General features: G+C 44.7%; 2 protein-coding genes across 2 annotated transcripts; one reads left to right on the top strand and one right to left on the bottom strand.

The window, feature by feature from the left end:
- Window positions 1-26462: 26462 nt before the first annotated feature.
- On the top strand, window positions 26463-73722 carry Lcp2 (lymphocyte cytosolic protein 2). Its single transcript, XM_052194016.1, has 21 exons — window positions 26463-26748; window positions 30500-30562; window positions 33934-33980; window positions 46885-46950; window positions 47410-47441; window positions 48430-48467; window positions 49583-49778; window positions 52871-52968; window positions 54495-54561; window positions 54829-54912; window positions 57694-57719; window positions 57844-57863; window positions 57962-58069; window positions 59637-59667; window positions 61771-61783; window positions 62428-62557; window positions 64492-64541; window positions 67738-67832; window positions 68519-68596; window positions 70062-70217; window positions 72047-73722. Exons 1-21 carry the CDS (start codon window positions 26671-26673, stop codon window positions 72167-72169), a joined length of 1599 nt encoding a protein of 532 aa, XP_052049976.1. The 5' UTR covers window positions 26463-26670; the 3' UTR covers window positions 72170-73722.
- Window positions 73723-75367: 1645 nt separating this feature from the next.
- On the bottom strand, window positions 75368-81045 carry C10H5orf58 (chromosome 10 C5orf58 homolog). The gene is made up of 3 exons (XM_052197024.1): window positions 80959-81045; window positions 79240-79333; window positions 75368-75553 (listed from the first exon to the last, which is right to left on the bottom strand). The coding sequence occupies exons 2-3, from the start codon at window positions 79331-79333 to the stop codon at window positions 75405-75407; spliced, it is 243 nt and encodes an 80-aa protein (XP_052052984.1). The 5' UTR covers window positions 80959-81045; the 3' UTR covers window positions 75368-75404.
- Window positions 81046-138030: the final 56985 nt, after the last annotated feature.

The following is a 138030-nucleotide window of genomic DNA, read 5'->3' as shown; positions in this document are numbered from 1 at the left end:
ACCATTCAAAACCTAGGAGGATTCTTTATTGTGACGCTCTATATGGGGTAAAATGGGCGAAGCTACACAATAACTTTCCGGTGTCTCTCAGTAGCTTGCTTATTTCCATCATCCATGATGTCCACTAGAATGTATATTTAGTGAGAATGGTAACTTATTTTTCTTTTTCTTACTCTTCTCTATCCACAGAGCCAGTAAGACCCTAGGAAGTACTTGCTGACTGACAATGTGGCTGGCTGGCTGGCTGGATACATGCGTGTGTTGATGAACAGGTCGAACGGATAGATGGGTATGTGTATGAATGGATAGATGGAAACATAGGGTGAGTGTTGGGTGGATTCATGAAACAGATAAAAAGATAGGTGTCAGTAGATATATAATAAATAAATAAATAAATAAATAAATGGATGGATGGATGGGATGGCTTGATTGTTCAATGGATGGATAGATGAATGGATGGATGGATAAATGGATGGATGGCATACGGTTAGTGACTACTAAGTACCAGTCCCTATGGGGATGTCAAAGAGTCTACTATGAAGCTCAAGAGGCATTTTCTTTTTTATAGTTGGGGTATCAAGGGCTACTAGGTGCTCTGAGCTCTAAGAGAAGCTAGAGGCACATTAGTGACACCAGGGTGACTATGGACAGCTGCTGAGGGGAGTCACAGTGATCTTGTCAAGAGGGTTTTCTCTGAGACAGCAATTGTGGCCTGTACTGTAGAGAACCTTGGGCCTTGGAGATTAGAGGAACAGAGCAAGAAGGCCTTTGTGGTGGCAGGTCTTATTTGTTAGAGGGATGACTCATTGTTTCAATATAAGAGTCAAGGGCTTTGTTGAGTCTCAGTAAAAATTGGTAGGGAAGCCCGGAAGTGGGGGAAAGAACTGGAATAATCCAAGATAAAAATCAGAAAGTCTTGGAAGAATTAAAGAGAGGGGAATTGGAAAATGGTGGGTGTCAGTCCTGAGCAACTCCCAGGGTAAAAGAAAGGGTTGAGGGTAGAAAGGTTACAAATAAATCCAGAGGTAGGATTACAGAACTTGCCAGGGGGTGTGGTGGTGTACTGCCCGAGAGGTTCAGTATTTTCCTGTGAAGTAAGGCAAGAGATCATCTGTGGAAATAAATGCATATGTAGCCTCTAACTATGAGGCTTTTAGGAGATATTGTGATTAAGAAACTCAAGATCTCAAGTGGGGATACCAGTTTTACAGGAAGTAAAGTTTATACTCAAGTTATTAATATCCTTACAAAGCACCTAGCATCAACTAATAGAAAGCCATGGTCGTGGCATACTAGACAAGGACACAAAAACAGTACATGATTCTTTATTAGGGTTCCTCAGTTTATCTTCACATTAGCTGCCAGCTGTGGGAAGCATTTCAGGATCATGCTACTCTGCAACCTAAACAAAATGTTTGCAGTTAAATTTTTTTCTTTACATTAGTGTGTGTTTGTGTGTGTGTGTGTGTGTGAGAGAGAGAGAGAGAGAGAGAGAGAGAGAGAGAGAGAGAGAGAACAGAAGACAAGCTATGGAAGTCTCTTTTCTCCCATTATCATCATGTAGGCTTGGAAGACAGAACTCAGGTTGTCTGTCAGACTTGGTGGAAGACACTTTTATCAACAACTTTATTATACTAAGTATGAGTAATCTGAGTCTACAACAAACAGTCTACAACAAAATTGAAAGAATATTATGGCAAAGACCAATATGCTCATCACCATGTTTCTACCATCTAAGCTTGTTCATGAAAATAAACTCTTTGTTTGAAAATGGTTTTAGATTTGCATGAAAATTGCAAAGGATGTGGCATTCTTGTGTAGTTTACCTCTTTCCCTCATGATCCATACCTTTTTACAAAGCCTGGGTAACAATGGATTAATTGGTATTGGTGGATTATTATGACCTAAAGTCTGTGATTACTCAGATTTCTTTTGCTTTTACCTACAGTCCATTTCTGATCCAGAGACTTATATATCACATGTACTCATCGCTCTGAGCTGATTGGCCTTTGTCAACTTGACACAAACTGGAGTCATCTGGAAGGGAACTTTAACTGAGTAACTCTTTCCATTGGATTCACATGTGGGTGTGACTACAGGCATTTTCTTGATTGCTTACTGTTGTAGGAAAGTCTAGCCCACTGTGGGCGGTGCCGTCCTTAGGCAGGGGATCTTGGATTGTATAAGAATGCTACTAAGCAAGCTAGTAATTAGGCTTCTCCATGGTCTCTGCTTTAGTTCCTATCTCTAGGTTTCTGCCTTGGAATTCTGCCCAGGGTTCCTTTGATGATGGATGGTGAGCTGTAAACTGAAATAAATCCCTTTTCACCTGATAAACTAGTGTTGGTCACAGTGTTAATCAGAGTCACAGAGATGTAAGCTAAGAAATCTCCTGGGCTCCACTTGACTTTAAGCTGTGTCTGATGATCTTGCCAAGCTGAGGAGCACTTAGAAGGTGTTGTGTGAAATGTTTGTGAACTGGGATTTATCTGCACAGTGTTTGGTTTGGTTTTGCTTTTTGTTTTGTTTTGATTTGATTTGGTTGTTGTTTTGTGTGTGGTTGTCTGAAATTAGACTAAAGTTTAGGGTTATGAAAGAAAGGTCACTAAAGCAAAGTGGCCCTCTTCCCTGACGACAGCAGGTACTTTCAAATTTTAAACCCAGAACAAAAGGCTGAGGAACTCATTTAACATATCGAAGCTGACCTATTTCCAGGTTCTCCCAGGACCTGTCTATTCCTGGATATGGCTGGCATACCCTAGCCTCTATCTTGAAATCTCCAACCCAGGGGCTGGACTGTTCTTCCTCCAGAGGCTCTTCCCTATATAATCCAGATATTTTGGTTACTTGCCCCCCCCCACCTTTGAACCTTTGGCATCAGTGACTGATGTACCTCATTCCCCTCTCTCCCCTTCTCCCCTCATGGCTCAGGATCATGATGACATTGGACTCTTCCAGATGTCCCGACTCTGGCTATGCTCTCCCAATATCTATACTAAACTTTCTCTTCCTCCATACCTAGGAGCGGTCATGTCCTTTCCTTTCCTTTTTTTATTTCTCTTTTTCATTCACAGGGTGCTGATACTGTTGGAGGTGATCTTGATCACCTAAAGTATTTTTTGTCACATCTCTTCAAGTGACTCCCTCTCTTTCTATGTGTGTTGTATGGAGAGAAAACACTGGGACCACACTTAAAGACCAAGGAGTTCTACGTCACCTCTTTGAGGCCCATGCAAAGCATCAAGCACTTCTACTAGCTCTGGAAAGGTCTTGGGTCTCCTAGCAAGGTTAACCTTCAGTTTTAACCTTCTGTTGTGACTTTATATTTTCCTCTCTCTCTCATAAGCAGTGAGCCCTTCAGGAGTCCATAAAATTGAGGCTTTGGTTCATGTCATTACTGGTGTGGCATGGCCCAGAATTCTACTTTCTTCCCCAAGGACACATTGATTCCAGTAGCTGGGCTGTTTTCCATTTAAATGTCCTTAAGCAATAAACCTGCTGCCTCCATCAGTGGGCACTGAGTTCGCCTAGTCTGCAGAAGCCATGCTGTAACTGGCAGCTTAGTCTGAAAAAGAGGGAGTTGTCAGAGTCTAGGGCAGCTTCTCTGAGTCCTCCTGGCAACATAATGATTATTTCATGCTGTGTTAATCTCACATGGAAGCTCTTATTTCTCAATCCCCCTTTCCATCTTCCTCATGGAGTTAGTTGGATTTGCTTGACACACTAAACAAATAGAAGAGTTGGGCACCAGTAACCTGAAAACCACCAAACCAAAATGCTACAAAATATAAAACTTTTGAAAAGTAATGTGATACTGAATGAGAGTGATGGGTCACAGCCAAAATGCAAGTGCAGTAAGATATTTATATAATTATCTGTACTATGCACGCACACACACATAATTAAAGATAACAGAAATAAATATTTAAGAAAGAGAAGAAGATTCAACTGGAACGCCTGTTCATGTGCCACTGGATTGTAGAGGTGGGAGCCTCTGGAAAGTCTTTTCAGCCAGCAGAGGTCCCATGGATGCCTGGCACACGCCTTTAATCCCAGCACTTGGAGGCAGAGGCAGGCAGATTTCTCAGTTTGAGGCCAACCTGGTCTATAGAGTGAGCTCCAGGACAGCCAAGGCTATACAGAGAAATCCAGTCTCAAAAAACAAAACAAACAAAAAAACAAACACCCCCCCAAACAAACAAAAACAACAAAAAAAGTCTCCCATTTTCTAAAGCCCAGCCTATTTAAATGTTCCTCCAACAGCACAAATCTCTAGCCTTCAGAACTGTTTGCCCAATTAGTTACTTGGGTACTGGGCTCCATTTGTTCTTCAGAGAGTAATCCTTTTGTGGGGTTGTAGTCAATTCTCAGGTTTGATCTCCATCTCTGGGTATTGTTGACCCATTTGTAGATAAGGAAGCTAAACTATGGGCTGGAGAGGAATCCTGTGTTAAGGAGTATAAACTGGACTAGATGTGGATTGCTAGTGTCCAGAAAAGATGGTAGTTCTTCCATTTTGTCTCCTCACTGAGACCTATCCACCAATTTACTTCCTGAGTTGTGCACTAATCATGGTGGAGTTCAGGTAAGAACAGCTGCAAACTTATTAGGGACTAGTACTGCAATGTGGGGGACAAAGCTCCTGTATATACATTGCTGTGTGTTGGAAAAACACCACAAGATTACCTAATTCATCATTTCCTGGGACTAGTTGCTCAGAAAGAGGAAAAGAGTATTGTTTTTTAATTCGATATATTTTTTATTTACATTTCAAATGATTTCCCTTTTCCTAGCCCCCCCACTCCCAGAAAGTCCCGTAAGCCCCCTTCTCTCCCCCTGTCCTCCCACCCACCTTCCCATTTCCCCGTTCTGGTTTTGCTGAATACTGCTTCATCGAGTCTTTCCAGAACAAGGAGCCACTCTTCCTTTCTTCTTGTACCTCATTTGATGTGTAGATTATGTTTTGGGTAATCCAGGTTTCTAGGTTAATATCCACTTATTAGTGAGTGCATACCATGATTCATCTTTTGGGTCTTGGTTACCTCACTTAGTATGATGTTCTCTAGGTCCATCCATTTGCCTAAGAATTTCATGAATTCATTGTTTCTAATGGCTGAATAGTACTCCATTGTGTAGATATACCACATTTTTTGCATCCACTCTTCTGTTGAGGGATACCTGGGTTCTTTTGGGCTGCTATGAACATAGCAGAGCATGCATCCTTATTACATGGTGGGGAATCCTCTGGGTATATGCCCAAAAAGAAAATGGAGAGAGCATACATTACCAGCTTAATGACACACCTGAAAGCCCTGGAACAAAAAGAAGCTATTTCACCCAGGAGGAGTAGAAGGAAAAGAGTATTTTAAAACTTAATTATTTATTTGGGGGAGGGGAAACGGTTCCCACCGTGCAGAGGAAAATTTTCAGAGTTAGTTCTTGCCTTCCACTATGTAGATTCTAGGGATCAAACTCGGGTTGTTCTGACAAGCACCCTTACTTATTAATCCATCTTCCTAGGCCCGGAAAGTATTTATTACAGTTAAGAAAGAGATTGAATTACGCTAATACACAAAATAAATAAATACACTCACAGTTTATCTTAGAAAAGGTGAGAAAATGATGGTGGTATATGAGTGTCTGAAATTGGGGTCTCCAGCAGAGTTAGAAGAGTTGCTGAAGAGAGATCTAGATGGATCAACCCAACGCAGATCTTTTGGTTACCACCTCCCAGGTTCAATGGCTGCTTTTAAAGATGGCAATCCATCTTTTATCTGAAAATATGCAGAAAACTAGACCTGGGTGAAAATGACAGGCTTTCTTTTCCCTGTGTCTAGTGAGTAAGGATGGAGACAAGTTAAGGTTTCTCTGGCTATTTAGAAGGAAATTTCACAAGTGTGGAAGACCAAGAATTAAGAGTTCTTGCTGCTATGAACTCAGGGACACAGGAGAATGAATGTGTGTTTCCAGAAGGAGTGTGTCCTGTACGGTGGCTTAGCAGTTTCATCTACCCAGCCTTTTCTTTCCACAGTCACTGAAAATATGTTACTACTTCCTTGTCAGGTACTAGTGCTGAGTGCTGGCACTCCAGACTGTGCAAAGATACAATACTTTGTGCAATGCAATGCAATGCAATGCAAGGCAAGGCAAGGCAAGGCAAGGCAAGGCAAGGCAAGGCAAGGCAAGGCAAGGCAAGGCAAGGCAAGGCAAGGCAAGGCAAGGCAAGGCAAGGCAAGGCAAGGCAAGGCAAGGCAAGGCAGTGCAGTGCAGTGCAGTGCAGTACAGTAAAGTATGGTACAGTACAATACAATACAATACAATACAATACAATACAATACAATACAATACAGTTCAGTACAATGAGACAGATTACCAGCAATTGGGGTTGACTCAGAACATTAGTTATCATGTAGGCCAAAGGAATGGCGAAGGGATTCTGGTTTTGGGGGGAAGTGGAATTGATATGGTTATACAGGGCTTCAGAAAGCCTTATTTAAGCCAAATAGTTCTTCAAATTGGACAACTTACTTAATTTTAACTGTGTCTCAGTTTCTTCATCTATGAACTCTACAGATAGAATTAAATGATAAACGGAAAGAACAATGTCTCAGTATGTGCTAGGATCTTTATCCATTCATCTTCCAAGGGACATTTTGGATGCTTCCAACTCTTGACTACTGCGAATGAAGCTGTAGCAAACATGGGTGTATATGTCACAACCTTGAAAAGTGTGATTCTGTCTTGTGTGCAGCATGGAGGAACTTTGAGGACATCGTGCTAAGTGAAATAAGCCTGTTTCAGAAGGATAGACGCTGGATGATTTCACACAGATGAGTCAAACTCATGGCAACAAAACATTGAGTGGCAGGTGCCTGGGGTGGGGGAGGGGGCAATTAATTGCTGTCTGATTGTCATGGAATTTCAGAGTTGTCTTAGTCACAGTTTCTATTCCTGTACAAACATCATGACCAAGAAGCAAGTTGGGGAGGAAAGGGTTTATTCAGCTACTTCCCACATTGCTGTTCATCACCAAAGGAAGTCAGGACTAAAACTCAAGCAGGTCAGGAAGCAGAAGCTGATGCAGAGGCCATGGAGGAATGTTACTTATTGGCTTGATTCACCTGGCTTGCTCAGCTTGCTTTCTTATAGAACCCAAGACTACCAGCCCAGGGATGGCTCCACCCACAATGGGCCCTCCCACCCTTGATCACTACTTAAGAAAATGCTTTACAGCTGGATCTCATAAGTGCAATTCCTCAAGGGAGGCTCCTTGCTCTGTGATAACTCCAGCTTGTGTCAAGTTGACACACACAACCAGCCAGTACAAGGGTTGTAGAGAAAATCTCCTAGATATCCACCACACAGCAACGTGGCTAGGGTTATGGTGTATATATATGCTTGTGAAGGTCACAACTCTCATACTGTGCTTTTTACCACAGAGAAAAGGCTTAAACAAGCATATATATATATATATATATATATATATATATATATATATGCTTTCTGAATATTTACATTTGTAGAAAATGGATAAAAACAAGAAAGGGTAAAGGGTGACTGATATTTAGCAAACAAAAAAAGATGTGTCTAAGAAATAAGGAGAAAAATTCTACCCTATCAATAAAGTTTTATTTCTTAGAACAAAGAGATCTGAAACAAATGTGGGCAGGATATTACCTCAGCAAAGAGAGAGATGGGTATGCATTACTGCTCATCAACTTTTATGACGCTTGAAATATTTAACAGTAGTAATTAAGAATAAGGTCATGTTTAACAGAAGGTTTGGCATAGGGAAAGGCTCAGAATGTTTCAGCCGAACAACACAAATGAAAATCCAAAGCTCATTCAGAAGTCCAGAACCAGGAGAGTGAGCTCTGGTTCCCACACAGCTCATGGCTCTATGAGGCTGGTGTGTATGTGTGTGTGTGTGTGTGTAAGAGTCAGGACTGGAGAAGAGAACTAGGGCACAGTTATGAAGAGTTGCCACATCCTAGTGTTATGAAGAGTTGACATATCCTAAAAGGTCTCAAATATCCAATTGATGGTAAATTCAGTATTTCCAATGTCCACACACAGTGTTAGACCCACCTTTCTATAAGAATTGTCTTGGCAAGTCTCCTAATGCTTTAGACACCCGGGACCCATGGGAGGTTCTGGAGAGACCCTGATATAATGCATTTTCCCCAAGATCAACATCTGAGAGCCTATGACCAGCTGGCCAAGCCTAGGCATGCCTTCCCCTTTGCCATGTTGAAGGCTCCCTAGGGCAAGCATTATGAAAATGGAGCCTAGTGAGCCAAATAAAAATTCCCAGGAAATATAAAGCTGCAATGAGTTATGAAACACAAAACACAGTAAACACTGCAGGAAGTTAACGAACATGGGCATCTCTTCCTCCGGGATGAGCTGTTGTGCAGGGCACAAATCACCCTTGGCAGTTTCATGGGCCTCTCAAGGGCTTCAAATAAAGTTTGCTATGTTAACTCAAATTATTGCCTATTTCATGAAAATCCTAAGTAGTCCGTGCTAAAGGCTCCCATGGCACCTGTCCTATGCTTTGGATTTGAAATGCCCTCCCCTGGTCCATTTGATGTCCAATGACCCCAACCAGGATGTTATATAATGACTCCATTTATAAACTAGGGAAACTTAGGTTCAGGGTCCAATATTCCAATTCAGGCTGGTGTGGTCCCAAGGTCTATATGCTTCTGTGATCCCTGTATCAGGACTCTTAAGCATTTGACATTTCTTTAACCAGGCACTGGCTTGTCCCACTGACATTTACACTGGGCATGCCTGGTATACGCCCCACATCTGCTGAAGCCTCCCTGGTGCTTTTCCTGAGTGGGTACAACTAACAGATGCAGGGCCTTCTGTTGTACAAGATTAGCCCTCTGGACAGACTGCCACCATCTCTATTAGATCAACCGTGCCTGATTTCAAAAGACCACCCCAGCTGGGTTTCCTAGAAGGAGGGGCAGGGAGGGTTATGGGATCACCACCAGAGTGTCCAGATACTCCTTACAATCAGTCATATGCAATTCTGTGGTAATTGTCTGTGACCTAAGTGACAGATTAATGTGTATGGACAGGGGAAGGCATGGGGCTTAGGGGATGGAGGGAGAGCTTCATCCTTGCAGTCCTGTGAGGTTCACTGTCCATTCTGCATGCAGATCCTCCACTGGGGTGATTTAAGATCACTCATGCTCCTGCCCCTAATCCCTCATCGTTCTACAGGCAAGCCTGATAAATTCTTTGGTTCCCCCTCGATGGACCTCGGTGGAGGAGTTGCACCTTAGCTTGCCACTGGGACCTTAAGAAGAGGAGGAGAAGGAAGAGGAGGAGGAGGAGGAGGGGAGGAGGGGAGGAGGGGAGGAGGGGGAGGAGGGGAGGAGGGGAGGAGGGGGAGGAGGAGGAGGAGGTAGCTGTCTGTGTCCTTTTGGGAAAGAAATTTTAGCAATAATCCCCTTGGAGACAGATTAAATGGGGCACTGTAAGGAGGTGTGACCAAAGGAGATGTCACAAGGTGACAAGACACACCTCCGTGACCAATCAGCCAAATGAAAGCTTCCTCCCCCACACTTGCTTGAAAGCAGTGGGGTGAGATGCAGACAAAACATTAAAAAAAAAAACAAAAAAAAAACAAAAAAACAAAAAAACAAAAAAACCTCATATCCTCAATCCAGCACGTCAGCATCTAGCAACAAACCCTGAAGAAATAATCACAGTCGTGTGTGGCCACTGAGGCAAAAGCAGGCTTGCTTCTGTGTTGCAATAATGAAAACTTGGAACCAACTTGAATACCCAAGCAAAGGGAATCGCTGGAATAAATTCTGGTACCTGAATTCCGCAGGACGCTCTGCAGCCATTAAAAAGCTGCTCTGGGATAGCGTTCAATCACGAGGAAAGCTGTTCACAATGTGTTGGGTATATGAAACAACTTTTAAAAATGCCCCACAGGGGTGCTAAATTAAATAAGCAGAGGCCTTTAGCTAGAGGCCTTCAACTACACTGTAGCTTGTTTCATATAGATGAACCGAAGCCTAAGAGCCCTTTTTATTTTTAGGTTTTGGTACTAAGTGACCAGGCTTCAGCCAATCATGAACTGAGTTTTAGCCGATCCGAGGTAGCCACTGTGTCGGAGAAATGTCCAGCTGTAGCCAATCAGGTAATCTCTCAGCTTTTCTTTTGGATCTGGCTTCTAAAAGCCAACCTCTCCCACTGTGACTCTGCCCACCCTCTGACTCTCAGGCTGCTTTTGAGTTCGGTAGACTCATGAGTTGTCCTTTGCCCAAATGAATGCTGCTACCACTGTCTAAAGTTGTCCATTGTGTAGAGGTCTTAAAGAACTGCGTGAAAAGTGTGGTCTCATCTGAGAAGTGAGAAAGGCTGAGGCTGGAGAGATGGACCAGCAGTTCAAAGTCCTTGCTGTTCTTCCATGGAAACCAAGCTCGGTTCTCATCAGCCATGCCAGGGGCTCACAGCAACCTGCCACTCAAATTCCAAGGAACTGGATACCCTCTTATGACCTTACACAGGTCAATCTTTATAGATAGCAGTGTGTGCTACACAGATACACACACACACATTTTTTTAAAACAGTGAGAATTTTTTCTTTTTAAATGAAAGGAAATGGCAGCGTTTTATTATTGTACTGATTTTCCCACCTCTGTTCTTTATGTTTCCATAATGGTTATGTTTTACTTCTGCAGACAGAAAAAAAAAAAAACCCATAATGTTGTGCAAACAAAAAAAGTCACAGACAACTAGGAAGGATATGACTGGTGAATATATACAAGGCCAGCTTCCCCTACTAACCTCTGGCTGCCTTCCATACCTTCCGACCCAGTCCAATGCTTTAGAAGAAGGACAAGGACTCACTATGTTTTAAACAGGTATTTCAGGGCTTTCCCGGAAGTGCAGAATTCTCTGTGTTCCTTGCTCTGTCATGTCAGAGGAAGCCTAGTTTCAACACCTCCGAGTACTCAAAGGGTGTTCTTAACTCATCGGACATGCTTCTGTTTCTCTAACCCTTACTGAACCCATAGATCTCCTCCCCGGGTCAAGCTTTTAGAAGAAACAAAGAGGAAGTTGAAGAGCCACCACATCTGGAAAGATTCCTACATGCTGAGAAGTTGAAAGAGGAAGTGAACTTTCCCAGAGTCCCTTGCAGGAGGGCTGCAGCCTGTGAGTGCTGCCATGCTTAGACCCAAGGAACAGAGCTAACCACCTTTTCAGTCAGGTGGGGGCCGGAGCAGACAGGGAGGATGTAGGTCGAAGGCTGTGGGCAGAAGGGGTGGAAGGCACCCCCTCGGCGCCAAAACAGCAGACTGTCAGAGACAAGTAATTTCTTGGGAGAATTTACATGCATGCAGCAGCAGCAGGTAGCCATGACCGCTGTCTTTGCCCTGATTACAAAACGCTTCCTTGGTCTTTTGTGTGAGCAGAGGAAAATCTTGTTAGGATGCTCAGCCAGATATGGTGGGGGAAAGGGGCAAAAAGGAAGAGTTGTTAGACTTGAGGGTTTCTCTGGGCAAAGCCATGCAAACCTCTCTTTCCTGATGCCCTATCTTACTCCATGAACTTCCTGGCCCAGACCCAACCTTCCAGTGGAGAGCCTTCTCCGCCCCCCTCGGCTATATATGGCACCCATCAGCATGAGGGAGCATGTCCGGGCACCCAGTCCTCCAACCGAGAAGCCCCCCATTGTGCTTGCTTTGGCACAGCAGCCAGTTTTCTCCGGGTGGTGCAGCTACTTTGTGCTCATCTCTTTCCTTCATTCCTTGAGTGGGAAGTTCATTCTCTGAGGGGGGAACCCTGTCTGCCTGCTCACTGCCATAACCTAGTGCTTAGGAAAATGCCTTGTAACACAGTGTGATTCAACGGAAAACTTGCCAAACAAACAGATGAGCAAGGACAGGACTATATCCAGGGTAAAGAAAAGCTCAGGGTTAGGTTCAGACCCTAGGGTTGAGCCCAACTTCACTGCTCACCCTTGGGGGCTACGGCTGAGTCAGGGTTCTGACTATGGTGAGGGATATGCAGCATTGCAGGTTTGCAAAATGCCCGGAGGGCAACTAATATTCTAAAGGGTTCTTTCTTGGTCTATTATTCAGGAGAGGAAAGTTTTGCTGTGAGATGGAGTGAGAGACCATGTTAGGCAGCAAGCAAGGAAACTAATGCAGCATTGCCCCCTTTCTCAGGAAGGGGAGGCAGAGTGGGGCGGCCAGGTTTAAGGACCCCTCTATTATCACACAGATGGGAAGAAAGCCTGGAGCTAAGGTTAGATGTGATCCCCAAATTTCATGTATGAAAAACATAATCTTCAGACCACATGCTAGTGGTATTGGAGAAGCGAGACCCTTTGGGAGAGGTAGGATCTTGAATGGCCTATGGACTAATGAATTCACGAGTGCTGCAAGGACTCTTCGGTTGTAAAAGCCCCCTCTTCCTCTCCATTCTGCTTTACAAAGTGGGCCCTTTGAATGTTTTCATGCAGCAAGAGGTCACTATCAGATATCAGCGCCACCATGGATTCATTATAAATCATCCATTAATGGAAAATGGACCATGGCGACCTGTTATGGTCTCTGCTCGTGAAGACAGAGTTGATGTCTCTGCGATCAGGCCCTGCGTAGGTACCAGAACAAACTGCACGTCCACCACCAATGCTCAGCAGCTGCTGTGGCTGAACAGAATGATGACCTAGCTGGGTTTCCACATTCTATAGCCCATACCACCTCCCTGCCTGGAGTCAGTCTTTGCATCTTTCCACACACACTGCTGGAGGAGGAAAACCAGGCTAGGCATCTTGGCATCTTCTCTTCCGCGTGCTGCAGTAACTCTTCAGACCTCCCAACTGGCCAGGCTTGCAGAAAAAGAGAAAGCTCAGCCAAACAGGACAGCACATTCTGGGCAGAAGGGGGAGGACAGAAAAAGACGAGCTGGCATAGGGAAGGAGTGAAGGGAGCACAGGGCTCACGGGGAGCTCGGAATAAAGAAGAAACTAACGTGAGGTGCTGAGGAGCAGGGCAGAGTACAGGGTAAGGGCTGGGAGGCCTGGTTTCCAGCTGCCCATTTTTTGTGGCTTTAGGCCAGTGGTTTCTCTCTCTGAGCACCTGCTTGCTCTCTTGCCCCCCGATGCTATCCACTCATTGGCTCATTAATGCCTCCTTTGTGGTGTTGTAGAATTTGGGGATTCAGCAAGGAACAGAGGGAGCAAAAGCCATATTATCATATCATCATATCACATCATACATAGAGCATATCGTATCAGTCCTTATAGGTACAACGAATACAATTAGTAAAATATTTTACAAATTAGTTTGGGATAAGGAGAAAAAAATAAATCAGAAAAAGAGGTTAGGGAATCAATTCTGAAAGGATGATTATGACAGTTCATTTTAATTATCAACTCGATGCAATCTAATCACCTGGGAAGAGAGTCTCAGTGAGGGATCGTCTAAAGCAAATTAGCCTGTAAGCTTATTTGTGGGAAATTATCTTGATCTGTTAGCTGAGATGGGACGACCCACCTGCCATTCTTGGGGCACTGGACAGTATGACAAGGAGAAAGCTGGGTCGGAGCTGAGCACACATCCACTCATGATTTCTCTTGGCTGGATGTGGTTAGTGGCTGCTGGCTCCTATCCTTTGACTTGCGTTCAACAACAGAGCATAATCTGGTTTCATGAGCTAAAATAAGCTCTTTCCTCTCATAAGTTGCTCTTGTCTGGGCGGTAACGAAACTAGGACAGAAATCTCTGAGTCAGGACCCACAGAAGTGCGAGAGGGAGCCAGGACTCAACCAAAACTTCCCCAGTCAGAGAGATTTCTAAGGGAAGAGCTGCTTGTGAGGTGGACTTGTGGGCCTCCAGCCTTTACACCCTCAAGGTGGCCCACTCGCTGAACATCCCCTCACAGGCCTCCCTGCTTCGCATCAGCTCTGTGGTCTTCCCTTCACACATAGCTGGTCAGAATGACTTTCACATATGAGCATATGCCGTGACTTCCTGCTCAGAAGCACCAAGTGCTCCCCACGCTCAGGTCAAGTTCATACTGTACAGTGGTCTTTCAGTAGTTTCTCAAGCTGTTCCCTTCTCTTCAGTCCAATGTACCCCTTCCCAGTCACATTGCCTTCGCAGCAAGTTCTGGGCTATCAAAGCAAACCTTAGCCTCCAGTCTGGATACTTTCCCCACAGTGACCCCATGTTGGGCCTCCTGGCTCTCTTAGACACTATCTATTCAAGTCCAAGTCCCACCTAAGCTACCCCTCCCACCTTCTATCTCCTTGCTGTACTCTGCTTCTGTGTCCCATCAGTTTCCTAGCTTGAGACATGGCCCCTAATAGATCAAATGTCTACTGTATACTAGGCCCCCCTTGAAACAACCCAGAATCAACTCATCTTCCCCCAAATTCCATGAGGATGCTCATATTAACCACATGTTGTCGATCAATTATCCTGAGAGCCATAGAGGTTGGGAAATTTGCTTAAAGTCCCGCAGCTGGTGAGTATCAGTACAGAAGTCACATTGGGGACTTCCGTGGCCGGTCACAGCATGGGCCATTTCAGCAGTCACTCTGCCACAGTGGAAATGTCCTGCATTTGTGCTGCTTCATGCAGCACATGGGACTGTAGAACACATGAGGTATGTGCTGCCAAGGAAGATAGCCTGGAACTCTATTTCACCCTTGTTTCCTTTAGACTAGGCAGCCAGGCTGGTGGCTAGTGTATCACAGAGACCCGGAGCTCTACTTGCCCCTTTGTTCTTGTCTGTCACACAGGCATTGAATGGCTCTTTGTCTCAGTCTCCTTGTCTCACTGTTTGGGATATGCTCCATGCGGTTGTGGGAGCATCTTTGGGGGTACTAGTTTCACCTCTATGGAAATACCACAATCTTTATTTTACACAATCTATGCATATCCTCCTATGTGCTTCAAATCATCTGTGTGTGACTGAAACATCTGATGCAATGTAAATAACCATTAACTATGTGCTTTAGAGAATGACAATGGGGAAAAATCCACACTGGTTTAATTCTCTTTTGCAAGTTTTCAATCCACAATTTGTTGACTCTACTGATACCAACCCGTGCATAAAAAGACTCTCTCTCTCTCTGTCTCTCTCTCCCATACACACACAGAGACACTCACTCTCATACATATATGTATGTATAGTATAATCACATGCGTATAACACACACACACACACACACACAGAGAGAGAGAGAGAGAGAGAGAGAGAGAGAGAGGAGAGAGAGAGAGAGAGAGAGAGAGAGAGACCCTGGCACAAAGTAAATATAAATGCTAATTAATTATCCTTATCACCATCACTATTGCCTATTAGGCCCTTTTAGACCAATGTTGTTTGTTCATTTCTGAATCTCATTACAGCCTTTGGTGCAAAGCAGATGTTTAACAAATATTTGTTTAATTAGTGGGTAAGTGAGCTGAATTAGGCATGGATCATGAACAAGATTATGGAGACACAAGGACATGGCTCTGCTGGGAGCCCAGCATGGAGCCCCGCTGAGTGAAGATTATCAATACCCGCGTGGGTCCACTGACAACCTAGACAAATGGATGAGAACGTGCTTTCACAAGAATTTTCTTTGGCTAGGGTAGGGAGGAGCAGTGTGGTTGAAACAGAACATCTATAGCAAAAAGATACCTAGGGCTGTCACTGGGGCCAAGACCCTTTAGGACCCCAACCTTCTGTAATGAAAGAAAGCCTTTGGATCCACTTCCCAGGGTTCAGCTCTAAGCATTACTATGTTGATGGACCTTGTTTGTGTGCAAACAATCTAGTGACATTGTTATGAGAGGCAGATGACAGACCTGATGGCAGTGACTGCCTCAGAGTTTAGCATGATGCCCTGTGTCTTAGGTCTTGTAATCCCATGTTGGACAAGGTTAAAGTTCTGCAGGACATGCCTACAGTCAGCCTGAGTGTGCCTGCATTGCTCCCATTCCTTGACTAGGGAAGTAGGAAAACGTAACCCCTTCAGCTTCCCTTTCTTCCTCTTCCAAGCCATGTCCAGTGTGCTTATGTAACAGACAAGTTCATCTGCATGGCTGCCACAGTCAGGGACTTTACCAGCTGTAGTTTACCTCCAGTCACCTTGCAGACATGTGGATGTAAACCTAGTTCTAAGGCTTAGCACCCTTAGCATGAGTCATAGTTGCATCATTTTGAGTCCTTCACTGCCCAATTAGGTCATGGGGTTCCTGTTGGTGATTTCAAATCATTGTGACTAGAAAAAACATTTTCATCTTTCATCTGTCCTCAGACAGGATGTCATGAAGCTCCCACAGCCAAAAGATATGGTCTGTTCAGCTTACAGGGTACCTGTCTGTCTGTCTGTCTATCTATCTATCTATCTATCTATGTATCTACCTATCTATCAATCATCTATCAATCATGTATCTATTACCTATCTTCCATTATCTAATGTTTACCTGTCATCTCCCATCCATCCATCCACCCATGCATCTATTATCTATCTTCCATTATCTATTATTTATCTGTCATCTCCCATCCACCTATCTATCTATCTATCTATCTATCTATCTATCCACAATACCCATAATATCCATAGATATTATATATTTATCATCTCTTATCCATTCACCAATCCATTCTTCCACCCATCTACCCATGCACTCATCTGTATGTCTATCCATCTATCCATCTTCTCTTCATTCACCCACAAACACATTTGCCCATTCACCCATCCACCCATCTATCTATGCACTCATCTAACTTATCTGTCTGTCTATCCACCCATCTGTCCATCCATCCATCCATCATCTATCATCTATCTATCTATCTACCTACCTACCTATCATCTTTCCATTCACCCATTCACCCATCCACCCATCTACCCACCTACCCATCTATCCATCTACCCATCCACCCATCCACTCATCCACCCATCCATCCATGTGTGTCTATCTATCCATCCATCCATCCATCCACCTACCTACCTACCTACATACTTACCTATCTACCTACCTATTAGATCTTTTCAGCTGACTACATGAAGGAGTTACACTAGCCTAAGAGTTAAGAGTAGACTAATTCCAATTGGTTATGTTACAAAAGTTGTGGTATTTTTAAAGTATGAAAAATGACAGAAGGGAAATTCTCCTCCCTGCAAATATTCTTACTTAAGCTTCAGAGAGTCATAGCACTTACAACTCATAAGTCCACAGCAGACCATCCTTAACCAACCTGGTCTCTGTCAGAAGGTGGCATGTGTCACACTGCTTACCTTGTCACTGAATATTCTGTGTACTCAACTCATTGACAGTACCACTGCAGGCAAATGATCCCTTGGATAGTGGTTCCTGGATGTTTCTCTGCTGAATTATTACAGTGCCAGCAGGAAGCAAGTCATCGTCCATACTCTTATCAACAAAGGGGCCAGAGTGTCAAGGGTCTAGGCTTGCAGAAGGTGGCTATTGGTAGAGAAAGCCAGAATGTCCAGAGGATAGAGGATTGAAGAAAAGGGAAGTAAGTCCTTAGAGATGACTCAGCGACAGGGTTTCTTTTTCTTTCTTTTTTCTTTTCAGTTAAAGTTAGTTGATGAATTGGTTTCCTGTTGCTTCTATAAGGAATTACATCATCTTAGATCAGTGCTCCTGATCTTTCCTAATGCCAGGACCCTTCCTTGTGTTGTGATGACCCCCACCCCCAGCCATAGATATATTTTGTTGCTACCTCATAACTATAATTTTTCTGGTTATATGAACCATAATGTAAATATCTGATATGCAGGATATTTGATATGTGACCCTCAAGGGTGTCTCACTCTACAGATTGAGGATAACTGTCTTAGAGACTTGAATCCATATAAATGCACACAGTTCTCAGATCAACAACCTGATGTTCTTCCTTGAGCTAAAATCAAGGGCTCTTTTTCTTTTTCCAAGTACTGAGACAGTGTCCTTCTCTTGACTTTCAGAAGCTTCTAGATATCACCAATGTCTGGCTCTTTCCTTGTCTCAAAGCTCAGCAGCAGTATCTTTCTGTCTTTAACTGTTAGACACAGCTCCCTTTCTTCTGTCTCCACCTTCCTCCAAGAACCACCAGGAGCAGCAAGCCAGGCTGTTTCAGATTTCCCACTTCATTTTACAGTCTTTACGAATACACAAGAAAGCCTATACTGTTCCTTAGCTTTCCCCATCCTTGTGGGAAACTAGGGCACAGAGAAGTGAAGTGGGTTGCCCAAGACCACTCAGCTGTAGACTAGTGGTAGAGGGATACGGGGGGTGTTATTGTAACTCCTCAGTCTGAGGTTTCACCCTTATTAAGTTCTGTCTTTCAAAAGAGATGACAACTCGTGCTTTCAAACTTCTGATGGTAGTAGATAGAGCTGGAGCTGAGAGACATATCCTTTCAGATCTATAGAAATGAGCTGTACTCATACTGTGGTCCCAGATTCACCCTGAAAGCTGCCAAAACAGGAGCAATGTTACCCCCAGCCCCCAAACAGGGTTTGTTCTCATTTGAGGAATTCTGGGCTTGAAGCTTCTTAGATGAGACTTCCTGAATCCCAGAGAGAATACACATGCAAAACAGGCTGGCAGTGTCCATTCCTTGGTCACAGGATATGAAGGGGACTGTGTGGGAAGAAAAGATAGAATACATCTGACATGGGCTGGAGAGATGGCTCAAAGGTTAAGACTGCTAGTTGTCATCAAAAGGACAAAACGGCAACCAACAAATTGGGAAAAGATCTTCACCAACCCTACATCGGACAGAGGGCTAATATCCAATATATACAAAGAACTCAAGAAGTTAGACCCCAGAAAACCAAATAACCCTATTAAAAATGGGGTACAGAGCTAAACAAAGAATTTTCACCTGAAGAACTTTGGATGGCTGAGAAGCACCTTAAGAAATGTTCAACATCATTAGTCATTAGGGAAATGCAAATCAAAACAACTCTAAGATTTCACCTCACATCAGTCAGAATGGCTAAGATTAAAAACTCAGGAGACAGAAGGTGTTGGTGAGAATGTGGAGAAAGAGGAACACTCCTCCACTGCTAGTGGGATTGCAAGCTGGTACAATCACTCTGAAAATCAGTCTGGCGGTTCCTCAGAAAACTGGACATGACACTTCCGGAGGACCCTGCTATACCGCTCCTGGCCATATACCCAGAGGATTCCCCGGCATGCAATAAGGACACATGCTCCACTATGTTCATAGCAGCCTTGTTTATAATAGCCAGAAGCTAGAAAGAACCCAGATGTCCCTCAATGGAGGAATGGATACAGAAAATGTGGTATATTTACACAATGGAATACTGCTCAGCAATTAAAAACAATGAATTCATGAAATTCTTAGGCAAATGGTTGGAACTGGAAATATCATACTAAGTGAGGTAACTCATTCACAAAAGAACACGCATGGAATGCAGTCACTGATAAGTGGATATTAGCCCAGAAGCTCAGAATACTCAAAACACAACTCACATATCAAATCATTCCCAAGAAGAAGGAAGGAGAGGGAGGGCCCGGGTTCTGGAAAGGCTTGATGCAGCATTGTAGGGGATTGCAAGGACAGAGGAGTGGGAGGGGTTGATTGGAGAATTGGCTGAGGGAAAAGGGCTTATGGCACTTAGGGGGAGGGGGGAACCGGGAAAGGAAAAATCATTGGAATGTAAACAAAGAATATAGAAAAAAAGAAAAAAAAGACTGCTGGTTGTTTCTTCAGGGGACATTGGTTCAGGTTCTAGTGCCCACTTGGTAGCTTGTAACTGTCTATAACTCCCAGTTCCAGGGTATCTAAGACCTCCTTCTGGCTTCTGTGAGCACCAGGTATGCAATGTGTGTGTGTGTGTGTGTGTGTGTGTGTGTGTAGGCAAAGCATTCCTTCACATAAAAATACATTTTAAAAAACAGATTTATTTATTTTATGCATCTTTAAGTACATTGTTGTTGTCTTCAGATACACCAGAAAAGGGCATTGGATCTCATTACAAATGGTTGTGAGCCGTCATGTGGTTGCTGGGTATTGAACTCAGGACCTCTGGAAGAGTAGTCAGTGTTCTTAACCACTGAGCCATCTCTCTAACCTCAAAATACAATTTTTAAAATGAGAGAATACTTGTGGCATGAAAGGAACAGAGGGACCGATGGGGCAAAAAGAAACAAGTTGTGGGGCAAGAGATTGGCAGGGAGGAAGATCAGTTAAAATGACGTGTATATATAAAAATGCCATGATGAGATAGATCACTTTGCATGCTAATTAGAAAACTAACCCTCCCCGGCCCCCATCTCTAAAGATACTCTAAGATACTCTAAAATAAGATAACTCCTAACAATGGTGGCAAGTGCTTGGAGAGACTTGCCTTATTAGAACCTGGTGCTTTTATTGGTCTATCCCAAGTTTTATCTAGAGCTGGGAACCTATGTCATCTCCCTGGCTAAAGACCAACCGGAGCCCAGTTCTGGTAAGGCAGCATAAGGCAGGGCTCTGAGCCTCCCCACCCCCACCCCCTGCTCCCCACCCCTCCCCCCTCCCCTGCAGACAGCAGCAGCTACTGAGCTCAGTGGATTGAGTAAGTGGCTCTTCCATTCTCACACTTTCCTGCCTGACTCAAGTTCTGCTGACAGGATCCTGCGCTCTCGCTTGATACAAATAGAGTTATCATTTTCTGGGACAAGCAGAGAATAGGGAATTCTGCCACTGAGAAAGATGAGGCAGGGCGGGGACAAGGGCGACTCATCAACACCAGGAGGTGGGAACAGATTAATGGTACCCTTGCGTTTGTATTCTCTGGGAATGGCCCCAAGGCGTGCACAGGGCTTAGAGTCTTATGAACTGAGCTCCCCCGGCTGTCAGCAGCATCCCTGTTCCCTGGTAATGTGTCTGATCCCCCTCTGACGGTACTCCATGGGAGCTTGGTAGATAAGTCCTGCAGGATTGTTTGTGTTTCCTTTGTATTTGTCTCTAAAGAGAAGCAGGCAGAATTCATCAGCTACTGAGAGGATCATGGCATGCTAGCATAAAGGGAAAAAAAAGAACTCTCATTGTCTGGGGAAAGGAAACAAACTGGAACTGTCTCTATATTGCATCAGGTATAGCCCAGGCATGTACCGGTAACAGCTTCATTTACCAACAAAAGCATCATGAAGGATGCTAAGTGTTGTTCAGGTCCCCTTTAGTGATAAGAAGATCTGGGGCTGTAGCATACTCAAGGTCCTGGGTTCAATCCCAGCTCTACAAAGTAAATATATGGTGTGTGTACCCACTTATGATTTTAAAAAGAGCTCAAAAGTCAGACACTGCACGGGTGGGACTTTGCCACCAGGCAGCCTGTGGTCCTCTGCGTAGTTAGTCAAGGCTACCCCCTTTATTCCATTTTATATTGTATGGGCAAATTGAACAGTAGTATCCACCTGTTCTTGCAGAGTTAGGGTACTGAGGATACAGGCAACAGAACTCAAGTGGAACCTGACCAACAAGGCAGTTGACTAGAACGATCCAGGGCCTTCAAAGATCCGCAAGCTCAGTTTTCAGAATCAGCCCTGAAGTGAAAAGAGCCAGTGACCTCATTGGAGGCCTCAATGGGAAGGTTGGAAGTTAGCAATCTTTTCCCTTCCCCAGTTTCTCCTTCTACTCCAGTTTCTCCTCTACCTCCTGTTTGGGGGCTGTGTCTCTGCTTGCAACACACATTTGAAGGACTGACCCTGCACCCCGGAAACAATATCGGACTCTAAGCCTGCTGCTCCTTCTTCTCTAAAGAAGACCATGAGGAAACATAGGGCCTTCATTTTAGAAGAACTCAAAGAAAGAGGATTCCAAAGCTTGGTGGACATAGCTGGTAAGAACTGTTCCGGGTGTAAGATTTCTACCCCAGGAAACTATGTCTCTCTTGGCACCAGACTTGACATCGTACCTCTGGCTCTCAGTGAGGCTTTCGATAAGCAGGCAGACTTCTTTTGCCTTTCTTTTCCATCTGTTAAGTGGGTACACATACCATGGTCCCCTCTTGCACAATGATTGCAAGAATTCCGTGATATAATTATTAGAGACCTGTCTGCCATTTCTTCTTTCAAACTGTGGGGACCCTGGGGAAGTGATAGTGGTTTTCAGATGCTTCGGCCTCACCTAAAACCTACATTAATCCCCCAGTTTTGTTATTCTTTTTAACCTCAAATCCCCCTTTCATAATAAGAGGCAGCTGGACTAAACTTTGACTTTGTCGCCAGGAGTTTAAATTCCTTTTTTTTTTTCTTGGACTCTACTACCCTCTCAGTTCTGCCAAGTTCCAGTTTGTCCATGAAGAAAGCAAAGGATTCTCACCTATTAGGGAGAGAAGCTTGCCTTCCTCCCTTAACCCTGCCCAACCCACCCACCCACCCTTCCTGGCACTTGGGGAATTTCATTCTACAGCATACTTATCTGAGTTGAGCCTACAGAGAAAAAGAGAAGGTCTGACAGGAAGCCCAAATAAACACTTCCTCCCATTCACCCCAGCTGAAGAGCCGAGCAGAGAATCAAAGTGAGGAGAATTGAAAAAAAAAAAAAGAAAAGAAAAGAAAAGGAAAAAGAGAAATTGTCAGTCATAAGGAAGTGGAAAATATCACCAGGCCTAGGGCAGCTCACTCAAGTTTTCCTCCTGTGTTATCCATGGATGGGGGCGGTAAGACCAGTGTCTTGGATGGGTGGGAGGGACCTCTCAGTGATTGTGGAGACAGAGTAGTTATCTGGAGAAAGGCTGAGGCGGGACTGGGTAAGCCATTTACACTATCTTCTATTCTACAGCCCCTTGAAATGCTGGGAAGTGCTGGGCCTCTCCTCGTGGCGATGGTTTGGGATCCTGCCCCTGTTCCCTGTATGTTTTGGAAGGTGATCTTTATTCTGCACCATAGTGTCAGGTGTCAGGTGCCCAGCAGCTTCCTTGCTCCTCTTGCCTTTTGTCATTCAGAATGATCCCATGCAGAGAGCCATCTCTGTTGCCTGCCTCTAAGAATGGTGGAAGAACTTCCCTCAGCCTCTGCCTTAAGAAGATCAACATATTCTCATGTGTGACATCTTACTTTGCTCTCTTTTCTGGCCCTGATATGACAATTCCTCAGGATCCTTCCTCCACAGCCACATATAGGAGCAGCAACTTCCTGGTCTCTTTTAATAAGTCACCATTTTTCTTATCTGTCTCTGACCTGTGCTTCTGCTGTGGGTTGAGAGAGAGAGAGAGAGAGGTGGGTGGGGGCTGTACATCTAGACTTGGTGGTGGAGAAGGAATGAACCTTCATTGTTTGTCCCTAGGTTCTAACAGTCAGACATACTGCAAAAACTGCTTTCTTTCCCGAAACTTCTCGATTCCTGTTCTGTGAGCCCCCGCCACTGTCACTGGCTCAAAGCTGTCTTTGTGATGTTCTTATATCATGAGACATGTGGTGGGTGCTCTAGGTCTGCAGATTCTGCAACCAAATGCTCATCCAACAGCAGCTGAGACGTGGTTTTAAAAATTGGATCCACCTTTACCATGGATAGTTTCTTTTCCTTGTCAGAGTCCCCTAAACAACACAGTGTCACAGCACACACAGAACATTGGTATTGCTATTATCAGATGTCTAAAGATGGCTCGAAGTATATGACAGGCTGTGTATGTGTTATGTAAAAGAACTATACCATTTTATATTAGGAACGCTGACAGATTCTGGAGCCAATTTCTCTCCTTGGCTAACCTTTCAACGTGCTTCCTCATAAGCACTAGGTTTCTCTACCTGGTTGAGGTTGAGTGAGACAGGATAAGACTGGTTGTCCCTTCACAAGACTCTCCTTTGCTTCCAAGGCTGGGCCTTCTCTGGTCCCCACCTGCTGCTTTGATTCATGCTCAGACCCAAGAGAACAAGCCCTCGACATGAGCCTAGCTTTCCTCCTCCTGATACCACTGCCATCTTGAGCTAAGTGCAAAGGCTTGCTCATTTTCTTATAAAGAGACCTAGCTTGGAATAAGTAAACTGACACATGGTCACAGACATTCTCTTGGTTTCTTGAAAGCCTTTTTGTTTATAACAGCTGCCCTGCCTTGGAAGTTTCTAGAACCCTTCAGTCAGACACAAGAGATGTGAAACCTAAAATTATTGAGAAATCACCCGGAGGAGGGAAAAGTCTAAGTCCTGAGGCTGCAAGCTCTCTCTCTCTCTCTCTCTCTCTCTCTCTCTCTCTCTCTCTCTCTCTCTCTCTCTCCCCACACCCCTGATGCTTTATTTGAGGTATGGGCCTGTGGTCCAAATGACAAGGGACAGATTGGAAAAGACATTTCAGATCAGCAATTCACTAACTTTTTGTAGGCTGCAATCCATAAACTGTCCCTTATGCATATAAGAGATACTGTCCAGGCTCTGCACACAGGCCTGGAGTGAATCCTAACTTCATTCTGGGCATTGGCAAAGTGTGCAGACCTCAGAGGAGACACATGACAAGGGACAGTGGCTCTGGACTTGGGTACATTCTGGACAGACTGGGATGCATAGACTTCTGGAGGCGAGGAGGGGCCAAGCAGGTGCTTCTCCACTCTAACTGTATTGCTCTCTTCTGTGAAGTAGGAACAGTAACTGTGCCAACCATAGGGAGGGGCAGTGTAAAGGTCTCAGCATATGCCCTGACACACTGGAGGGGCTTCCGGTGCTCTTGCACCTCTACTACATTCGTTGTCATTGTCTTAGTCCCTGGCTGCCATGGCGACCTTGTACCCTGTGGACTGCTCATCTTGGCCTCTTTTTATTGGATGATTTTTTTCCCAAAAGAGTGTGATATTCAACAATATCTTTATTCTATCTTCTACTTTTCTGTCTGGTGTTTTTTAAGCCTGAGTTGGGTGGGTAATATTAAAAACAGGACACCTCCCTGACACACACACACATACACACACACACACACACTATTGCTTTGGCTTTAAAGGATGATATGCAATATCCCTTTTCATAGAATTTCTCTATTTTGACTTTAATTGATTGATTGATTGATTGATTGAGGTTCAGAATCCTCACCAATCCACTCCACTCTCCAAGGTCATACATAAAGCCCAGTTCCTTCCATGATGTCTTCTTTCCTTTACTTGAAAGTGGTTTCTCCCCACTTTCAAATGGCTGCCATGCTGCTCATTTGAAAGATGAAGTAATGTCCCTCACGCAGAAGGGAGCTTTGGAGCAGCAGGGCAGTGGTCCATTGAGCATAACTGCAGTTGAACTTCATGTTACTTCCCGGGGCACCTCCTGCAGATCACCATCATGGAGTACATTTCAGGAACTGGGCCTGGCACTATATCCACATCTCATTTAAGATCATAATCAGGTACTGGGACAGCTTCTAGAGGCAGCAGGGCTTCCTGTAATATATAGAAAATGGAAAGCACACATGACTAAAGCTACCCTTGACAAACCTTCAGGAACAGCACTTCAGGTACCAATGGTGCATGATTCAAACATTGGAACAGAGAGCTATGCACATGTGTGTGTCTGTGCATTCCCATATGTGCAGTCATGTATGTGCACATGCATATGGAATACTGACTAACCTATGTTTGAAGTTTGCCTTATTGCACCAAAATATGCCTTTAACCTCAGGTCACACTCACTGCCAAGGGTTGTTTCAGTCTGTGAGAAGTGTATAGCGTCTGAGACTGGAGGAGGAAATGACAGATCTCCCTCTCCTATCTCCAGGCAATATACTCTTTGCCTAGACATATTGATTGGAGAATCAATAGAAAATGCCATATTTGGAAGAAACAATGGTAGACAGAATATAAGGCAAGGAGGCACAGTGTATAGAAGGTGTGCCATCAATAACAACAATTCTTTAAACTTTTTATCTTTAGATCTGCCTGGCAAATGCATCAAAGTTTTATGAGTATAACCTTCTGTTTCCCCGCCTTGCAGATGTGGAAACTATCTACCTAGACTGTCACTCCATGCCCAAGACTACAGTGTGTAAGCATTCTCATTATAAATGGAGCTGGTCCTGTGCCCTGTAGCATCCTTACCACTCCTGGTTGCTAAGGACCCAGGCATCATAACAGAAAGAAGCATCTGGAAGCTGCTCAGCTTTCAATAAGAACAAACTGGTAGGGAAGGAGGTCAAAAAACATTGAGAGACTATCTTCCTTCTGCCACAGTTCACTAGTGGATGAAATTATAGATAATTTTAGAGAACTGTCAAAAAGAGATTCTTATCTGCAAAGACCCAGCCCAGCACAAATATGGTGTCCAGCGTTGGGTGTCTGTAATTCTAATGGAAAAGAAATACTTGAACTGACACTGGAGTTTAACTCGTCCTTTGTTGTCCCCCCTATCTGGCTGAGGTGTCTGGGCCAGTGAGGAATTACCAATCACAATCTCCCCCCTGCACTGCGAGCCCCCAGAGCTGTTCTTCCTTGTTTACTTATTTAGAAGTCAGCAGAGGAAGTGGTAAAGGAAACTAGCTGAGTCGTTTTCTGAGAAGAGACCATATTTGTTCACAGGGGAAGCAGCTGCTTCTGGGGATCTGGCTACAGCAGAAAAGACTCCTCTTCAACAAGGGCACTCCTGAAGGTAGCTGGGGATCAGAAGAGCCGAGGACACCTGGAAGTTCTGGATCTGGGATATTTCTCTGTTCATGGCTGCAGCACCACTCCCCAGGTTGTGAGCCTCTCCCTGAATAGCAGCCATGGCCTTGAAGAATGTTCCCTTTCGCTCAGAGGTCTTAGCCTGGAACCCGGACAACCTCGCTGATTATTTCAGGAAGGTGGGTCTTTCCCTCTTGTGCTTCTGGTGGGGATAGTAGCCCTTCGGTTGAGTGGGCAGAGACTGGAGGTAGAATCTGGAGAGAATGTGGAAGGTGTATGGAATAGTGGTAGATACTAGGAGAGAGACAGACAGACATTGCTTTCTTGGTAATGTGTCCTGTAGAGAAAGATAGAGAGGGAGCCCTCACCTGCCCAAGTCCCTCATACATACTGCCTGTGCATCCAGTGCTCTACATACTGTGTCTTGTCAGTCACAACCCACTGTCACAGGAGTTCAATGTTATCATATTAACAATCTGCATTGACAGTGCTGTGTTGTAACATCATTATTTTGCTCAGCTGAAAAGTCAACTGGGAGTTTAAGTGGTCTAAAGCTCTTGAGTCTTCTGCAGTCAGGTTGCATTGGAGTCGTATCTACTTAACTTTAAAGCACATGCCCTGGAATGGAGAGGCTTACTGTGGTAAAGGCTACTTACTAGAAAGGGAGATCTGGAGTTCTGGGGTAGGAAAATGAAAGGCAGGGCAGAAGGGAAGGACAGAGAGCTGGATGAACACTGGTATTTTGACATCTGTTGTTCATGATCCTGGAAGAAGGCTAGAGTCTCTTTATTGGCCAGAGTCTCATTGGAGCTTTATGAGAATCCTGGAAAGCTGTCTAGAAAGCAGACATAAGCCCCGGGATAGTTAGGGATAGACAAGTTCATCAGACTTAGAAGTCAGGCTGGACTAGAGTTCTACTGTCCTGATTTCTAGGATAGGAGGAGATAGGCAAGATCCTTGTTAACTGCTAACAGGGACTACATGTCTACTTAGGTATATCTCAAGCCATTAAACTCCTCTTAGGCACCCATGCCAAGGAGGTAAGAGATCTTATGAAAGACATGTGCTTCTGTTGTTCACATACCTATAGGCTGGCTTCAAATTCCACTGATAATCCAGGCAGTTATGAAGACAATGTCCTAAAGCTAGGACCATATAAGTCATCTACTTTGGAATCTATTTTTCTAAAGAAATAGAGACCTGAGAGGGTAGAATAGGCTCTTTGGGGGCATATAGTCACTGTAATCTATACAGTGGTTCCTTCCCAACCTACAGTAGGAAATGTGAGCATATTTTACAGAGTGTGTCATGGCAGGAACACTGTGCACAGATCTTGCTATTTGCCACCTTTTGTGACTCTCATTTTGGTTACTTTTCCCCCCCATAAGGTCATGACAAACTTTCAACACAGTGGGTGGAAATGTGATTAGGCAATTGACTTTTAAGGCATGTTTTTGAAATACTTTTCTCAACTAGAAACTGAGCAAGTTAGGACATAAAGGCAGAGTTTTCCATGGCACAGTAAAGTCCTGAATTGGTTCAATAGAGCAGAGAGAATGGTATGGAGAATTAAGGCAGGGAAGTCTGTGGAAGAACCAGGAGGCACAGAAAGGCCCCATTTTCAAGTGTAACTAGGGGATTATGTAATCACACAGTGCCACATAATGCATGGGTCAAGTTCCCTTCTGCACAGGGTGGGCCTTAAGTACAAAGCCACATCCCAGGGACAGGCCTTGTCTTCTGGAGGGAAAGAAACAAGGGTAGGAGCAAGGAAGCTGGGGATGGGGGGATTGGTGATGCTAGAAGGACCATCTGCCTGTCAGAGACACAGATGAGACCCTTAAGATGCCTAGAAAAAGCCCTCTGTGAAATGACCACAGAGTTACTAAAGGATGCTCTTGGAGATCAGTGTGCATTTAAATGGTTGACCAGCAAGTGTAATGCTTACGGAAGCAGTAAGGTTGGGCCACTGTGACTTTTACCCAGCTTTGAGGTCAGATATTCCTTGATTTAAATGTGACCTTTCCAGCTTGGGGACTTCCTTTGGTAGCTTTGCCTCTCTGTACCTGAACTTCCTAATCAGTGAAAGAAAGGCATGAACAGTAACTAACCAGATGAGATGGAGGTGAGGTGGAAAGGAAATGTGTGGGAGTTCCAGGTTCTATTGAATCTTTGTCCTGCCCTTCTAACCAGCACATGATGGGGAAGCTCAGACAGCTTGGGGAGACTGTGTGTCATATTGCTTCAGATATGTGTATATTGCCCTCCATTTGGGATAAAAACCACGAGGATTAAGGCCCTGGTCTACATGTCCTTAACTCCTCCAATTGGTTTAGGCCTGACAGGAGAGTATTCCTGGGTCATACATTATAGTCACGGGCTTTTAGCCATGCGTTCTAACCCTGTTGGGTTTCTACCTCATCATGCGACCTTCAACTAGACCCTTCTCTCTGATTTCTCAGTCACCATCATCTAAAAGCTGAGTAACCACTTGGTCACTGCCTATCAATCTTGAGTGCTAATCAAAATTACTTAGGATGCTTGTTAAAAATACAGGTTTTAGGTCGCAAAACTCAGATCTTGTTGGACTGCATCAAATGTCTAGATTCAAGGCTGGAAATCTAGCTTTGGTTTATAGTCAAAACCAGTACTCTACAGAACCAACAATTCATCTGAGAGTGATCAAAGTGAAATGAATTAAGGGAAGCTGACAATACCAAGAGCCTACTACACACCTGGCATGTCAGTCAAAGAGATGGCAGTGTGCTGCAGATGCTGCCTGCCTTCAACCTTGATCTATATCAGCTTCCTGAGTGCTGTGCTCACTCTGCCCTTCCAAACTAGGAGGTGACAACAATTATATTTTAAAGTTACTATTATTGAGACAGGTCCTTGGAGTATAGCTTAGCTGGTCTTGGACTGACACCTCAGTCTTCTGGATGCTAAGGTTAGAGGCATATGCCACCACACTGAGCTATTTACTTTTTACTTTAAATTTGTACTGGTTTTAAAATTTCCTCCAAAGATGGTCAAAATGTTTATGAGAAGAACCTAAGGTCCTCAGTGGGAAGTATTTTACCTTAAATACTCCAGACCTCAATCTTGGAGGTGTTTTAGATGTCAATTTTTATGCTATTGAAGACAAGGTGGGATGATTGTACACCACAGTCATAGGTTAGCTTTGAAAGCTAACTAAGATCTTAAAAACACTTATTTCTATTCATTTCATCACTCTGTTCTGAGAATTTGACTTCAATAAGTTACCTTACATTAAAAAATAGGCAAATAAATGACCACTGTGAAGTACATGTTATCCAGATGGTGCATTCGGCTGGCTCCTGATTATACACCGTGTACACTTCAGTAAGTCACACTGTTACTTAAAGACTACTCTTCATGGAAACATCAATACCATGCTCTGAAGCTCAGTTGTCACCTATGTCACCTCCCACCTATGCAACACTCTGTGTTTCTCATCCTTCACCCACAAAACTGGAGGATGAAGTGACTGCCAGCTGGTTTGGGCCTGCCACACCCAAAACACCCAGTGCTAACTAGCAGCTGCTGATCTCACTGCAATCTGGCAGCCTGGGAAATGACCTGAACATTCCGTGGTCAAAAATTATGGGAGTGATTCAGTACACAGGTCTTTGATGGTTTGTTTATGTTGTTGTTTTGGGTCATTTACGAGAAAAAAAAGTCACCATAACAAGACTGAATATGAGGTAAATCCTTCATCATGCTCAGAAATAGGTTAAGTTATTTAAATTGCTGAAGTAGGGAACCTGGCCCCTCTTTCAGACCAAGGATCAGGAAGGGGATGGCAAGCCACAAGTACCACAAATTGCTAAGCTGGGGGGGGGGGGAGGCAAGTTGAGGGGAGGCATGAGAGCCTGTGGCACTGATGGCACCTTGCTCCTCTTTGTGCAGCTAAACTACAGGGACTGTGAGAAGGCTGTGAAGAAATACCACATTGATGGTGCTCGATTTTTGGTAAGTTCTCTCCAGTCTCACACATTGAAACCAAGAATATGCTATGTTCTGCCCAACAGCTGCAGGGTCAACTGGTCTACCTAGTCCCTGTGGCCAATGTCTGTGGTCAATGCCCACACAAAGCCCTTTGTTTTGATTAAAGAGTTGGTAAGTCTTTCACCAACTCTCAGTGTCCTGTTCAAGAACCCTGTCAGCTCCTACATAGACAGTAAGATATACCCGAAAGACATATATTAAAGGAATCTGAACATAGTTTAACCTCCCCACCCCCAATACAAATACAGAGTTACACCTTGAAATTCTACTCAACTGCCATGCATATTCAGAGGAGCCCAAAGTAGGTTATAGGAAATACCATTGAAGAACTGGAGATTTTTACTCCTTGTTGCTAACTCTGCATACTCCTTCACTGAGTGGACTAAAGGTTGACCAACCCTCTTCATCTCCATTCCCCCCTAACTACAGAATGTCTATACTGACTGTGAAACAAGCATGTGATGGTGCTATCCCAACTCTAATTCCACAAGCTTTATCTATAGGCCCATGGTTCAGGTCCATGTTGAGTCCATGCCACTAAAGGGAAAGTGACTCAGTTCTGAAGAAGGCAGAGGAACTTGGCTACCAGGGAGGTGGTTGACAAATTGTATGTCCATATGTCATAGCAAAGAAGCTTGGCCATGAGACTCCAAGCTAGTTGAAAGGGACCAAGAGGTCACATGCTACAGCTTGCTACACAGTACACATTTCCTGTCTCATAAGTATCGCTGCTTTACATCTGCTTCAGTTGCTTTAGTGATGGCAAGCTCCTCACCACCACCTAAAATCTTCCCCCCTTTTCTGGGAGACAAAGATGAGTTCCTTATCCATATCCTGGACCATGTTAGAAGCTGAGGGCAAATAAAGCATTAATATAAGACTTTTGCCTTCCTGAAACTTTTTAGCATAAAGATACCTTCATAAAGGCTTTTTACCAACTCATTTACAAGTGAGAATACATATACAGAGGTGTGGTAATTTTTTTGTCCTAGGTCACAAATCTAACGTTTAGTTTAAGGCATGCCTTTAGCTTAGTCCTACAGCATGTAGGGTTTTAGCAATGTTATTTGTTCTTACTGAGCTTTGAATGAAAAGAATCCCTTGAATTTTATTGTTGTTATTCTTGTAATGACACTCAACCTGTATCTTTCATTCTGATGCTTTAGCCCTGAGAAAGAAGACACTGCTTTTAGTACAGACAGGGTAGTATCTTTGAAAAGGGTCGTTTGTGGTTGGATGGCTGTCCTGGCTAATCTTGATTAAGCATTTGTCCCCTGTCTGCAATTCCTCTTTGCTCCCTCCTCTGATGACTGAATGAGCACAGTGTGCAGGATCCCACTGGAGTGTGGGGGATAATAATGACACTTCTCTCCTCTGTGACTCTCCCCTCCCCCCAATACCCCATGTGAGTATCAGGCCTGAACTGACTGACAGGATGATTGTTTCCTTCCTTGAGAGATGGTATCTGAACATCTGTCTCCTCTGTTCCAATCTCTGGGACCTATCAGCCCTTCAAAGAAATGAGCACACCCAACTCATCCTGTAAAAGGGGACAGGAGGAGCCAGAGAACAGGAAGTAGAACCCAGTGCCTGTCCCAGAAGTTGGGGTACTCTGAAATGCACAGTCCAGCATGGGTGCTCTGGCTACACTTTGGAAGTCTTGATCCAGGCTCTAGTTGTTCATCTCATACCTGTGCTAGCTCTGGAATATCCAGGACCATTCTACTATTGAAGCAACCATGCTTGCAATTTGCCCTCCCTTCTTCCCCTCTCTTTCCTCTTTCCTTCCTTTTCTTTCTTTCTTCCTTCTTCAGTGTGGAAGCTAAAAGACTCACTAAATTTGTCTTAATGCCACTTTTATTTAACACTGAGGAGAAAGGAGGTTTTTTTCTGGTGATAAATGTGAATCAATCTGGACTTTGGAAGGGTATAAGAGAAGAAGGAGTGTACTTGGTGGGTTAACTGGGAAGGGATGTGGTCTTTCTCAAGTAATAAGAAATGTATAAGTCTTAAGACTGAGAGACTTCTGGAGGAAGTCCTGAACTTAGGCTCCATTCAGCCTATGGCAAACCTGGCTGGGGTGGGGTGGGATGGGGTGGGGTGGGGTGTTGCACTAATCATTCCAAGCTGGCCTCTCCACCTCTAGGTACAGCATGTATATGATAGGCCAGGGGAAGCCAGGGAAGGCAGAGAGTAAAAGGTTCATGTTGCTTGGTGACTGTGTCCTCATCCCCATCTGCAAGGAAATAGTGAAAAATAACCATTATTCTGGAGGTCTCATCCAGTAAACTGCAGATTACATCTTACTGGCCATAAGTGAGTCTTGTGACTCCACCATCACCAAGGTAACCTGGGAGTTAAATGTTCTGCACAAACACATTTTCTGCCTTGAACCAAATCGAAGTTCTGATGATAAAGGCAACAGAAAGAACGGACATTGTGAGACAAGTGGCCCTGTCTGGAGACAAGAGACCTTGCCTCCCCTCTAAGGATCTGGTTTGTAGCTGTCTTCTCTCTGGATCCCTTTTCTGAACTCAACATATATCATCACACTTCCAAAATCCACAAGTCAAACCCCAATAAAGATGAACCCAGGATTGGTGGAGTGTTTTTGCCAGAAGGAGAGGAGGAAGTTATTTCACATAGCAAAACTCTCGAGGCCTGTTTCAGTATCTCCCGTCTTTCCTCCCAGCTGCTTTCCATGTTCTAGAAGTCTTTCTTTCCCAGCATCCTCCTCTTCTGTCCAGCTGTGACCATGCGCACCTTCTCCTGTCTCTTCCACAACTCTCCCAGCTTGTATCCTCCTCTCATTTACTTCCACAATATCCCTCTGGAAAACCCCGAGCTGACTTCAACTCATTGTGCCACACTCTGAAATCACTCTCGGTTTTCTACCTTCCAGGTACATGGCTGCTCCCTTCACCCTTCCTCTGTAACTCAGGCAACCTGACAGGAATTTGGTCAGAAAACGTACCACAGGTTCAAGAGGGATGGGCCTTGCTAAGATACCTCAGCCCTACTCCTTTAGTGACACTAGACCCTAACTGCTCTGAACCACGGGGAAAAATAAAGGGAGGACGTTGCCAAATTTTGCCCATGAAAAAAAATCTGTGTAGTTTCACACATTTTCCTCATGTTTGTTGATTAAAGTTCTTTCTGTTAATCATTCAGGAAATTTCATGTAAAATTCCAATTACTTCAGGGTTTCCCTTATGAAGAAGCAAACCTTATGGGTGTTGCCATGATCATGGATCTCTGCCGTTCCCTTCTTACCCACCTGATCAGGGTCCTGCCTGTGTGTTTTAACTCGCCTGCCCTGTGTGTCTTCTTTTCAGAACCTGACAGAAAATGACATTCAGAAGTTTCCTAAGCTAAGGATGCCGTGAGTACACCCTCCTGGTGGCCAGCAGGATGGGAGCAGGTTGAAATAAGGACCTGTTCAGGGGGAAGTGAGTCAGGCATATATCAGGGTGATTCTTAGTGGTAAAACAGGTAGGGAGGTTGAGGGCAATGGGAGGGTCTGGGGAAGAGGAGTCACATAATGAGTTAGAAGAAGGAAGTAACAGATCCAGGGCTGCTAGTGGTTGGATGCTTTCTTAACCCAACACAAACTTCAACACTAGAGTGTGTGTTTCACTTCCTGTCTTTCTGAAGGGATGGCCTGGGCCTATGAACACTGTACCAAAATCAAGGAAGCCTATGGTTTCATTGCGGCATCTTTGAGAAGATTTGTTGTATTTAAAAAATACGTGTTTGTTTGTGTGTTTGTATGTGGGTGTGGGTGTGAGAGTAAACACACATGTGTAGGCCAGAAGGGCAGCTCAGATACCCTGGAGTTGGAGTTACAGGTGGTTGTGAGGCAGCTGATATGGGTGTTGGCAACTTGGGCCCTCTGTAAGAGCGGTACATGGTCTTAGCTGCTGAGTCATCTCTTTATCTCCTCAAAGCATCTTCATTGACTTGTTGGTTTAAGATTTCAGAACCTCTGGTTCCTGGTTAGTAAATGAACGTGGACCCATAAATAATGGCAATGGAGATAATTGTTTCTGTATATGGACTTCTTGGAATAGCTGTTACTGGGGTAGTGTTAAGAAGAATGTTGAGGAAAAAGAGGCAAACTCGATTAGTAATGTCTGGCCTGAGTACTGAGATGGGATGTGGCAGTACACATGTTATGTCATGTGATTTTCATTGTCCTGGCAAAGGCCTTACATGCTCAAGTATAGAGGCCAGGCAGTAGTGTAAGTGCACAGAGTAGGACAGGTTGCAAACTCAAATCCCTCTTGAGGTCTTTGTTTTTGTTATTCTTGAATGCAAGTTATCTCCAGAGAAATATATTTTGCACTAAAATAAAGATAGGAAAGTCTGATTTTAAAGATAAACAACACAAAGGTTGACTGCTGGTGAAACAGTGGGAAGTAGTGTTGGCTAAGGCAAATCACGTATCACATGGTCCATCCGAAAGTACAGCAGCCAATCAGATTTGGCCATTGTGCACCCGATGATGATGATGATGATGATGATGATGGCCAATCTTCAAATTGATCAAAAAATAACTGTAAACATGAGTCCAGATGTTCTCTTGATTTTTAAATATTGACTCAAATGTTTCTAAATATTATGAAAAACAATATAAAGCTAGTCATGAGTTGGACCTACTCGATGTTATGGGTTTGAAACATCTATACTTTGGGCATTCCCTAGAGTCACTTCTCTTGCTCTAAGGGCCCCAGAATACATGATGATAAAAAGAAGGCACCCCAAGAAAGTAGGAAGATTTCTTGTGGAGGTAGGAAGTCCAGGGAAGTTTAAACAAGGAGTATACAATTAGCCTGGCTACTGGGTCTCCTTTGCCCAGAAGAGTGAAGGAGTGAAAGCCTTAACGGTTCACCGTTGCAGGTGTCAATCTTTGTTAGATCCCCTAGAATTTTTTCTAAGTACAAGTGGGTGATTCAGTTTAGATTAAATCTAAGACCCAGTTCTACCAGGCCACCAGGCATATTTCCTTAGCTATAGGTACGTGGGGACTACTATACTAGTCTCTTTTCATTTGTGGTTTTGCTTCCTTCCCCTGGTTATCATTACCCATGATCCACTGCATCTGAAAACACAGTAGAATAAAAATATGGAGGGAGAGAGAGAGAGAGAGAGAGAGAGAGAGAGAGATCATTCACATAGCTTTTATTTTACACTATGTTAACACTTGCTCTATTTTGTTAACTGTTGTTATTCATCTCCTACTGTGTCCAGTTTATAAACTGGCCTTTATCATAAGTATTCCTGTGTAGGCAGAATCATCATTTTATATCAGGCTTTAGTTACCACCTACATCTTCAGGCAGATCTGCTGGGGGACCTCCTGTGCACAAGGGTGGTGACTTTATATAAGGAATACATATGTATTTTCATGAGTATGTAAAGTGACACTTAAACATAAGCCAGGCTCTTGTGTTTAAGTTAGGCACACGAGAGTCAGAATTGTTGGCCACAGACATAGCCCTCAGAGACTTTAGGCTTTGCACATCCTGTGTTTTGAAATCATCAAAGATTTCACAGATTTTTTTTCTCTAAAAAACGAATGGGAAGTATAGTTCAAGGTCTCTATTCTCTTATGACAGTGCTCAGGCAAATCTGATGCCTGTACTTCAAGTGGGATTCGTTCTTAGCAACTTAAAGGTAGTTCCCACCAAAGCCCTGTCTCCAGTCTGCATCCTGGGGCAAAGAGAGCAGGAGAGACTGAGCCTGAGGGATCCTCAAGTTGGAGAGGCAGAGCTGAGACTATAGGAGATGAGAGTCCATTAACCATGTGCTGAGAGGAGGAAGCTGGATAGAAAGCGTTAGGGAAATAGCCCCAGGATCCCTGTCTAGTAGGATGTTGGTCAGCCTCTGCCTAGCAGGAAACCTGTGTCTGACCTAAAAACCTATCCAATCAGAGAGGTAACAGGAACCAGAAGGTTGAAAATGGTGCCCGTTTCTACCAGTTAGGTACCAGGATGCCCAGATTCAGTCACTGAGGAGAGTGCACAGAAAGGCCTTGCCTCCAAAACGAAGAGCTGTCAGGCCTGATCTAAAACCTGTTCTGGCTCAGTTAAGAGAATCTTAAAACCCAGGAAGAGGTGATACTGACTGCTTCCAAGAACCTTAACTATGTCCTCAAATAAAATGAGTATGCAAAAGTATTTATGATTAAACAAAAACAGTGTGCGGCAGCATCTAATCAGTATCAAGGAAGGAAATAAACAGGAAAATATGACAGTAGAGGAAAATAAACCATGTTATAGCTATCCCAGATAGCTGGAACTATTGGGAAGGAGCACTTTAGCTGGGTTCCATGAGTTCAAAATCAAGCAGGGGAACAGGAAACACAAACAGATCTGCGCAGAGCATTGAGAGATCAAAGTCTTTGAGACGATGGGCAAACTGATGCAAGTTTCACCAGAAACTAGGTTTTGCAGAATTGCAATGTCAGTGTCCTAGTTACTTCTATGTTGATGTCATCCACATTATAACCAACAGCAATTTGGGGAAACCGGCAGATCACAGTCTGTCACCCAAGGAAACCAAGGGAGGAACTCATAGCAGGAACTAAAGTAGAGACCTCTGAGGCACAAAAAAGATAGCCTATCGGCCTGCTCCTAGGCTCATGTTTCGGTACTTTTTCTATACAACTCGGACCACTGTCTTCAGTGTGATGGGTCTCCTCCATCAATAAGCAATCAAGAAAATGCCCCACATTCTTGCCCGGAGACAGTTTCTCAGGTCAAGTTCCCTCTTCTCTGGTATCTCTAGTTTGTGTCAAGTTGATAGCAACTAACAAGATGAGTCATGGAACATGAACCTAGAGCAAGAGAAACGATTCAGAATCAAAGGGAGGAGAAAGTATCCTGAAACCAAAGGCCATCAGGGAGCTGGGGGATGGCTCAGGGCTGGAGCGCTTGCTGGGTTTGCTCTCCAGGGCTGGAGGAGGGCAGAGCATCTGGCAACTGTGGGGCCACTCCAACCAGCTGAGTGTGCAGAACTAAGGCTCTCAAAGGATGTGCCTGCTGAGCAGAGGAGATACAGAAATAAAATGTAGGTGGAAATAGTAGCCAGGAATTTCCAGAGTTGCATAAAAGTTAAGTCCTCAGAATCAGGAGGCATTCGCAAAACCCTAAGTCCCAAGAAACAGATGGACTGCTGCTCTGTGAGGCATTACCATTGAATTCTCCCCCCCAAAGAACTGACTAGCTAGAGATAACCAGTGAGGAGAAAAATCACCGGAGAAGTCAGAGAAGAGAAAGCACATGGAACTCTGAGGCAGGACTATGAAGATGGAGCGTGGGGCTTCTGTCAGAAACGATGTCACCTGGAAGATCCCTTAAGCAGTGAAAGGAGAAAGTCTCAAGATGAGTGCCCAGTGACAAGTTATTTCAGAAAGGAAAGCAGAAACTTTAACCAGCATGCTTCCATACTTACTGCTACTGAAAAAAAAAAAACCAGTTGAAACAATATGTCTTAATAATTACTTATCTGTGGGATTCCTGAGATGGTTGGAGGCCTCCAAACGTTTCTGCCTTTGGTCAAAGAACAAGAGTGATAGAAAGGGAGCTATGGGAACCAAGACTGCTGTGGTATTGTGCTCTGGTGTCTACTGCAGTTGCTCATCATTAGAACTGTACTTGGTGTGCAGTAGTTGCTCAGTGAGTGTGTAATGCCCAACAGTTGGCAAGTGCGGGTAAAATAGGACTTTTCCAGACCCATAAAATCTGAAAGAGCTCATCCCAAATGCTTACCCTCTCTACAGCAACTGTTGGGGAATGTCTCTCAGGAGGAAGGAAATGGCACCTGCTGCTAATCTGGGTCTAACAAACGTGTTAGAAAGGGTTTCCCTGTAAATATATATTTGGTCCTTTGAGGACATTTGAGTTCCATCTCTCAATTCCTATACAAATTACTACTCTTTGAATACTTTGTTTATTTAGCAAGATGCCTACAATGTCTCAAGACTTGTCATGGGGGACTGCAAAGAAAAATAGGCAGGTTTTTCACATACTGTGATTACAGTCTAATGGGAAAAGCATATAATAGCCCAATTGTAGCCAGACATAGCAGTGTATGCTTGCAATCCCAGTAATCGGAGATAAGAGCGGAAGGGTTAGGAGTTCGAGGCCAGCTTCAGCAACACAAAATGAGTTGGAAGTGAACTTGGGTTTATGTTGCCAAAAAGAAAAGAAAAGTGGAAGAGGGGAAGGAAAATGGGAGAAGGGACAGAAAGAGGGACTGCGGATCATTCTGGAAGGCAGTATATTATAAGAGCAGAGGGGATAGGATGTTCATTGGTACTTGTCCTGTGTCAGTCTGGAGCATGTGCAGCAGGTCAGAGGAAAACAGAGAGGCTATTACTAGTTGGGATGTTCAGTTCACAATTTATAAAGGCCCTGTGAGCCTCTATAAGTAAGAGGTAATGAAGGGAATGTACCAGGGAGAACAGTAAGGAAGACTAACATCTCGAATCTGTTCAGGGAGGTATAAAAGATGACTCAAAGAATCGGCTGAGAATGTGGGAGCAAGTTAGATGTAAGCATCCTCACACTGGCACGAGGCTCTAAGGACTCTGGGCACGCTGTCTCGGCTCTCTGAGCCTTTGTTTCTCATCTGTAAACTATGGATAATAATGGGACTAACCTCAAAGGGTCAGTGGGAAAATTAGAAGAAATATTGGGGAAATAAAACAAACTAAAACAAACAAATCCACTGAATATGTATAAGCTTATCTTTTATGTAAAACCTTCATAGGGACACTATTTTTTTTCTAGAAAGAGAGGTTTAAATAATATCTAGGGAAGTCTACAGGGTGAGAGGGATTGATTCTATAGCTGAGTTTGCCTCCTGCCTCCTATCTTTAGAAGGACAAACTAGTAGTTGTCAGGGAGGAAGAAGATTAAAGTAACATAAATTCCTTGACTATGTCCTTATAATATAGATGTTTAATAATTACTACCCCCCCCCCCCGTCTTATACAGAGATTGATCTGTCTTAAACATTGTCCTTAAGGGCAAAAAGAGATTTCAGACAAATACAAAAGCAAAATAGGATCTCTAGATAGTTCTGTGTCCTTCCCAATTACCTAAAATACCAGAGTTAAATGGTGAGCTGTAACTGGTCACTGTATGGAGAGTGAGAGACTTTGGCATACTTGGTTTTCATCCAACCACTTCCCCCAGGGATCAGAGAGCTATTTAGGAAAGGGAGTGAGAAGATTATAAGAGCCAAAGGTGACTTCAAGCATTCCTTGACTCCCAGGAAACAGTGTCTTCCAGATACAAGAGGGTCGGTACGCATAAGGACCCGCAGAGGCTACGGCAGCATGCTCAAATCCTGCAGAAGTTCAAGCCAAACAGGGTCCCAGCACTGAATAGAGAAAGTAGACACAGGTTCCCCCACCCGAGCCTGAAAACTATCTGCAGTTGACAGCAACACAGAACGCAGTCTTCTTCAAGGGAGTCTCACTGGGTGTATTAACCACAGTTCAGGGCAGGTCCCATGCCCTGGGTGCAGGACACCAACACAAAATGAACTGTGTATTATTTTGTAAGGAAAACAAAGTTAAGCAGATTTTATTACAAAGATTGATTCTGTAATGAAATTCTCTTTCTGCAAATACAGTCATTCTCTCAGGATATGGTTAGTATTAAGACAGACACCCTCAATATTTTAATGATGAGGGGATCTTAGAGAAAATTATGCTGGTTCCCTTCACAGAGCCTAGGCTGCGCGTCATGGTGAAGCTGAGAATGGTGAGATGGGGCATTAGTATGGGTGGTGCAGACAGCAGATAGGTGTGAGCTGACACCCATCATTAACATTCACTGTATCCATCACATACCCATCCCCTGCATCCAGCAGGGGAGCAGTACAGAGCCAACTGTTCACGTGTCGATCCTGATAAGCTGCACGCTTCCTGTTAGAGACTGCTTCCTATCTCATCTGCAGAGTGCTTATCTCTATAACCAAAGAAGAGAAGACATGGAGGAAGGAGCAGAGGGGGATCCTCAGAAAAGGAAAGAGCATTGTTTACCTACAAGCAAATAATCAGCCCCCAGCAACACAGAAGCAATTATTAAATTGACCCCCCACCCCAGCATGCTAATCCCAGTCCAAGTGCCCAGCCCCTTAACCATCCTTCCCAGTGAGGGGGCTGCATCTCAACTACCGGTTCTTTTCTTCTAATGTAAGTTCAGGAAGCTCTACTTAAGGACTCAGATGCACGTGGACACTGACTCTCAGTTGCCAAGAGTTTCACAGACAGAGCTAGTTACACGTGCTTGCCACTCAAATGGCTGGGAGGTCCAGGTAAACTAGCCACGAAGCTCATCTAGAGAGTCAGGGGTCGGGTTGCTTTCTGAGATTTTTTTTCATCTATGTGGTATTCCCCTGAGATCTGAGAAGCCATGAAAGGTTCTTCCTGAATCATTAGACAGATATGTGACTCTTCTCTGGCTAAAGAAGGATTTGGAAGGTCTGCCTCTTGGTTCAAAAAGGATATTTTAAGGTAGAGAGCTCTTGGTTTCCTTAGAGAAGGATAAAATTGGAAGCAGAGGCCATGATGGTGTTGGAGTTTTTGGAGGAGGGCTGAAGCCAGAGATGGAGAAGACACCCTGACAAGTCTGAGTGCCGCTCCAGGCAGGTGCATGTGTCTACCCTGTCCTGGGCCTTGGAGTATGGCATATTGGAGAGTGCTCCGGGCAAGATAGTCTTTCAAGGGAGCATGCCAACCAAAATGGGAGTACGAAGCACTTTTACTGGTCAAGCTATGACAAAAAATAGCCTTCTCTTCACACTCATTGGCTACTAGACAGATACATATGGTGCAACTGAGGCAGCAAATTTTGAATTTGCATTAGACAACTCTGTATGCTCTCATGCACGCTCTGTTTCTTTGTCTCTGTTTCTGTCTCTGTTTCTGTCTGTCTCTGTCTCTGTCTGTCTCTCTCTCTCACTTGTGCTTTATCTCTCTTCCCTTTGCATTTCTTTCTTCTTGAGTGATCAGCACATTTGGCTCAAGGCTCACAAGTGGAATACAGTTAGTAAAATTGATGCTGGATTGGACTATTGGGAAGACAGATGTGGGGGCAGATTCAGATTGATGAGGCCCTGTGGTCTCTTTCACCCCACTCTCCAACCTTACTCCCTTTGTAATTACAAACTTCCTTCTCTTCTTTCCTCCTTTTCTCTTCTTTTTTTATGAATAACATTCCCATTGGAATCAAGAGTGATAGGTGTCACTCTGCAAGACTTAGAACTGCCTCAGGCTTGTGGGAGTTCCTCCACACCCACTGTGGGATTCTGTGGATCCTGGGAAAGGCCTGGGAACCTATGTGACAGGCACATAGGTGATCCTGATGCGTAGGAAGTCAAGTTGTCAGATGTAACCTACTTATGACAAAGATTAAAACTAACTAACACATAAGCAAAAACCTTCAACATTTGCATGGAAGATGATTTCCTGAAGACATAATGAGAATGCTGGCCTTGGAATAGGACATTATAGTCAGAATCTCAGGCCTGAGGTTTCTGTTCCTTGTGTATCACTGGGAGAGACAGACTACAAAGATGAAGTCTTGCTCAGTCACGCAGTGAATTACAGATGCTTTTTGGCGGGACCTAGGCCATTATCTGATGCCACCCCCTTGCAATGGTTTGACTTCCTTGGAGAGACTCAGTTTCTTCCCAGGGCCAGCACCACCCTCAGATGAGGGAAAGCAGAAGGAACTACTGCATGGCTCCCCAGCTGTCTCTTCCTCCTTCTCAGGTTGGAGAGTGTGAGCTGGTGGTTTGCAGAGAGAGAGAGAGAGAGAGAGAGAGAGAGAGAGAGAGAGAGAGAGAGAGAGAGAGAGAGGCTGTGTCATCTCAGCCATTCACTGTCATTTGATCCACTGGGGGGTGGGGTGCAGCTTGTGAGGTCTGCCGAAAGCTGACAGCCACTCCCCTGCCCTCTGGCAAGCAAAGCCACTCAATAGCCTACCCCCAGCGAGGGTGGGGGTCCCTGCAGTTTAGAAAGGGTTCTCAGAAGCCCTTCTCAGCCACGGGAGGCCCAAGGTTTGCTGCCTGCTGCAGACTGCACCTTCCTGCTCTTTCTCAGCTCTTTGCTGCTCTGCCTGGGGCCTGTGGTTTAGCATTTCCTTCCTTTCCAGTTAGCGGCCCAGCAACCCCAGCCTGGCTGTTAGAGATACTGGTGAGAGTAGGAGACATTTTAAATAGTCCATGCCAGAGTGACATGGCATGTGGCAGCCGGTTAAAGCCTGGCTAAGCTCTGTGGGGTGGGAGAATTGAGTTCTTCCCCCCCCCACCCCGCCCAGGCCCTTGAGCAAATGGTACCTACTTGCTGAGTGCTGGTGGTTTTAAAGTGTAAGCCCACTATCCTACTGTCCAAGCTCCTCCCACCATCACACGAGCAGACATGACACCCTCTTACTTTCATTGTTAACTAGGTGGTAATGTGCACCTTTCATCTCAGCCCTCAGGAGGCTGAAACAGGAAGACTGCGAATTTCAAGCCAGCCTGTAGTGTGCAGTGAGACCCTGTCTCAAATAAACATTCATTATTTGCTCTTTCTCTGTCTGTGTCTGTGTCTGTCTGTCTCCCCCAACCCCCCCCTCTCTCTCTCACACACACACATACACACTTTATCTGGCTTTCTCTTATATTTTTTCTGTGTGTATATGCATGTAGATGTGTGTGTGATATGTGTGTGTGTGTGATATGTATGTGCGTGTGTATGTGATATGTGTGTGTGTGATATGTATGTGCGTGCGTGCGTGCGTGTGTGTGTGTGTGTGTGTGTGTGTGTGTGTGTGTGTATGTGTGTGTGTGTGAGATATGTGTGTAAAGGCAAGAGGTCAACTCAGGTTTCATTCTTCAAGAGTAATCTTTCATTACAACTGGGCCCCCAGTTGGCTGTTGCATGAACCTCTCGGATCTGTCCTTCTCTGTCTTCCCTGTGCTGGGGTTACAAGTGTGCAGTACTACACCTAGATTTTATATGTGGGGATCAATCAACGTCATACCACAGGCCCACATGCCTAGTGCAGCAAGCGCTTTACTGACCCAGTCATTTCCCCAGACCCCTTGTGTGCTTCTCTCTACAGTCCAAGAGCACAGCTTCTTTTGTTGTTCTGGGATGGACTTTTGGGTTCCTAGCAGAGTTCTTGGCACTTAGAAGGACTTCAGTGCATGTATTAAAGTAAGCAGGTGACAGGACAGGAGTGGCTTCTGCAGCTGCTGCCCCCCCCCTTGTGGCAGGATGCAGAACAGACATTCCTCTAACCATCATATAGGAGACCTTCAGCCTGCCTGCTCTCTGCTCTAAACAACACTGCCAGGTCACATGTGGCTATAATTATGTCACACACATCCTCACGCTGTGTTTAGAGGACACTAGAAAGTACCCCCTACACCTCCCACCTTCCCACCTTCACACCCTCCCACCATCCCACCTTACCCCACCCCACCCCAGCTTTCAAGCGCTTCTCCCTCTAGAGCTGCGGTTCTCAACCTTTCTAATGCTGTGACCCTTTAACACAGTTCCTCATGTTGTTGTGACCCTAGCCATAACCTTATGTTTGTTGCTAATTCATAACTTTAATTTTGCTGCTGTTATGAGTTGTCATGTAAATGTCTGGGCTTTCCAATGGCCTTAGGCAGCCCCTGTGAAAAGGTCATCCCACCACTCAAAGGGATCTCAGCCATTAGGTTGAGAAGCTATGCTATAGATGGTGATTCAAGTCTAAAGTTCCAACAATGGCATCACTATGGAGGGCTTACCACTGCCTTATTTGCCTGTTCTCTTGAGTCACTAGGCTGCTCAGGTTCATCTGCCTTGTCACTCATATGAGGTCGGAGGGGCCTGAGCAGTGAGTTAGGAGCTGAGAAAGGAATAGAAATGTTAGGATTATTACGGACTGCCTTTGCTAATCTAGCCAGTTTTCACTAGACAAACTTGTTTCCATGAGCTACCAACCAGCAGAAGGGACGCAGATTAAGTGTAACTTTCACACCTAGGAAGAGGCTTCTCCCAGGAAGAGGACAATGCAGAGAGAATTGCACAAGGGTGTGGTACCTTGAAAGGATACTGAGTTGGAAGCTAGAGAGGATGGCCTGGTGTGTGTGCTATGGAGACAGGTGGCCCTCGTCGCTAACTACGATATCCCTCCTTTTGTCTGAGCCCCTGTGGCCTTCTACAAAATATAATTAGGATGAGCTCTGAGGCTCCTTCTCTTACTCCTGGAGTCTGGAGTGTGGAGTTTCCTGTTCTAAAGCTTTGAGGGTTGTTAGGGCCTGCTTGGGATACATCTTGGGAGCCAAGGCTCTTCTTGGGCTGGTTTTGGGGGATTTGCTGGTTCTCAATGGATGCACCTGAGCACATGGTATAGTTAGTTATTTTGCCTGAACTTGGGGGTCAGGGGTAGGGTACTTCCAGCAGATCTCCCTTGGCAAAATGTACCTTTATAGGGAATGCTTTTCTGTAAAAGCTCGTGTGGGTGATTTAGTTATTCACCACTGTGACGTAACTCCTGAGCAATGCAACTTAAAGAATTGGTTGTATTGGCTTTGGTTCGTTGGCTTTAGCTGGCTTCTGGGCCTGTGGTGAGGCAGAGAATCAGTGTGAAAGGGTATGGAGAAGCATCACCATTCACTCACTGCAAGGGAGCTGGAATGCAGAAAGAGGCAAGAGAGATTGGGCATAAAATCCTCCTCAGGTGCACACATCTAGAAACTAATGTCTTCCAATTCGGCCCTCACTCCTGTAGTTCTACTTCCTCCCAACCATCTGGGCAAAATCTGAATGCATATATGTGTCTGTGGCTATGTGGCACACAACACAAACTACTTCAGCCTCCAGTGGCCTGAAGTGTCCCCTTATCCTTCAGAGACCTCCACTCATGTGAAGCCATCTTTGACTTCACTACAGAAAAGAATTTCAAGATGAGCCAGTGTGAAGCAGAGTTGGTGTTTACTAAATATCTAAAAAATATTTAGCATAGATTTAAATACATGTGGTTACTAGAAACAGATGCCCAGAGAGGGTGGCATGGGCTTCTTCAAGCATGGTAGCTCTTAAGTATGTCAGCCATCCCCATAAGTCCTGCTTGGCTGCTCTCAACTTATAATGACTAAGAGCAGACAATTCCCTCCCTCCCCATCTGTCGCTTTTTGATAAGTGAAATTATAGGATGGCACCATATGATTACGATATTACAAAAATAAACCATGAGCCACAAGACTGCAAGGACAGAGGCATGCCTTTCACTGCCAGTGGAACTTCTAGTGAGATTCTTAGAAAATGGCAGGCTTTCAGTTGGGACAGGAGAAAGGTGGTACACACATAGGTCTTAAGCATGACTTGTTACTATCTTAATATTCTCATTAAAACGTTTCTCTATAGAATGTCTCTGAATGTCTTTGCAGTAAATGTCAACTGTGCTTGACTTCTTGACTTTAAGCTGGCAAGAGTCTTTGATACAGCTCATGGGTGAGGGGTTTCTTTCCTACATCTCCATAACTTGCCTTGTTTCTCTGTCCTGCCTCATATGAGGTAAGCTGTTGCTTTCTTTAAAGCTCTCATGATCTGCTCATCTCTGGAAATACTCTCACAGACATAGGAATTGTGATGTCCTAATTTCCCAGGTGTCTCCCAATCGAATAAGCAAGACTGACCATCACACCATATTACTAAGTAGATACAAAGAGGGACAATGTGCATGTGTGTGTGGGGGCCGGGGGGGGGGCAGGATGAATAGCAGCCCATTGGAGGTTGCAATAAAAAATACACATGGGCAGCTGAGCCTCTGGGTCTAGCAGATGGTTTAATCATGACTGTAAGCAAGCAATCCACACAAGAATGATCAACGAATGCTCAGGAGACCACAGTGGTTGTGATGTGTGAGCTGTAACTTGAGAACAACCACAGAACAGTGGCTGATACAATTCCAGTGTGGAGATCTTAGGAGACCAGATCTTCAGAGCAGTGAGGAGGCAGGGGTAAACTCACCATGTTTTCAGGAGAGCTCAGTAGACATAGGTCAGATGTGACAGAGGGTTTCATGGGAGCAAGAGAAATGATTGGTATTGGGTCAGGTCCTGAAAAAAGAGGTGGCAACTTTTAGCTGGGTGTGAGACTAGTTTGGGGAGGATAGACATAAAAGAAGACTGGTCAAGCTGAGCCTATGAATGTAGAGACCATGTGTCAGGGAGGGGGAGTCCAGGAGGAGACTGCCTTCTCTCTTCATGTGTGTCTTTATCTTTCAGGCTTCTCAGTAAGTTGAGTCAAGATATCAACAAGAACGAAGAGAGAAGGAGCATTTTCACACGCAAGTGAGTGGGCAGCTCTGGCCTAGGCGCCTCTGTGGGGGAACTCAAGAATTAAAATCCTGGTTGAGCCTTTAAAAGAATTTGCAACACTTGTTTTGCCCCAACTGTCTCACTTGTGACCTTCTCTGTCCCAGGGCTCAGGAAAAGAGTGCCCAAGGTCGGGGAGGGAGTTCCCTCTCCCTGATGAACATTTTGCCCCCAGGTCCAGGAATCAAGGGAATAGTTCCTATATCTTTAAACAGTCACAAGCTTCTTTCTGTGACACCATTGAGACTTTGGTGGTCTCTAGAAGCTGAGGGGTGGCCTGGGGGTTGGGGAAAGGCAGCCAAACTCTGGTTGCGAAGCAACAAGAGCACAAGCCTTGGGTATTGAGACATAATCCCTATTGGTGCCAAGGGTTAGACTGGGGAAAGGAGATGCCCTTAGATTGACAGGCTACTGAGATGTTCTTTGTTTTTGCAGACCCCAGGTTCAACGGTTTCCTGAGGAGACAGGTAAAGGTACCTGGGCTGAGAGATAATTGCCTTAGGAGGTGATGTGTGCTTCAGTTCTGGCCTTCTTGAGTGCTGTGTACACGGGACCCAACGCATTAGCTCATCCCTCAGGTCTTTGGCATGGAAGGGTTTGGGTTCCCACTGAGAGGAGGAAGGATGTCACTCTAGAGGCACACTGCAGAGACTCGGCTTTGAGCACCTCATCTGGTCCAGTGTCTGAGTTTTTCAGGCAGTCTCTCTTGCTCAATTGCACAAAACATCTAGATTTGGGTCCTTTGTTCCCTCCTAGTCCTGATACCACACAAATAAGGCCCCATGTCTTATTCTGTGAAGACAACCCTTGTTGACTTTTATATAAAGACAAGAAAGATTAGGTGCCAGTGCTGCTCTCTGGTAGGATGAACGCTTCAGGTACAAATGCTATGGCCAATAGTAACCTGCTATCTTGGTATGTTTTCTGTTGCTATAGCATTGCTCCTAAAGCTGGTTTAAAGGGAAGAGGTTTATTAATTTCAGAGGTCTAGAGGTCTAAGACCATCAATTCAACTGCTACTACCATCAGTTCAAGTTCTGGCTAAGATTGAATTATAAATAGCACCACATAGGAAAACATGAGAATAGTGAGGGGCATGTGTTCAAGTGACTGAAATAACAGGAGTGTCCTTGTAATAGGTTATCTACTCTCACAAAGTCCTGATGTGACATCTACTCCAATCTGGAAAGACCCAAGTTCAGAGACCCAAGTCTTTGGAGAAAGATGTTAATTCATGAGATCCGTTTGACCTAATTATCTCTTAATGATCCCATTATCCCTCAATACTATTAGATTAGGATTTAACATGAATTCTTGTGTGATAAATTGTACTCAACACAGCAGTTGATGGCCCCACTCATGAAGAAGGAGGAATGAAGGCCTGTGAGGGACAGTGGGAGGGAGAACTGCTCTGAGCCACTATGGGGTGCTGATGGTGTGTTATCGCCTTTGCAGAAATCCATGAAGAAGACGATGGTGGCTGGTCATCCTTTGTGAGTATGGCTTGGACTAAATCACCCTTACATCGATGGCCGGAGTGGCTTTACATTGATCTTAATGCTAGAAAAGGAGCAAGCTCCTGCCACCACCAAGGCATTGAAACATCCCATTTTAGGGCCCAGGAAAGGGCCAAAATAAATACTGCCAGCTTTGGAAGCCCAAAGGTTTCTCTCTCTACTACTCAGCTCTGCCTCTATAGCATAGAAGCTGCCATGGTCAGTGAACGAATGAGTGGGCTCCCTGATGAATACAGAGGTGGGCTGTAAATTACTGGCCACACCATTTATCACCATTACCATACCTAATAGTAATCCGTTCCTTTCTACTATCTTTCTTAGAAATCTATGCTACTGTAACTTTTCTCATGGAGTTAAGTCACCATTGGTAACATAGAGGAGAAAGCATTACAGAATGAAGGGTTAACACCAGAAAGGCTCCCATACCAATTTTACAGGAAGGGGCACAGTGTCGACACCTTTCAGAGTCCAATGGACTATGCATCTTCTTTTATCAAACTACACATGACCACCACATGCAAAGCTAGACAGGGGCTGAGAATTCTGTGATGGAAGAGAGAGCTGGAGGGATGTGTCTTGTACAAAACACTTTATCAGGTAGAGGCAGATCTCAGTCCCAGGCTGTCTAATCCCCAGTCTAAGTGGTCTTTCTATAAGTGGCCACCTCTAGGTCTTTTAAAAACCATACATGGAGAGGCCCTTGTCCTATTGGGATTCCAGTAAATGAAAGCGCTTCATTTGAAAGAAAATGGTTTTTGGTAAAGTCTTTTCTTTTTTTTTAATGGGAAAACAAAGGAATGCAACAGATTTATTTTATACCAAAGGAACAAGAGAGCCAGTTTCTCCAGATGTGGCTGTGCTTCAGCAGCTGGAGCCCTGCCAAAACTCCTCCTGAGTCTTCCCATGCTCAGCCAGATGCTAGTCTCCAATCCTGTCCCCAAAGCATGGGTTTCCAGTCTCTGGAGGCCATCACCGACAGATCTGGCTGGAGGATGCTGGCGGGTCTTGGGCAGAGAGCTCATAGACCATACTGTAAAATGTTGCCCTATGACACCTGTACAAGCTGTGCTGTTCCTCCACTGTGTTGACAGGAAGATGACTATGAAAGTCCCAACGATGATCCAGATGGAGAGGACGATGGTGACTATGAGTCCCCTAATGAGGAGGAAGAAGCACTGGAGGATGATGTTGCTGAATATGAGCCCCCACCCTCCAACGACGAGGAGGCTCTGCAGAGCTCCATCCTGCCCGCAAAGCCTTTCCCCAACACCAGCTCAATGTACATCGGTAAGGGCCTCGTCACAGATTACATCCCTGGGAGTGTAAGACCCAAAAAACGAGGGCACCCCAGCGCCCCATGCCTCGGAAGGCGACACCCATATCACTCTCCAGAAACAGGTCTCAATGCAATAGCAAGAGGATTTTTTATTCCAGAGCTCTGGGGTCCACAGTCGTACACCGCACAGGGGTAGAAGACTGTGGGACCCCGAGTACAGGATTGGGACTGCTTTTATAAGTTTACAACAAAGCCCACGAATCACAAACCAATCATTCCTTAGCATCGAGAGCCTGCAAAGTGCAAGCCAATCAATTTGTACCACTCCATAGTTTTTAGGCCAATCAGTTTAAATTATCGGAGCCTGCGCTCTGTGGACCAATTAGTTTCCTACTTTCTTGGAGGTCTATAGCTGTGTGAACTCCTGGATGGGGGTAATGGTGTAAGCAGTTTACAGAAGTTAGATAAGCAGATAATTAGCTCATTTCCAGTTACCTTACGGGGCCAGGATCACCTATTCAAGGCCCTTTTGCCTAACTCTTAGCAAAGGGCAGGCTCTTAAATGCGACCTTTTACCTAGTTTCTAACAAAGAGCACAAAGAACGTGCTCTGGAATATGAAGTGTTTAGGGATCCTTAGAAGGCTGGAGTTAGAGCTTCTTTGGAGCGAGATAGCATTTTAAACTTCTGACTTCGTGGGGTCATTAGAGACTTAGGCTGTATTTTCTATCCTCCCAGGAGAAGCTGCTCACTGAGCTTCTGTGGGTGCTGCTTCCCTCTCAGCTTCTGAAAAACTGGTGGCTTGAGGCCAAAGACTACAGCTCTGTCCATTTCCTTATGAATAATACAGGCTAATTCTAGAACAGAGGACAAAGGCTTGATGGGAAGAGGGCAGCTATGTGCCACCACCATGCACTGAAGGTTGTATGAAATGTGAGGGCACTTGGAGGGATTGGTTCTGCCTTTACAATGAGACAGACTTTAGGGAATCCCTCATCTACCTGCTGTTCTGAACGCTTATGTTCTTCCTCATTCATTTATTCATTCATTCACTCTTTGAATCATTCACAAAGTCGTAAATGTTACTCATCTCCTATTGGGAGCCAGACGCTATGTGCAGGAATCCACCAGGAAGGAAGATGTGCCTTTGTCTAGTGGGAATTACTTTCCAGTAGAGGAGGTGACGGAAAATGAACACAGGCACACTTGGCTTCCTCTCCATCCAGGGGACAGTGTGTCGCACCCTGGGAGCTGTGTCGTACTCTGCCTCAGACTGCGCCCCATCACCTCACTTTGTGTATTGAAGAATAGAACATGAAAGCCAACAGGCTGGGAACTTCAACCATCAACAAAGCTGTTCCAGACTTAGGAAAATGGAGCAGAAAAGGGAAACCAGGTTAGCATGCATCTCTAGGTGCCTGTCACAAAGACATAGAGTGAGTGAGACAGACCCCATCCTTAAGCACTCTTAGTCTAGTGGATGAGGCAACACTAAACTAATGCATCCTGTCATTTCATTAGGCCAGCATAATAAATGCGTTTGCTCCTTCAGGATGTGGTATTTGAGCGACAGTCTGGCTGATATTAAATACTGTATTACAAATGAGTAAGGCTTGGTTAAATGACACTGAGAAGGGTAGGGAAGGAACATGTGAAGCACATAAAACGGCAGTGCATAGGCCCTGAGCCCCCAAGGAACATGGCCTAGGCGAGGAGCTGAAAGGCAGCCTGTGGTGTGAATACCAGGTTTACGTTTGCTCCTTGCCTGAGCCCCTTCCTTCTGGAAGGGAAATGACATTCTTCCCAGGGCCAACCAAAGGGCAGATCAAGAGAGTACTCAGTGGTCCTTCCAGTCTGAAGTTCCAGACTCCCTCTGCAATCTTCCCAAAACTAACATAGTCAGTGTGTTAGGTAGGGTTTCCGTGGCTCTGACGAAGCTGCAGGGTCAAAAACACAAGTTGCTAGAGGCCCTTGCCCACTGGCTATTCATACCTCCCTGTTGTGCGCTGGCCTTTCCCAGCCAAAGGGGTAAGAAATTCCAAGCTTGTCAAGCTGGTTCTGGGCAGTTCTGTGGCAATGGGAATAGTGTGTCTGTTTAGGGTGAGGCCATGTGCTGTTTAATTTGGTAGTGGAATTGGAGTCCAGACCCTCCCTTTAAGCGGGGGAGACAGACAAAGGAGGAAGTAAGAGACTGTAGCAGCCCAGAGTACTTGTGAAGAGAAGGAGGCCACAGAATAAAGGGCTCCCAAGGGTGGTGGCGAACTTAATCCTGATAAGCAGCTGTGTGTGCAGTGAGAGCATATGCAGGCATGCACACATGCGTCTCTGTGCATGCTCAAGTGTCAGCATACACTCATGTTTCTTGGCACACATGTGTGCACATGCATGTTGGACATGTGTTTTTCTATGTGCCTATATATGCACATGGATCATGTGTGCACACATATGTACACTTGCACTTCCACACATGCAGAACTGTATCTGAACACACTCACTGGGGGTAATTCTGTGGAGGCTGCCTTTGAGTAGCGGTGTCTCAGATAGTACCTGTTTGCGTGAGTGAGGTGCACGGGAGTTATTCCGATGTATAGGAAGAGTTAAACCAAATCTGCAGAAGAGGGACAGATAGGGGCAAGGACTTCCTGCCTCCCGTAGGACCCCCGCTGGGCTTAACTATATCTCAGATTCATGCTCATACTGGTGGAGATCTGGAGAAGGGTTGGGTGCTCCTGATTCCTCAAGCTGCAGAGTCAGGTACAACATGTTCTAGAAAACGACTGACTTAGACAATACTTCAAATTTTTATTTCTTCTCTCTCTCTCTCTCTCTCTCTCTCTCTCTCTCTCTCTCTCTCTCTCTCTCTCTCTCTCTCTCTCTCTCTCTCTCTCTCTCTCTCTCTCTCTCTCCCTCCTTTTCTTTTTCTTTTTCTTGGTTTCTGTTTGTTTGGTTTTATTTTTCGAGACAAGGTTTTTCTGTGTAACCCTGGTTGTCTTGGAACTAGCTTTGTATGCCAGGCTGGCCTTGAACTCAGAGATCCCTCCTTCCTCTGCCTCCCGGATGGGATTAAACGGCTTTCCTTTCTTTTTAATATTGTGTTTCCGCAGACCGGCCTCCCACCGGCAAGGTCTCCCAGCAGCCTCCGGTGCCCCCGCAGAGACCAATGGCCGCCCTCCCTCCCCTGCCAACAGGCCGAAATCACTCGGTAAGCCTCCTCCCCTTCTTCCACGCCGCTTTGTTTCCACAACAATTCTTTCTTCCAGTAGATAGAAAGGATCTAAGCATCTTTACCTAGTTCTAAGTTTGTAAGAGACGGTTATGTCACGGAAAAATGCACACCCTCACGTTCCGTTCGGAGGTACAATTTTGTGATGATATATAAGTAGATTCTGTGTATGTCATAGTGTTTATTGGCAATTTTTGGCACCGTAAACAATCTGAACTGCGTGTATAATGAGAGACTCTCCTTCCAATATCATTGCGCTACCTTCGCTATTTAACTGTGTGAGAACCAAGTCTGGCCGGGCATCTTCCGGTGTTGCCTAGGATCTCGAGGTAGGCCTGCCCCGTCCTGCAAACAGCGCTGCGCCACCTGCTGGCGAGATTAAGGAATTCCAGGGATGACCGCCTTGAGACCACAAGATTTCCAACATAGTGAAGCCCTCCGGAGAATCAGTTGGCGCCAAGTCCCACTTTTCCTTTTCGTTCAGCACATAGTCCAGCTCTATGGAGCTCACATGAAGCTCAGTCCAAAGGAGTCAGTGTCCGGCGATGTGCTCTTTCCGCAAAGAGCCAGGACACTTTAGCAACTGTGGCAAAAGCCAAAGTGTCAGACCTAGAAGGGGAGATTGCCCTGGGAGGAGGGTCTTGGCAGGTACAGAGACCTCCTAGTAGCGAGGATCCTCTTCTCACAGATCACCCGCTCCTGCTGGCATCTCTGCAAAGGGGCGCCGTGGAGCCCCATGTGTCTACACAGGCATTTTGCTTTTGAAATCTGAAGCCTTGCACCTTCACCACTGGGAGGCAGGCTTTGCCCCGCACTTTGACAGATATTGAATGGGCAGCAACTTCACACCAGTGTGCTCTGTGCCAGGGGAAGAATAAGGAACAGCACACAAGGCCCCGACTCTCATAACCTTTTGATACAAACAAGCACACATATGTAGAAATTACTTGGGTATGTGGTTAGGAAGGCAAGGGGCTGAGTAACATGATGGATGGTACAGAGCTGACATTGAGCTGGCACAGGACAAGCCAGTCATAGAGAAAGCAGAAGGGACATCCCAGGTAGAGGAAACACGGACACGGAGCTGTTCATGACTATGCATGAGCTTTGGATTTTGTGAGAACTCTAAGGAGATCCTTATGCAGGGACCATGGAACATCTGAGAGGAACATAAAAATAGCTTCAAAAGGTGGGCAGGGCATCTCGTGGGGGGGGGGCTTCCCAGGGGACTCATGTTTCACTTCTGAAGTGACTAGACCCTTGAGGGCTTGGTAGGAAAGTGGTCCTTTGCTGTGCAGAAGGCCTGGGGCATGAGAGAGTGACAAAGTTCAGAGGGCACATCTTCAGCAGCTCAGGTGACAGAGGGGACAGCTAGCTGTGGGTCAGACCTGAAGATGGAGGACAGGGATCCGGAAACATTTGGGGAGAGAATGTCACCAAGACAAAAAAGAAGCCAATGTGGAAAACTTCTAAACATTTGGGTTTTCTTTTATAATTCCATGCAGCCACTGTCTCCGCCCCAGCCCAACCATGAAGAACCCAACAGAAGTCGAAACCACAAAACAGCAAAGTGTAAGCACGGGATTGCTTTCTGCCCACTGGCCCACCCACCCAATCTCCAGCTTCTTTTTCTTTCTTTCTTTCTTTCTTTCTTTCTTTCTTTCTTTCTTTCTTTCTTTCTTTCTTTCTTTCTTTCTTTCTTTCTTCCTTCCTTCCTTCCTTCCTTCCTTCCTTCCTTCCTTCCTTCCTTTCTTTCTTTCTTTCTTTCTTTCTTTCTTTCTTTTGTCTTCCTTCCTTTCTTTTTTTTTTTTTAACAGACCTTACCCTTTTCTACTCCAGTGCCTGCTCCATCAATAGACAGAAGCACAAAGCCTCCCCTGGATCGCTCATTGGCTCCTCTTGACCGAGAGCCCTTCTTACTAGGTTGGTATTACTCATATTTTATGCACAGTAATAATGGCTACGTTTATAGAGTGCTAAGCACACACACTATATACATATACACATACACATATATACCACACACACATTTGGGGAGAGAACTCCACCAAGATAAAAAGAGGTACACACACACACACACACACACACACACACATAGAATCTCGTTTTACTGCTGGCACAATAGTGTAAATTTGTGAGAAGCATCCTCCTCTTACAGAGGAAGAAACCGAGGCACAAAGCAGAAACTTTCTGGCATCACTCAGAGACCAAATAATGAGGATAGTGAGCTAAACCCAGATCAGCCTGGTGCCAGAACCCCTGCTCTTAGTCCCTGGGCTGTGCCTGCTCCACCACGCCTATGAGCTGTGTATCCTTTGGCCAAGACACAGCAAGATGCAGCCTGGAACTCAGAGAGGTAATGGTCTGAGAGGCAGGAGCACCATGAGAGCTGTAGTCAGCTGTTTTGGTTGCTATTTATTAGTTTGCTGACCTAGGGGATGTTGCATCTTTAGGCCACAGTATCACGGCAAGGAGGATGTTCTCTTAGGAGGAAACATTTTCTAAAATGTTTGGATGTCAAAATTGCCTTTTGTAGTGGGTGCATACAGTTGATGAAACACTATAGACTTTCCCCACAATCTACTCATGGTTCCAACTACCTTGATTCTAGCTACCCTTACATAGAGTCATTCTTTAATTCATCCCTAAAACTTAGCTACAAGCGGCAGGTGCTTTGTATCCTTAGGACAAGCCAATGAAGGGTGTGTCATCTCCACATCTCAGATAGTGAAAGGTCAGAGAGGTTAAATAGCATGCTCTGTTTCGTAATAGGTGTGTTAAGACTTGAACCCATATCTTTCTGACTTTTGCACTGAGGTCGTGGGCTTTGAACTTGCTGTAGACAAGGTATATCTGGGCAAGAAGTACCTAAACTGGGTCGATACAGAATCCAGTTCTCGGTTCCATCCTTCTCCTCTTCAGTGAGACTCTGGATAAGGCCTTTTCTTGTCCTCGGTATTCTCCTTGGTTGGCAAAATGACTTTGAGATCTTGGATTGGAGGCTGTGGCTTGTTGTTTCCTGACTCCCAATCTAACTCTGCTGAGTCATGGGTTTGGAGAGAGCTGTACACATTGCATGAAGAGACCCAGACTCACTGAGCCAGGGCATCAGCAAAGTGGGATGCAGATGCGAACACTCCGCAGCCATCTTTTTATACAACTCACGTCTTTAAAGAGTCACCTTTTGCTGTCTGTAGACATTTCAGTTTCCTGATGATACGTGTCTGAGCTCTGAGTTGCATCCTTGTCAGTGAAGCTGTGGAGGGACTAACTTCTTCCACTAGTGTTTAACCTGTGACCACCAAGCTCCTAACATGGCCAGAGTGTCTGCATATCACGAGATAACTTGTTTAGTTGGTTGATTTGTTTCTTATGAGTCAAATACTTTCTGAAAAGGGAAAGTCTACTTTGGCCAAAGAATATTAATTTGCCGTTGGGGCAGCCCTTTAAAGAAGATGTTTAATCTCAAACTCTAAATATTTACTAAACTCCTTTTGTGCCACAAGAATGCTCTTTTCTTGGCTACTGAGTTATTCAAAGTAGACAAGCTTCCTAGACCTTCCTGGATCAACCATGAACTCAGCCCTTATGGGATGCTGTGAATATGTGATTTAGGGTGGGCAGCATCAGCATGCACCTTAGGGTACCAAGTTCGGGAAAGTGAGAAAAAAGAGCTAGCCAGCATTTTTCAGCATCCACCCATCCTGTCCCTGACCTTGCCTATCAGTTATCATTTGACCCTTGTGGCAAACCTTCACTGACTTCACAGACAAGGTACCTGAGATCCAACATGCTCAGGTATTAACAGGCCTGCTTCCAGAACTACTGGAACCTTATTAATAATGTTTTTATCACATAGAGAAAAAAAGGTACACCTAACCCATGGGATCTCAGATACAATAACCATGAGTTATTTTGACTAACTTGGTATTGACGAGACCTTGCATTTAAATACTTGCCTTCAATACCATCTGTTCCCAAAGAGATCAAACAAGTGAGCAAACAAAATTCATTGCCACCACCACTATCCATTGTGCCACTACCACGATGACCACATCCACAACTATGACCATGACTACCACCACCACCACCACATTGACTACTACAACTGCCACCACTCCCACCATTACCACCATGGGAGACCACAACCACAACCATGACCACCACCCCCACCTTGACCACCACCACCACAACCACCTCTACTACCACCAAAGTGGTTCTGGCACACCAGGACAATCTCCTAAAGCTCTCGTTCCCAAGTCAATAACCTTTTCAGAAACCAAATCGAAGTCTTTACATAATATCAAGCTTACCACAGGATTTGGAGGAAAATTACACCTTCCTGACACACTGGTTTACTTCAAAATTCAAAATAGGCCAGACAGCAAATGCTTAAGCTAATGAAAAAGAGTCTCAAGAAGACCTCCACCCATTTAATGCTCAGCTGCACTAAATCACATGCTGAAAAGAAGCTCAGACCCCACAATCCCATTAGCATGGACGCTGCTGTGCGATTTTGGCAAGACAGGTGGTATTTTTACCTATAAAACCAAGTGTTCCTCAAAAAGACTCTTCAGATTTGAAACCCCTGGTTAAATTCAGTCTTTCCCTAGAGACCCAGACATGGTTTTCATCAGAATCTGATTTTCAACCTTAACCTCATGCCTGTCACAAATTTAATGTTCTGCTTCCTCTTGTTTACAGGAAAGAAACCAACATTTTCTGAGAAGGTAGGCTGCTTTTCCGGTTTGTTTATGATTTTAGGGGTTTTTTTCTTTTGATTTTTTTTTTTTACCTTGTCCTGACTCTTTGGAAAGTGCCTGATGCTCACATGTCTTCCCTAATGTCTTGCAGCCGGCAGCCCCTCTGGGAAGGTAAGCCTCTTGTTGTACTGTATCAAGTTTCAGAGTTCTGCTTCAGATCTATTCCCAGTTAATGTGGCTTTTAATAAATCCTTTCTTTTTCCACTCAGGGAGCATTTACCCAAGATACAAAAGCCTCCTTTGCCACCAGCCATGGACAGGCATGAAAGAAATGAAAGACTCGGACCCCTGACAGCCAGGAAGCCACCAGTTCCAAGGTGACTGTCCTGGGCCTTTGAACTCCAGTACTTGGGAGTACAGTACTCCAGTACAAGGTTGAGGGCTCCTTTCCTTGCTGGTTGGATGAAAACTGCTGAGGTCTGTGAAGAGAGTGGGAATGAGGGTGAGGAGGGGGCGCGTAGACCCACTTAGTGGGGAGTGCAGTGAGGTTGCTGTGGGAGGCCTTGTCTAAAGCCAGTCTGTTTTGTTGGACTCTCCTACCTTGTCAGACTGAAGCCTGAACTGCCAGGGGAGCTGGATCTGCTGCTTTATTGTGTAAGGGAGCAGAGAGGAAGGACAGCAGGGGAGGGGTGGGGGCAGGGCTGCTTCTAGGCCTGCCTTAGCGGCTTCCTTACTGCTCAACCATTTTTACAACCACAGGAGACTGAGCTCTGCTCTAGTGACTTTACCTCTGCCGTAAAATCATGTATGGTCTATTTGCCAAATGGCACATTGTACGACGCGGGGTCTGGGCCAGCCCGGCTACTTGGAGAGGGAACAGTGAGTTTCATTATCTCCTCTGTCTCTGAAGATTCATAACCATCGCCCTGGCTTGGCTGTTGTGAGGATTCAGTAAAGACCAAGGGCCAAGAAAATCCCCAGTCATTGACTTTTATAGCATTTTCGTGGATTATTTAACAAAATCAGAATACATGAAAAACAAGCGTAATGGCCAAAATATCAACATTTTCAATAAAACAGAGCAAGAACTGATGGACAACATGAAAAACATCTGACATTAGCTACTCAACAGATCGATCTTCCTCCCTCCCTCCCTCTACCCTTTCCTCCTTCCCTCCCTCCCTCCCTCCCTCTACCCTTTCTTTCTTCCCTCCCTCCCTCCCTCTACTGTTTCTTCCTTCCCTCCTTCCCTCCCTCCCTCTGCCCTTTCTTCTTTCCCTCCCTCTCTCCCTCCTTCCCTCCCTCTCTCTCTCCTTTCCTCCTTCCCTCCCTCTCTGCCTCCCTCCCTCCCTCCCTCCCTCCCTCCGTTCCTCCCTCCGTTCCTCCCTCCCAAGAAGTACAGATGCCTCTTCAGTCCTTAGACAGCTATTGTCAAAGCTGTTGGACTGTCCTGTCCATCTTGCCAATGGCACCAAGGTCCTATTGGAAAAGCCCAGAGCAGGGACCTTTGCCAACTGTTATCTTATTACTTGAAGGGCAGGCCCTGTGGTGGTTGGTTTAAAAACCTCAGCAAAGAAAAGAAGAATATTACTGAAAAATGTTTTTATTTGCTTGGAAAAACATCTACTCAGTGAAATTTAATAGCTCCTAAAAGCTGACTAAACATGTGTGTGTGTGTGTGTGTGTGTGTGTAATTATGTAATTATTTGCCACAGTAGCTCCATAGGACAAAGGTTTGCCTAGCTCAGCTCTCGATGATAACGGCATCCAGTGGCCACATTTCCCTTCTCTCCCATCCCCAGTGTTTCCGCTGGCACTTGCAACTTCCCCTTTGGCCACGGCTCAGTAGGTTTTATTTCTCCTTATGCGATTTACTGAAATTATATTCTGGGGCTGGCTCTTTGAACCTCTTGGTGCTCACATCTCTGCTCTGATTCATTTCAGGCATGGAAGGGGACCAGACAGGAGAGAGAATGTAAGTGTGAAATGTCATTTAATAAATGCTTGGCACAGGGACAGCCAGGGTAGGCTCTGGGGAGCTGGGACTGCATCTGCCTTGCCCTCTTCTGAAGTTAGTTAGTGAGAGAAAGACCAACAAGGAGTCTGTTAAATAGCAGCCTCTGCATCCTGTTACTGAGAGTTCATCAGGCTGAACTGCCTAGCCCCTGGCCCTCTGAGAGGTCCCAGGGTGGCTGGCTCCTTGCAGCCTCAACTCCAAGGGTAATTAGCAAGGAGAGTGAAGATCAGGAATAGAGGAAAGGGTCAGGAAGATGCGTCGATTTTCGTGGTTCTGTATGACGTCACTCTTTCTCTCTTAATGTGAGAATCTAAGGCTCAGAGTGACAATAGGCTTACAGTTGTATGGGCAGTAAATTCGCATGCCTTGCATCTGAACATAGGTCTGTCTGGAATTCTCTGGACTCTGAGATCTTTTAAAGTATCTTTAAATGTATTAATCTTAGTATTGTATCTATATTGGGTAGGTCTGTGCACATGTGCCACAGCATGCATATGGAGGCCAGAGGACAATCCTGTGGCGTTAGATTTCTCTTTCTACCCTTGCATGGGTTTGGGGTGGTGAACTGTCATGAGGCTCTGTGTAGCATGTGCTTTTTACTCACTGGGCCATCTTGCTGGCCCCAGCCTTTGGTTCTCTTGATGGCTCTCATAGATGCTTTCCTCCGATCAGATGTTTGGCCAACAATGGGTGGTGTTTCTGTTGTGCTATATTAGATGATGTATTTGTTGAAATATTATGGAGACAGGGCTGTAGGTCTATGTTCGGTGCTGTATTGTTGAAATATTATAGAAACTGACGCCCCAACATCTCATAGGCATGACTGCACACCATCATGGAATGGTCCATGTGGGCCAATGGGAGAGAAGGAGCTCTGTGGGTCAGAGCCACGGGTGACTTCTTAAGGGCACCGAGAGCTGTAAAGTCCTCGAATGATGCAGAGAACATGGACTAGGGTTGCTCCACTTTTGTTCCAGTCCCAGGAACAGCTTAGGAAGTTTGGAGGGGAGTATTCCCAAGCTATCAGGGTGGCAACGTGCTACAGAGACATGGGGATGGAGGAAAAGACGGACACTGAGGCTGACATCATATCTCTGAGGCACCCAGTCTCTGACAGATTGATTCTCCTGAGAATCCAGGGTTGTGCCTTCCTGAGCCAGAGGGGACATGGTCTCGGTGCAGGGGAGCAGCGGCACTCTGTTTATTTGTGTAGCCCTTTGTTATGATTCTCAGTTTTTCGGGATGAGAGATTCTGTCTGGTGTAGAACTGATAGGACAAAGCTATATTAAGTAATACTTAATTAATGCCAGGGGCGCAGTAACTAACATTATCCTTACAAAGGTACTACTTCATCACCACTGGGCTGGTCTAACTAGCCAGTTCAAGTTGGCCCTTGATTTTCTAGTCACTGGCAGGACTGCTGTGTCCCTTTGGAACCATGTTTCTTATTAGGGCAAGGGGGGTTAGCCTTTCTCTTGTCTGTCTCACAAGGTGACTCTGCAGTTGAAATAGTAAGGGATACAATAGTAAGTTTACACCTTGTAAGCTTCAGTATGAGTAAATGAGGGGCAACTATTGCAAAGGAGAGGCAGGGAGAGGGCTGGAGCTTGGGGTCAGGCAGGTTTGGGGTGTGTGAATCCCTTCCTGCTCTCTATGGAAAATGCTCCAGAGCATGAGTATCATTTCCATTGCAAAGGGTGTTCTATTCTTAGAGCTACCAGAGAAAATTGAAATATCAGTCTCTTGGAAATATCATGCAACTTGTAAATGTTATATCCGAGTCCTTTAGGAGCCTCAGAACCTCTGTCAAGTTGGGCATTGAGGAGAATCTCAGATTGGAATGTCTTTGGATGATTATGAATATTAGAAAAACCATAAGCACTTAGCATACTCTATCTAGATTATGAAGAGGGGGAAGCTTTAGAAAATTCTCCACAACGTATCTATTATGAAAAACTATAACTGTTAAAGAGCCAGACACAGTTTTTGACTGAGGAGTATCTTCTTAGAAATTGTATTGTGATGCTAAGTTAATATATTTCATTGTTTTCCCTTTGCAGGAGGAAGATGATGGTATGTCTACAGAACTTTATTATAAGCTATTCTCATTCTTGAAACTCCCATTCTCTCACTTTTCTGATCTTTTGTTTAAATAGAATCATTGAGTATGGAACACCACATGTCAGTTAACACAAACAGACATATACCAATTGCTACACCTCATGGCTTTAGTAAAATGGAATTACTTGGTTGATTTATTATTATGTGTGATAATTCAGAATACCCAACTGCACAGAAAATCACATATATGTCTTGTTAGAAAATTTTCCCATATTTATACCCTCAAACATTTGTGGATACAGAATCAGGAAGTGCAAATGAACAACATAGTAGTTGTGTTTGGGCATTTAAAAAAATTGTAAATCTCTAAAATATATAAAGTTTCCCATTAATGATTTTCTGCCAAATAAGCAGTTCAAAATAAAATTAAAAATTCACTCTACAGAACAATAGCAATTTCAAATGATTCCAAGGTGGCAGATTATCTAGAAAAACCATGAGACAGGTTTATTTCCTACCATTTGCTAATTATGCCTGATCTTTTGGATTTTTGTCTCTCCCTTCATATCAGCTGGGTTTTGTTTAAGTCGGGGAGGCACTCTAAATATCCCTGAAGTCGAATTCCGACTACTCATCTTTTTCTTCTCCCCACACAGTGCACCAGCGACCTCTGCCACAGCCGTCACTACCTTCTATGAACTCCAACACATTCCCTTCGAGATCTGCCAAGCCAAGCCCCAAGAACAAATTCCCATTGCCGCACATGCCGGGTGCCTTCTCAGAAAGGTTGGTTGGTGGCTGTGCCACTCAGCTCTAGCTAAGCATGGCGCCTGGTGGCTTGTGTTCTAGCTTCGTGTCTGTTGTTGTGACAAGTATCCCGACAGACAGAAAGGCAGGGGAGGATGGCTTTATTTTCTTTTACAATTTAAGGTCCTAGTCCAGTGCTTCCCAACCTGTGGGCCACATATCAGATACCCTGCATCTCAGGTATTTGCATTCATAACAGTAAAGAAATTACATTTTTGAAATAACACTGAAATAATCTTATGACTGGGGGTCATCACAACATGAGGAACTGTTTTAAAGGGTCAAAACATTCGGAAGGTTCAGAATCACTGTTCTAGTCCAACACATCAGGAAAGTGTAGGCGTGAAAACAAGTAGTTAGTCACAGAGTACCCACAGTCCAGAGGACAGGGGAATGAGTGTTCCCATACTGCCGCCTGCTTGCTTTTGTTTTTGCTGGCTGCATTTGTCTATTCATACACAGTTCATGTCCTGGCCCATGATGTGGTATACTTACAATGGACTGAATCCTCCTACCCTAAATAACCATCAAGACAATTCCCCACAGACCCGCCCACAGACCAGTGTGATCTAGATAATTCTTCAGTTGCGACTAACTTCCCAGGAGACCCTAGGTTGCGCCAAGCTAACAGTTACAACCAACCAGTGCGGCTCAGCTTTGGCAAAAGCCAGGCATCTTGAGGGAGAAAGACATGAGTCACTGTGCAGAGCTAAAGGGAAGAAGCAAAATGAGATTGGCGAAGAACCTGAGCGACTGGCTGTTCTCCAAGTTTGTGGAGTTTGAGAGGAGTGGGAGCTGACTTGTCCCAGATTGTCCCAGGGAATGGACTCATGGAGGGTGTCTCAACATGCTCATTTCAAACACTTAGATGTTTAGAAACAAAATTAACTGAAGTTCTTGGAGTCCCTCTTCCATCTTGGATGAGGAAACAGAGGATGTGCCCTGTTGGAGGCCACGCACCCATGCTCAGTCGCTATCCTCAGAAGGATGATGATGATGATGATGATCTCTCAGTTATAATTAAGATCAGAAGCAGAAGCAAAGCCATGGCTAGGAGAACCTTCGCAACACCCACCACCCTACCCTGGAGAACCAATAGACTTCTTCATCTGCTCCTCAGTGGGCCACCAACTGCTTTAGTAGCCAAAAGAAGCCAACTCCTCACCCTGCAGACAGTAGAAAGCAGAACCAGTAGCATGGCCTGCCCACCCCTGACAACTCTCTGGGGACTTCCTAAACTCTTCCCTTTGCCCAGGGTCCCCAAGCCTTCAATTCTTTCTATTCATGTCTCCCTTGGCTTTCTCTACTGCTGTGTCCAATCGTTCCTGAGACCCCACACGTGGCTCTAGCCCTGTCATTCCTGAAAACTGCCAACAAGATCAGGTGTGCAGAGCAGACTTGTGCTGTTTGGCCTAATGGTTGGTGTTAGTGCTTAGCATAGAGAAAACAGGTAGATTCCAGGGTCTCCATAGGTTTCCTTTCTCGTCCTGGCAAAGGTTGTTCTGATGCAGCAGTGCCCACCCTGCCCTTTCTCCATCATCCTGACTCATTCTCTCCGCAGACTAACAACTCCTGGGGATTCACTGTTCCCACACATGCCCATCAGAGTGTCTTCCTTCTTTGGCCATTTTTCAGACTCAAAGACCCCAAACCGCAGCCCCATTTAAAATGTAACTTTTACATTTAGTTTACAAGCTTTCAGTTTATTGTCTGCCTTTGACTTGTGAAACTTACTAGACTTAGCTCATCCTGGGACACCAGTACATTGAATAATTTGCCCCTCTTTCATGATGACAGGGGGTGTGGAGGACAGTAGTGACAAATCAAGAAGCATCGACAGCCTGGCTTCTGTAACCCATCTGGGTCCCATCACCCTAACCCAATTTAAAGCTTGTTTTTTTCTGTTTCTGCAGTAACATTGGCTTTCAGCAGACTGCCTCCCTGCCACCATACTTCTCTCAAGGTTAGTATGCGTGTGACCTCTACCTCGCAACATATCCATGGTGTTATAGTGTAATGTGTCTCACAGCTTTTCAGCAAAGGCTGTGTTTCCTAATTCTTCATTTTAACACTTAATTCATGTCTGCAATTACCAAGGGCTGTTGGAATGACACACCCACACACACACACACACACACACACACACACACACACACACAGGGTAACCTCATCTTCCTGCATTCTTGCTGAATAAATGCATGTCAAAATAAGGAGATCATTATCATACCTGGAAACTGGTCTAGGACTGCTAGATTCTCTGACTTGTTTCCCAAGAAAAGTTAAAAATATGTCCGTTAAAGCAAAATCATTCAGGACTTAAATATTGACTTAAAACGTTAATGCTATGGCAAAGAACAGACATTTTAAAAAAGTCATCATCCATGTTTGGCTGTGGGTCTGTGAATCTGTTCCCATCAGGAGACTTCTCTGATGAGTAGAACAGAGCTCACTGAATCAGCTAAGCAGGGCTCATAGAGACTGAACCAGCAGTCATGGAGTCTGCATGGACCTATGCTAGGTCCTCTGTGTATATATTATGGTTTTTTAGGTTGGGGGTTTTGTGGGACCCCTAACAGCGGGGAGTGGGGATGTCTCTGACTCTTTGCCTGGTCTTGGGACCTTTTTCCTCACATTGAGCTGGCTTTTCCAGCCTTGATATGAGGGTTTGTGCCGAGTCTTATTACATCTTGTTCTTCTGAGTTCAGTTGATACCCCTGGGAGGCCTGCTCTTTTCTGAAGGGAGACAGGAGGAGTGGATCCAGGGAAGACAGGAAATGTGGTGAGAGACTGAGGGGTGGGGGAGGGGACACTGCAGTCAGGATGAATTACATGAGAGATGCATAAAGAAAAAAGTCATGTTCCATATGCAGAACCAGATTTTAAATATAAAATTCCATCAGTACGTTTGACCTACAGCTTAGTAACACATCAATTTTACACGTATCCTTTCAGTGGATCACGTCACTCCCTGTGCGGGAGCCCACCATTGACACAGTGGCAGACGCCAAAGCTCAAAATTGAGGTTCCAGTGTCTTTTTTTACCATGTGGGGTCCAGTTGTCTGCTCACCCCAACTTTTCTCAGTTCTTCGATCTCGCTGTTTCTAACAGTGTATGTGCATTATTTGCCTGTCCCTTATAAACGTCTAGATTCCAGACACGTCATTTCCCGCAGCATTTCACAAAGCAAGACACACTGGATTTTTGAGTTGGTTATGGGGATTTTGTATACACACAGTTAATTATTTTAGAATGCTACCTCAATCAGAAGTCATACTTTTTAAACCTCAAGACTGCCAGACATCTTGTCCTCCATCTTTTTCATGGGATGCTCCAACTCCAGGAAGTATCATGTCTTGTTCAAAAGACATCGAAACTCCCATCAGGACTTGGAGAAAGACCCAGATATAAAGCGTAGAAGCTGACTGCAACAAAACATGTATGTGCTCATGTGCTGTATGCAGAACATGTATGTGCTCATGTGCTCATGTATGCAGATCATGGCTCTGTGCTGCTGACCATGGGGCACAGAAACAGACAGCTATGCAATATAAGACTTAGTTCTATTGTTCTCTAGTGTGAGAGAACTAACTCATTCAACAAACTCCTTCTAAGTATTTTAGTTGGGCATTGGAAACCTAGAAGAGGCAGGTGCTGGCAGCTCAGACCCAGGTTTTCCTACTCACAAACAGAGAAGACCATCTCAGACAACTCTGAAGAACTGACCCAGAAGAACTGACTCTGCTCCTCTTAGATGGGCCTCCTTTCCTCAGTGGGTCCTGGTGCAGGAGCACCTGAGGTGCATTGATGCACAAGGATTCCCAGGACTCCTCATGCAGTGCCCCGGGGGTTCATACTTTGGCAAGGTAATGTTTGGGAAGCACAGGCCTTAAGTCTCAGGCCTGCCACTGCTGCGTGGAAGCTGCTCAGACTCTCTAAGCTTCACATGCAAAGGAAACTCAGTGCTCCTCTGCTTACATGGCACTGAAGATTAAACATAGTGTACAGAAAATGCCTTATCTAAGTTTAGATAGAGTCATGGTAAGCAAACATTCATTGAATGAATGAATGAGTGAATGAATGACGGAAGAGTGAGAGAGCATGCGCAATAACAGGACCTCAGAGCTTTTCAGTCGGTCTGACACAGAAACTGACTTGGTTGCCACAGCCAGCACAGTCAAGCATTTCCCAAGCTGAGGAACTTTCCTCTAAACTTTCAGTGAACTCTGCACAAAAGCGGGTCTTAGAATAAAGGAAGCATAGGCTCTGTGACAAGCTCCTGGCTGAGCAGATAATTTGCGGTGTCCATTAAACCAACAGTTCTATACCTTAAAAAAACTGCTGAGTCAAAACAAACAGAAAAATCACAGCAAACATTGGCTCTAAACCTAACACTCTTCTCAAAGCACTTCCCTTCTCTATGTGAACTGAGAACGTAATTATCTCTTCCCGGCTGCCAATGCAAGCTGTTGGGAAAGTGTCCGTGTGTGCTGCTATGGCGGACACCTACGAAGGGCCTGCTTTCTGCAGGTTCTTACTGAGGCACACAGTAAAGCAACTGTGGCTGTTCTTAAAAACAAGCCCACGTGACGGTGTATGCATATTAGGGGCCCACATGATGTTGTATGCAAGTTTAGGGGCCCACATGATGCTGTATGCATATTTAGGAGCCCACATGATGATGTATGCATATTAGGGGCCCCACGTGATGATTAGGCAAGTTTAGGGTATTACATGATGATATATGCATGTTTAAGGGGACACACATGATGCTGTATGCATATTTAGGAGCCCACATGCTGATGTGTGTATATTAGGGGCCCACATGATGATGTAGGCAAGTTTAGGGTATTACATGATGATGTATGCATGTTTAGGGGCCCACATGATGATATATGCATGTTTAGGGGCACACATGTTGCTGAATGCATGTTTAGGGGATCACTGAAATGTTAGGGTCTCTTCTCTCCAAGTTTCCCCAGCATAGTCCAGAACACTGCCCAAGCCAGCCCTTTAGCTTTAAAGAGATGGAAATTATTTTTCCAACCTCTTATTCTTGAAAAATGAATTACTCTGTGGGGGCATCTGTGATAGATGCATTATGAGACAATGGAAACAAGGGCTGATGATAAATTAATCTTCAAAATACTTTGCTCCGAAGGTCCCAGCAACAGGCCACCTCTGAGAAGTGAGGGCAGAAACGTACCCTTGCCGGTTCCAAACAGACCTCAGCCTCCATCTCCTGGGGAAGAAGAGGTAATGCAGCTGTTCCTAATTTGTTTGCCTTTTTTCTAGCAAAGGGACTTTAAGAAACTCTGCTTGGCTGCTCTGCTGTATTTGTGTCTTCCGTTAGAGTTTTGTTAATTAAAAGAGCATCTGTGTCTCTCAGCGGCCAGACCTGTGCCTGGGAGTGTGTGAGGTCCTGTCCGGGATCCACTTCATAGCACACAATAAACCAAACCTGAATGGAAGATGTAGACAAGAACTAATGTTTCCTTCAGTGTTCTCTTACAGCCTTCCAGGGGCATTAAGAAATGAAAAACATAATCCCATTTTTCCCATCTGTTTCTTGGTTTATAGCCTTGAAAAAGGATGCCTCTTAGCCGCTCCATTAGGACAGATTTTTCATTTAAGTATGTTACTACTATATAAGCTGAAGAAGTTCTTTTGTCTTTGTCTTTCAGGATGAAAGGTTCCATTATATAAGGGGCTCCTTCCCAAATGCCTTTGTAGTCAAAGACATGATAAGGAAGCAGTTCACATAAAATACCTTCTGTGTAGCCCCTCCTAGTGATTCTGGGCAAGAAAACAAATGTTTCAAACCTCAGAGAAGTGAGGTGGTGATTTATTGGAATTGTTGTTTTTGTTTTGTTTTTTACCTTTTGGCTTTGTTTATGTAACTACAGAACTTACAATGCTTTTTAAAAATTCCTTATTTGTAGACTCCCTTAGATGAAGAGTGGTACGTCTCTTATATCACCCGACCAGAGGCAGAAGCTGCCCTGAGGAAGATAAACCAGGTACCTACAGTTCTGCCATGGATTGTCATGTTATCAATGTTAGTGGAGGGAAAGCAAGGCTATTGGCATACACTGGATCTCAAGTGTGAGCCAACTGCTGTTCCCGCTGCCAGGCGCTGCTCCTTTAAGACCCATCAGGGCTCCCATCCTACCTGCTAGCATCCATAGAACCCTTTCTCAGAGTGTCCATCACTTGTCTAGTGAAAATCCTAAATTAAGGAAAGCATATATTCATTGGCACATGTTAGGGAGTTTCATGAATGAATTAATGAACGAATGTGTCTCTTTTGGGAAGGGGATCAAATGAATCATGTAACATTTCAGAAATCTTACTAGTTCATCTTCCTCTTAACACCCAGTTATCATTCAAGGTCATGGGAAAGACTCATGTTAAAGGCATAGCCGCACAGCCTTCCAGAAACTTCTAGCTAGTCTTTTGATATGATAAAGTCTTAAGCAGGTGCATTACTGACACATAACCCTATGTCTCTTGATCAGAGATAGGAGAACAATAGCTTTTCATCTTTCACACTGTTAAGGCTACAACAGCCATTTTCATATTTAAGGGCCCACATGATGCTGTATGCATGCTTAGGGCCTCACATGATCCCCCAGTAGATTTGATCACCTGGAGGAGAGGTTTTGTTTTGTTTTGTTTTAAATCTGGGTTCCTGAGTCTTAGGGAAATTTTTTTTTTTAATAAATGGGAGTGTAGTGTGGGCAGAGGGAGTCCTCATACTCTCCAGGTGACTCTGAATTCAAGCCAAGCCTCTGATTCACTGGTCCAGTGGGAAGTTCTTTTACCAGATATGTTCTGACCAGCTCAATTAACTCTGAACAAAAGGAGCAAAGGAACGTCGTTATTGAATATTGATGGCTATTTAAAACCCGCTCTAATTAAGTACATAGAGGAAGGAGAGATTTACATGGGCCTTACTAATTAGCTCTATTTTAATATTAGGTCTTTGTCATTCTAAATTACATTGCAATTATTCTTGTATGAAAATTTAGAGTACAGAACAAATCACATGCTTTGTAAGTATTGGGGTAAAGGTGACAAAAATATAGAGTCTACCTTCACTGTTGTTCAGGTGTGGGGTAAAGTGGCATCCATCTCACAAGCAAATTGTGTGTTCTGCTTGGGGAAGTGGACAGGGAAGGCTAGCCAATCAACAGAAGTGAGTAGGTACACAGGAAGTGAGCCACCTTATTTCTTATGGCCCTTTATCCACTTACTGATAATTTGTTTTTATTATTTTATATTAAGACACTTCAAAGACATTGACTCAAAAACTTCAGATGTAATCTCAGTTGTCTTTTTGAATAATCAAAAGGTCCAGGTCCCTGGGATCCCCAGTTATGAGGAGAACTCAATGTCACCTGACCCCATGACAGCTTTGCAGGTCCCTAGAGGCTTGTCTCTTACACAGTACAGGACTGGTTTTCATTGCTCGCATTCCTTTAGGATGGCACCTTTCTGGTTAGAGACAGCTCTAAGAAGACAGTAAACAACCCATATGTCCTTATGGTGCTGTACAAAGACAAAGTTTACAACATCCAGATCCGCTACCAGGAGGAAAGCCAAGTCTACTTGTTGGGAACTGGACTTCGAGGAAAAGAGGTAAGGACCTCAGTCTTCACTCTTTACCCAAATTCCATACTGTATATAGCAACTATGCAGTTGAATCACATGCTGTATGGCAACTACATTGTTAAACAACATCAGTGAGGCCCTCTGTAGAAGGAAGAAGGAAGGAAGAAAAGTACTACCCATGACTAGCTCCACTACAGAAGTCTTTCTTGGATTTTCATTCTAAATAATTCAAGATTACATCATAGGTGTAATCTGTTTGTGCTGCTTAGGACTGGACCTAGGGCCTTGTGCACACCAGTCAGGTGCAAGCACTGAATGTTATCTCTGGTCCCAAAGCTTACATTTTGAAATTTTAAAAAATCATTAAAAATGCATTTAGGAAGTGTCAAAGGTAGAATCTTATATTTTGACTTCTTTTGACATAATTTTGATATAAGATTGTGTTATCCCTATAAAACAGTATTTAAAATACCATAAGGTGGGCTGGAGAGATGGATCAGAATTAAGGGCACTTACTACTCTTGCATAAGATTGTGATTCTGTTCCCAGAATCCATATTGGGTGGCTCACAACCTCTTTTTAAGTCCAGTTCCAGGGGCTCTAATACCCTCTTCTGGCTACTGTGGGCACCTGCACGCACACAGTGAATTTACAGACAAGCAGGCACACACACATACACATCAATAACAAAACTTTTCATTTAAAATCCCATATAAGAAAGCAGAAAAACCTAGACCAGTGATTATTGAGATATGTGGGGCATTTCTAGCTAAACTGAGACATTTGGCTCTGTGAAGATGGCTGGCCATATTACCAAAGAAATCTTCTTGTTTGGCCAAATCAACTTTTTTGATGTGAAGAAAACCACTAGGCTGCTTTTGTAGAGGAAATTAACAAGAATAATGTCTTAAGGGATTTTCTGAAGTTACACATAGAAACCCAGATGGATGAAACACTCACAGAATGAGAACAATTCACCAATGACTTCAATCCAAATACTTTCCATCAGTGGCCATGCTGATTGGAAGGAACAGGACTTTGGTCAAAAGTTTGTGTCACCTGCACCCTGTAGAAAGAGCTGTGTAGTCTTTCCAGAGGCAGTGTTGCCCTCCAACATTTCTCTTGGTCTAACATGGAAATACCTGTTTCTTCAGAGGAAGGTCCCAGGCAGTTTGTCTTAGAACAAGTACACAATCCTGCTTAGGTACTGGACTTGTGATCACATCCAGAGGGATGAATGGACCAGTGCCCCTGACTGGGTGGTCCAGGTTATGGATACAAGGACTTGGCTGCTGAGCCCTCCATCGTGAGTGTGGAGGTGACTGGGAAGGATTGGTTACCCCGTGCTAAAGATTCACCTCCTGGAACGACCCATGTGACTTCCTGGTTCCTTGCACCTTCTAATTGTTTGGATTGTGGTGATGTGGGGACTCAGAAACCCAAGAAATGAAACCCAGAGACCCATACTAAGCCACCAGGTACCATGATGGGAATATTTGGGATAAATGAGCCACTACAGGGGTTAATAGTTTTTATTTTTAAAAATCTTTTGTGTGCACCATGGCACATGTGTGGAGATAGGAGAACAGCTTATGGATATAAATTCTGTCCTTCCTCCATGTGGTTGTGGGCGTTGACTTGAGTACATCAGGCCTTTAAGCACTGAGTCACCTCTCTTGTCCAACTTTATATTTCTCTTACTTGAAGTTGGTTGGCTATTGAGGAGGAAACCTCTAAAATACCTGACAAATTTTACTCTTCCCACAGTTTCCCCCAAATTAACCCATTTAAAAATCATAATTATGAAATGCGTACTGTATTCCACTGCTAACATATCTCTCCACTTGCTCTTCCAGGACTTCCTGTCTGTGTCAGATATCATTGACTACTTCAGGAAAATGCCACTGTTGCTCATTGATGGAAAAAACCGAGGGTCCAGATACCAGTGCACACTAACACACGCTGCAGGCTGTCCGTAGCGAGTTAGTCAAGAAACGAGCCTTCCTGACTCTGTCGTCAAGGCGGCGAGATCACGTGATATTAGCAAGTGGCTGAACATGTAGGGCTGAAGCAGACTGTTAATGCAGGCCCTGAGTTCTGCCCCGCCCTTTAAAGTATCTGAAGATTGTTGAATACCACACGATTTATTTATTTTCTTTGATGTTTATAGAGTATAGAGGTGATCATGTTCATGTTTGAAGTCTAAAAGTGCACAGCAGATAGGAGATTTTGAACATCTATCTCAAAATACAGTACTTTATATACAGTACTGAAATGATGTGGAGCAGGCTTACAAAGTACTGAAACCGATCGTTTGTGATATATTTTATAATGAAACTTTTGTCAGGCTGAGGCACGATCTGTTTTCTACACAACTTAAGATGATTAAAATTCATTTTCGGAGCAGCAATAGCTTACGAGGCTCCAAAAACTAGAACTCTATTGTTTCTTATTTGGTTTTACAGGGTGTGTTTTATGTGTTCCTTTTCATAATGAGATGAATGCATGTTGGGATGATTTCCTGGGATTAAAGTTATCGTTTGCTTTACTGTTTTAGATCCTTAAGACAACGTTGTTTGGTCCTTGCTGTTATATTTTTGCTTTAAAGCAAATGTAAGCTGAACTTACAAGAAGAAAATAGTCTTAGGTTCAGTGACGCAGCTTTGCTGTCGAGCACGCTGGGGTTTCTGTAGCTTCTCTATCACAGTCCCCCATGTCTACATCCACAGTGGGCTCCCTCCACTCCCGCCTTGAAGAGCGTTTCTTAGTGCTGAAGTCTCCTGGGAAGATGAGACACATTTACTTCGAGCCCACCTTCCTACTAGATGCTACTTGTATTAGCTGGCCTTCAGTTACAAAGTTTGCCCTTTGCTGGGATGGTCGCCTGTTCCTGTTCCTTTGGGCCTGTGACAGTTCATGGCGGATACTGAAGTGAGACTGTGAGAACATCTGTTCACCTCACCTCACGGTGGCTGAATAAAGAGAAAGGACAAGAAGCAAATTTCCCTCAAGGTCTTGAGCCTGTAGCCCTGACTTCACCCCACTGGGCTTCATCCCCTAAGGTTCCCCCACTGCCCAACGCTGCCCTGTGGGGGTGGGGCAAGCCTCTAACAGTGGGGCCTTTGGTAAATACTATCCAAACCTCTGCTTCTCTGTCTTATTAATCCAACAGGTATGTTGCGAAGATCTTGTCCCTCTCAGATTGGCTTTTTAAACCCTTCAAAGCACCTTAAATCTCCTTCAGTTTTGAAATCATACTTGACAAAAAGTGCAGGGGATTTCTGTCATATGTTGGTTTAACTCACCGTTTTTGACTTTATGGTGTGGAAGTGATGCCTGTTAAGTACAAACTGGACATCAAAGTTTAAATTTTGCATTTCCTGGGCTAGCAGCAGGTGCTGTGAAATGTGAAAGTGTCGACTGGCCATGTGATCACCAGGGTACCCATCAGTACTTTACATGTTATATGTTGCAGGTGTTTCTTTTCTTTTGGGGGGGCTATAAACACTCAATAAATTAAATTATATATTCAGTATTAAGAGAAATTAGAGTTTGTGTTAGGGGACTCTGCCCAACTGCAGGTTAGAGTTCACCATCTGAGCATGTTTTAGGCCAGCTAGGCTGAGCTGTGATGTTCAGTAGGTTATGTACAGTAAAGGAATTCTCAATTCACAGAGTTTCCCCTCACCACTATAGTGGGAAGATAATTTACAGTAATGTTCATGTTTAGCAACACGAACCTGGTAAGTTCCTGGTAACAGCACTGGCATCCCTCCTCCCAATCTCATTCCCGTGGGACGTCTGGCATCGTGGTGTGACTTTTATTGACAAAAGTTTGATTTCTGATCTACACAATTTTCAGGTAGAATATTCTAGACTTTTATTTTTATGAGTTAACATTTTTAAGGGACCAAGTTAATACTGAGAACAGACTAAGATACGGAGTAGGTCTTGTGGAAGTGCTTAGTCAATGACAACAATAATGTTGTTCCGCAAAATCTTGACCTTACAAACCCAAGAGTTCTCAACTGAGGATCCAGCATTTGGAAATAGGAAAGCTGAAAAGGCTGTATTCTGTTTCCTCAGCAGGATGTCCAATAGGGATCTGCAGCATCTGCATTATGTGACATACTGAGCTAGGTCCTAGGGAGAGGGTAGTGGGACACTCAGGTTCCCATAGAATAAGCTCGACTTGTGCCTTGCTTTACGGCACTCTATTTTTATTTTTACTGGTGATCAAAATTAAGAACATGGTAGATGTCAAAGCACCTATTGGTAGTTACGATGGTTAAGACTGTCAACTCAAGTGGGTTCTCAAGTCACTTAAGGGTATGTTGGTGACCATGTTTTCAGAGAGGTTTAACTGAGGATGAAAGACACACTCTCACTGTGGGTTGAGTGTGTAGAGCACAGCATTGCGGTCTTTTCCTGCTTCAAAATGGCAGACAAGGCATGACCAGCTACCTCATGTCCACCACTTTCCTTTTCCTGCCAAGGTCAATCGTATTTCCTCAAAGTATAAGCCCAAATTAACCCTTCTTCTCTTAAGTTGATTCTTATCAGATGTTTCTCACAGCACCAAGAAAAGTAGTAGATGACAGGAGACAAAATGTGTTTGAATCTCTGAGGGCAAAGGGACAAAAATGAGCCTTGTGGGTAAGGCGTTCTCTTGCACTGCTATGGCTGCAGTCAGGGAGTCCCTCCTTTGTGCTTTCTTTGAATTCTCGTCAATTCTTTTCTGCTACAGCCTTGTCCACCTGAGCCATGAGCCTTATGACCCCAGCTGGAGCAAGCACATTGCTTGCTCTTTGCTCACATATTAACATCTTATAAAAGGCAGGCCATTCAGGGCCCCTCTCTGAAACAGAAAATCAGTCTGGTTTGGGTCCCCAGAGGCAAAGCCGTGTGCTGCTGCCGACCACCTTCTATCAGCACATGGAGGAAGCCTGTGCACAGCACAGCAAATGTGGATAGGCCAGTTCCCAACATCAGACTTCCAGCATCAACGGTGTCAATTTCCCTTTTAGACAGTAAAACGATCAGGCAAGCAAGCAAACAAACAAAAAACAGCTTTCAAGATGATATGCTTACTTATAATTTACTACTGTTTTAAGTTATATTATTAAACTTAGTTATTCCAGATTTTTAAGTCAACAAAACCCAGAAATTCAACACACACACACACACACACACACACACACACACAGATTCTCTTCAGTCAGATAATCTGATGGAAGCAAGTGCTACATCTGGGATTCCAGGCTCCTCAAATGGGTGGCTTGCTTCCGCCTCGCTGTGGTCCTCCATCTTCTTAGGCTGACCAAAATGAAGATTGAGGTCACAGAGCAGGATCTGGGAGAGTTCTGAGTAAGGAAGAAGACAGAGTGTCCAGTGTCAGCACAACCCTTACTGCTTTAAGGAGCCAGTTCCTAATTTCTAATGCCTTTTGTCAGACAGTCACTGATAAAGCTCCTACCTCGGTGGCCCATTTTTGAGTCTCATTTTCTTTGATTTTATGCATGTGTGTGGTGGGCCCCTCACCCTTTAATAGGGTGCCTATTAATTAATAGGTGGTGTGCCTATTAATTTTTGTTAATGACAAAAACCTGCCATATCTAGAAAAAGGGAATTTCAACTGAGGAGCTGCCTCTAGCAGACTGGTCTGGACATGAGCCTGTGGGGCATTTTCTTCAATGACAGGTGGATGCAGGTGGTGCCATCCCTGGGCAAGTGCCTGAGTGTGTAAGAAAGCAAACTGAGCAAGCCAAGAGAAGCAAGCCAATAAGTAAGCCACACTCCTCTGTGGCCTCTGCTTGAGGTCCTGCCCTGACCTCCCTTCATGACAGACTGTAAGCTGTAGGGCGGACTAAACCCCTTTCCTCCCCAGGTTGCTTTGCCTACAGTGTTTAAGCAGTAGAGCACAAACTGAGACAGGGCAGGTGTGAGTACGTCAGTGTTTCTCGCTGTATAGCAAAAGGCATGGCTTGTTTTCCCCTTCAGTCCCTGCTATTTGCTCCTGACTAAAGATCACACTCTCTTCCTGACTCCCGCCCTTCCAAATATGCTTAGAGAGGAAGGCTTTGCCAGTTAAGATCGAATTTTACTTATATAGGTGCTGTTCACAGCTGAGTTCTGTAGGTGGAGTATCTCACGTTTTTTTCCTTCAGCTTGCTTCTAACTAACTACACTTGTTTTATTTTTTTTTAATTAGGAAGATAACTCAAATGTTTACTAGTTAGTAAATTGCTTTTCTCTCTATTCAGAACTTGCTAATTCCTTTACTGCAAATCCCCCCATTCTGGGGTAGCCGTTTATTCTGCAATACCAGAGATTGAATTAAATTGAATTCAGGGTCTTGTGCATGTTGGACAAACCCCGTATAATTGCTACATGGCCCTCACATTCTTATTTATAAGGGACAGAGAGTTGCTGGGGTATCTGGATAAAGGCTCATTCTAGGAGGATATCTCAGGCAAACATAGTGTCTGTGTGTGTCCACTGTGGGGGTAATGTCTGAGCAGCAGTACACACAACACAGACACAGATAGAAAGAACCTGACCCCCAATGGAATTTCTGTAACTCTGAGTTAATTTCAGGGCTGCCTCCACTTTGGATTATCTGCCCTCATAGTACATGTCATGTATTTGTTATTTGCAGCTGTAGGTCTCAGAGGTGACACAGGGAGTATCTGTAATTATCTGAGAGTTGTAAAAGTAACCATACACTTAAGATGGTTTTCATGGATAGAAACGGATGTAATAGATAGCAACAGCTTATAGATGAAGAAAGTTAATCCCACAGGAGGAACTATGTAAAATGACATGGATTAGCTGGTGAGGTTCTCCAGCATGTTGGCTCAGTGAGAGCTTATCTCTAGAAATATTGAACCACGGAAATTTTACATGGCTAGGGGAAAGTAAGAGAATATAACTAGGACTGGCTAAACACCACTAATGACCTATAGGTATTTTATAGCACTAAGAATACATTTAAAGTGAAAATACACTTCACTTACAGAATCAGACTTTTAACTCTAAATCTGGCATAACCTCAGCAAACTGAGTAAGGATTCATAGGTGAAGGCACTGACTTTTGTAGAATGTGACAGGCACATGACTGTGCTGAGGGGAAGGGTGGGAGGCACATTCTGTAAGGTTAGATAACGTAAGAAGCTTGTAGGCGTCCGAAATAGGTTCTCAGGCCTAGCACCTTCAAACATACAGTTCAGACTATATTGTAAACATTTCTTAACAGGACACTTATAATTAGTGGAGAATACTCTAGCTGAAGTACAAATTGGTCTAGCCTTTCTTCTATGACAGTGGCGTGCAGACATGCTTAGCCTGTCTTCTATGACAGTGGTGTGCAGACATGCTTCGCCTGTCCTCTATGACAGTGGCGTGCAGACATGCTTAGCCTGTCTTCTATGACAATGGTGTGCAGACATGCTTAGCCTTATGACAGTGGCATGCAGACACGCTTAGCCTGTCCTCTATGACAGTGGTGTGCAGACATGCTTAGCCTGTCTTCTATGACAGTGGCGTGTAGACATGCTTAGCCTGTCCTCTATGACAGTGGTGTGCAGACATGCTTAGCCTGTCTTCTATGGCAATGGTGTGCAGACATGCTTAGCCTTATGACAGTGGCATGCAGACATGCTTAGCCTGTCCTCTATGACAGTGGTGTGCAGACATGCTTAGCCTGTCCTCTATGACAGTGGCATGCAGACATGCTTAGCCTGTCCTCTATGACAGTGGCGTGTAGACATGCTTAGCCTGTCCTCTATGACAGTGGTGTGCAGACATGCTTAGCCTGTCTTCTATGGCAATGGTGTGCAGACATGCTTAGCCTTATGACAGTGGCATGCAGACATGCTTAGCCTGTCCTCTATGACAGTGGTGTGCAGACATGCTTAGCCTGTCCTCTATGACAGTGGCATGCAGACATGCTTAGCCTGTCCTCTATGACAGTGGCGTGCAGACATGCTTAGCCTGTCCTCTATGACAGTGGCATGCAGACATGCTTAGCCTGTCTTCTATGACAGTGGTATGCAGACATGCTTAGCCTTATGACAGTGACATGCAGACATGCTTAGCTTGTCCTCTATGACAGTGGCATGCAGACATGCTTAGCCTGTCCTCTATGACAGTGGCATGCAGACATGCTTAGCCTGTCTTCTATGACAGTGGCGTGCAGACATGCTTAGCCTGTCCTCTATGACAGTGGCGTGCAGACATGCTTAGCCTTATGACAGTGGCATGCAGGCATGCTTAGCCTGTCCTCTATGATAGTGGTGTGCAGACATGCTTAGCCTGTCTTCTACGACAGTGGTGTGCAGACATGCTTAGCCTTATGACAGTGGCATGCAGACATGCTTAGCTTGTCCTCTATGACAGTGGCATGCAGACATGCTTAGCCTGTCCTCTATGACAGTGGCGTGCAGACATGCTTAGCCTGTCCTCTATGACAGTGGCGTGCAGACATGCTTAGCCTGTCTTCTATGACAGTGGTGTGCAGACATGCTTAGCCTTATGACAGTGGCATGCAGACATGCTTAGCCTGTCCTCTATGACAGTGGCATGCAGACATGCTTAGCCTGTCTTCTATGACAGTGGTGTGCAGACATGCTTAACCTTATGACAGTGGCATGCAGACATGCTTAGCTTGTCCTCTATGACAGTGGCATGCAGACATGCTTAGCCTGTCCTCTATGACAGTGGCGTGCAGACATGCTTAGCCTGTCCTCTATGACAGTGGCGTGCAGACATGCTTAGCCTGTCCTCTATGACAGTGGCGTGCAGACATGCTTAGCCTGTTCTCTATGACAGTGGCGTGCAGACATGCTTAGCCTGTCCTCTATGACAGTGGTGTGCAGACATGCTTAGCCTGTCTTCTATGACAGTGACATGTAGCCATGCTTAGCCTGTCCTCTATGACAGTGGCATGTAGCCATGCTTAGCCTGTCCTCTATGACAGTGGCGTGCAGACATGCTTAGCCTGTCCTCTATGACTGTGGTGTGCAGACAGTGGGGCTGACCCCACTCTTACCTTTCATCTTCTTCACCTCCAAAGAAATTGTATTAATGTTCTTAATCATGGCTTCTACCTTTTGCTTGTGGTCATGATGATTATTCTTAAACATCTGATTATAAAAGAGAAACAGAAGCGATGTACAGGATCAGAGCTATTTACATGGGGGTGGTGGTGAGAAGACTCAGCAGTCAAGAGCACTCACAGCTCCTTCAACCTAAAGTCAGTTCCCAGCACTCACACTGGACAACAGTTCCCCATGACTGCCCAGAATTCCAGCTCCAGAAGTCCAGTGTCCTTTTCTGGCCTCTTCAGACACCCATTCAACACATGGCACAAACACATATACTTATGTGTATTAAAAAAAAAATAAAATGTAGGTAACTTATAAAAGAAAAAAATTGTTATCTCAGAACTAAAGTCATTGTCCTTTTTATACCTAGGAAAGCATCAACCTGGTTTGTTTTTCCAGATGAAAACCATTGCAAGTGGAATTCTTACAGTGAGGATTCTTCTTTAACTAAGCTACATCCACAAGATGGGGCCCTTACAATAGAAACAAAGTCCTCTTTACAGAAATCTTTAACATTTACAAACTACCTTACAATTAACAACTGTGTAGAGCTTTCCTAATATTATGTTGATTTGGGGGGTCTCTTACTCTTGAATGACAGTGCCCACTTGTCACACTAAAAACTAAAATGTGTTTATAATTCATTGATGAGGAAGAATAAGTAAGCTCTTGGTTATCTGAAATGTATAAACCACCACATTGTACAGTAAATATATCTAAGCAAGACTGTCTCCAGAGAGATGGCTAACTAGATATTAGCTAGCTTTTTAGTAAGACTCCATAAAATGACTTGAAAAATAAATCACAATTAACCCAGACTGTTCCTACCATGGAAAAGCTGGTTGGTTACCAGCCAGGACTGTTTGGCTGGATAATGAAATCAAATGAACCATTAAGTTAGACCTTGTCTTTGTGTTTTCCTGAATTCTAGTCAGTATCCTATTTGCCCTCACTTCCTTCATCATGGAAGCTGTAAAAATTCTTTTCTTCTCCAGACATTAATGAGTGATACACACTTTGCATCAAGGTCTAAGATCCTGAATATTGAAAACAAGAGTGTCAATAACAATCTCACTTGCACATACCAAATCCAGGATTTGGGTTTGAGGGGAAAAAAGAAATATAGTTTTAAAATAATAAGCATAAAACCTAATTAATAATAAAATACAAAAAACGGAACTAAATGACTAGGAACGTCCTGTGCTCCACCCAGTGGGTAGGAGAGAAAGTATCTGAGGACTTAGGGTGGACGAGTCCCACATGGCTGGCCACTGCTCAGCCTTGTGGTAATTCAAATGGCAATTAACTAGGCACGGAAAATCCATAGCCAGAGGACTAGGCCACGTCAGAAGTCAACATGGTACACACCATGGACATGACATCACTAACGAACTTGCCCACAGGGCTCTGCCAGGTTCCTCAATCTCAATAGAAGGTTTCGAGAGCAGATTCCGAGGAGGAACTCTCTGAGGGTCACTGAGTTCCCAGGGCCCAACACCTGCTCAGCGGCTGATGCCTGGCCTAAGGCAGCCTGGAAATTTCCACCGCCTGGAAGCTTCTGGAAGTTTGCGCAGGCCTTGTCCACCCTCTGGGTGCCTCCTTCTCCACCCACTCCGCAGCCCGGAAGTTAGCTTGGTTACCGAACGGCTTCGAATAAGCCCCACCTTTCCGACTGATAACCACAAAATAAAAGCTTCGACAACGGATCTGGTGAGAAAAAACTTTCAACAGTCAGCCCACGCAACACTAGGTGTGGAGAGAGAGCGCGCGGGAAATCCAGGCTCAGCCTCCTGATTGGCCAGTGCCTCTACCTACCTGATTGGCCAGCGTCTATGCCCACAGCATTCTGATTGGATGATTTCTACACCTGTGGCATTCTGGGAATTGTAGTCTTAAATAAGAAACTCAACGGAAAATTGAGGCGTCTAGGCTGCAAGTGACTCCTGAGAGTACCAAGAAGGCCTTGACAGTTTTGTTTCCTAGGTGCCAGCTTTATAACCTTTACCTGTTATTTTCTTTCCACAGTGCAGTGCTAGAGCTAAGGGCAGAGTCTAGACTGACTGTTTTGGTTTGAAGCCTGCACTAGATTACTAGTGCATGTTATTACTCTGAGACCAAATTCTCACCCCCATTTTATGAAGCTATAAAAATATCTTGGGATAATATTTTGAGGGCTAAGTGAGATAATTCATCGGAGGTGTTTGGTGTGTAATAACTGTTCTGTAATGGTTTGCTGGTATCAGTCTTATAAATTTTTCAGAGTAGGATACGATGAGCTGACGATCATGGTGGTTTCTTGCCAAGTGAAGAAGCTGGGATTGTAGCTATCTGTGCTTGCTACCAAGAGGAATCCCCGCCATGACACGCTTAGAAACGGCCCCAGGTATTTGACATGGTGCTTTGAGTTATTATCCAAGACGTGCTGAGATCTTAGGTCTCCAGGATCAGGTATCAGGGATTCTGATTTCTACGCAGTACATGTGAGCCTTTTCGGACCAGGGCCTTTCTGACGGCAACCCACAGCACAGCCTGTTGGTCGTTTTACGTTTCCTTTATCTTCTGTTTAACAATGTCGAATTTGTCTGATGCTGAGTTAAATAGATGAGGAAGCCGTAACTGAGAGAACTGAGCATCAGTCCTAACGACGGCTAGTTGTGTGGCTCTACAAGAGTAGCTTTTTTCTTCTGAGCCTTTGTTTCCTCATTGGGTGTCCTTGGGAGAGACCAGGGCTAAGTTTCACTCATTGCTAGCATATAACAGCCTATTGTAGCCTACATTATTACAGTACCTAGTGTGCTAGTATTACTATAACATTTTAAGCTTCGCTCCTTTTAAATTTATTTTTAAAAGCATATCACCAGTACAAGTAGAATAAAATGTGACCAGAAGGTAACAGGGGAACCCACACAGGCAATGAAAATGGGGTGATATGCTATGTGAGCTTGCCTCTTAATGCTGAGTCAGAGCCTGGTCTTTGTTTAAATGAGTTGTTATTGGTCTAGAAAGTATCACAGGCCATTTAGAACAAGCTGAAACTTCTATCTGAATAGAATGAGAAAGACAGAAAGAATTGCAAGAGGTGTATATGCACTTTGATGCTGATGGGTCCTGTATAAGTGTCCTTCACATCACTAGTGGGATTTTTTGATGCATTTGGGGGAATCCAGGATTAGATGCTCCCTGACACTCCTTCTTTTTTCTAAGGCTTCCTAATCCTCGGTGTCCTCGTTATACAATTTTCAGATTCCTAGAGACAGCCTTCCTGAATCATCCCTCTGTGGTGCTGTGGCTTCATAGCTTCCTGTGCCGAATGTTCCCCTTGCTTAATATTTTCAGCGTAAACACTTGATGTCTTATTTCTGTTAGGTGCAAGGAGTTATGAGAATATAAGCAGGCACTGAACAATTGACAAAGGATGTTCTCTGAGCTCACTTTGTATCACGTGTTATGTCAGGAGCTTTACTCTTCTGACAGCTCTGAAGTAGCTATTATCCCAGTTACATAGAAAAAGCAGCTTACTCTCACAGAGCCTAATTCCTGCCCTGCTCCAGGGTCCAGAGCCAGGAAATGGCAGAACGACAGAGTTCATTGCGTCTGCGATTCTATCCTTCTCTTATTTTCTCTGCATCATTCTGGCTGCCTTCAAGGCCAGGATACCAACCCTGAGCTGTTTTTTTCAATCATTAACTGAAATACCCAACAAAGGAGAGACAGAACCTGTAGAGACCATCTCCAGTAGACAGGCATGGTCCCCAGTTGAGGGATGGGGCCACCGACCTATCTCAAAAATTTTAACCTAGAATAGTTTCTATCTAAAGGAAATGCAGAGACAAAAAATGAAGCGCAGACTGAAGGAGGCCACCCCACATAGGGATCAATTCCACCTGCAGACACCAAACTCTGGCACTATTGCTAATGCCAAGAAGTGTTTGCTGATAGGAGCCTGGTATAGCTGTCCCTGAGAGGCTCTGCCAGCACCTGATCAATACAGATGCAGATACACACAGCCAATTGCACGAGCCTGGGGACCCCAATGGAAGAGTTAGGGGAAGGACTGAAGGAGCTGAAGGAGATGGCAACCCCATAGGAAGAACAACAGGAAGACCAAAGTATGGACACTTTGGTCCTTCTTAGAAGGGGGAATAAAATACCCATGGGAGGAGACACAGAGACAAAGTGTGGAACAGGGACTGAAGGAAAGGCCATCCAGAGACTGCCACACCTGGGGATCCATCCCACATACAGTCACCAAACTCAGACACTACTGTGGATGCCAACAAGCACTTGCTGACAGGAGCCTGATATAGCTCTTTTCTGAGAGCCTCTGCCAGTGCCTGACAAATACAGAGGTAGGTGTTCTCAGCCAACCATTGGGCTGAGCACAAAGTCGCCAATAGAGGAACTAGAGGAAGGACTGAAGGAGCTGACGAGCTTGCAGCCCCATAGGAAAAACAACAATATGAACCAACCAGTCCCCCCCCCCAGAGCTCTCAGGGACTAAACCACTAACAAAAGAGTACACATGGAGGGAGCCATGGCTCCAGCTGCATATGTAGCAGAGGATGGCCTTGTTGGACATCAAAGGGAGGAGAGGCCCTTGGTCCTGAGAAGGATCGATGCCCCAATATAGGGAAATGCCAGGATAGGGAAGCAGGAGTGGGTTGGTGAGCAGGAGGAGGGAGGATGGAATGTTTTTTTTGTTTGTTTGTTTGTTTGTTTTTTGTTTTTTTGAGGGGAAACCAGGAAAGGGAATAACATTTGCAATGTAAATAAAAAAAATATCTAATAAAGAAAAAACACCATTAAAAAATGAACAATATCAACTAACCTGGCCACTCAAAACTCCCAGGGACTAAACCACCAACCAAAGAGTATACATGGAGGGACCCATGGCTCCAGCTACATACGTAGAAGAGGATTGTCTTATCTGGCATCAATGGGAGGAGAGGCCTTGGTCCTGTGGAAACTTGATAACCCAGCATAAGGGGATGCTAGTGCAGTGAAGTGGGAGTGCGTGGGTGGTGGAGCACCCTCCTAGGGGAAAAGGGGAGGGGGAAAGGAGGATGGGATGGGGTGTTTGTGGAGGGGAAACTGGAGGGGGACAGCATTTGCAATGTAAATAAAATAACCAATAAAAAAATTATCAGCTGAAAAAAGAATCCCACTTAGATTCCTGTGTTAGCATGTACCCAGCACCCCAGAATGTGACTTTATATATGGAGAGCATTTAAAGATGTGATGGATCCCCAGTACATCTGACCACTAACTACCTCATATGGAGAGGGCCTCTAACATGTAGAAAGAGTCAGGAATGTTCACATACAGAGTAACTATCATGCGAGGACCAATCAGGAAGGAGGTCATCTGCAAGCCAAGAAGCCTTAGGAGGAACCAGAACTCTGCACCCCTCGACCTTGACCTTCCTGCCTGCAGAACTACAAGGGGCTGTTTCTTTTGCTCAGGATGCTCTGTAAGTGATGTCTTGTTAGGATTGCCTAGCACGTGATAGATCAGGAGAGTAAATGACCCCACCCTGGCTCCCAGGACTTTTAATTTTAATTGGCTGGCCATTGAACTTAAATACACACACGATAATGTAGATACAGGTACATAAATGTGGGGTGGCCAGCACAGCGTGAGTGACCTTCATTTTCTGAGCTAAAGATGCTCAAGAATACAAAATAGAAAGTGCAGGCATCAGTGTCTTGCAAAAGCAAGACTAATTTCAAACCAAAACAGCAGGAAGGGTATAGTTTTTCAGAATAGAAGATTTATGGGCAAAGCTTACCACATGTGCAGGTTCTCTTTTCCCTCCTCTCCTTTATTCTGAAGTGAAAACCCCACCTCAGACCTGTGTGGCTGGTATGCTGGAAATTCCCTGTAGATAATAGCAGGGAAGGCGGGGTTGTTTAAGAAGAACTATTGTTTACATAGGTGTACAGATATAGCATAAATGGAGAATTCGGAAAATCAAGTGGTGGTGAGGTCTGGGACTGGGTAGGACTTGGGGTTCTGGGAACACAGCATCTATTTCAGAGTCCATCTGGTGTTTTTAGTCACTGCTGTGACCTTGCTTCTAATGCTTAGAACTCATCTTAGTGGACAAAAACCTATAGTAGCCTCCCAAAACTGCCTACCTCCAAACCATCTCTGAATTATTCTTATAGATAGACTGTCATTTGCAACAGGACATCATTTGTTATTCACAAAGAATTGGCTTCATATCAATGAAGAATTCTGAAAGGTTGACTGTGGCAAGCTGCTACCTCAGGGGACAACGACAACTTACTGCGGTGTGTTCTCTCCTTGAGTAGCTAGCTTATTATGTTCTCTTTTTGTGGAATTTTTCCCTAAGAAAACAAAATCTAAAAAGCATGATCCGCTACTTACAGCTTGGGACTCTTATAGTTGAGACCTGAAGAAAAAAATCTGTTTTCCTATTAACTTTGTAGTAGCACTTTACCAGAACCCAGCACAAGTTGCAGTTGTTGATTCTTAATGTTAATCAAATAAAGAAGATTAAAAAGCTGGTAAATTCCCCATAAAGAGAGAGGCTATTTGTAGAACAAGGTGATTAAGCCTTTTATAGAACTGAACTTGAGTGTCTCAGTTAGTTTCATTGCAAAATCTTGACATAAAGCCTCAGTTTCCAGGAAAACAAATTGAGTAAATTATTTCATTTTTGCTAGATCTCAGGGCTCCTATCTCTCTCCTGTGCCCGTTCATTACCAATTCAAAGTGCTAGTCACTGTGTCTAAGAACGGATGCTCTCCGGAAGCTCAGCTTGCTTCTAAAGATGGCTATGTACTGGCCCTATGAACATGAATTTGGGAGGTAGCAGCCTTGACTGCACACTGGCATTGTTATCTGAAAGGCATCAACAGACACAGAGCAGGAAAAATTCCTGTGTGTCCATATGACCCAGGGCTTTCCCATTGCCAGTTACAAAGATGATGCAAGAAGCAGTCGGGTGACCTTAGCTGCTGTGTCAGAAAGTGAAATTTAGAGTCTTTGGCCACTGTTGGTGTCTGGCAGACACTCGTTCTTTCTGCCAAGGAAACACCTTCTGAAATGCAAAACGATGTCAGTAATGCAAATGGACATTGCTCCTCACTTAATTCCAAGTTGTGCCCCCACATCTCTGTCTCTCTGAGACAAGGAGCTACTCAGAAAAGGCTGCAAGGTAAAAGAAAGGATATTCAGCTAAATTGGAATTGTATAGGAACAACAGGAAACTTCTACTAAGTGTCTGATATGACACACTTAGACTGCAATTTTACGATTTGTCTGGGATTCAAATTTAACTAGGACTCCTGCATTTCTGTTTGCTAAATCTGGCATATCTCTAACTTAAACACTTCAACTGTGAACACAGCAGTGTGGAGCCTTCTGTAGGCAGTAGATACAGAAGCCAAGAGAAAGATGAAGCCCTCCCAGGAGGTATTCAAAATATTAATGCAGATACACCTACTGTGATAGAATTAGGCTCTCCTCTTCCTTCAGTATCCTTGTGAGGCAGGCAAGGGGCTCGCTGTCAGAGGACGCTGACTTTATCCAACAAGGCACTGTGTTTACCAGTTGCTGGCCATGCCTTTCTGTTTGAGAATTCTTTGGGCTTGGCTTCTTAGCTATCCCTTTATCTAGCAAGGCACTTTCATGACACAAGTTGTGTTTATTTCCAGAAATCCACCAATCAGAGGATACCTGTCTCTGTCCCAAAATAAAATATGTTTCCAATTCTATTATGTCAGCCATCCATTCCATAACAATACTTCCTCTGTTTATTAAAGGCATAGATCCTGATCTAAAGTCGCCTCCCGCTGGGCATCAGGCTCCCCCACTGCCTTGCATCTGCATCAGCTGTCCTTGGAGTGAGGGATGACCATCCTTCTGAAGGGATTTATTAGGCAAATGAAGTCCAATTACACTAGAATATAAGCATGCCCATCTTTTGTTATGAAAATAAAGTATATGTGTATAAAAGCAGATTTAGGAGAATATCCAAGAGCAGATTGGCAAGGATTGCTAACACTTATCCTTAAGGATGCAAGGCTGACTTCTTGTATTTATGTGGTTGTGATTTAACCCCTATCGCCTTCCCTTCATTTTAAATTCTTCCCATCATTGCTCAACATGGTAAGTCAGCCACATTCAAGCAGAGTTCCTCAGACCTCCCACTGTGGCACAGTGACTCAACAGGTATGTAAGAACAGGCAGATTCGGGGACTCACCTTGAAGACTGACTTGGCAAATCTAAGGAGGAGCCCTCTGAATCCCCACGTCCAATCTCCCCCATCTCTACTGTAGCCTAGATAACCTGTGTGCCTCCCACGCCTGAGGGAATGCTGGTGCTCACAGCGCCACTGGTTATCTCTGCAAGGCTCACACGCTTCGCCACGGTGTCACTTGCCACATCCAGGAACATTTTCTCTTTAGATATTTATACAATCCCGGATCTCAATAAGATCCACTTCAGTGGAGAGGAAAGTGCTTGGGTGGACCATCTCCTCCCTCTGGATGGAGACAGACCCACACTGTCTGCTTTGATCACTGAGGTGGGACAAAGAAATGAGAGCACACTTTTCCAGATCTTTCCAATTTGGCTCACTCCTTCTGTTAACAGGCCTTTTTTTTTTTTTCCCTGACTGCTGTTCTCTAGTTTTAATTACCACCATAATGGAAAGTCTAGAGTGTTTGTGTACACAAAACTCTCCTACTTCTATCTCTGCTGTTATGCAGTGTAGGACTTTCTTGCCCATGGTCCTTGCAGGCATCCCACGACTCCGCTTGCCCTCTGTGATCCCCATTTCACAGGACAGCGGGGTAAGCTGCTCAAGTTCAATTAGATCATGTCCTTTCCCTTTCTGAGCTCTCCAGTGGTTCTCTCCAGCAGCCGGGACAAACCCTCACCCTGAACCTTTGTTCCCTCTCTCTTTGAATCCTGGTACACGTTGCCAACAATTGCCAGACAGTTGTTTCCTTCCGAGCCTCACAGATGGACTCCTTACTGTGCTTTAGGGAGCATGCCAGACATCTTCTCAGATCACCGCGTTCTCGGCCGCAACCCCTTTTGTGCTTCCATGCAATATTTACTAGTATTTGGGGGATGTTTCATCTCTGTATCTGCCTGTTCTGTTATTGGGTTTTGAGCTCGTCTCTTCCCTTATAACAACTCTTCTATTAAGAGAGATCACTGTCTCGCTAGCATCCTCTATCCTCTGCCTAGCCCAGTTCCTAACACACAGTTGGTAGTGCTCACATGAATAAGCAGACTAGCCCTGGCCAAAGTAGTACCCTAGAAGCTCAGAAAAGCTAAAATGAGTGTTGTCCCTGGTACTCTGCAGGATGCTAAGCCAGGCTTTGGCAGTAGAAGCTACACACTGATATCTTCTGAGATCTCTAAGGAAAGGGATGGCTGGGGAGAATGAAAGAATTAAAGGCATCCACATAAACTAAGGGCAGAGCCATAATTCCATCCAATTATGGATATATATTTCTATCCATTGAGTGATAGAAAACAGACTCAGTGCTGTTCTAAAAGCCACACCAGACCCGAAAGCTTCAAGAGCTTCAAGACAACTGTGTAGGAGGGACCTTGGGATTGTCTCAGCTGTGGCTCATGATTTGAATAAAAATCAGATGACTTAGGATCTGTCGAAAATGAAGGATGTTTTAATACTTTGTGAGTAAAAACACTGGTATTTTGCTTCTGTTTTATTAAACAGATTTTATTATTTTTCAGAATCTTGTCAGGGTAATCATTTTATGGGTAGATGAAATATTTAGCCCTGCACTGCAGGACTTATTTCTCAGCAATTACCTTGTGGCACTTCCGCTGTAATTAGGTTCTCGCCTAGGAATTTTCTCAGGGTCTGGGTAATAAATGAAATATGACCAGAATTTAAATTTGTCAATTACAAGCAAGCACCATGGGTAAACACACAACAGAGCCATGAATTCCAAACCGCAGGCTGGTGCCGGGGGTGGATGTTCTAAAAATTAAAATGGAAATTTAACTGACTGGCAAGCAAAATGCAGCCCCCAAAGAAAGCAGATCTCCCCTAACACTCCTGCAAGACCTTCCAGACTGTGAGCTCTTGCTTACAAACTCTTCTAGCTTGAAAATGACAATTCCAGGAGCGAGCAGTGGATTTACATCAAAATAATCCGGGTGGGCTGTGGTTACCTGTCTGTGAACACATTTCTTGAAACCAGACCAGGCATTTTGGGGGCATGGTAGGCTAGAGTGCCAAAGTATCCTGCAGCCTGACCAGTGGCACAATCTCTGAGCTGTTCTGGGAGATTTGGGGATAGGACTTAAGATCTCTCAACAGCTTTCTTGACTTGACTTCAATTATAGCTCCCGTGGGGCCCTCTGCCGTACAGGGGGATGTCTTAGGATTGGTACTGTTATACTGACAAATTATATTTCATTAAAACACACACACAGACACACTCACACACCTAAACACACTCTCACACACACAGACACACTCACACACACTCTTACATACCTACTCACATAGACATACATACTCACATATACACAAATACACACTCACACACATACATACACTCTCACACACACTCATACACACACACTAATATGCGCGCACACACACATATTCACACATACAAACCAAAATGCCATCATTTATTCATACAACTAGTCTTCCCTGTGTCTCTTCACTGTCAATCATTGTGTTACATTTTATGCACATAGCACTGAGTCCAAATGGACAGGTCTTCAGCTCTCTGGGAGGCCATGATGTTGAGGAGACAGGCTGCAGTTCCCAGACCACGCTAACATAGCCCTGTGATACTAAGGATGAAGGACAAGATAAATAGTTCATCATTAGGAGGGTTCACTGTAGTGTAAACTTTGTGGAGTGCAGTTGCTTATACAAACCAAGATAATGGTATATCACATTAGACCATATGATTTTATGGGACCATGGTCCCATAAGTTATCTTTTACAGACTGAAGCATCCATATGAAGATCATGATACATATATGAAGTAACCATTTACATAGACATTGTTCATGGTTGTGAAAGGAGACATACCCTGAGGGATGTGATATGGACATGGTGGCTTCTTGAAGTGGCTTCTTTGAGGAAGGGACACCCGACTTGGTGTGAGAAGAAAAGAACGTTTCAAGCAGCGGGAGCATTATGGTCAAAAGCACTGCATCAGGGGGCAACCTACAGACTGGAGAGACAGACCATGTCAGCAGGCTATAGAGCAGTAGTATAGGGCAAAAGGAAGCGGGACCACCAGGAATCATTCTATCTATCTATCTATCTATCTATCTATCTATCTATCTATCTATCTACCTAACTTCTATCTAGCATCTCTCTATCTATCTATCTATCTATCCATGTATCTATCTATGTATCTATCTATCTCTATCTATCCATCTATGTATGTATGTATGTATGTATGTATCTACCTAACTTCTATCTAGCATCTATCTATCTATCTATCTATCTATCTATCTATCCATCTATGTATCTATCTATGTATCTATCTACTATCTATCTATCATCTCTCCTCTCACACACATTCTCTCTCCTCTTTACTGAAATCACTAAGGGGTCTTATGTAGGAGGGGCATGGCAATAGTGGTAGTTAATATGATCAAATCTATGGTTTAAAAAGGCAACCTGGCTTCCTAATAGAGAATATGAAGAGAATGGGGAGGACACAGAGGACAGTTAGAAGGGTATCTTATAAAGTTCAAGCAAAACACCACAACGGTTTGTTTAAACTGGTGGCAGAGGCTATGGAAACAAGATGAACACACCAGATGTAGGAGGTAGAATTGGCGTGAACCTGGTGACAAGTGATACTGATAGGAAACTGGAACTCTTAGGCATGACCTTCAACTTCTCAGATTCCATTAGTAGAGCCTCAGAAAGGATTTATACCCACTTTACCCCTAAGGACACTGGGGCTTAGAGAAGCCTATGACTGGACTCAGGCTCACTCCACCAGGCAGAAGCTGTGTTATGAGCCTTTACCTTGTTTCCGACATTGCTAAGAAATTCCCCTGAGACCTCATTTCCCCTACATCCTCTCAGCCTGTCACCTGCATTGTTGAGATCCCCAAACACTCACTGCATTAATTTGCCCCTCTTTCTCTCTAACTAGGCTGAGCTGTTTGTGGCTGAAGTCAGGTCTTACTTTCTGTTTTACCCAGAGATTCAACTCCTTTATACTTGTGGGGAGGTATATTCCAAGACTCACTGGGGACACTTGAACCCTAGATAACATTAAACTCTTTATACACACTGAATTTTCTTATATGTGCTCCATGTCTTGTGTGGCTTGGGCTCCAGAACCCTGGCCAGGGGTGGCAAGGGAATGAAGAAAGGACAGACAGACATACAGACACATGTTTATTAGGTTGGTATGGGAAAGGGGAATTGACCATGTCAAAGTACACATCCACCCCTTCTTTACTTCCTCAGGGCTTCTTCTGCTCCCTTTGTATGTGTGTGCCCATGATAAAGTTTACTCTGTAAACTAGGCACAGCGAGAGGCTCACAAACTCAACAACAAAATAAGACAACTACAATATGTTTGCACTGCTTTGCTTTCTGTTGCTGTGATAAAACACTGTAGTCAAAGCAACTTGAGAATAATAGAGCTCATTTTACTCCCACTTCCCCACTATGATCCATCACTGAGGGAATTCAGAGAAGAAATGCAAGTAGAAATCCACTTGCAGACACTGAGGCAGGGACCATGGCGGGATTTATTGGCTAGCTTCTCTCTATGTGTCTTAGTTAGCGTTTCCATTGCTGTGAAGAGACGCCATGACCAAGGCAACTTTTATAAAGGGCAACATTTAATTGGGGCTGGCTTACTGGTTCTGAGGTTCAGTCCATTATCATCATGGCGGGAAGCATGGCAGTCTCCAGGCAGACATGGCAATGGAGGAGCTGACAGTTCTACATCTTGTTCTGAAGGCAAACAGGAGAAGAATGGCTTCCCCAGAAAGATGGGGAGAAGCTCTCTGTAATGCTTGGCCTAGGGAGTGGCACTGTTGGGAGGTGTGGCCTTGTTGGAGTAGGTGTGGCCTTGTGGGTGTGGGCTTTAATATCCTTGTCCTAGCTGTCTGGAAGTGAGTAGTCTGCTAGCAGCCTTCCAATGAAGATATAGGACTCTCAACTTTGCCTGCACCATGCCTGCCTAGACACTGCCATGCTCCTGCCTTGATGATAATGGACTGAACCTCTGAAGCTGTAAGCCAGCCCCAGTTAAATGTTGTCCTTTGTAAGAATTGCATTGGTCTTGGTGTCTGTTCACAGCAGTAAAACCCTAAGACACTCTCTAAGCCCACACCCACAGTGACACAGCCTCCAACAAAGCCCTACCTCCTGATAGTGCCACTCCCTGGGCAAAGCATATTCAAACCACCACACCATGGCTTGGTTATCTTGATTTTTTATCTAACCAAAGACCTGTGGTGGCATAAACTACATTAGTCTGAGTCCACTAATATTAATTAAAGGAATTGAGACAATTTTTTACTTAAGTGATTCTAATTTGTGGTAAGCTAACATTAAAACCAGCCATCGCAATGGTTAAATGAAAGTTATTTACTACTTAAAAACTAATTCATTTCTAGAATTTTCTACTAAATATTTTAATAATATATATCCTGTATACTTTTAAGGCAGTAGTAGCACGTTTGATGACAAGTAACTGACACCATGAAAATAATTAGTGATGAAGAAGTACCCCTAAATTTAGTTCTGTACCTGACCCAGATTGATTGTCAGTGAGAAATGTGCCCCAGTTTCTGCATAAGGAAGCCAGTTTAGAGGGCAAAGTGTATTTAAAATATTTTCAGTGGCCCAGTCCTTGCACCAAGGCCACATTTGGGGGATTTGAAATGCAATGCTCAGAAAGGATTGTTAAGAAGAACCCAGAAGTTTCTAAGAACCTCCTCAGCATGAGGTGGTTCTTGGTGTAAGTCCAAGATCCATTCTGTGCATTGGAATGGTAATTTCCGGCTTGAAGGATTTGACTTCTGCCTCTACAAAATGAGGGTTCTTTAAGAATGTATTCAGTCAGGCTGTTGTGAGGATCACACTTGACTTTCTCTGCTAACATATGTTAACATCTCTTATTTATTTATTTATTTATTTATTTATTTATTTATTTATTTATTTATTTAATGGACAAGAAATTTCGTGGTTAGCCCTGAAAATAGTCAGAGTGGGACTCACTCTTCTGTCAGCCCTGAAGTTTCTGTCACTCACAGACTTCTTTCCCCATGGTTTATTCTGGAATGAAGAAAGAGGAAGCTGGCTCTCTAGAGGTCCCCAACAAGTTGACAGATGTCCCCTAAGGCAGCTTTCAACAGAGAACTATTCTTTATTATAATTATTATTCTTTGTGATTTACAGTGTGTCTATAAGCCTCTGGGCACAATCGTGGAGCAGGACTGGAATTAATAAATCTGATCTGTTTCCTTCTTAATTCATGACGCTGACAAAATTAAAAAATGAAGTCGGGTGGGAAGACTTAGCAGTCGAAGTGTCCCAAGCTGGGTTCCTAGGCATGGGCAGGGATGTGTGTCGGACAGAGCACGGACAGGCCAGAGCTGCAGCTACAGCAAGACAAATGGTCTAATGGGTCAAGGAAGCTTGAGGACTCCCTCAGAAAGCCACAAACCTTCTTACTGCAAACCTATTTTATTCAAGGATTCTAGAGCTCTGGGATCATGCACAGAAGTGTTAAAACAGCAGGCGGCAGTGCCTACTGCTATAAACCTGTGCAAGGGGCTGAAGCAAAGTCTGTGGCTTTAATCTTTACTGTCTATCGGTTGTGAATATTATATATTATAATTGCTTAAATATTTACTGTGAAACTATGAATTCATCCAAGTAAAGGAATACCCAGTATTTAAAAAAAGGGAGCTTGATAAATAAATGCATGTGAAAGTTTTTCTGTCTTAGATTGAATTTGGATTTCCTTTGGATTTCCCTTATCTCCCAATCATATGGTATTCGCTACTGAAACAGCAGATCAGAGAAAAATAGTTTCCCAAACCACCAAATTAATTGTTAGGATCTGAAACATGCCTCATAGGCCCAAGTGCTAACAGGCTTGGCTGTTAGCAGTATTGGTAGGTGGTAGAACCTTAGGGGGGAGTGCATAGCCAGGGACCTTTAGATCATTGCTGGGTGGTGTGCCCCTGAAAGGGATCTTCAGATCCTGCTCCTTCCTAGATGTCGTCATAAAGTGACAGCTTCCTCAGTCTCACCCACAGGTACAAATAGTCTTGCCCGGAACAATACGACTGAAGGACTGTGGGCTGAACTTTCTGAGACTGTGAACCCAATAAGTATATCTTTCTTTTAAATCATTTACTTCAGGGGCTTTGTCATAATGATCCAACGCAAGAGCAAGAGCAGAAATGCACACATTCAGGCGTTGTGCTGTCTCTTCAATCTCATCTCCCCGCAAAGTCACAAGAGCTGTGTGAAAACCTTCACCTCACACCTTAACATATTCTCCCTGTTACACTTTGCCTGCTCTTTTGTCTTGGGAGCCGGCTCCATGCACTTCTGAGGCAAGAAATGACAAATGGGAACGGTCCTCAGTGGGCAGCACAACAGGATCTGAACTTGCCCCTCAGCAAGAAGTCGGCTCTATCTGGCCTTTGGGGTGTTTCCATCAGATGTTGACAGCTATGTGCTGTGAAGCCTGAGAGCCATTTGTCCACCAGTGCCAGACGAGGTCCTCACATGGGCCACAGACACCTTCTCCACATTACTAGGCTTGTGTGAGCTACTCAGTGTACTCTTTTTAAGGTTAATTTTTTTTTTTATTAAAAGAACTGAAACCTTTCACCAAAAATAAGTGACATTTGTGGAGATGGGTCTGTTTAGCTGATTTTAAACATTGTATAGGGCATCCGTGTATCAAAATCTCGCATGGTACTGCATTAATATGCATAATTATATGCTAGCTAAGAATTAATAAAAAATAAATCTTAAATATATTCAATTCACAATTATATTTGATGATAGGGAAATGAAATCTAAAAGAATGATGAATAAAATTGATATTCAGAAATGAAATAGAAATATTACTTTAAATAAAAAGAAAAGTGCGTGGGGAGAGTCTCCAACCATCACTTGTGACCCCAAAGATAAACAAGGCTCACCTTAAATCTCTTAGGAAACTCCTGCCAGTACTGTAAGGCACGACCTTCTAGCCTCCCCACCCCCTTACTGTACAGGTTACAAAGGAAATGGTCCTTCAAATGTCCTTAATGTTTAAGAGGACAAGAAAAGTCCTGTTTTCCCTTCCAGAGAGAAGGTGACCATAATCTCTATTATGTAAACTCTTTCAAAGAAGCAGTCTGTTCAAAGCTGTTGCTATGTCATTTGTTGCTATGGCAATGCTTGGCCCTGGAGGCAGCATACAACCAGGCAGGCTTCCCCCAGCCTCCAAACACTGGCCGCCATTATCTCCCTCAGATCTTAGGGGAAGGCTTACTTTGCAAAGCTATTCATTTAAATTAGCAGCTCCCTTCTCAGCCATTTCATAAGAGTTTCTTATGATTGCTACCCTGTCCTGTCCTGTCCTGTCCTGGGCTTTAATAGCAGTTAGCGCAATAGACTGAGGTCCCGAGGACTGGAGTCAGCAATTCTCGGTGATTAGGATGTCTGAGGTAAACAGTGTTCTTCTCTTCTATCCTCTTGGATGCTTGTAACCCATGACGAGGCAAAATTAGATTAGTGGTTTAGGGGTACAAGCAGCCAGCACAGCCCATGTGTTTGGGCAGATGTCACTGTGGCCCGTTTGTGTGTATGTGTGTGTGTGTGTGTGTGTGTGTGTGTGTGTAGTGACATGTGGCCGGGGTGGGGGTGAGTCACCAGCAAACAGGAATTAGAATAACACAGGAAGGAGCCCAGGGATAAGAACCCACAAGGGCTTCCTTATCAATGACCCAGTTCCTCCAATTAGGCCTTACTTCCTGAAGCGTTACACAGCCTCTCCAAATAGCTCCAACATCTGGGGAACAAATATGTAAAACATGAGTCCACGGGTGACATTTTCAAACCATAGCAGTTGTCCTTGTTTGCAGAAATGCCCTTTACACTCCGGCCAATCCCTTGAGCGGCTGAAAAGTAAGCACACTTGAAGGCTGTGTGTTTAATGCAGGAAGGCAGTGGAACAGGAGCATTCCTATTGGCTAGTTTAACCTCATCTTCCTAACCTGAGAGCCTTGCCTCCAGGGAGAGGTAACGCATGCAGGGGGGGCAGATCCAGGAAGAGGATGATATGCCTGGCCATGATGAGTTACTTGATGGAATTTAGGGTCACCATAGAAACAAATGTCTGAGATTTTGTTAGCCAGGGTCAGAAGACCCACCTTAAATGTGGACAACACTATTTCACGGGCTGCAGTCTTGGACTTAAGAAAAAGGAGAAAGGAACCTAAGTGGCAGCATGCCTTCCTTTACTCTGTTTCCTGATGGGGATGCACCGTGGCCAGCCACCCCAAGAGTCTTCCAATGTGATGCCTCTCCCGCCCCCCAACCGCCATGGTTGTACCTGTGAACTGTGAGCCTTTCCATCCTTAAGTTGTTTTGGTCTGCCATTTTTTTTTTTCATAGCAACAGAAGAAATAACAGACCCACTGATATTTTTTTGTGTTTGTTACTCTTGTTCTTCCCTTCTGGGGATGCAAACGGCTGCATCTCTTCTAAAGTTCTTTGCACCGTCATTCAGAGCTGGTCAGTTGTGTCTTGTTTGAGGTTCTATATTCTTCCCTTTTACCTTCTAGGTTGTAGCTACAGACACATCCTCATAGCTCTCCTTTCTCCATATTTGCCAGCACCATGGCGAATCCTCACTGATAAGTGGCCCAGTTTGAATATGCCCACTATTTTCTGTTGAGACCAATGGACACCCTGTCCCACCTCCCCCCTGACTCATCATTGCTCATTGTACATCATTTTGTACGTGTGATGTCAGAGGATAACTTATGGGAGCTGGTTCTCTTCCTTCTCCTCCTGGTCCCTGGGATAGACCGCAGGTCGTCAGACTTGGTAGCAAGTGCATTTACCCACTGAAATATCTCACAGCGTGTGCAATTCTTTGCCCACTTACTTGCACCTCTTCTTGTTTGTTGGTTGATAGGTTTGGTATTGATATTTCCATTGAGTTTTATTTTGCCTTAGTCCAACATATACAGGCTTGCTGGATGAACATGGAGTTTCCTCCCTGGGTGGTCCTGCCGAGGGGAACAAGTTAGCAGCATCACATGGTTCCCATGTACATTAACCTGGTCCTTGGTGCTCGTGCAACCCACCCCTCCCTCAGCCCAGGTCTGTGGTCTCTCACCTCACCAGCAATGTGGCAAAGCTGGAGAGGAACCATGCAAGCTAGAGGAAAGCACAGGTCCGTGCTCATAAAGACACGTTGGAAACCCCGTTAGCCGTTTGTCAGCAAATGATGAGTCTGAACGTCCCGAGAGCCTTAGATCGCTCGTGTATGACAACCATGAGCAGGAGAGCTTGGAAATTGAAGCTCTTTCTATTGTACTTCAGGTTTTCTTTTCATACTTGGGGAGTTCCTAATGTACTCGGGGTGAGTGAGTGTGGCTGTGGTGGCGTGACTGGCTTCAGTGGTGAGCTTGCTAATGCAGCTACAGATGGTAACCTTTGACTCGAGTACCCAGTTGGGCCCAAGTCACTCCTTGACCTGCTGTTGACTAGAAGCCTCACGGGTAACATGAACAGTTGATTAGTACACATGTAGGCATATGGGATATAGGATACAGAATTCTCTAGAACCCCAAGAGAACCTCTTTACCGAGGAGTAAAGCTTGCTTCCTACAATGATGGACTGTTTGTATTGAGGTGATAGCACTTTAAGAGGACACTCAGCACGTCTGAGCTCACACTGGGAATGGGGGAAGGGGTCTCCAAAGGTACAGAAGAACCAGGTGTGTTTATGGTGCTGGTGCCCTTCTCTCCATGGCAAAAGCTGCCATTGAGCATCATGGGTAAACATTTCATGAATGTTACCATTCAATAATAGATCTGTGTATATTTATGGTAGTGATTCTAAAAGCAGACCACGATTTCTATGTCTTATGAATTCATGGCATATCTAACTTTGCCTTCACTTTTAAATATATATCACTGGGCAATGCAATCCTTTTATAGGAATTTTTTTTAAATTCTTTTTTCTTTTTTTCAATTTGTAGTACATTTTAAAAGAAATCTTTACATACTGTGTAGGCTGTGCCACTCAGCTGAACCTGAATTACTCGTGTGTCAACTGTATTGATACGACCAGAAGCAGTATCTTGAATTTTATTTTTCACTCCCTCACTCCCTCCCTCCCTCCCTCCCTCCCTTCCTCCCTCCTTCCCTCCCTCCCTCCTTCTTCCTGCAACAGCTGGGCTGAAGTTGGCATCAGATGGGCTGATACACAGGTGGGGCAGCACTTGGCTGCCATTACAGCACTCAGAAGGGAGCAATAATCCTAGTGGGTGGTTTCTGAGATTTAGAGCCGTTCAGTGCAGTGCTCCTTGCCAGACTCTTCATGGTGCAAGAGAAAGCTCTCCGAACGCCGGGCTGTCTGGCTCACCTCTCATCTCTCCAGTGCATCTAGTCGCCGATTGATGCGTGTTATTCAGCCATGCATCCCAGCATGGGATGGTTGCATAGCTCTGCCTGTGCCCGCTTGTCCTGCTCACCGCATGGGTTCTTCTTGTAGTCTTGCTGAGTGTCCCACATATTTCCAGACACTGGTGCTCACTGGTACATTAAATCAGTGCTTCTTATAATATGGTGTGTTTGCAAACTGTCTCCCACATGAGAGACACGTAATAGGGCATTTTGACTAAATAATTTTATGGCTATTGAATCTAGCAATCATAAACCTGTGTTTTATGCCTCACATTTTTCATTTTATTTTTCTACTAATTCATTTTTATTGCACTGTCCTCCCTTGATGGCCACAAGGGATTGGTTCTTGAACTCCCACAGACACTAAAGGCTGCAGAGGCTGACGTCCTTATATAATACAATGCTGTGGAGTTCTTATGGGATACATATATACATAAGTACATACATCACATTCTCCCTTATGCTTGATGAACTGTATTATCTAACACTATAATTGGTGTGTTAATAATTGTTAGATTGTATTATTTAGAGAAGAAAGGTAAAAAAAATGACTGTATGTTCAGGGTAGACATAGGCTCTTTTGAGTCCTTTCAATCTCCGGTTGGCTGGGTCTGTGGATGTGGAGCCCAGGGGCCTGTCTATGTTCTATTGGTGTGGTAAAGGAATTTGGGGGAGGGAAAGGGTCTGTTAGGCTCCTGTGTTGTGGGTCACCGTCCATTAAGGGAAGACAAAGCAGGAACCTAGAGGCAGTTGTTGAAGCGGAGTCCATAGAGAACACTGCATACTGATTGGCTCTCCAAGGCTTCCTTGGTTTGCTTTCATATGTTACCCAAGACTTCCTGCCCAGGGTGTTACCACTCACAGTGTGCCGGACCCTCCCACATCAATCGTTAGCCAAGAAAACACCCTAGAGACAGGCCAATCTGTGGGCTTTTCCAATTGAAGTTGTCTCTTTCCAAGTTAGTGAGCGCACGCGCGCGCGCGCGCGCACACACACACACACACACACACACACATACACACACACACACACACACACACAGAGAGAGAGAGAGAGAGAGAGAGAGAGAGAGAGAGAGAGAGAGCAAAGAAATGAAACTCAATGTTGTACTGAAGCAGCAGCAGCGGAAAGGGAGGCAAGAAACAGCAGAACTCCCCCCTCCTCACAGGCGGCAGAGATGCTGCTCAAAGACTGGAGATTCAAACCTTTACCGTCCTTTGATTGGCTCACCTGCAACCGACCTGTCCTGCACTCCCGACTGTTCCTCCAGTTGAACATTTACACACATTGGCTGCTCCTTCTTCCGGTGGGGCTCCACCCCATCTCCATCTGGGTCTCTCTGCTCTCCAGCCTTCTAGGACAATGTAAAATGTCACTGCCCCAGGCAGGCCTTCCAGACACTGTCCTGTCATTCAGGGCAATGAATCCTACAACACCGATAGACAAAACTCTCTTCCTTGCACTTGATCCCAACTAGAAAGTCTTCCGGGAGTTCCATTGCGGGGAATACAGGACCCTCTGACCTCTTCACCCCCAGTGATAAGCTACTTCCCTGAAGGCAGGTTTCATCATGCTGGCTTGCTCCTCACTGGTCTCCTGGTTTTCAGCAAAAACGTCTAGCACGGTACAGCTGCTCAATAAACATTCTTTGGGGGCCATTGGGTTCCCCACTTCTCTTCTGCATTACCACTTATTCTTAAGAAAGAGAAGAAGCTGAGAAATCAGACCCTAATAGCAGAAAGGACCTTTCTTCCTGTGGTTGGATGCACTGCCACCAGGAAAGAGGAAGAAACAGGAGGAGGGGGGAGAGGAGGAGAGGGGGAATGAGGAGGAAGGTGAGGAGGAGGAGGGGGAAGAGTAGGAGGAGCAAAGAAATGGTAGAACTCAAACTGTAGTGGATTATCTGATCGCCCCTGGCCAAAGTTACCTATATTCCACCATCTTGATTCTCTGGGGTCTTGCTTCTTAAAAATAGTATTTCATCCAACATCTGTTCTAAAAAAGTATGGCTTACCATCAGGTAGAGCTGGGTTTAAACTCAGGCTTTCTCACCAACCAACTACAAGCCAGCTGGATGCCCGTTGTGTAAACGCCATTTCCACAAATTCCTGGAGGACTGGAACATTCCAGTTAAAAACACTGGGTACATTTAGGGAGATGGCTCAGACTCTAAGGTGCTTGCTGTGCAAGTGTAAGGTCTCCAGTTTAATCCCCAGAGCCCACGTAATTCCAGCTCTGGAGAGGGAGGCCAGCCACACTACCCCATCAAGGGTTCCAGGTCATTGACAGACCATATTTTTCATAAATCTCTGTGGAATCTCCCTGAGGAATTATACCAATCGACCAGTTTTCAGTTTCCTCACCCACAGTATGTGTGTAATAAATTTTACTTTTGAGTTCTTAAAATAAAATAATATAAAAAGATATAATGCAATCCCAATAGTTGGCTTATAATGTTTGATAATTATTACAAGTATTGCTATTGCTCATTGTTATGATAAATAATTTCACAATATCTAAAATTCTCATCACTAAGATAATTTAAAATGAAATGTAAAGGAAACCGGTATGGTTCCTGAATTTCTGGAGCACAGAAAGGAATTCCACAACTCAAGTTCGCGCCTTCAAGCTTTGCATGTGGGTGTTAGTAACAGCAGGGGGCGCTGTTTCCTTAATAAAGAGCCAACAGCGTTCAGCAGCTAAGACCACTCGGGAGTTTGGAAGTTTGAGGGACAGCAGCGAGTTCCTTAAGGCAGGAATTATAGGTTCTGAACAGGAATCTCTTGAGTTCAGGGGCCTGAATAGCATGCTCATTTTGTGTTTGGCTTTGTGCCAGTTCCCCCCTTCCCACCCTCCCAGTCCCCCCCCCCCTTTTGAAATTCTATTTAGCCACTTTTGATTCTTGGGATAGAACCCAGAGCCTCACACTTGCTAGGCAAGTGCCCTGCTGCTTACCCATCTTTCTGCCCCTCTTTTATGCATTACCACTTATTCTTAGGAAAGAGATGAAGCCGAGAAATTAGACCCTAATAGCAGAAAGGACCTTTCTCCTTGTGATTGGACACACTGGCACCAGGAAAGAGGAATATGAAGAAACAGGAGGAGGGGGAGAGGAAGAGGAGAAGCAGGAAAGGAAGGGGAAGGTGAGGAGGAGGGGGAGGGGGAAGAGGAGGTATAGGGGCTCTCTGAGGAAGGTCTGTTTCTAATTCCTCTGGTTAAAGGGTGTGCTTTTCTGTTTTCCGATTTGCTTGTCCTTCTGTTTTCATTCTGACTTGGACAAAGTGAGCTGCAGTTTTTTTTTCAGTTTTTTTTTTTTTAATCTATATTCTTCAGGGTACGTTTTCAGATGGGAATGGCTTCTGATTTGCCACAAAGCTCAGGCTTGGTCCTGTTCTCCTAATTATTAGCAACTCAAAGACTTAGACAAGTCTATCAAATCCAGTCAAGTGCAGTCCTGGTCCTGGCCCTCGGTGCCTAACAGCACTCTGAAGGACATTGGATATTATGTTTGTTTGGTGTTTTTGTTTTGTTTGGTTTGGTTTCTCCCACGGGAGAGAACGAAAACTCCAAGGGGATCTGATGACAACTTGATGTGTTAATTGTCTGAACAAAGATTTCTTTGGTGCTTGCTATATACAAGCCATCATGCTGGATCTTCAGTATAGAAAGGAGCCGGCAGTGTCTCAGCCTTCAGTGAAGTGAACAGGGAGCTGCTGACAGATCTGGGGAGCAGCAGCCACACTGAAGAGCGGCCTAGGGGAAGGGAGTCTCCACCACATGAGCTTCTTCCAGGCTGCTTCCCAGGCCTCCGACCCCTCGTCTGGATTTTTACTTCTTCTCGACTTGGAATCCTTTGAAACTCAGAAAAGGACTGCACACTCCAATTGAAGGCAGGTCTAGCCAGTGTGGTCCAGGCTGCGGAGGGAAGGGTGGAGTGTGTGGGGAGAGGGTGCCTTCTAACACTGTAGATGAAACCTTGCAGTTATCAGTCATGATTTTCTGGCTGTTGTGGGGCCTGGCTGCCATGAGTCTTAACCTCCAGTCTAGGAACAGAACAGTATAACCCCCAGTCAGTTTGCTCCCTGGTTAAATGGGAATGAAATTGCTCCACCAGGAGGACATTTTTAAACACGCAAGCAGTCTCAGCAAGAGCATCCTATGCATGTGGGCACCAATACTCTTACTGCTTTATATCTGAAATGGCATTTTTACCCACAGCTTCCCCCCTGCATGCCAAACAGATCAAACTGAAGTTGTCTTTCTTGAAAAAGCGATTAAAAAAAAAACCCTTTTATCAAGGTGCTTAAACTTCTCTGTACATATTCTGTTCTTTTCCTTTTTAGTAGAAACAAAATTAGTTGCAGATATTCTTTTATTATAAAAGAAGACTTTTTTTTTTGCTTAAATTATAGCGATAAGTTAAATGGCCTTGACCTTATTCTTGTGTGCGGAAGACAGAGGCAGGAACTACCCAATGAACTGAAACAGCGTGATCTGTGTAGAGAGAGCAGCGGCTGTCAGTCCTGGGCAGCTGCTGTGTGGGGAATCACATTTGTGCACCGCCTGAGGTAGGTTCTGGAAGGGCAGTAAGAATTCCCAACCACTGAACCTTCTCTCCAGCCCTAAGAATTCAGATTTTGAATTAGAGTCTCCCAAGTTCTTTTTCTATTACTGTCAGCTGAATTCAAATATGCACACTCTGCTTACAGGCCAAGGACATTATATCAGCGATTGCATTTTCAGCGTGGCTTAGTCAAAGGTCTTCGCTTAACAGGATATTCAAAGTCCATCTCTAATTGCCCATTGTCCAATCTCCTGGAATCTACCTTTAAAAGATTCCTTTTTATTATTATATTAGACTTCTCTCAACGATTCTGTCTCTTTTTGTCACCTAAGGTCCTCTATATAAGCCAACCTTTCTTCTATCTGATTGAGGAACCTGATGCTCACTAATCAAGTCTCAATCAAATGGTTCACACCCCGTCCTGGAAGAAGTCCCAAATTGTGCCCCTCTGCCAGGAAATCTGGCTTTTCCCAGCTCTTGAGAACAATACATACCAGATTCTAACACTGCCCGCCCCACAGCCTAGATCCTCTTGTCTTCATCTGGAAAGAGACTCACTGTTGGGCAACGAGTTATACACTGCATTTCAAAAGCTGTGATTTGTTTCCAAATTCACAAGGAAGCAGAGATCAGTAGAATGAACCCACGTCCATCATCACGGTCTCAGTAACCGTCAGCCCGCGAGCAATCCATTTCCTGTGCATCAGACTCCTCCCCTCATCAAAGTTACTTTGAAATGAATTTCAGACATTGTGCATTTTCATCTGCAACTGGATGCTTTCTAATAAACGATGCTTTCATTTCAGTGAGGACGATTTTTAAGAATATTTATAGAGGTAGACTGGCTGGCATTATGAACCCCCTAAACTTATTCTCTCACTTCAAAGATGACAGAATTATGAGCACTCTTTTTTGTTTGTTGTTTTTTTGTTTGTTTTTTTCAAGACAGGGTTTCTCTGTGTAGCCCTGGCTGTAGACCAGGCTGGCCTTGAACTCAGAAATCTGCCTGCCCCTGCCTCCCAAGTGCTGAAATTAAAGGCGTGAGCCACCACTGCCCGGCTATGAGCAGTCTTATTTTCCTGCATCTTTCCTTCCAATACGATTTTGTTTTAGAAATGTAAACCTTCCCATTCATCTGTTAAGTGTTCTGTGTTTCTCTAAATGAGAACTCTTATAGCAAACTAGCCTACACGTAAAACAACAACACTTTACCTCCTAGCACACACAAACTTAGGGTGGATCAATAGCTCATATATGTAGGAGATAATAGTTTGTAGCTGTTAGAAGACAACACAGAAGAAAAATTCCTAGACTTTCAATTCAGCAATGAATTATTAGATATGAACCACAAATACCAGAAAACAACAAGTATTGGTAAGTTAATAAGTAAATTAAAAACCTTTATATACCAAACAACATTATCAAAAAAAAGTTAAAAGGACAATTTACTGAACAAGAGAGGCTATTTACACATTCAATATTTAATAAGAATCTTAGGTCCAGAATAAATAAAGAATTTTATAATGCAATAATTAGAAGAAACAACTAATTTTAAAAAGTCCAGGAGGAAATCAAAATGACCAAGCAGAGAGCATAGATTTCATATCAATCATCACTAGGACAATATAGGTCCTAGCCACTTTATACACAGTAGGGCAGTTACACTGGGAACACTGAGGAAAATGACAAGGATATGGGAATCCTTGTCTACTAGCGATGGGAATGTATAGCTCCTGTGAAAATAGTCTGGTGGGGTCTCAAAAAACTAAATATAGATGATCTGGAAACTCCACTTGTGGATATGTATACAAAACAATTTGAAACAGGTGTTCAAACAAACCAATGTTCAACCTGTTCATAACAACAATGCCATGGAATAGCTAAGATAGGAAAATGGAGTAAAGATCTACCAGAAAGTGAAAGGACAAATTGTACTGTAACCATGGGATGGAGTATTTCAGTTGTAAAAAGCAAGAGCTGACATATACTATACAACATATAAATCTCAAAAATGTGCCAAGGGAAAGGTATCAGACATAAGGGGAATATTTTGTGTGATCCATTTATATGAAATGTCCAGAGTAGGGCAGCCATAGAGAGCAATATAGTGGGATGGTGTCCAGGGAAGAGCAATCAACTGCTGAATGGAATGGATGGAATTCATGTTACAATAAACAAAAGTTCTGGAACTAGTTTGAAACACATGCCATACAACATCTTCAGTGTGCTGAATGTCAGCAATTTCTTTGTTCTTAAATGATTTATTTTATGCTATATGATGTTGATTTCAGTTAAAATAAAATAATTGAAACATCATCTTCATACCTAAAATTTGACATACTTCTTTAATATCAAATACCTAGTTGGCTTAAATTACTTATCTTTGAAACACACACACACATACACACACAAACATACACTAGATAATTTCCGTTGGGATATAAAAAGATTCATACATCATAGACAGACAGACAGACAGACAGATAGATAGATAGATAGATAGACCCTCACAAAGATTGCCCCCTTCTCTCTCTCTCTCACTCTCTGTCTCTCTGTCTCTCTCTCTCTTACACACACACACTATTATTTTAATTGAAGACATTTTTTAAAAAAATTTTCTGGTTCTCAGTTTTGCTCACTGTAGCTCTGTGAGGTTGTTCCTCATACCCCTTGATCCCTGCACTTTCTGTAATTTGAACATTAGATCCTGAGGTTTCACAAGATCGACCATCAACTAGAACCATTGTCTCATTAATTTTATTAGGGATGTATGAAAGTGTCACATTCCACTGCCTTTTGCTTTGATTAGTTATAGTCCTCCCATCCAGAGACATAGCCTGACTTAAAGACATAGTTCCACTATGTAGCCCAAGCTGGCCAGAAACTGTGAATCCTCCACCTCTGAGTGCTGGGGTTGTAGGTATGCAACAACACACCTGACCTGAAACATGTTTAGCATTACATAGGACCTGTTGTCATGGCAATAGTGTTTGCTCTTCTCTGCTTTGATATCTTTGAAAACATAACTGTTCCCTATAATCTTGCCAGAGTGGTCCTTTTTAGTTTCTTCTATAAACGCACGGATTGGAGCATCATTAATACTTTGTAATGCTTTGAATTATTATTCTTTAGATTGATGCTCAAATTGTCCTATTTTTAGCTAATGGGAACCAATAGTGGGACAATTTTTCAAATGTCTCTAGATTCGTTTTGTCTAAGCCCTAGCTGTTCTAGATGGCTTTCTGGCTGTCTGATATAATGATGTCATTTCTTTTTATAGATCTGGAAGTAGCCATTTTTCCCTGGGATTGCCAGCTTTCTTAACTAGTTTCAGGCATTTAATGGTTTCCAACTGGAAGGCTTGATTGGAAAGAAGATCCTACTGGTAGTGTAGCTCAACTGGTGGAGCGTTTATGTAGCATGCAGGAAGCCCTGGTTCATTCTCAGCACTGTAGTCTCAAAAAATATCAATCATCCAACTATCAATCAGTCAATCAATCAATCAATCAATCAATCAAGTTCTGTGCTTCTGTAAAGAGTATCTAGTTGTAAGATTTAATGCTCATTCCTTCACAGGTGAATCCTGTTGAAAATAAGACCCTACAATTTGGAAGTTCAAGGAAGGTACTTCCTTTTAACTCATCCAGCCTTAGCGTTAGTCATGTGAGGTGAGAATGCTCCAAATGTGTCAGCCGCCATGCTGGGGTTTCATCCACTTCACTCAGTCATTAACACAGCACCCCACCACCTGAACATTAATGTCACTGTCTCAGTGACAAGGAAGCAAGGATCAGAGTCAATGGACCCACCCAATTATGGATGGCATACATCTTGCAGAACGGTATATGCTGAGCTTTAGACAGGTGCTCTTGAGTTGGCAGCAGAGCTGGCTCTATTTAGAAGGCAGGTGAGGTAGACAGGACTGTCTTGAGCTCCTTAAGAACCATTTCATTCCATATGGTGTTTCTGGATATTGCAGTGAACACCGCTATCTTATTTTATGTTTTAAAAGCTCTTATGTAACTTTAAAAAGTATTTTTACTGGCATAATGACATTTTACTTCCTACTACCTTAAAGAAAAGCTGTGCTTATTTTTGCCTGCTTTATAGAAGACTTGGAAAGTCAAAGATCTTAGTGGAATCAATTTTAGGGATTTTCCAGGGAGGACTGCAAACTGTTTATCAAATTCTCATTGATTTCTCCCCCACAGGAATTGCCAACAACACAGGGGGAACAAAAAGGATTTTCTTTGTGCCCTCTTCACACCCGTACCTTTGTAACAAAATGCAGAGTAGTCCCAAAGTCCTGAGGTTACAATCTATAATTTTCTCTTTTTGAGTTAGCCTGAAATTATTCAGTCTGCTTAACACTTCAAATGAGGTGCTCTTCCAAACATTTTGCAATCATTAACTCATATGCTCCTCCTGTGAAGCCCTTGTAAGGTGAGCACAATCATTATGGTGTGTCACAAATGGAGAGACTGAGGCATAGGGGGTGGGTCACTGGCTGAAGGTGGTGTGGTTTGTGAGCTGTGAGGCTGGGTGGAAGGTCCTGTGTCTGATCTCTGCACACTGCCTCTCCAGCTGTGGCTCTGCAGGTGTGACATTCATGTCTACAGGGCTGGATGTTCCAGGATCTAGCTTCTATTGCTAAACATTTTCAAGGGGAAAAAAACTACTTTCAAGACCCTACAATGATCCCACCTGACTCCAGATTTTGAATCAAATTCATCAGTTCACGCCTGTCTTCTTCTGGATGCCAGATGACCTGAAATTTGAAATGATGCGTTTTATTTTTCCGTAATCAGATTTCATTCAACAAAAGAAACGGAAATCTTATTTTAGAGCTAGACCCTGCTTGTGGATCCCCAGACACTGTGGTGCAGCCAACGTCTGTCTGAAAAAGCAGTTACGTTTCAGGTGTCTAAGCAGGTTTCCATGGTAGCGGCCCCTGGTCATTTATGCTTGATCTTTTACTTCTCAGTATGGCTTTAAGGACTGTAATCATGATTCTTCAGGGATCCTAATCTTTGTTCTTAATTCTATACTTTACTGTTAAAAATCTTGCAAAATAAATAGCATTACACACCAAATTTAGCCAGATCCAACATGTCTTAAGGAATCATACTCTTTAAAAATATTTTTAAGTTATTTAATTTGATTGAGATTATAATATTGTTGCTTCATTTTCTCCTTTACTTTCCTCTCTCTAAACCCTCCAATATACCCCTCTTTGAACTCTTTCAAATTCATTATATATATGCACATACACCCAAACATATTTTATAATATGTACTATACTATTTATTATTATATATTATTAAATAATATATAATATATACACATACATAGCTTGCTCAGTTTGTATAAAGTTATTTGTTATTTGTAGGTATGTCTTTGGGGCTTCCCATTTAGTATTAGATAACTTATTATCCCCTTAGTGTTTTGTATATATATATATATATATATATATATATATATTGCTATCATCATTCCTTAATTGGGTACATAGTTTAGATTTGAGGCCTGGCAAGTGCCCCTTACGCTGTTGGCATGTCTATTGTCCTGTTCAGCTTTGTTTAGGCAGTCATATTGGTGCGGATCTGTAGATGTAGTTTCTGACATTCCTAGGAGACACAAGGTCCCAGCAGACTCCCTGGAGGGAATGCTCATCTTAGTGGCTGGCATCCATTTGGTGCTCACTGAAGTCAAAGAGTATTGGGAGCTGCTGTACTGTTAGAGCTTCTCGATAGCGCTGGGAGACACGGAGCACCAATGTATATTTCAGATGAAGAAATCAAAGTCAAACAACATCCTGCAAGGTTTTTAAAAACAAAGTGAATCGCTGACGTGGAGTTAGAAATTGGTTTGATAACCAGGTCATTTCCGAATGGCCTCTCACATCACAGGAACAGGAGCTTAAGGCAAAGCAGCCACTCTTTCTGTATTCGTCCATCAGTATTTTCCAGTCATGATCGTTCTAGGTCAAGAACAATCAAGGATCCAATGCTTCGCGGCTCCTCAGAGGTCCCCCATGGGAGAGGAGGGGTCTTTCCAAAGAGATTAAGATGGACCTAAAGTCAGGACTTGGGGCTTAGCAAAGACTGTCTGGAGGATGCATCAAAAGAATTCTTAAATAGCGCCGGGGGGGGGGGGGGTAGGGTGAGGTGGAGGGGTGGGGGTGGGGGCGGGGAAGCTGGAGGCAAGTCCAAGGTCGGAGCATCAAAGAGATGCGGGTCAAAACAAGATGACTTCAGGGAGATACAAGAAAAATAGTATGATTTCAATAGGAGGCGCAATAGAGCCTTGCAAAGAGGCTTCTCCATTAGGATTCTCCTGAGCTGGCTGCTTGTGAGAGGCGCTAGATTACACCCTGAGGGTGGGAGTAACTTGACAAGGACACCATGCTGGAAAGTCAGAACGTCTGATGGAGATAGAGACAGCAGTGGCCTATTGCAAACCCTGTCTAAGCTCCCAGTGTCTGCTCAGAAGTCAGCTCAGGTCCCAAGGCAGGAAACAAAACGAGCTCTTTCTGAAGAAGCTTCTCAAGTAATAAGTTAGCATCCCAGCACAGTAGAGCTGCCCCAGGGACGCAGAGGAGAGCTTAGGAAATCATCACGCTCAGCTTGGGGCCACGCCTGCCTGCGCTGTCTCCACAGTAACGCATTCATTCTTCTGCGGCCAAGGCAAACTGTCGACTGCTTTAAAATACCGAGTGTCTGTAGACCCGAAGAGTGGCGATGTGAATTTGGGCAAGATTCAGTTCAATTCGGGGCTTCAGGCACCCATTTTTGGTGGGACTTGGGCCCCTGACTCTGTTTTCAGTCTCTCTGGAAGGACAGAGATGATATCCATCCATTTGGGGACATTAGGTGAGACGATGCATCTAAAAGCCTTTCTGCCATGCCTGGACGAATACTATGGGCCCAGCGTGGGACTGCGAGTTAGGAATCTGAATTTTCATCCTCTTCTTATTCTGTAAGATACTTCAAATACACTTTAGTTTTGCGATTGTTTCTCCCTAATGTTTTTTGGGTGAGAGAATTATGTTAGTTTGTTTGGGCCGCCAGACAAGTGCCAAGAGTTGTGTAGTTTAAACCACAGAATCTCGTTTGTGGAACGCTCAAGAAGCTCTGGAAGCTAGGAGATCCAAATCCAACATGCTGTTGGGTTTGCTTCTGGTGAAGTTTGCACCACCGTCTACCATGCTTCCACATTCACAATCTCATTTTGCCTTGACTAATTAACTCCTGCCTGATACTGTCACATGGAGATGGTGGATTAGGGTTTCACTATTATGGGCACAGGCCAGTCCGTAACAAGCATCATCTTTCTAATTGTTATTTTAATATTCTATAAATGCGTGTGCTGCTGTTTTCTTAGTCTTTTCCTTAGTTTTGTATAGCCAGACTATTTTCCAGATTTTTGTTGTTGAGACAGAATGCATAGCACAGGCTGGCTTTGAACTCTTGAACCTCCTGTTTGGCCTTCTGAGTATTCGATTACAGGTGTGCAGCACTATGACACGTTTCCACAGGTTGTTCTTAACTTTTTTTTTCCTGTGGCTTCTCTAAAGGCATCACTTTCCAAAATGTTATAAGTTATAATTATTTCTATTTTTTTTGTGAATTGGTATACAAAATTTTTCTATTTCTGACAATGTGCAAAAGGGAAATTTTCACATGTTTCTTTATGTGGAAAAATATCCTCGGCAATTCAGATTTTATTTTTAGCTCTTAGCATTTAGTATAGCCCTCCAATCCTTCAGTTTTGTTTATTTCTATTTTTTCTTTGAGTGGCAAGCTAACCCAAAAGGTGATAATGTTGGCTAACCCCAGATGATGTTGGCTTTAGCAACAACAGTTGCCATTCATTAAAAAAATGTTTAAAGATTATATTTACTTTTTAATTACATTTGTGTGTGTGTGTGTGTGTAAGTACAGAGGATGACCTTGGATGCCCTGGAGCTGGAGTTACAGGTAGCTGCAGTTGCCTGAGGAAGATTCTGGGAACTGAACTTGGGGCCTCTATGAGAACAGTGAGTGCTCTTAATTGCTGAATCATGTCTTCTGACATCATCATCATTGTCATCTTCATCATTATTATTATTTGGCAGTGTTTATTGACTTTCCAGAAAAGTGATAACCCACTGGAGGAGTTTTTAAAATCACATGTCTTTGTGCCCATCTCAGGGTTCGGCCTCAGCCCGCTCCTGACTTGGTATGAGAGCAGGCTCTCTTCACCTCTGGGAGTCTACCCTGGTTCATCCCAGCCCTCGCCATTTCAGTCTCTGCAATTGGTCCACGCGTTGCTCTCTTGTGCCTCTCACCCTCCACCACTTCGTCCCACAATGCTCTTCTCCCTAGTGGAAGGAACTCACCCAGAAGCAGGATCTCAGCCAGTAGTGGATATTGACACTCCACACCGCAGCTCTTTAGGAATGGAATGATGAATAGCTTTCAGCTATTTAACAACTGGGCACCCAGAGCTGGAGGGATGGATTAGTGGCAGCAGAACTTTAAAGAGAAGCCAGACCGGGTGGCGTGGGGGATCACACGGGGAATAAGGTCAACCATCCATGGAATAGGATTCAGGGAATTCCCATGAGCTCATGATGACACCCGCTGCCTTTCCCTCTTCCTGCCTTGCACACTTGCTTCAGGCGATGACTTCAGAAGCACGAGTGTGCTCATCAGATTCATCCTCCGCCAACACTTCATCTCCTCTGCTTTTTCATTGTGTGCACACAGGCACATGTGCACAGCACAGATACTTTTGCTTAATAATATGGAGAGTTGTAGTTAACAACACCCAGTACCCACTGTGAGTTTCCAAAGGATGAAGACATCCTTTACAGAACCACAGTGTAAATTTAAAATTGATATGACTTTTTAAGAAATGCAATCTGCTGCTCACAATTCTGCTTCTGTCGGGGAAGCACTGATGAGTGAGTTTCCCTGTGCTACACCATCCAGCCTGGAGCCAGGCTTTGCAGTTTGGTATCTGACTTTCTAATCTTCTTAAAGGTGGAATGCATCCACCCTTCCCTCTCTTGACATGAGTCACTTAAAGGAGGAGTGGGCTTATCTCGGTTTGAATCCTCACTTTACCACAGTGACAAAGGGACTGTGGTAAAGTGCCAAAGAGCCGAGTGACAAAGTGAACTACTTTGCCACCTCATCTCAGTTTTCTCATCTGCTAAATGGGACTAGCGATATAAGAAATGGAGGCAAGATGACAATGAGACAGAATGAGAGCAAGAGTGAAACCTATTGATAATCCAACAAAACCCTGCTGCCCTATTCCTTTACCAACTTACCTGGAACCTTTTAGTGATCAATACATTTGATTACTTAGCAATGGATAAGTGCCTGGTGAGCTAGGCTAGTTTCCTTTCTGTCACATAATGCTGTGTGGTCTCCAGGAAGTCGTTTTACCTCTTAGTGACCTGATGTCCTTGGTTGTTAAGGTGGGGACTTTCGATACCTTCCTCCTCGGGCTGAAGGAACTACACGAGCAAGGTGCTGGTTGTGACTGTGTGTCCAGTGCACTGGACTCCCATCTAGCCTCTTAGTAGCTGCCCCTCCACCCTGCCCATGGGGAGCTGACCAAACGAAAATAGGATTTGCCCGCATCACCTCCAGAGGCCCAACCCTTCCAGCAGGTGCAAGTAAGAGATACCAACGACGAAAGCTGTTTAAAGATGAAACTGGAAAACCTCGCCCTCCCTGTGGATGTTTTCTCTTACCAAGTATATTTTGGAATAATCTCTCTGTTGGTCAAATAAACTCACATTGTGGGTGTGGTGGGTTTGGTGGAGGTTTGGGGCGTAGGTTGTTAGACTGCTGGGGTGGTTATGATTCATTGTTGATTGAAATTTGAGTCCGGACTGTGTGACCTTGGATCATCATGGAAATTCAGCAGTGAGTGGCCACCCAAAAGCGTGGCACTCTGGGGCTTGGCATAGTCCCTTCTGGAACTCGTCACCAGGTTTGCACAGGGCCAGGTCTCAGTTCAATGTCACCTCCACAGGGAAGCCTTTGGGGGAGGGAGGGTCTGCATATGGTATCGGGTGTCCATAGGTGCCCATTTTCGTATCATAACATGTGGAGGTATTCCCTGTCCACAGGAGCTGCAAGAGAGAACAGAGAAAGGAATGAGGGGGGGGGGACATGAAATGGCATTACTGGTTTGGTAGCTTGAAGTCAATACGCTCATGCCACATGAAGGCAGTATGATGCCTCTGAGATCTCACAGGTTCTAGAAGCTGGGCTTGAACTTCAGGTCCCTGTCAAGCTCCATCCTATCCAAAGGGCATGGTTAATGCTTTTCCTCTCTTGAGTATCAGTTTCTCACATGTATGAGAATTCCTCTCCCCTGTGAGTGCAGTGTGATGCCCACAAAGTGCTGCCTGCAAGGGTGGGGGTGGTGCAGGACTGGGTGGTGTAGCCAGGGTGGGGTGGGGTAGGTGGGGGATCTGAATGAATACCTCTGCAGCAGGGAAGACATAAGCACTTATCTCAGCTTTCCCCCACACAGCCTGGGTCATATCTCACCTTCCTCAAGCCTCTCATTGCCCATCGCCTGTGGTAACGCTTTCGAACCTTTGTATCTTTAGACTTCACATCTGTGAATCCAGCCAAGAATGAACTGAAAAGTTTTGAGAAAACTTGTATTGAACATAAGTAGGTATTTTCTGGTTATTGTCAGCAAAATGTGTAACCCTTGATAGTATGGGGTATTAGAAATTATTGAAGTAGTGTGAAAGGGTGTTCATAAGATACATGCAAATGCTATGCTATCTGATATCAGGGACTGGAACAGCCTTGAATTCTAGTATCTGCAGAGATTTCCAGGACCAATTTCTTGTAGATATCAATGGTCTATTGTACTTAAACAGTTCCAAAAGCTATTGAGAGAACTGTTTAGAATATATATGATTTCACATAAAATGTCATTGAGGTAATTACTATTGTTTGGAGCCTTATAAATTTAGACTCAGAACACTCAAAAATAAAATGGTTTCTGTGTTGTTTCGTGTTAAACATCATAAAGGAAAAAAAGAGATGCATTAAATCAATTCCGTAGATGTCATGGCCTCATCCTTGGTCTGTACCCAGTGCAAGACAAAAATGATTGTGAACCTGAGTGAGTCTACTGCTGTAAACAGTGCACAGTGGTCCTCACCCTTCTTAACGCTGTGGCCCTTTAATACAGCTCCTCGTGTTGTGGTGACTCCCAACCACAAAATCATTTCAAAATTATTGCTGCTTCATAACTGTAATCTTGCCACTGTTAGGAATTGTAATGCAAATACTTTTGGAGATGGAGGTTTACTTAAGGTGTCATGACCCACAGGTTGGGAACGGCTGCTTTGGAGGCTTTCTTCCCACCCATTTGCCCAGAGCCATGTCAGCCATTCACACGCTTGAGCTCCACCATTGTCCCTCTGGAAACCAAGCAGACACTCAGCTATCTCATCCTGAGATGTGCATGCCCCGGGGCCTGTCTCACAGTATTGCCTGGTTCATTTTGTGGATGGAGGTATATAGATGGCCTGTGGCTCAGAGAGGCAGTCTGGAAGTGACCTTCTGTGACTCCGGGTCATGGGTTTGTTTGCAAGAACACAGACACACAAGTGGCCACTGACAATCTGCGCTCCAACATCACATACGGGGCATATTTTGTTCAGAAACATGCCGTGTTAGTTGTTGAAACCTTTTTTGCATTCCCTGAAACAAATGGCACCATGGTGTATTTTCTTTTAAGGAGCAGTAAATAAAAGTCTTTTATGTTGACAATGATAATATTATATTCCACAATTGATTTGCATTTTTCTATTCTGTGGATCATGTCTGCTTGGTATAAATCCCCAGGCTGAAACACACTGGGCCTCACTCAGGGATCAGCAATGGGTTTTGTCTCTAGCCTGGACAGCTAGTCACACAGATTCTGACTGCAGGGATCTGGATGTGCCCAGATGTGAAGAGACAATGCACAGTAAGAAGAAGGCACATGTGCATGCAAGCTTGGACTGGTGTACACTGAGACTGCAAGGATTCTCCAGGGAGCCACCATCAACCTGATCCTCAGAAGGAGCTGGTCTGAGCTACAATCCCCCCAAGTCCTGCTAACTGGCTCCCCAGGAAAGCAAGAAAGCGCACAAATGCCTTTTGGAGGTTTGTGAAAGAGCTGAGTCCTCATCACTTCCTGTGGGCCTTTCTGAGCATAGTAAGATGCCTGCTCTTACATCAGCCAACCCTGGAGCTGCTGATAAACCACAGCACAAGCCTGAGCCAGAGTTAACCTTAACCACTGACCAACCACTGAGCACCTTCCTGTGCTAAGCATTATCTCATTAAACCCTCACCACAATCCTGCAAGGTAGGTGCTGTATTACCCCGTTTTACAGATGAGGGGAACCAAGGCCTAAAGCTTCCACAGCAGATCATTTGCAGCAGCAGAATTTAAGCCTCCAGGCAAGTCTGGATGCAGTTACTGGTGACAGAAGAAAATATTTGTCTTGGGAAGCCATCCGTGGAGATCATAAAACCATTCCTACACCTTGCCTTGAGCTATCAGAATGGAAATGCCCAGAATGGATGGAGTGGCTGTAATGGTTGCATTATTTAGTACAAATGAGGCTCTGTAACTTCTTCCTATTTAGATCGAGGCTGTGGCCCCTTGCTCTTTCTGTGGTGTTTCTTTGAAGGAGAAAGTAGATGATATTGAGCAGGTATGGCAAAGCACTTTGAGCTTAGCTGAAGATGTTGGTGATAACTTTACCCTCAAATCCTTAGAGGAAAAAAAGCAGATGAGTCCACATCATTTTGGGGAGAAAGTCCTGGACATGGTGGTGTCTGGGCCAATAGGTTAGGGTAAACAAAAGTAATTTCTTGATATCCAGCTTTAAGTGGAAGTGTCTATGGCTGGATTAGCACAGAATCCTTGTTTATTGTGTATCAAGCCCTAGCCTAAGGAAGACTCACTCGATAAGAGGAGTAGATGGAGCGAGGGTGAGACACGATTCCTCGTTTTCTTTTTTTTTTCCTTTGAACTTAGCACGGGCAACACTTGAACGGTTGTTTTCAAACTGAGCTACGAAGCACAGCATTTGTTTGTGAAATTGCCCCTCTCACTTTCAAGATAATTGACTTTTATTTTTCATTTTCTATTTTCTCTAGTCAAAATGTTCATTTTTAGAGCTCGTCTTCCCGGTGGGTCTTTCCACTTCCTTAGCCAACATCTGAGTGTGGTAACGGCAGCCAACATGGATGGTCAGTCCTAGTGACTACCCACAGACAAACTCCAGCAGCAAGCCTTAGAGGATGTGACGACTTTATTATAATCTCTCTTGAAACATCCTAAGGATGTCCACGCATGTCCTTGAGGCCATGATGCCATGGTAGGGGTTGTGGGGGGCAGGGTCTGAATTTCTGTGTAGAATTGGATTCTCCACATGATGGTGCAGGGTGGCCATTGGAGAAAGCTGGGAGCCTTTGGCTACCCTGTCTTAGCCATGATGTCCAGCACTGAGCTAATCTGAGGTGGCATCAGGACAGGGCTTCACCTCACACTGCATCCTGCAGTGACACCAAAAGCTGTCTCTTCAGTTCTCAGTCCTTCTGAACATATGAAGGACAAACCCTCAGTTTTGTAAACTTGTGTCTGCAATCATGAGAAAAGGCAGGCCAGACCTTGGTCTTGGGCATTTCGAAGGTAGCAGTTTCTGATCTGGAGGTATTAAGCTTTAATTGCTTTGTAAAACATGCCAGCCTCCCCTCCACCCATAATTACTCTATGGAAGTTTTAAAGGGAGGATGAAGTTTTATTTAAGGATAAGGCGGTGTATTTCTCTCTCATTCTATGTCCCCTTTGGTTGTACCAGAAGGCACTGGCACAGTGCTGTGGTCCTCCAAGGTTTGGTGCAATGGTTAAGGCAGAGCGTGAGGCTGCCTCCACTCTGATCATTACTGCTTTCTCAAAAGTCACACTGAATCAAGACCTTGGCCACTGAGGAGAGAGATGGTGTCATCCTCCCCTGTCTTCACTCCTGTGAGCCCTGGACTCCTGAGTCTGCCCACCTTACAACCTGTATTACGAATGGTTGGGAGAAAAGCAGCAGCCTTAGTTTTAAGCAGGGCCAGGAATGTGACTAATAAACTTGTATCTTTAAAGTTCATGTTCCCCACCTTAGGTCAAGTGACTCTTGTTTTCTTATTTCTGGGGTGTAGGCCTCTGGAAAGTGGGATCAGTTTACCCCTGCTGAAGATGTGTGCTTCAGAGGCCGGGAATGGATGGAACAGGTGCAGATGGGCCGGTGGATGCAGCGATAGCAGCCGCAGACGTGAGTTCTGAGCTACAGCCTTTCCTCTGCTTAGGCTGCAAATCTTTGGCAATCGGAGGCAGGCTCTGAATTAAGCTTAATTAAAATTCACTCTTAATTAGGGCCATTACTTAAAATCAACTCTATGTAATAAAGCTGTGTAATCATAATTAAGCCCCAGGAATGGAATTAGGAAGCAGGGAATGTGAAAGCCAAATACAAGGAAGGGCCTGGTGTCGGTGGGGGTGACAGAGCCTTCTTCTTCAATTAACAGGATTTTTAAGTAAACGAGCATCAGCCAGTTGTGGTGAGACTTCGGTAGCCATAGGCCTGGTGAGCGCATCAGAAAGGGGACTTGAAGAAAGTAGACTGCAGGGGCAATGGGCACAGGTAGTGTGATGGGTGACAGCGACTGTCACAATGTTCAAATTGTCCTTAACTTAAGATCCTTGCTTCCTTCAGAATGCTTGTTAGAGGTGGGGGCTTGGATGAGCACAGCCAAGGTCAGTGCCATCCACTGTTTCCTGGCTGCTGATGTCACAGTCATAGTGCTCGACCCTAAAGTATGAAAAGGAGATAAGAGAAGTGACAGCCTGTGGCAGTCTCCTGCTTTGACATCATTAATAAGCCACCAAAGAGTGGGAACATAATTTGGAAATGAAAGGGTCAGTTTTGCAGGTCGGACGTACCAAATGCTGACCGTGGTCTAGAGTGTTGTTTCCATCTCAATTTCTTGAGCGATGGCGTGGGAACTGAAATAGGAAGTGCCTTCAGGTCGTTCTGATAAATATAAAACATTTATACAGCATAGTGTCTACTGCAGTGCCTACACAACGCAGCAACGTTTATATAGTTTTAATATGTATATGCTGCATTAAGCACTGTTGTTTATCTGTCTGAGACGGCTATTGGCCACAGTTGTCATATTAAATAGACATCATTTTTTCTAATTTATACATAAATAACTGCGGACTCAAAGAGCCCAGGAACTCACATAGGACATGTAACATCCCATGGGAAGGAAGTGCATAGAAAGAGACACACACACTCTAGTTATAAAGATAGTATCTTCCCCAGCTTGTCCACTGATCAGAGTCAGCGACGCCCACTGGAGAACATGTGCCTGGAAGCGCATGCCTCTCAGAGGAGGCCGCTCTGTCAAGCCTAGTTTCTAGGCCCAAGCCTGCTTTTGTCTAAATCTGCCAGAAAGAGACTTGCTCATTCCAGAGTTATGGAGCTGGAGCGGAAGGGAAAGTACAGACTGTTCCTTCTCCCACATTCCCCTCCATTTCATTTTTTCCTTAGGGTTTTGGGTTATTCTCAGAAGTGGTAAGGGGGTGTAGACAGCCATGGCCTTCACCACCTGTTTCCCTGTTCTAGGCCCTATATCTCAAGGAGTGTCTCCTCCTGTGTCCAGGTACTGCCATCACGCCTGGTACTAGGTTAAAGCTCTGTGCAAACATCGTCTCTTTTATTCTGCATCTAAGCTTCAAAGGTTGGGATCATCATCTGTGCATTGTAGGAAAACTGTAGCTGGGACAGACAGGCAAAGCTCAGTCAGCTCAATAACCACAGTGAAATATGTCATTTGATCCTGGCTAGGTTTTCAGTTCACTCCTACAGAGAGCACACTCTTCCAGAGATGCGGGCTGGAGTGGGTCTTCCAGGACAGTTCCTACCCATGGCGGCGGCGGAGGTGGTGGCGACGGCAGTGGCAGCAGCAGCACTGAAGTTATACCTTTGACTCAGCCAACAGCTCACAGCTCATGTTTCCCAAGCAGCCTCAGGTCCACACAGGAGCTCCCCTTGACACTCGTGGGCTGAACTCAGTTCTCTTGATTGCCCATCCAGACAACTCAAGGTAAAAATTCAGCTGGGGCCAGGTCTTCATGGAGTCATCCAACTCTGACCTTCAATATCATCATTAAGGGAATGGTACACATGCTAATGTTGTTTGGGTGAGCTATGTTCAAAGTGTTAGATATTCAGTTTTTGACTCTTCCACAGTTTTGGCAAGGCTGTGTTAGCAACTTTGCCTTTGTTAATGAACAGGAACCATCACAAGAAAGAAAGCAAGGTGCAGGCTAACCTGTGAAGGTCTAAGGCATAATCTAGTGGTCACCCTTCTTCATCTCTGACAGGAGCCTTTGTGCTGTTCTGCTCCCTAGAGTGGCCATCTTGATTAGAGTCTTGGGCCTGGAGGGAGGGGACACTCTGGTGAGGAAAATTCGTTGTTACCACCAGGTAGCACTACAAACCAGCCATGAGCCTCTTGTTTTTGAGAGAAGGAAGAATGTGGCAGGTAAGAGAGCTCAGGTTACCCAGGCATCACTCTCCTACTGAGCGATGCCTCCCCTCCCCTCCCTTCCCATCTCCACACCAAGCTTCCCGTGTGGAAGCCCTGACCTGTGTGAATCCATCATGGAGAGCAATCGTAGAGTGGGTTAGTGCCACGTGAGGGGGTGGGGTGAAGGCTCCCTGAGGTGTGTGGCTGGCTTCAGGCGCTGACTGACCCCAACTCCTGACCAGAGGAAGCCTCAGTCCCTTCCCTAGCCTGACCCCTTTGTCCTTCAAGATCATTTGCCTCTATTTACACTAAATAGAGGCAGCTCCATTTTTGAGTTCCTGTATTTTGGGCAAGCCAAGCTGGAGGTCCTCATAGCCGGTCCAAGCAGGCATCAGCTGTTCTGGAGATGGTCACATGGACGGCGCTCCCCTGACAAAGTTTAGCAAACAGCTTATCTCCCAGAAAACACGTGAGGTAATGTTTATGAAATATCACCCTGTCCCCTACACCGGGCCATGGGGTGCTGGCATGACTGAGCATCTCTGCTGGTGGCTGGCTCGCTCTGCCCCCTCCTCCCCTCAATAGGGTAGGAAACTTCTATCTAACCTTCCCACAGCAGGTCTGGACAGAGTAACGCTCTACAGACATATCCAGTGACTTTAAGTCTTCATGGTTTAAGACTTACCTGTATATGGAATGGGCAAAGTTTTCTTTAGGAGGAAGCAGGCAGAGAGTAGCAGGGTGTTTTTCCTCAAAGTTGTAAAAAATCAGTTGGTGGCCTGACTGGGGAGTCAGGTCTGACCCTGCAAGTCTCTTCTGAACTGTTGTGCACTAAATATCCAGTGAAAAAAGTAAGGATAGGATTTCCAGCTTCTCTCTTGCGTCTTTCTTGCCCTCCCCCGTGGTCATGGCCGGCCTCTGCTTCTCTACTCTCTCCTTCCTTCTGCCTTTCTCTGCCCCTACTTCTCTCTTAACTCCCCTCCCCACGCCCTGAATAAACTCTATTCTATGCTTAAAAATAAAGTAAGGATAGATAGATGGATAGCTCCATGGGTGGACGGGAAATGGCTAGCTGGCCTGGCGTCGTGGCATGTGCCTGTAATCACAAAACTCAGGGATACGAGGCAGCAGAATTGTGAGATTCAGTCCAGTGTGGACTACATATAAGATGCCATTTCAAACAAATAAATGGGGAGAAATGAAAGGGGAAGGAAAGAAGGAGGAAGTAGTGAGGAGGAGACACAAAGGAAGAGAGAAAGATATTGATGGAGGAAGAGGATGGAGGGGAAGAGAGAGGAGGAGAGGAAAGGAGGGACTAGGTACATGGCTAGAGAAGGGAATATGTAAGTGTAGTTAGCTCTGGAAGAATACACTGAAAGCTGCCCGGTCTCTGGAGTAAGAATGGGAAGGCTGCTGTGTGTGTGTGTGTGTGTATGTGTGTGTGTGTGTGTATGTGTGTGTGTGTGTGTGTGTGTGTGTATGTAGGTATGTGTGCTCTTGTGTGTTTGAGTATATGTGTGTGTGTATGTGTGCTCTTATGTGTTTGAGTATATGTGTGTGTGTGTCTATGTGTGTAGGTATGTGTGCTCTTGTGTGTTTGAATATATATGTATGTATGTATGTGCTCTTGTGTGTTTGAGTATATGTGTATATGTGTGCTCTTGTGTGTTTGAATATATGTGTGTGTGTGTAGGTATGTGTGCTCTTGTGTGTTTGAATGTGTGTGTGTGTGTGTTTTATGTGTGTAATCACAAGAAAAGGCCGTCATATACATTACTCTTCATTCTTGCTCCTTTGTCCCCTCTGAGCTGCTGTAATTCTTTGGGGTGAGCGCATTTTCAATGTCCCTTTCTCTGTTCCTGCCTTGTAGCTCTGTACATCCTTCCACTCGAATCAGAGCCACACTGCAGAGAAGGTGCAGGAGCCGTTCTGAGAAAGCCACAGTTATCCCCTCTCCTCCGATGCTCTCTGATACCTGGGCAGCTCTGACACAGCGCTGTGAAGATCAGCCATGGTGAGTGGGTGAAGCCCAGATTTTGATGTCTGAGAGCCTCACCAGGGCTGCGCTAGTGACGTCTATCCAGAACTGATGACAGCAGACTCCCTTGGTGGTGCCCAGAGGAGAGATATTTTCTTTCCTGTTCTTTGTGAATGTGGCAGATTTTAAATAACTTACATGCTCCGCAGCTTGGAAGTAGTTAGATGAGTTTTGTTTCAGTTCATGATGGAGTAATGTGCATTAAAGAACAAACCATAAATCCCACCTTTCCACACCCAACGCTATGGTAAAACAATGAAGCAGACTCTGCAGTCAGGGCTCCTCAGGGCCGAGTGAGGAGAGATCAGGCCAGCCTATGACAAAATGTTAGCACTTAAGGCTACAGAGCTTGCGTTAGTTTTCAACATTTTCCCCATTTCCCAAATGCCGTTTTCATTGTAAACATTTTATAAATAATGATCTCAATTTCTGTAGGGGAATGAAAGTAAAGTGATGTATTTGGGTGAAAGGATCACAATTTATTTTTATGTATTAGTTTCTTTTGTTTATAGAGACAGGGTATTAGTATGCATCCCAGGCCAATCTTGAATGCACTACATAACCCAGGCTGGTCTCAAACTCACAGTGGTCCTTCTGCCTCGGCCTCTGGAATGATGGAATTACAAGTGTTTGCTGCCATCCCTGCCTTCCCCCTTGACTTTATAGTTCCTAAATTTTAGGCACTTCCTGTGTTTGCTGTTATACTGGGCATCCTATTTAACATGGTTTTAAAAATACAGGTGGAGAGGGAAAGTGATCCTTTGCTAAGCAGTCCATGTCTCAGGCTCCCCTTGACTTGTTCCTGGAAATTGCTTGGGTACCATTTCATAAGCTTCTCACATGTGCAGTCAGCTGACTCTGGGGAGTATTGTAGGGTGAGAAACACTAAGGAGGATACTTCACCAGCCCATGAGTGGGGTCAGTCCCCGTCTACCTGGGGAGATAGGCCCTTCATCACACAAGTCACAGGTGTCACCCTAAAATTTTTTAACAGTAAAATTAGCAGCATCTGTGGCTTCAAAGTCACCCCATCTGCTCCCCTCCAGCCCTGCTCCCTTCAGCTACCTTTTCTGCGATTGTAAGTGATGTCATCCTGTCATTGTGAAGATTGAATGATGCCTCATGCCAAAGGTTAAGCAAATCCATCCTCGGTGTGGGTTCTATGATCAGCGTCATGTTGAAGGCGTGTATGACCAGCCGTCAGCAAGCCAGGGCCCCGATGTGCAGAGCTGCTTTTGCTTCACTGCCGAGCTGATGGTTATGTTCCCAGCAGGCGATCTATTTCCCTTCTGTGCCGAACTGAAATGTGTTCTAAACCGCGCCATATGGCCTTGCAGAAAGAACAGCCAACTTTTCATTCAAAGATCAAAGGACAAATTAATCTGCTTCAATGAACATGACAGGAAAGCAGCCCGTTTTCTTTATTCTGTATGTTGGGACTCGGTCTACATTGCTGCTGGGGCTCTCGGTACGGATGAGTCCTTCTGAAGCCCGAGGTAGTGACACAGCCTCACGTGGCTTGACTTCTCACTGTGGGTGTGACCCAGGCGGAGGCCCTGCTGTGCAGAAGGTCATGACCAGAGAGCAGAAGGAAAGGATGGGAAAGGGTTGTGCACGGGGAACAGACCCAGGGATTTGTAACAAAGCAAAGACCCTCCGAGTAAGCTTGGAAGTCTAGGAAACCGTACTGCAAGGGGGGACTCAGGGATAAAACCAGAGGGAAAATCCATATAGTTGCTCACATCATTCCATACCGATGTTTGCGTCTGTCCTTTGGGTCATTGACTTTTTAGAGATCTACCTCCATCCATGTACAAACCATCCTGTTCCGCCTCATCCTGCCACATGCTAGACATCGGTGCGAAGGAGAAGACTACAGAGACCATTCTTGAAAAAGGATGCCATGCAGGAGAATGGAACAGGGGCCAAGACTGTACTTCAGAGAGATGGGAGGCAAGGTAATGTCTGAGGTCAGATGGGCAGAAAAGGTTAAGTGCTGTCCAGGAGAGCAGCGGCTGGAGCTGGGTCTCCAAGGACAGTGTACACTGTGACCAGATGATGTGACTGACAGAGGTGCTCTCCGCTGCTTCAGGAACAGGGCAGTGATACATGGGAACCTTTGCTGTACCCACATCACAGCTGAGTTCCAGGAGTCCTGAGGCAGCAAGGGTACCGTGCAGTAGGAAGCCCCAGGGAGGTCACATGTTATAGGCTAAGGGAACTTCTACAGTAATAAGAGGTAGAGCCCCAACGCATGCAGCTGCAGGCTCCTTGTGTGCTTAGGAGCAGAGGTTACAATGAATAATTTTGGGGTGCAGGCCCCTCATCTTTGATCGCTACACCTTCAGTTGGGAGAGGAGAATTACATTAGTCTATATTTCCCTTTAGCAGATGACTTTAGAAAAGCACACTAGATCCATATGAGGTGGATCATTCATTCATTCACTCATTCTCTGAGAACAGTTCTGTGCATCCATTTCTGACCAGTATTGCTGAAATTTCTTTGGGGGAATGTACAAGAGTTATCAAGACCTTTCTCTAACTTCAGGAACTCTCCAGTCAGGAAGAGGAAGAGGTACGCACTGATTCCACAGTATTAACTGTGGGCTGGTCACTGTCCTTCCTTCCAGCCCTTGGTGGACTTGAGATTCTCTCAGGGGAAATGCTGGCTCTTACCCAGGACCAACACATCCTGAAATTCAATTCCTTGCACCCGTTTCTCTAGGCACCATCTCTTTAGTTTCAATAATATCCATCAGAGCCCCTCTGAGCACACTCGGTTGCTTAGTGTGCTAAGCCCCCTAGTTCAGACTGCCTGTGCTCTAACCTCAGATTAATGTTACTTCCCTGTGAAGATTTTCTCAATCTGTTTGACTAGACCAAGTCTTTGGTAGCTTTGCACTCCCTAATGCCCCTCATAGCCCTTATTCCAACCATTTATTTATTCAATAGTTGTAATTATATTTATATTATCATTCTTAATAGTCAAACTTATTGTAGTTTAATTTATATGTAAAAAAAAAAAGCCCTGTTTTGATGAGTACTAGCAAATCTTTACAAAGTGTATACAAGTGTGTAAACATCACCATATCCAAATATGGAGCATTCCATCTCTTCAAAAGTTCAGCGCCCCATCCCAGTCATTCATGTGATGCACATGAGGGTCCAGCCCTTCAGATTGCTGAGAAATGCTATTCTCATTGGTTACTGGGAGTTACCCCTGGTTCCTCAGGTAGCCTTCGACTTCTTCAGGAGATACACTCCCCGTATTTCACACAGGTGGCCTTGGGAAGCGATGTGACTCATCTCTAGTGGTGTGAGTGACTACTCTGAACCCATGCTCAACAGCTGGGCCAACACAGAAAGTGTGCTCTCCTGCCCCTTGCTAGGTTATGCTTTTGGCCAGAGAAGCTTGCCCGTGCAGGCTCCAGAATCACTGATGCCTTCCGGAGGTACGTTGAAGTTCCTGACCAGTACTGAAGCTGTAGGGCTGGTGATGACAGGCAAACACTTCCAGCCCCAGGAACTTGGACTTTCTTGTGTGTGGAATGGAGTCAATGCTATCCTAACAGGGTCATAAAGCAAAGCCAGGTGTGTGAGGGTCTATGGCTTCTGTCCCCTTTTCTCCCTGGAGCTTCAGTTTCTTTCTCTGTCAGGTAATGGCCGAACTAGAGTTCTCTAAGGCATCTTCCCCTCTTGGACCTTGCTGGGACTGGAAAGGAGCCTAATGTTTTCCAACACAGGAAAAACTGGGATAAGACAATGGCCAGTTTCTGTCACAGATCTTTTTCTGAATAAAGGAAGTCCACTTCGGTGTCTAGAACAGGCCTGTGGTTTTTGGATCACTGGACTGATATCTTAACTATTTTGAGGCCCATTAGGGAATGTAATAGAGCTTTTGGTTTTCACATGTGACCCCTGGTGCCACGGAGCATGTCCATTGCTGGGAACTAATCCTTGACGGGGATAAATGAGTCACAAGGTAACAGAAGGGAGGGGATAGTGTTGTTCTATTTGTAAGCCAGGAAGTAGTTCGGTTAAAACCAGTTCCAGATAGGCCCTGTCTTCTGTCACTAAGTAACCCTATACTGGGGCCTACTATGTGTGAAATGCCTAAGATACATTATCATCACTGTCAACTGATAGAGGTGGCAGCCCTTATCTGTAGATAGACAAACGAGCTTCTTCCGCTTGGCTTCCCATGAGCCTTGATGAGCTCTGGGTGGGCAGAAGGGGACACGGTGTGTGATGCTGTGTGGCCAGGAGAAGGGGGAGATGACTTCTGGTTGAAATACAAGAATGTTAAAATACTAGGAACTTACTGTTACTTTCAGTTCTCCAGACCTTGTGACCGGACCTGGTGGCAGCTGGAATGGTGTCCTAGACTCTTGGATTCCAAGAACAGAGGTATTCACTCTGCAGCACGCTCAAGGACAGAGTGGGAAGCGCTGTCAGAAACAAACGACAAAGCTGTTACCTCCAGTGCTCAGGGTTCCCAGTAGGAGAATGGAGCTCTAGAAATGGTCAGTGGAGGCCGTGTCTTCTTCAATGAGCTCTTCAAATAACATCACGTATGTTCTTTGACTGCATTGTGCCTAGTGTCTGAAATCAGTTGTGTTCACTGATTGAGAGCAGCTGTCCTTACAACTCATTGACAGTGGTACCCAGCTGCCTCCTTAACCACGAGGTCTAAATTGCCTGGTTCTGCACCCCCAGGATCTGGGCCAGTCTGAGAATGGACTATGGGTCATTTTGCACTGGCATCCAGGAGCCCAGCAGGCCTCTGTGGATCATGGCTCCCCACTTCACAGTCTAAACAGAAGTGCCTCCTCTGCTGTGTATTTTGCACAGCCACCCCATGCTAAGACAGTGCTGTTGGCAGTGACTTGGAGAAGCTAGCATGCAAATCAAATGGTAACAAAGAAGAATCGAGACTGGATGAAGGCAGATAGGTGTGGTGATGACAGTGGCAGGCACACTAAACTCACAGGGAGGAAGGGTGTGGTGGTGGGTGATACTCAGGGGCTTCAGTCAGCATAGCTCTCCTCTTCATGAGTGTGTGGTTTGGGACATTGAGGTTCTGTTTTCCTATTTGTACAAATGAAGACACTGCTAATGTCTCCATGAGAAGTCAGTAAGCTAGTTAGTTTGCTTGTTTGATTGGTTTCATTTTCCAAGGCAAGGTTTTTCTGTGTGGTCGACTATCCTGAAACTAGCTCTGTAGACCAGGCTGGTCTGAAACTCAGAGGCAGAGGCAGGGATGTGCTTGAATCCCACAGTGCTGGGATTCAAGGTGTGCGTCACCACACCCTTTCAGAAGTTTTTGTTTACAGAGATGTAATGAGATGGTGTGTTAAAACATACTACCTTGTTCACAAGTGCTCAATAAAATGTATCTGCCTCGCCTGCTGTGGGTCAAGTAGCCACCCGATCCTCTAATGGCTGAGTGTGGGAGACACCATTGTGGTTTGAAGGCAGAGAAGTTGCAGGGAATGGCTGGACCACCCAGATGTGCAGCCTCTTGCCGTGCATGTGTGAGTGATGGCAGGGGAGAAGCAGAGCTCTCTCAGCCTCTTAACAGCCTCTTCTTTTCCAGCCCAGACTTACCAATCTTTGGGAAAGCTGGGACAGGTTTTAGAACTGCGGCAGATGACCTCAAGAGGGCAGCACAAGCTTGGCAAAGCTTAACTGACCACCAGGACTGGGCTGCCAGGTTGGTGCCTAGCTGGGCTTCAAGGGTGGAGGAACAGAAGACACATTGACTTAGGAGATGTGATATGTCCGATGCTCCCCTCCCGCTTACACTGGGATGAATTGGGCCAATGATATGAGGGACCCCTCTCCCTCCAGTGTCAGGCTGGGACTGGAAGACAGAGCTGCTATGTTAGAGCGATCTCTAGCCAAGACTGCATTTTTAAGACCACTCAGGATTTCAGGACATTTGTTACAGCTGTTCTCAGTCCTTCTGGTCTCTACTACCTGTATGATTCTGGGTCCACGGTTGGCCAAGCTCTTGGATTCTCCCCAGATCTCTGAGGCAGAAACTATGTCATTTTGGTCAGTGGTCCAAGGAAATTTGAAAGACTCAGTGGGTTGTAGAAAGTCCTGAAGGGTAGGAAAGAGGAGAATATGGCCATCTACTGATTATTCCCTACCCAGCCCCAAGCCTAATGTTCCAAAAGTGCTACCCTATGTATTTCCCATCTCTGTGATAGTTTTTACCTGTCCTTTATGACAAGGAACTAGATCAGGCCCAGAGAGGTCAGGTGACTTGCCCAGGGACACAGAGTAGCCAGTACTTAGTGTAGTCTCAGAGCTCAGGGTTGCCTGGTTCTATAACTGGGAGTGGCCGCTTTCCAAATGTCCAGCCTGGGGTTGAAAAGTCCATGCTGACGATATTCCTTGCTCAGAAGAATGGGTTCTGTCTCGGACTCCTACATTGTGGTCTGTTCTATATGGAAGTCTAAAATTCCTTTTTATTGCTCAACACCTGGGAGCAGTAACTATTCTCATCTATGGCCCCTTCCAGAAACAGCTCAGTCTTGATCAGACCAAATGTCTGTGATCCTACAGTAGGGACGGTTTGGCAGGAAGGTGGCTGACATCAGGGAGGAGGGCCAGGGACTAATGCAAAAATCCTATATTTGAACCCCTTTTATCTCTACATAGAAGGCCCCTCAGTTCTGGTCCTCTGGGTTTAGAGCTTCCCTGTGATTTCACTGTGGGAGCAGCAGCTCTCCTGCTTTCTCTACCCTGGTCACTGGCAGTCACTCTGTCCCTTGAGGTCCCTTGGGAGGAAGGGCTCAGGATGTTGAGCAAACAGCATAAAATCAGTTGTCACTAAGAACTGCTTCTGGCTACGGCCTTGCTTCTATAGAATGGTTTTCTGTTGGGGTGGTCTCTGGCTCTGCTGTCGTGTCCCTCTGATGGCAGACTTGGGTCCTCTTTGTGAGTCGTGTGGTGAGGACTATACCAAGTGTGGATCTAGTCCCAGGAATTCAGACATGTTTCCCCACACTTGTGTCTCCCCACCCTGTCCCATTTCATTCTATCTATAATCTGCTTGTCTCAATTTCTGTACTACTCAAATGAGTTACTTGAATGAAACTTACTGGAGAATTCTCCCCCCAAGGTTTCAATGGGGTGAGGAACACCACCCTTCTGATTTGCTCTGACGTGCTTTCCCCACCTGGGATTTCAGGGAGTTTTCCTGAAAGGCTTTGCCACCCATCCACAGAACACCTGCTTCCTCCACAGCCTGTGCGTGATGCAGACAAGAGGCTACTCTACCTTCTCCAGAGGACAGCATATGGGTCTCCTCCATCATTTTACTAACAATGGAAGCATCCAGACCTTTGATGGATTGGCTCCAAGGGCAGAACCATTAACAATACTGACCATTCAACACAAAGACAACCCCTTGGGCTGTTCCACTGCCCTCACACCAGACAGCTCTCACTTCTGGAATCTTTCTGATCTCCGCACACAGGTATCTGTGTACATCTAGACAGACCCACAGCACTGGGTGTGATGGTGCTGACTAGCACTGGGCTAGTCTCAATTCCCCAACTTGAGCACAGTTCACTCTGTGGAAACTTCCAAGTCCATCTCACATAATGGCTACTCTCTAACTCCTGTGTGGGCCTTTGTACCAAAGGCTATCCACAGAAATCTCTGGCTCACAGTCAACACGGCCCAATTCCCTTGCACCACATGTGTAGGCCCCCTGGAATGCTGTGTTGAATCAATAAATCTCTGACTAAAAAATAAAGTTGCAAGTGATATTTTCACCTTGACCAGGAACTGTATTTCTGAAACTACAAACAGGAGTAATGAAGACTCTTACAGATCTACATTCATGAGCAACATGTGAAGCAATGATGTGATTGTCAAGAGGAAACTGGAAAAACTCCCAAGACTCCTACACATCCACAGGGAAAGGGTTCAGTGAAATCAGTCAGCTGTGGGACTTTACCCTTCTGGATTTGGAAGCTCTTGATCATCATGAGGGCGTAGTAATCCACCAGGAGACAGCAGGATTCACCCAGGAAGGAAGCACATGGAGAGCTATGTATAGCTGAGAGCAGAACACGTGTCTGTAATCTCAGTATTCAGAAGCAGAAACAGGGGTATATCATAAAACCTTGTCTCAACACACACATACAGAGAGTGAGAGAGATGGTGGGAGAGAAAGAGAGAAGGAGAGAGAGGGGGGTTTCCTTTCCATCTACTCCTACACATGGACAGGTATATTTTTACAACCCCAAAGACAGCCGTGAGATGATTCCCACCTGCTGCCAGCCTCCCTTACTGGGGAACAGACAGAAGACACAAAGTGAAAAAAAAAAGGAGAATTAGGAGTCTATTTATTTTTATTAATTTCTGAACTGTTTTTCCTAAATACTTAGTTGGCTTTTTTTTTCCGGAATGAGAAAAAGTTATCAGAAGGCCACATCAGAGGAAAGCCTTCAGTGAATGAAATGAAGGACTGGATAAAGGGCAGCGATACTGATACTACTATTGGCAAGCCATCCTTAAGAGTTGAGATGTTTACACATTCCCTCTTCTTTACCAAATATGCAAATAGTCCAACCCAGAGCTGAGAGAACCTGTATTGTATCTGCTGTCAAGCTCCTGAGGCAGGAGCAAAGGATCTCCCCACCACCACACCCAAGTGTATATGTATACATACATGCATATGTGTGTGTGTGTGTGTGTGTGTGTGTGTGTGTGTTGAGGCAAGGTCTTACTATATATCCATGCTGTGGCTTCAGGATGCTCCTGCCTCTGCTCCTGAGTACTGAGATTACAGACATCTGTTCTTGACCCAACACTACACAACTCTCTGGGTGCTGCTTTCCTAACCGAGTTGTGGTTGTCTGCAGTGAAGAAGTGTTAGTCTAGACATCACTGTGCACCTAACAATTTACTGGGCATGTTAACACGTGCGGGTGCGTGCAGCACCCCTCGCCACACCTCATGTGCACACAGAGAGTTCAATGAATGCAGGAGGATTCCCGCACGGTTCTGTCAACTCCATTCCCTAAACAAGGGCACTGAGAACATATGAGCTTCTGGCGCAGTTACATCCTCTGACTGGAGCCCTGAGTGGAGCCGGACCCAATGCCGGCCACTGGGCCCCAAGTCAAAGTGGGGAGGTGCTGAAGTTCCCTGACTCACATCAGGAAATGTCTGCCTCGAAATGGCGCTGAGGATAGCAGCAGAAGCTGCCCACTGTGAAGTCTTGGGTACATTGTCATTCACATTTCGTGGGATATTATAAATGATAAATTTCTGCTCATCCTCAGGAGGCCCTAGTAGCAGGAACCATTCTTGTTCCTCATAGGCGAAGACTTTGGAAGGACACAGACTCAGAAGGCTGAAGGAGGAGATTTGAGCCCTGTGGTGGCCCCAGCTATCACAGGCACACATTGCAGTAACTCTGGCACTAGGACCCAGGCTTCTCAATGCTCTGCCAAGGACTCAGTTCAGGACACCAGGCTGTGCTGGTGCACAGTCATTATTTGGGATTAACAGCTTTATATGGGTATTTTATTATGGATATTCATGTCACCTCCTTTCTCCCCCCCTCTCTTTCCTGTTTGTCTTAACAGACTTTCTAAAGCTTCCAGGACTGATTCTGACCATCTCTGGGTCATCTCAGGGCATCCGGGTTCCCAGCATGCTCTTGGCCTTCCACTACTTACTACTCAAACTCCAAGCCCCGTGCCGCCTGGCCTGCTGCCGCTTGCCTCCGGGGCGGTCAGACAAGTTCCTCCAGGGCTGTGTCAAGAACAAGGCCATTCTCATTTACCTAACAGAGTATATATGCCAGAACCCAGACATTTCCTTCCCGCTCCAGTGCTGTCTGCTATATCTGCCAATCACCTGGAACATTATTTATTTACCATTTTAAACTAAATTTAAACAGTCCCTTTTCCTAAGAGGAAAATCCATAGCATAGGCAAAAATAAAAAATAATAAATTGGAGAAGCAGTGTGACTTGCCACAGCAGAAGATAATCCTACTCTGAAGATAAAACAGAAGCAAAGGGCTCTCTGTTAGATCTGCAGCTTGCACAACACAGAGCATAGGAAGCAATCCCCAGGCTGGAGAGGCAGCGAGGCAGCCCAACACCCACCAGACTTTCTCCTTAATGGCATAGAGTATAGGAGAGCCAGTGTCTGTGCTTTTTGGCACAGCTTTCTGAGCATCACAGGGGATTATACTCCTGTGAGGAACTGAGGTTGAGAAGCCAGACCAAGTTCCACAGGAATGGTACCCTCATCCCAGTGGCTGTTTGGGTGTCTTATTCACAGCTGGGCAATCAAACTGCCCTTCCCTCCAGCCTGCCTCTTAGTCCTCTCATAGCAAACTGAAGATATAATTTGATCTGAGGCTAGAGCCTACTGGTCAACCCTGGTCTTCAGCATTGGTAGTGTAAGCCACACAGTACTCTCTGAGCAGATCCCGATGGTTAAAACACAGGTGATTGATGGCATGGCAACATCCAGAGTATGCTTCTGATTTTGTGTAGTTTTGGAAGTAGCTACAGATCTGGCATCCCTGTACCTATGTGCTAATGTTCCATGGGGGATGCATAGGGCTGTTTGCTAAGACAGGATGCAGCAACGTGGCCTTCTTAGCCATTCAGTTAGTGGCTGTTCAGTATTCACAGCATATTAGGAAACAGAATTAAACAGAAAAGTTAAGTTGTCAGCCCACAACTCCCACAAAGGTAAATGGGAGAGTTTGGACTGAGACCCAGACTGACTCTTAGGGCCAGGATCAGTGCTAGGGTTTCAGGGGACAGAATACAGCTTGAGTATGACTTGCAATATTTTATTCACAGAGGTCTTATTCCCATCTGACCGAGAGGGGAGAATTGACCTACCCACTTCCCTGCCCAGAGACTGCCAGGATGGGGCATGCAGGAGCACCTGTCGGTGGAAAGCATACCCCACACCCCACAATGACTGCCATTGACCCCGACAGCAGCCTGAAGCTCACTGCTGGTCCCCAGCTGGCCTGGGTGCCCCTGCCCACCCCAAGAGTGCAGGGAGAGTCCTATGCTTTCTCTGTTTTGGCTTGGCAGAGTTAAATGCCTGCCCCCTCCCAGTCGCTCCAGCCCTCCTGTTTATCCTGAAAACACTCAAGTGCTCCGCACCATCATTTAGAGGCCAGAGGGGCGACTGCCATGGGGCACTGGGCAGTCTAAGCCTGTTTGAGCTGTCCCAGGACCTGCTGCCTGCACGTGCCCAGAACCCATTTGCCTGGGAATTAATGGGCTCACGCCACCTGCTAGGTGCGGACATGAACCGCCTGAGAGGCAGCCAGGCAGGAGAAGGGTATGATGTGATAAGAGAAGGTACAGCAGGGAACCTCCTGAGTAGGTGCTTGTTGAGCTCTATGACCTTGACCTCCTAGTCTCAGTGCCTCAGTTTCCCCATCTTTATCTCTTTTTCCAGAACTCTGGAGAACTCACAACTCAGAAGTATCTTCTGGGGGGCAGGATAGTGGACCCTGTTAGTCATATGAATATTTATTGTCTAGTTAGCAGAGCTCCACACCAGGCTTTGAACTAACGTGTTGAAAATGTGTAGTAACTGGGCGGTAGTGGTGCATGTCTTTAATCCCAGCACTTGGGAGGTAGAGGCAAACAGATTTCTGAGTTCAAGGCCAGCCTGGTCTACAGAGTGAGTTCCAGGACTGCTAGGGTTGCACATAGAAACCCTGCCTCAAAAAAAAATAATAATAAATAAAAATAAAGAAAAGAAAAGGAAAAGAAAAAGAAAATATGTGTCGTTGGCATTTACCAGTTTCACAGTAGCATGTAAATAGTAGCGTTTTGCCAAATACATTTTCATTTCCTGAGCACACTTCCACAGAACCCAGAACTCCCTCACTAGTTCTGCTCAAGGCAGGGTCCTGAATGAAGTCCTTACTGAATGCTTGTCTTGGTGCCAGTAGATCTCCACAGATGTAGACTCACTCAAGTAATTAATCGGCAGCTATCTTACTCAGGTCCCTGAAGCCTGAAACTCTTGCATTCAAGCATATCCTTTATAATAAGCAAAATTCAGCTGCCCAGCCTCTGTGAAGCTTGGGTCCATTTGATCTAAAGGACATATACCAGAAGTGATCAAGACAGGAAGGGTGGGTCATGGTTAGCGATGGAGAAAATGGTACCCAAAAGGCAAGAAACAGGCATGGGCTGTAGCACAGAGCAGAGTGCTGGCCTGACATATCACATCCACAGCACCTGTTTAAAACTATGCTAGCAATACAATAAGGTTTGAATTTCCCCCCTTTCCTCTATGTCCTTCCAATGGCCCCTCCTGCTCCTCTCCCTAGTGTTTCAAGACCAGACCCTGACTGCCGTATGTTTATCCCCATTTACTTCTGCTTTGGGACAGCGAGTGATCTGGGACCTTCCCCAAGTCCTTTATCGTCTATGATATTCAGTATTCCTGTCTGTAAAATGAACAGAAGAGTCAGGCTGCTGACTTTAGGGCCCTTTGCCTCTGGCCATCTGACTCTGCTGTGGTTTATGTATGGAGAGTCCTTCTTCTCCCTGAGAGGCCATCATCGGTGTGTGTGACTCCTGTGCTCAACGAATTTTGTCATTCAAGTTTTGTGACGTTTTGAAACATAGAAAATGTTCCAAAAAATGCTAGATATCTAACAGTAGCAGGAATATCAATGGCGGAAAGGGAAAATAAAATAAAATAAAATAAAATAAAAGAAAAGAAAAGAAAAGAAAAGAAAAGAAAAGAATGCTATCATTTAGAGAGTATTTGATTTCCCAACTGTACACAGTGCAGCTAATAGCACCTCCTGAGATGGGCATGATGTATCCCATGAGTAACTGTAGATATTGGGGCTAGGAAAGGCAAAACCATCACTTGTAAACACTTGACAAGTTCAGTTCAAGACCAGGTCACATAGAGTCCAGAGGACATGATAAGTGATTTTATTTTTATATCTTGGATTTTCAAGCCAGGGTATCACTAAGTAGCACAGACTGAACTCAAACCTGATCTTCCTGCATCAGCCTCCTAAGTGCTGATCATAGGTGTATGCCAACACACGTCACAGCAGATAGTCTCAGTGATGAAACCAGCATCCAGGGGTTCCACCAGGCTGTACATGGCAGCACGTGTCTGCCCTTTGAAGGGGGTCTCATAGCCTTGATTGCTCTTTGCTCTTGAGTCAGAGTCAATGATTTCACCCGAGGGCATGATATTAACTTCTCTCATAGAAGGAAACTGAGTCACAGATGGATCAGGGACTTGTGCAGTATGGACGGTTCAGGGGGATTTAAGGAACAAGTGTGAAAAACAAAACCAGTAGCAAAAGAAACCTTGTAAGTTTGTGGGACATTGGTGTTTATTACATGGGTGAAAAGGGACACGTGCTTTGGCTCTGTCCCCTCCCCTCCCTCCTCTTGCATCTCCAGGGCCAGCTGCTGTGTAGGCCTTAGACAGATGAATGGAGGGAACACACACAACATGCGTGAGACCTCTTGACTCTTTCTCCCTGGAGACCTGGGATGCTGAGTGGCAGGGTCTCGGATCAGGTCACCTTAGAAAACTTAAGGCCTGCAATTCCATCCTTGGCCAGAGGAAAGCAGTAAGAAGTTTAGGGGACATCTTTCTTAAAGTATGGCTTCCCATTCACAACAACTCAAATGTCTTTCTCAATCTGCAAAAGGCTGTCAGGAGGATAATGTTTTGTTTGCCGAGGTGGAGTCTGCTGTATAGCTTAGGCTGGTCTCCGACTCAGAATCTCCTTCTGCCTTGGTCTCCCAGCTTCCGGGATTATAAGCACAGATCACCATCCCTGATTTAGGATACTTTTCCCCCCTCAAATAGAAATTGCTTATTCAGTATATTTATTTATTCTTCCTTGTAACAAGAAGCCAGAATATTCCCCTCATGCTTTAGATCTTTTCCACATCAGTGTGATTTCGGCTCACCATGATCAGTAGCAATATGGTGACTGTATACATCCTAGCATTACAGATACCCAAGTCAACATCTACCCAAAGAAAGATGCTTCCTTCCATCAACAGATCTCATGACCAAATCAAGGAAACCTGGGTTGGACATAACACACCACCATTTCCAGGATCTATGATGGGCTTTATTTTCTAGGAATACACCCTTCAGCTTTCTGGTGAGTGTCTGTTGGCTGGGGAAACATCTCTACAATGGGTAAAGAGCTGCTGGGCACTCCTGTTGAGCAGTACTGAGGCTGATGTGCCATGGGACCTAGGATAATCTAACCAAGGCAAGATGCTGGGGCTCGGATTCCTGCTTCTCTAAGACTGCTCAGTTATCAGTGTCGTTGAATGGCATGAGGGTGGCGTGACAAGCAGGCAAATCTTTTACTACAAAAACAGGTTGCCAGACTCTCACAGCATTGATTGACAGGTCTTGACCTTCACAGCATTGATTGACAGGTCCTGACCCTCACAGCATTGATTGACAGGTCCTGACCCTCACAGCATTGATTGACAGGTCCTGACCCTCACAGCATTGATTGACAGGTTCTGACCTTCACAGCCTTGACAGGTCATGACCCTCACAGCCTTGACAGGTCCTGACCTTCAGCCTTGACAGGTCCTGACCCTCACAGCATTGGCAGGTCCTGACCCTCATCTGTTGTCTTTATTTACCCTCCCAATATTCCCCATGTTGCAGATTAGGACGGTTCAGAGAGGTGAAGGCCACATAATGTGTTGCCTAGGGCCACACAGACAGAAAGTGAGGAGAGTGGGCTCAGAACTTAGTTCTCCAGGATGCTAACACCTGCCTCCTTAGTGGCTATCATTAGATTATCCTGACTTGCAAGTTTTAGACTCCAGTCCTAGAGCCTGAGCTAGAGCCTCACTTTTTTCCTCCAGCATCTCCCTGACTCAAGACCAAGCAGACATTGCTCCGTCTTTTCCACCCGGTCTTGCCTCACCTAACCCCTAATGGCTCCCAACCCTGCTCCTGGATCTTTTCTATCAGCTACATTCCCTGCAAGTGTCTGGAGGTGGGATGTAAGCTCAGAAGCGTCATGTCTGTCTGCCCTCTTCTGGTATACCTTTCTCTTCCGTTGACTCAGACACAAAGTTACCCTGAGCTCCCACCCTGCCCCTGGCAAGCCTCCGAGGGTGCATGGGCAATCAGACCCGATCTCAGAATCAATGATGTGGAAAATCCAGGGGAACAAATCCTGCCGGCTCTGGGCAGGTGCAGCTGTCATTGTCCCCAGCCTCAAGTTCTGGCTGGCTGGTCCCATTCTGGAGTTCAGATCCAGGCCGGGAGGGGGAGGGTGCTGCTGGGTGAACAAGCGACTGAGTGCTGTGTGTGCTTCAGCTGGCTGTGGCCACACCAGTCCCGGCAGCCTCTCGGCTAGAACAAACCTGTTCCTCACCCTGGAAAGAAAACCCTTTGGACAGAGTGATATTGCACCTGCCAAATAAACACGGTTATGATTGTTGTACGTTCTCCCCAAAATAAGTGCCATCCAACAACCCCATCTCCAGGGCAAGGCTCTTGGAGAAGTGAGCTCTCCTGAAACTCACCCACACAAGAGAATTGTGGCTCAGAAGTGCATTTTCAACCACAAATCCAGTAACCTGCTTTTATCTTGTGTTTCCTTTGTATCCAAAATGTCCATACAGGAAGAAGATCTTCAAAAAATGGAGAACTACATTAAGGACGGCATCTAGTTCCTCACAAATCTTACTAGACCCCTGCAGTGGTCTAGGGCTGTCCTTTCTAGCTTAGAGTACTGCATATTCATCTATATATCTGTCTCTCTTATTTATCCACCTGTCCAAATAGCATGTGCCGTG

This window comes from Apodemus sylvaticus, chromosome 10 (assembly GCF_947179515.1).
Source record: "Apodemus sylvaticus chromosome 10, mApoSyl1.1, whole genome shotgun sequence".
Lineage (NCBI taxonomy): Eukaryota > Metazoa > Chordata > Mammalia > Rodentia > Muridae > Apodemus > Apodemus sylvaticus.
The sequence above is the reverse complement of the archived record's forward strand: the minus strand, read 5'-3'. Positions and strand labels throughout refer to the sequence as shown.

Bases quoted from the DNA above. Each gene is read 5' to 3' on its own strand.
- C10H5orf58 (XM_052197024.1), bottom strand. From the start codon at position 79,333: ATGTTTAAGAATAATCATCATGACCACAAGCAAAAGGTAGAAGCCATG. The intron at 75,554-79,239 runs GTAAGAGTGGGG...TTCCTTACTCAG, and splicing joins GGAGGTGAAGAAGATGAAAG to AACTCTCCCAGATCCTGCTC.
- Lcp2 (XM_052194016.1), top strand. From the start codon at position 26,671: ATGGCCTTGAAGAATGTTCCCTTTCGCTCAGAGGTCTTAGCCTGGAAC. The intron at 54,913-57,693 runs GTTGGTATTACT...TCTTGTTTACAG, and splicing joins CCGAGAGCCCTTCTTACTAG to GAAAGAAACCAACATTTTCT. The intron at 68,597-70,061 runs GTACCTACAGTT...GCATTCCTTTAG, and splicing joins CCCTGAGGAAGATAAACCAG to GATGGCACCTTTCTGGTTAG.